Raw genomic sequence first — 122,931 nt, 5'->3', positions numbered from 1 at the left:
CTGTGTCAGAGTCGCGAGGAAGGGCCAGAGCAGGACCGTGATGGTCCTTTGTGACCTGGTCCGGGAAGTGATGTGCCGTCCCATCACTGTATTCTGTTCACAAGGAGTGAGCCACCATGTCTAGTCCAGCTTGGGGAGGGGATTTCACAGGACGGGGAGGCAAGGTCCACTGGGAGCCATTCCAGAACTTTCTGCGATGGTCACCTGTGCTGCTTCTCCGCTCTGTGCATCAGAATCCCTAGTAAAAAGTAAACCTCTTCCTGTTTCGAGAATACAACACGTGAGCACATACAGAAGACCCAGCTGAGGCTGTGGGATCAGTTCTCCAGGGGCCTCCAGGGTTCCTTGTGTCTCGTGGGTGAGGCCGGCCAGTGTTCTGGACCATGTTTTTATTTTTTAAATCAAGTATTATTTTTTAATGTTTATTTTTGAGACAGAGAGAGACAGAGTATGAGCGGGGAAGGGGCAGAGAGAGGAAGACACAGAATCTGTAGCTGGCTCCAGGCTCTGAGCTGTCAGCCCAGAGCCCAGTGTGGGGCTCTAGCTCATGACCTGAGCTGAAGTCAGATGCTTAGCCGACTGAGCCACCTAGGTGCTCCAAATTAATTAATTCTTTAATGTTTATTTAGTTTTAAGAGAGAGAGGGAGAGAGAGAGCATGAGCAAGTGGGGCAGGGGCAGAGAGAGAGAGAAACAGAAGATCTGAAGTGTGCTCTGTGCTGACAGCAGAGAGCCTGACATGGGGCTTGAACCCATGAGCCGTGAGATCATGACCTGAGCCGACGTGGGATGCCCAACAGACTGAGCCCCCAGGCGCCCCTGGACCATGTTTTTGAGGATGTTTGCCTAGAGCCTTCCAGAACAATGGGCAGGCACAGTTACAAGCCAGCAGGATGGAGGTGATGTCCCCCTCCAGAGGGAGGGGTGGCAGCTTCCTGCCCACTCAAGGGGGCTTGGGTTCCCTAAATTCACAGGTCCTATCCTGGAACCACCTGCTGCACACAAAGGTGTTACCTGGGCCTCGTGACTTGCTCTGTGGGGACTGGAGCTTGGGACTCAGACCCATGCCAACACTGGCCGCTGCTTAACTGTAGGTCTGGGGGGGGGCAGGCAATGCAGCAGACCCCTGCTGGAGGCCCCCCTGCCATCCGCAGGGTCGGGAAGATGTGGGGCATCTCAGTGCGCGGACCCCCCCTTGTGCCCGGGGCAGATCCAGTCCTTGGGGTCCTGTGGCTGTGGCTGGGCAGGGCCCTGCAGGGGCCCCAAGCCTTCAGGTGCACAGCCTCACGGCCATTGTCGCTGCCCCAAGACTGTTTTCCGAACCTGCAAGGAGCCCCTGTTCTGTCAGCCGGACGGTGGGTGAGACGCGTGCACCTGCCTTCCTTCCATGGGCTCTTCTGGCCCCTGCGTAGTCCATGCTGAGCCCCGGCACCCCTCGGGGCCTCCGTTTCCTCACTTGGAGGTAAGGAGGGCGGGGGTCAACACCTCTGTGCTCTCACGTGGCCTCCAAGTCTCCCGAAGTTAGGGGGAGCTCAGCAGGTCCAGCCCTCCTGTCACCTCCCGCACTCAGCTGTCCTCAGACAGCCGGGGAAGGCACACCGGCCTTGGGCCTTCATACCTGCTCCTGCGGGATTACGATCGGTGCAGAGCACATCTGATAGGATGTCAACCCCCGGGCGTGAAGTCAGAACCACTGCCCCTAATTGAATCCCCCGACTTTTCAAGAAGGGGCCTCTTGTGCAGACTGCAGAGTCTGATTTGCAATGTGTGGGGTGGGGGGGCGGTGTGGTTGAGGACAGAGCCGGGATTGATGAGGTGCCGCACTGAGGCGTGACCATGGAGCTGCGGCGCAGTCTCCTCGGGGGCCCTGCGAGAGGCTGGGCGGAGACGGGGCGGGGGGAGCAGAGCGCGGCCCGGATCCGCGTGTCCACACTGCCATCCAGCGTCCGTCGCAAGCAGCGCAGGCAGGAGCTCTTTAGGATGGTGAGCGCGTGTGTGCGTGTACATGCGTGTGCATGCGTGTGCGTGTGTATCAGGGAGGGGAGGGAAGCGGAAGGAGGGGAGGGGAAGAGAGGGGAGAGGAGGGAGGGCGGGGGAAGAGAGGAGAGGAGAGGGGAGGGAAGGGGGAGGGGACAGAGGGGAAGGGAGAGGAGGGGAGGGGTGAGCCGTGAGAGGCAGGGGTGGGGGGTTGGAGATGCTGCGGAACAAAGGCTGGCAGGCAGGGGGGGAAAGGAGGGGCTGCGGTCCCCAGAGGTGCTGTGCCCTTCAGAAAATCCTCCACCACGTGATTCATCCACGTGACTCCTCCTCCGCCGGCGTCCCCAGGTCCCCAGGGCGGTGGCGGCCATCTAGAGCCGCCAGACAAAAGCCCAGTCAGAAGAATGGGTGGTTCTGAGTGTTGGAGGAGGATAAGCTCTAGGCCTGGGATGCGGTTCATCTCTGGTCTCGAGGTCCCGGAAGCACCTGCACAGAGCTTGGTCCAGGACCAACGGGAGGGTGACTGGGGTGTTTCTGCGGGGCAGCTGGGGTTCCTGTCCACGGTCCCTCTCCCCGGGCAGCCCCGTGTCACGTTCCTGCCTCTCTCATGCCTGCACAGCCGCTCTCGCTCTCCACCCACGCGGGTGGCTACCCCTGGAGACTGTTTGGATGGCGGGCCCACCTTGCTTCCTGGGGGGAGTGGGTGGCAGGTGAGGACCAAGGTTGGTCACCAGGCACAACCCAGTTTAATCCAGGAAATCCAAACCGAGGGTGCGAGGTGTTTCTTAGCCATAAGCAAGAGCATGTGAGTCTCTCTAATTTAAGCAGAGAGGGGATTCGTTGAAAGGTTTTTGGGAGTTCGCAGGAATTTTGGAAAGACTGGAGAACCATCCTGGGGGCTGCGTGGAAGGGAACGGAGCCCACAGATCATGCTACAGATGGGCCTGCTGGGTCCGTCCGTGGCTGGCAGCTGCCGCCATGGGCGCCGTGCAAGCAGGCTGTAGCCACTGCGTTGGTACCTCACTAGCTCCCCATCCAGAGTCTGGAGGGGCAGGTCTGCTCGGGTACCTAGTGTTCTGGGGCCAGCTTGTGTGTCTGCACAGGTTGTGCACTGCACAAATCCAGAGGCACCATTCATGGAACGTGGTGGCTGGCATGTGTCTGTGCTATGAAGCTATGAAGGGGGCTGGGAAGGTGCAAGGCTCTCAGGGTCTCTGGCGGGAGCCATACTGCTTTCCAAGGATGAGCGTGTACCAAACACACACATCGGTTAGCTTCTGCTTGTGCGGCGGCCCACCCCAAAGCTTAGTGCCTCTAAGCAGTGACCAAGTCTTTCCCCATTAACTGTGATTCTAGGGGTCAGCAGTTTGGGCTGAGACCAGCTGGATGGGTCTTCTGGTCATGGCTGGGCTCACACGTCTCCCGGCAGCTGCCGCAGTGGCTGGGGTGGCTGGTCTAGGACGCCTTGGCCAGCGGGCTTGCTCGCTCTGCAACCGGTTCTCATCCCCGAGGGACCAGCCTGAGCGTGTTCCCCAGGTGGCCGTTCCAAAAAGCAAGAGTGGCCCACAGGCTTTCCTGAGGCCTAAGCGTCAAGCCGGAACAACATGGCTCTGTCGCTGTCTAAGGCCAAGTGGTCGGAAGGTGCGTCCAGATTCAAGGGGAGGGTTGCCCGGAGGAGCTGTGAACAGGTGTAGAGGATTGTGGCTGCGTCTGCCGTCTGCCGCCCGCAGGGAAGCGGCCAGATGTGGCCCAAAATAAGGGCCGAGGTCCATGATGGCGGGGGAGGGGGGAGAAGGAAGGGCATGGCAGGGGGTCAGCGTGGGATCCAGCCCGTGAGGGCAGAAGGGACAGCACGGGAGGAGACCAGCAAGCTGGACGCTGGATCTGTTCCTTTGTCCCTTTCTCTGAAGGTCCAGCAGGCACTGGGGCAGGGCCTGTGCTCAGAAACCTCTCCGGGGCCTGGGAGGCGGTGGGGGCATGAGGCGGGTCTCAAGGCAGAAGTTTCTAGCATTGCCCGGGGCTCAGGCACAGCGGGCTGCTCCTGGTGACAGTGTCCTGCCCCCCGCCCCCACCCCATCAGGCCGTGGTGCGCCAAGCCCTGGTGGCCCCGAGGGGCACCTCGCCTCCTCGACAGACGGCACTGAAGCAGCGTCCGAGGCCGGGGTGCCGTTTCTCCAGTCCCCCTTCGCACCGCCTCTGGGCCGGTCGCCCCGATCCCAAACCTGTCTCACCCGTCACCCCCGGGAGGCTCCCCTGCCGGGATCAGCCCTCCATCACCGTGTGACAAATCACCCTACGCTTCAGCAGCTCGTGTATGTGGTCTCGCACAGTTTCTGTGGCCCAGGAGCGTGGGGGCAGCTGAGCGCGGTGGTTCTGGCCAGGGCTCCTCCTGGGTGGCCCTCGAGCCTCTGGGGGAAGGAGCTGCGGTCGCCCGCATGCGGGGCCCCTGCCGGGCTCGTCGCTGGCTGGGGGCTGGTCTGGCACCACCGCTCTCCCTGCTCTTGCTGTCCTCACCCCCCAGCAGAGCCGACTGCAATCGCGTGCGCCGTGGTGGACGAGGCTCTGGGCTGCCACACGTGGCCACCGAGCACGTGGAATTTAGCTAGTGAGACAGAGGATGTAAATTTAAAATTTCATCGAACTTGTATTAAAAACATTTAAATGTTTTTCCAAAGTTTGTTTATTTTTGAGAACAAGAGAGCGTGCGTGTATGGGCCAGAGCCAGCGGGGGAGGGACAGAGAGGGAGAGAGAGAGTCCCAAGCAGGCTCCACACCGCCAGCCCGGGGCTCGAACTCACAGACCCGGAAATCATGACCTGAGCGGAAGTCAAGAGTCCAATGCTCAACTGACCGAGCCACCCAGGCACCCCGTGACTTTAAATTTTAGGTATGATTTTAGGTAACCGGAGGTTGGATGCTGCGGCCTGTAGACCCTCGCCCTCCAGGTGTGGTCGCCGACCTGCCCTCCAAGCATCGCCTGCTGCGCGTCAAGGTCCCGGCGCCTCTCGAATCTGCAGTCAAAACTCGCCTTTGAGCAGACTCCCCAGTGGCCTGGACGCACAGCAGACTTGGGGAGCCGGGCTCCAGGCGTGGACGGGTGGGTCGGGCGGCCTTGGCCAGCCCCTGAGCATCCCTCTTGGCCGTTCTCTGTGCCGGGGCCTAGACTCAGGTAATGGGTAAAGGGATTATCAGGACAGGGTCCCAGGGTCACATCTGTGAATTTGATGCACCATCTGCTACGTACAGAGGGACAGGATGTGGCCCGTGTTCTTAAGAATCGCTTCCAGAAGGGTAGACAGACGTGTCAGCACGGACCTGAGGACGTGGGCACTGGGGAGAGGCCGGGAGCTTCCCGGAGGTTCCATCAGGGAGAGCTGGGGGGCAGGAAGGCAGAAGGGCAGGCCAAGCCTGGTGAAGAAAACCAAGGACCGTGACAGACTCCCACACCGCACTACCCGCCCCCCGGGCCTCCCAGGCCACGTGATTGGGACCCCCCTCCCCGGACACTCTGAGCTCCTGCTCCCGTTCCCTGGCTCAGGACTCCAGTGGCCTTGGATAGATCTTCTTCCTCCGGAGCTCAGTTTCTGCACCTGTGAGGCAGGACCCGCCTGCTGTCCAGGGTGGCGTGGCCACGAGGGCCAGCCGCCATGTACCTGTGCTGTTCCCGCCTCACGGAGACCTCTTCCTCCAGACCGTGGGCTCCAGGGCAGGGACCTGAGTCTGCCGCCGGCCACCAGGGGCAGCACCGCTTATCAAGGTCCACGAGGTCACATGAAAACTCCGGGGGCGCCTGCATTTTCCTAGGGCCGAGAGACCTTCCCCTCTGACGAATCCCCCAAAGGCTGTCATCTCCAGAAGCATTGCCGGGTGTGCAGAGTAAATGCATTTGCACGAACCTTCTAGAGACAAGACTGAGTGATAGCTGGCCAGGCCAGGAGCGGGAGGCCACTCACTAGGCACGGTGGGGGTGGGTGTTTGTGGGAGGGACTGGGATGTGGGTCTCCAGCAAGGCTCCGTGAGACTCCTTGGCTTCTCCAGGAAGAGTGCTCCACCTCCCAGCCGCCTCCCCCCGTTGCCCTTATGACATCACACAAGCTCGGCCAACCTCCAGAAAGTTCTGTCTTGCTAGGTGAGGGCCCTATAATTCTCTCCTGCGGGCACCAGACCACCACGGGACCTGGGCTGGCTTGTGGGGAGCAAGAAATCCAGCCCTAAACACTGGACTTCGGATTCCGAGGTGAGGGTAGGGTCCCCTTTGTACATAACTTCCCATTTTAACGCTGTCCTTGCCACGGTTTGGGGGACGAATGGCACCATGGGCATCTGCCAGCTGGAAGTAAGGGCGGGGGTGGGTCCCCAAACCCTGTGGACCCGGGGCCGGGCGTGGGGGGCTGGCCAGACACCAGGTGGTGTTTCCAGTGAGGTGCCAGGCTGGACCCTGCTCCCCTGCTGTTCGTCCTCTCCCCACCTCACATTTAAAAAAAATTTTATTGGGGCTCCTGGTGGGGGAGGTCAGCCAGTTAAGCATCTGACTCTCAATCTAGGCTCAAGTCATGATCTCATGGTTCATGGGTTTGAGCCCTGTGTCAGGCTCTGTGCTGACCGGGCAGAGCCTGCTTGGAATTTTCTCTGTCTCTTTCTCTCTCTGCCCCTCCCCTCCTCCTCTTTCTCTCTCTCTCTCTCTCTCAAAATAAATAAATAAACTTAAACAAATTTTATTTATTTATTTTAAGTCCAGTGTAGTTAACATACAGTGTAATATTGGTTTCGGGTGTATGATACCGTGATTCGTCACCTGCAGACGACAGCCAGGGCTCATCACAAGTGCCCTCCTCAATGGCCATCTCCCGCCTAGCCCACCCTCCGCCCAGCTCCCATCTGGTAACCATCGGTTTGTCCTCCATACGTAAGAGTCTGTCTCGTGGTTCCTCTCCCTCTCTCTTTTTCCCTTTACTCATTTGTTTCTTAAATTCCACGTATAAGTGAAGTCATGTGGTTTTTAACTTTCTCCCACTGTCTTCACTTAGCATTACACTCTGGCTCCATCCGTGTTGTTGCAAGTGGGGAGATTTCATTCTTTCTCACGGCCGAGTGATATTCCGTTGTGTGTGTGTGTGTGTGTGTGCATCAGTCCATGGACACCTGGGCTCTTTCCCTATCTTGGCTGCTGCAAATAACGCCGCTATGAACGTCGGGGTGCCCGTGCCCCTTTGAATTAAGTGTTTCTGTACCCCTGGGCAAATACCTGGTAGTGTGATTGGGCCTCGTGGGGTGCATTCTTGTCTGTGGTGGGAGACTCTTCACGCCATGGGCTCCGAGACTGTGGGGGGAACAGACAGACACCAGTCGTGCGGCTCCGGGGGAGACAGTGAAGACTTCACTGTTTTCTTGATGGGTAATGGACGGGCGGGGCTGTGCTCTGACACAGGGGCCGGGGCGGCCTCCCTGGAAACGCGTCCCCTCCCTTGCGTGACCGTGTGACCCTGCCTCTCCGGGCTTCTCTGCGGCGGGTACAATCGTGTGTCACTCTCTGGCTGGCGTGAGGAAGGCACGAGGACCGGAGTGGAGATTCGGGGCTGAGGCTTGCAGACCTCTTTTCTCTTCCGTGTGCCTGTCTCACGTGGTGATGCTTACTTGATGGAAAGCCTGGCGGGACACCGCCCAGAGCCAGACCCAGACTTCCCCCAGAGGCCCCAGCTTGCACGCAGGCCTCACTGGGCTATGTGAGTTAAAGCCGGCCTGGCTGGACCCGCCGAGAGGCCGGCACAGCCTGAGCGCGGTCAGCAGGGCATCTGGGGGGCTGAGGGCCGGGCGCCCCCAGACACACAGGCCAGCCTGAGGTCCCCAGCGGTGACAGCGAACGTCCTGTGTGCGCCCCCGCGAGTCCCTTATAACGGGCACAGGCGATGAGGCCACAGCCTCTGGCCCCCGGGACCCGAGGGGCCTCGTCGTCCGTCCCAGAAGGCGAAAGCCCGCTGTGCCTCTCTGACCTCGTGTGTCGTGAAGTCCGAATAGAGAACTCTGGGGTGTGTCAGGTTGTTGTCACACACCCTCAGGGTCTCCACGCAGATTTGTTATCTTACGGTCTGCAGCTCAGAAGTCCGGCTGGGCTCGGCTGGCTGCTCTGCTGGGTTTCACAGGCGGAGTCAGAGTGCCAGCCTGTGTGCAGGAGGCTCTGGGGAGGGGAGGGGAGGGGAGGGGAGGGAAGAGGCCGCGTCCGTGCTTGCAGGGCTGAGGTTCTTGGTTCCTTGCTGGGGCCAGCGGCCGCCGCCTATGGGTCCTCCAGGGCTCCGTCCAGCCCTCGCACGCTTCCGGCCAGAGAAAGGTCTCTGCTCGCACCCTGTCTCCTGAGATTAGACGGCGGACTCACCTGGATTGTTCAGGAGCCCCTCCCCCTCTCAGGGTCGGTCGACACACTCGCATCTGCAGAGTCCCCGTTGCCGGGTGAGGTCGCACGGTCACAGGGGCCGGCAAAACTTGGTTTTGCACCGTTGCTGGCGCTTTCCTGGCATTGCTGAGAGGCTGCTAGAGAGTTCTAAGATCATTCCTGAACATTGGCCTTATGTCTAACTAAGGTCATTAATGAAAATGGAAACAGTGGTGCCCTCCTGCAACGTGCACGGATGGCCAGATCCTGCTCCAGCAATAGAAATCTCTCTCCTGTGCTACCAGCCCCACCTGGCTTCCGAGCGCCTAAAATATGGCGAGTGTGACCACGAAACTGACTTTTCTTTTGCATCGGATTAAACCTACATACCCATGAGGCAAGGGCTAGCATCTTCGGGCTGGGCCACCGTCACGCCCTTTGCGTGCTCAGTACCTCATGGGGAGAGTCTCTGCTCTTTGCAGACCTGACTGCTTTGTGGAAAGTGGTGGAAAGGGGTGGGAGTGGCAGCAGAGGGAATTGTGGCTGAATTTTACCTGCATCCCCCCCGCCCCCGGCTGGTTCCGTTAAATTGCACCGGGAGATTCATGCTCCTCTCGGATTTGTCTCTGGTGGCGCCTCTGGTATTTTACAAGGCCTGTTTGTTTCTCTTTTATCGCGGTGAAGCACCTTCTGACCCGCTGCAGTGGCAGGGGCTTGGCCACAGTTGGAGCCTTAGCAGGAGAATGATGAAGTGACTGTGTCCCAGGAGCCGCCGCGAGGGTCCCTTCACGGCGCCCCGTCCCCCGTGGGGCTCACAGGCTAGGGGTCAGCCAGGGGTGGGGGGCTGCGGACGAAGCTCGCGGAGAAATCTCTGCCCCAAAGCGATTCACTTCTGCCAATTCCAACAGATGTGTCCAAGCACTAGGTTTCATTTGGAAAGACGAACATCGGCCTCGAGGCCTGGCTTCGCGGTGCTTTTCAGGGAATACACGCGCGTTTCGAGGAGCTTGGGGAAAGCATGTTCATCCGGTTTGAGGAACGGGCTGGATTATGTCACCCCGAGTGCCACCTGCACCTCGGAGGCCGGGACGGGAAACGTCCTGCCTGCTTTACAGCGTCAGCCTCAGAGGGCACCGCTACCCTGACTGATGTTTTCTGAAGACGAGCTTCCCATTTATTGATTTGCTAAATGGAAACATTCATTTCCAGAAGGGAGCAGTCTTTTTTTTAACTTTTATTTATTATCATTATTTTTTTAAATATGAAATTTATTGTCAAATCGGTTTCCATACAACACCCAGTGCTCATCCGAACAGGTGCCCTCCTCAATGCCCCTCACCCACCCTTCCCTCCCTCCCGCCCCCCCCCCCCAACCCTCAGTTTGTTCTCAGTTTTTAATAAGAGTCTCTTATGTTTTGGCTCCCTCCCTTCCTCTCTAACCTCTTTTTTTTTTTTCCTTCCCCTTCCCCATGGTCTTCTGTTAAGTTTCTCAGGATCCACATAAGAGTGAAAACATATGGTATCTTTCTCTGTATGACTTATTTCACTTAGCACAACACTCTCCGGTTCCATCCACGTTGCTAGAGCATTCTTTTTTTAAAAGGAAGAGCAGAAGTGGCTTATTGTCTGATGGAGGGTGGAGCCTAAAAACCGGATGGCTTGAGACTGGTCCCTGGGAGAAGCATGTCAGACGCCTCCCTGGCCAGCTCTCCCTCCCGCGCACCTGCAGCACGCACTGCCTGGTGGAGGTGATGGGAGGCGCATGGAAGAGAAAGATGAAAGACGGCAAGGATGGCCAGAGCTTCCCCCTCCCGCTGCTCTCTGGCCAGCGGGGAGGCTGGACCGCAGGACCCCGCCCCACGTTGCCGTGACACCTTGCTTTTTCCACCAAACCCGGTAGCTGGGAGAAGGGGCGTTAAATCGGTGGCTTTGGCAAACTGTTAGAATGCTCCGTCCTGGTGCATAGGGAGCTCGCTGCAACTGCCCGGGGAAAAACATCGGGCCTTTTCAAAAGAACGACCGGGTAAATCAAATGTTTTGTGATCAAGACGATGAAATACCCAGCAAGGCTTTGAGGTGTGTCCGTGACTGGCCTGGCACTGTGTCACCTCGTCCAGGATACAGGTCGGTTACTAAGCTGTTGTTGTTGGGGGGAAAGCCTGCAGCGACCCACAGGCTTGGCCAGGCCCCCGTCTTGGCACCTGTCGGGCTGGCCCTGAGCTCTGCGCTCCTGAGCCCGCGTGCTGCCTGCTGGAGAGGCCGCCGAGCCCGAGCTGGGACACGGCAGACCGCCGGTGTCTCGGCCTTGACGGGTTGACCTGGCAGGAGAGCTCTACGCAGAAGCCCTGTGACGTCAGCCTGTGTGTAGGGCGCGTGTCTGTCCTGTGGTGCAGTGTCCGTGGTAGTGTTAGTCTACATGGCGGTGGGGGGCTGGGCTCTTGCGCCCTCGTTGCTCAGTGCTTTCCCCGCACAGTTGAATAAAACTTCCTGGGACGGAAGGTGCTGCGTGTGCTCTGTCCACTACGGAAGCCACGTGTGATTCCTGAGCACCGACACGTGGCTAGTGGCAGGGAAAATGACATTCGTAATTTTATTTAATTTCGATTAAACTTCCACGTGTTAAATAGCCACGCATGGCCTGTGGCTTCTCGGTTGGACAGCGTAGGTGCAGACGAATGTCGACCTCTTCTTCCGTGGCCCCCGTGGCCTGTCCCGCCCGCACGCCTGGCACGTGCTGTCTCCCTTGTCCCTTCTTCTCCTCGAGTCCCAGCTCAGGCGTCCGCTCCGGCAGGGAGCTCCGGAGCCCCGGCGGTCGCGCTGCGAGTCCGCCACTGGATCTTGATCAGCACCGCCGGCCGTGTCTGCGACCTGCCCTCCGCGTGAGCCCGCCGCGCAGGTGGGACCCGGTGCCGTCACAGCACTGCCCAGTCGCGGGCCGGTCGACCTGCATGCCGTGCGCATGTGCCCGGGGCTCTTGCGTGTCAGTCTCGTCTGGGTGGATCCGGGTCGGAAATGTGGTTCGCGTTCCGGCTGCGTGGTTTATACGGGCTATGTGAGCTCCCAGAGGTGCGTTGCCTCCATTTGTAAGATGTGAATAACATAAAATCGCAGGGTTGTTGTGGATCAAAGACATAAAATATGTGGACTGCGCACGACGTCGTTGCAAACTCACGATCAGCGTTACCAGTTTTCTTCTGGACCTTTTCACCCTCAGGAAGATTCTAGTTCAATGAGGGAACCAGTATTTTATCTATTTATGTATGTATTTTTTTTGAGAGAGAGCGAGTGCGTACGTGAATGGGGGAGGGGCAGAGAGAGAGGGAGACCCAGAATCGGAAGCAGGCTCCAGGCTCCGAGCCGTCAGCACAGAGCCCGATGCAGGGCTCGAACTCCTGGACCGCGAGATCATGGCCTGAGCCACCCAGGCGCCCCTAAACTTCTCTAAGTTTTTTTAATGTTTATTCATTTTTGAGAGAGAGAGAGAGAGAGACAGAGCATGAGCAGGGGAGGGGAAGAGAGAGGGGGAGACACAGAATCCGAAGCTCCAGGCTCCAAGCTGTCAGCACAGAGCCCGTCGCGGGGCTCGAACTCGTGAACCGCGAGATCGTGACCTGAGCCGAAGTCGGAGGCTTAACCGACTGAGCCACCCAGGCGCCCCTAAACTTCTCTAAGTTTTTTTAATGTTTATTCATTTTTGAGAGAGAGAGAGAGAGCGAGCATGAGCAGGGGAGGGGCAAAGAGAGGGGGAGACACAGAATCCGAAGCTCCAGGCTCCGAGCTGGCAGCACAGAGCCCGACACGGGGCTCGAACCCACAAACTGTGAGATCATGACCTGAGCCGAAGTCGGACGCTTAACCGACTGAGCCACCCAAGTGCCCCATGGGAACTAGTATTCTCAAACAGAAAATGAGTTAGAAAACATTATTCACTCACCCGTTTAATGGACAAATAATTACTGTGCAGCCTGTGTGTAGCAGGCAGGGTTCCATGCCCTGGGGAGACACCAGTGGACCCAACAGATTATTGTCCTCATGGAGCACACGTCTAGTTGGGAAAGACAGATGATAATAAACCAGCAGATCATACCGTGTGTCCGCCTGTCACTCTACCTGGGGGTCAGAGCGGGCCTTCCTGAGAAGGTGATGGTGGAGCACGGGCTTGAAGGGAGGGGAGGGCGTGTGCCACACAGAAGGGGGGGAAGAGCCTCCCAGCAGAGCCACGGAGGTGGGACATGCCCGTGGCACTGGTGGGGGGGGGTCAGGGAGGCGTAGGGGGCCCTGGATGGGCTGGTGGGGGAGGGCCCTGTGGACCTCGGAAGGACACCAGCTCCTCCTCTGTTTGGGAAACCACACAGGGTCTTAACTTTTGACTCTACTTAGCAAAAGGTTGGTCTGGTGTCTCGCTGAGGACAGATGGCTGCAGAGAGGGAAGGACGGACACAGGGAGGGCCCCTGGGGGTGTTTTCATGACGCAGGAGAGAGACGATGATGCCTCCCCCCACTTTGTCTCTCTTCATGCGTGTGGACAGTGCGTGTAAGACGTATAATTTTACCGTGAACGATTTCATCATGTACAGAAGCAGTTGATCTTTGGACCCCTCACGTACCCATCACCACTGACACGGTTATCGAGTCCTGGCCAGACTGTTTCATCCACGTGTTGAAGTACTTCCTCTCCTTCTCGGATAATCGGAAGGAAATTCCATACGTCATATCATGTCAGGGTTCTGAATCCAACTTCAGACTGGATTCGAGGTGTAAGGGGAAGAGGAGACAAATGAAAGGTGACCCTGAGGCTGTTTGGGCGGCTTGAGGACGACGTGAGTCCAGCGGGGGAGGGGAGCCCGAGTCCGGGAGGACCTCGCACGTGGGGCACGCATCCCGGGGACAGCTGGGGTTGGCAGGTGGAAATCCAGGAAGGCGATATGTATTTGGGGACAACCAGCATGCGGGTGACGTTAGGGGCCCGGGGACCGTGTGGGGCCACTGGGGTGAGAGGACGCAGCAGAGACAGGGACCCTCCAGCATGAAGAGCTTGTGGGGGAACTGCCTGTTCTTTGAGTTATTACAAGATCATCACAGACAGTGTTCCAATTCACATTCCTGACAGCAGATGGTGGGTGTCTGTTTGTTACAAAAAAGTGTCCATTTCATGAGGAAAAATGTCATATTATGAAGAATCACGTTCTTGTGATTTCAAGGAGAGCTGACTTCTCATGTGCATTGACCATTTGTGTTTCTCCCATTGTGAATAATTCTTTCTTTAAATGTTTGTTTATTTTTGAGAGAGAGAACCAGCAGGGGAGGGGCCAAGAGAGAAGGGGGGGCACAGAATCTGAAGCAGGATCCAGGCTCTGAGCAGACACCAGCGAGCCTGTCGCGGGGTTTAAACTCACAAACTGTGAGATCGTGACCTGAGCCCAAGTCAGATGCTCAACCGACTGAGCCACCCAAGTGCCCCCTTATTGTGACTAATTCTTTTCTTTTATTATCTTGTTTTATTTTTTATTTTTTAAAATTTACATCCAAGTTAGCATCTAATGCAACAATGATTTCAGGAGTAGATTCCTTAGTGCCCCTCCCCCATTTAACCCATCCCCCCCCACAACCCCTCCCGCAACCCTCAGTTTGTTCTCCATATTTATGAGTGTCTTCTGTTTTGTCCCCCTCCCTGTTTTTATATTATTTTTGCTTCCCTTCCCTTGTGTTCATCTGTTCTGTGCCTTAAAGTCCTCCTATGAGTGAAGTCATAGGATTTTTGTCTTTCTCTGACTAATTTCACTTAGCATAATAGCCTCCAGTTCCATCCACGTACTTGCAAATGGCAAGAGTTCATTCTTTTTGATTGCCGAGTAATACTCCATTGTATCTATAGACCACATCTTCCTTATCCATGCATCCATCGAGGGACATTTGGGCTCTTTCCATACTTTGGCTACTGTTGATAGTGCTGCTATAATCATGGGGGTGCGTGTGTCCCTTCAAAACAGCACACCTGTATCCCTTGGATAAATGCCTAGTAGTGCAATTGCTGGGTCGTAGGGTGGTTCTATTTTTAGTTTTTTGAGGAACCTCCGTACCGTTTTCCAGAGTGGCATCAACAATGCAAAAGAGATCCTCTTTCTCCGCATCCTGGCCAACATCTGTTGTGCCTGAGTTGTTAATGTGGGCCATTCTGACAGGTGTCAGGTGGTATCTCATTGTGGTTTTGATTTGTGTGAATAATTCTTAATGAGATGTTTTTTGTGTAGTTTTCTCTTTTTACCACGAGGGGTAGGAAAAAAGGTAGGAACGAAGGTCATCTGTTGGCTTAGGAGTGGGGCGACCTCTAGGCCGTCCCCGAGTCCCCCGGCCTCCTTCCATGCCTCTCCCCCTTCTCCAAATCTCTGCTTTCTCAACTTCAAAATAAGGGTGTGGCGGGGCGTGGGGGGCTGGGTTAAGTTACGCCAGCCCCACTGGTGATACCACAAACGGTTCTGGATGCTCCTGGATGGAGCCATCTCCGTGCTGTGGTCTCGGATGGTTCCAGAGCATTGCTCTGCATGGGTGTCTGGGGCATCGGTCTCCCCCATGGGGGAGTCCGTGTGGGCAGGGCATGCATTCTCCTGTGTACCCCATTTCTAGCCAGGGCCTGCCAGCTAGTTGCTCAAGAAGTGATTTTTGAATGGATCTAAACAGTAAAAACAAATTATTCCTTTCTAAACTAGAAAAATTTTCCCCTTTAAAAAATAAAAAAGGGGCGCCTGGGTGGCTCAGTCGGTTGAGCGTCTGACTTCGGCTCAGGTCACGATCTCGTGGTTCGTGGGTTCGAGCCCTGCGTCGGGCTCTGTGCTGACAGCTCGGAGCCTGGAGCCTGCTTCGGATTCTGTGTCTCCCTCTCTCTCTGCCCCTCCCCCGCTTGTCCTCTGTCTCTATCTTTCAAAAATAACTAAACGTTAGGAAAAAAGTTTAAAAAATGAAATAAAATTGCAGTTTGAGACAGTGGGATTTGTGTATTTGGTGGAACTTTGTTCTTACGTAGTTCAGAGGGAGTGTGCTCTCATTCACTCCCGGTTCAGTGTTTGCGCAAAGTCACAACCTGGAGTTGGGGACCCTGGAGTGCGTGGGCACCCGCCACGTCCACTGGACAATATGTGTGTTGTCAAGTGTCTCAGACCTTGGTTTGGGGGACCCGGGTGAGGGCCTCGCTTGCTCACGCGGGTTCTGCTACCCCCTACGCCCGAGGCTGACCGAGCCTCCCTTCTCGTTGCTAGGAACCATGGCCAACTCTCCCAGGGAGGGAAAACCGGCCAGGTCTCTGGACTTCACCCGGCTGGTTGACATGGCCTCTGAGTCCGTAGGAGGAGAGGTAAGTGGGGGTCTCATGGCAAGGAGAACACTGCAGGAACCTAGTTAGAATGGCCAGAATCGGGCCGAAAGTCCAGCCCGTTATCGCAAAAGGCTTCTGAAGAATTTTTAAGAAACTGGGGACAATTCTAGCAAAGGCAGTATTGCTTTAAGCTTAGAACAAAAAGACATCCTGCACCTGTGACGAGTCTTCCGTCCCTCTGTGTTTTCTCACGGTATAGATCAGTGGTCCTCAAATGTCAGTGTGGGGATTACCTGGAACAGTTGTTGACAAGCACAGGGCACTGCGATACCGGTAAAGTGCAGAGGCACTGAGCGCCAGCACCTCACAGGTGCGTCGTCCGGTACAGACGGGGCTGAGGGGGCGTCCTGCCCTCCAGAGGCTCCTGCTCCCCCAGGGAGACAGGTGCTGCGGGAGCCGGGGGCCGTGAGTGGGGCGGGAGGTGCTGGGAAAGGCTGTGCGGCCCCTGTCTGCACAGGGGGTCTTCAAGTGGGAGAGGGAGCCGGCGAGGAAAAGGGGCGAGGGGCCGCTTCGGTCAGGACGCCGGGGGAGGCAGCGAGGCGTGCCCCAGCTGGTTGAGTGTTTCTGGAAGTCATCAGGGGCTTGCTGGGGGGCATGGGCCCGGGGAGGTCGGAGAGGCCCCGGGTGCCCCGTGAGGGTTTCTGCCGAGGCGCCAGCGACGGGCCTGGACGCGTTCCCGCGTGTCCGCTCCGCTCACCCGGGCTTGGCCCTTGCAGACTCTCAGCGGGCGGGTCGGCCCCGACACAGCCGCGATCCCCTCCACTCTGCCTCCGCGACAGTCATCCGCAGCAGAACAGCGAGGTCTCCCCTGACCTGTAGGTTGTGGGCTGGGGTCCGAGGACGGTAGTGTCATTAGAGGCGAATTATGCTCGGAGGCTGAGACTGGCTTTGCCAACGATAGTTCAGCAACTAATAGCCTGCACGATCACGATTCCTAGACAACACGCCCAAACCCGCGACACTAACTACACTCGTGGTCCAGGCAGCGGGGAGAGGAGATCAATGAAGTCTGGGGCTAGGCGAGGTGTCCTTCTCTACAAGCTGGTTCTCCGTAGAGTCAGTCCTTCCAGCCCAGAGCTGGGGGCCGGCTGCCGGCCCGGGTCCCTCGTGGCTGCTGGAGGCGGCACCGGGGCACGCGGGCAGGGCGGCTGCTCCGATGGCTGGCACCGCGGGGCCGTCACGCGGCTCGCACCGCCACCCACGAGGAGCGGCCTCAGCAGGGCAGGGGCAGGGGTCCCTTCTGCCGAGACCATGGCCCGGGTCAACCAGTGCCGCCTGAGGAGGCTCGGCCCCGGCAGCCGCGGTGTGTCGAGATCTCCGGAGAGCTACTCACATCAGCAAAGTGGAGCCTTGCCCAGAGCGGACCCTCTGCGTAGACCCCACAGAGTCCCGGTAGTGGGAGTTTCAGTGTCCCTTCTGCGAAGCCGCTGTGCCCGTCAGTGCTCGAGCTGCTGAGCCCTCGCGACAGGTGCCGGTGACAGCGTCCTGACACGGCTTCCTCCACGTAAACAAATGCCCCCTGATGAACACACCTCACTTCAGCCACAGACGAATGGCCTTGCAACCGTCACCGGCTAATTCCCGACTCCAGTGCCCGGGGTCCCCTCCCGACGGCAGCTGTCACGAGGGTCTGGCTTCGGTCGGTGGGGCCGTGGCCCGTTTTGTCCAGAAAAGTCCATTTACACCTGTTTTCTTGGGGTGATGAGTAGCAACCCCCTCCCTCTCACAAACGTCCTGCTTTGGCTGGTGAATTACCAGGGCCCCCCTCCTGCAGGGCGTCCGACAGTGAGACAGCCGAACCACAGGCATGGCCCAGGGTGGTGTTTTTGGGCCATCGCTCTGTGTGCGAGCGAGTCACAAAGCCCAGTGTCCTCCATTCGTGAAAAGGGGGGGTTGGTGTAGTTTCTTCCTGAGTGTAAGAAGTCAGCACGTCCCCATCCAGATGGCCAAGGGGTGCAGAGTACAGGCTGGAACGAGCTGAGGCAGGCCACGAAGTCTAGACGTGTCAAACGCATAGCGGCTTCATTGCATAGCGTTCTCTCCCCCTGGCAATTCCACGTTTCTTTCTACCGTGTCTTGCAAAATGAAATAAAATCGTTTTTAACTTATGGCTCTTTTATCTTTACTTCTTTCTTTCTTTGTCTAGATTTTATTTGCAACGGATGATTTTTTTGCTCCTGCGGAAAACCTCATAAAGGTATTGCCAGCGGGCATCCCGCACCGTAAAGGTATCGTAAGTGGGCATCCCGCACCATGAAGCGTTGGGGTAGAGCCATGTGTGCCGACACGGCAATTAGAATCTGCCCGGATGTTTGAGATGGGAGTCCTGGAGTGTGGACCAGTAACCGGCACGTTGGAACGGTAGAAACATGTAGAGATCCACACCGGCTCGTGCTAAGACACATTGAGACAGACGGGCATCGGACACAGGGACGTGGGGGGCCGCGTGGCTTTATGGGAAAGTCGCTGAGATCCTTGCGTACTGTCCTCTGTCTCACGCAGAGCTCGTAACCTGGGCCAGGAAGAAATCTGGCACACACGTTGAACTTTGGGGAAGCGTCTTACCTGCCTAATTGCAAAAGTGTAGGACGTGCTTATTAACAAAACAAGAGAAAAAACAAACCTGAAAATACAGGGAAGAAAGGAACCTCGGCTGGAATCCTGCTACCTTGCTATGCCGGCCGTGGGGTGTGAGTTCTCGTGAGTGGGCAGCGTGCTGTCCTCCACCGTGGTTACCGGCCATGTCGTCACCCTGGTGACCAGGCCCCTCTTTCCGGGCAGGACCTGGCCAGGTCGAGAGCATGTTAAAGTATGACATTCCAAGGACATCTTACATACATTAACTTACTCCTCAGAGAACAATAGGATGAGGAACAGAGATGTTGATTTACTTGTTCTAGGTCACACAGCTGATAGATGTCAAAGCTCTTTTCATTTTACCATATGTCTGTCTATAGAAAACTTAAATGCCTACACACTTTGACCTGTTATTCCACGGGTTTATATTATTTGCAAAAGTAGGCAAAGATGTGTAGAAGATATTCATCCCAGTGTTGTTTGGAGGGGAAAGAGCCAATCCAACCGTCCATTGATGGGACCCATATATGAACTTCCATATATGAGACACTGTGTAGCCACTAAAAGGAATAGGCTAGCTGTCTACACACGGAGCAGCTCCGAGGGCCGGGGTCCAAGGGTACAGCTGGGCCTCAGCATCCCGCCTACGCCTCATGCGCTTGGGCCGGATTCCTTGTTAAGCAGTCTTTTCTGGGTTGCCTGGGAGACGTACCCTTTCTGGCTCTTTCTTTCAGGATGCCGTAGGCTGCCTTGGGGGGGCTGCGCCGTTTGTGGGGCCACGGAATTCACTGCGATGGGGTTTCAGCTGTCGCTACCGCCAGTTAATTCTATGCATCGAGGGCCGCAGAGAAGCAGGATTTCTTTCTCTGGAGGTGTCGCAAAATGGGGCGGCCTCTCCTGATCTGGAACGGGTTACCCGAGTGCGAGGGTCATGGCAGGCACCCCCATGCCGGCCGGGGATTCCCTCCGAGTCCCCGTTGGCGTGGGTCTCCTGTCCCTCGGGGGGACAAAACAGGCCAGGCCCTCGCAGGGATGGCAACCACCCCCTTGTCTCTGTCTCTGCTTTAGACTAAAAGCCCAAGCTTCAGAGAAGACGAATACACGGAGTTTGGGAAGTGGATGGATGGATGGGAGACCAGAAGGAAAAGGATTCCAGGTACTGAGACCGCTCCTTGTGGCAACGCGGCGAAGCTTAAACGCGGGTGTTGGGAAGCCGGGGTGCGTTCTGGCAGCTCCCTCCCGGGTCCCCGGACCTCACGTGACCCTTCCGAACATCAGGCTCGGAGGGTTTAGGAAGGGGTCGTCTGTGCGCCATCAGGTGGAAAGGAGGATGTGCTGCTGGGACAGCGGGGGTGTTGGTGAGGCTGCGGGGGGCGGGGCGCACCTCCCCGAGCGGGGTGGCAACGTCACAGGGTGGCGTGCGTGTGTGCGTTGCGTCTACACGGTTCTCTGAAGAGGGTGCTCTGGTCCCTCCTTGACTGCTGTGTAGACGGGCTCGCCCACGCAGCCCCCGTCCGGTCACCAGTGAGAAGGGCCGGCTTTTATTCGTTGCTCCTCACCAGGCTCAATGAAAATACACCTGTTAAAGCTGCAGACGCGCCTGTGAGAGCAAACTAAATCGGCATTGTAACCGGGTTCTTATCCAGCTGATAACTGGGTTCTTCGGCTGCGTCAAGTGCTACAGAGGTCCTGGATATTTCCCAGGTCCATTAGCAGCTGCTGTTGAATCTGGGCATTTCCAGGCCGGGTCTACACGTGACCACAAGTAGCCAGGAAGTACCGGGTGACCTGTGGCTTGTAGACTTCTTGCACTTTAGCAGCCGCGGGGAGGGGGCAGCTGGGCCCTGCAGAGTCCGAGGCGACGGCGAGCAAGCGGTTTGCCGGAGGCTCAGCCGTGCGCCAAGCACCTGCCGAGCGGGGCGGGCTGTTCTCTACCCTGGACACAGTCACATTTGAGTTTTGGAAGCTGATCTCGTCCCTGATTCACAGTCGAAGAAGCGAGGCTCGCAGGGGCCGGTTTTCAACCGGAATCGGGTCTCCCTGGATCCAAGGCCCGTGGCTGGGGCGGAGGGCTGTCGTGGGGGCACGGGGCGTGCGTGGCCGCGCCGAGGGCATCTTTACGTCACAGCCTAGAGTGACCCTGCGTGCCCTTTTCTGGGATGGGAGGGGGTGTCGCTGAGTCTTTTTTTCATCTCGGTCCTGTTCAATCACGCGCTTTGTCTGCCGAGTTACGCCTGACGGGGATGCCCTCGCTTCCCTCCCGTAGGTCACGACTGGTGCATCATCAAGCTGGGGATACAAGGGATTATCCGGGGCTTCGATGTGGACATTTCCTACTTCATGGGAGATTATGCTCCTCGGATATCAATCCAAGCAGCAAACTTGGAAGGAGGTGCCTTGGGAACCGTTCCCCTGGCCTGCCCCCCCTCCCCCAGCACCCCCGCCCCGTGCAACTTCCGCCCAGACAGGTTCAGCAACGTGTCTAAGGCCACGTTAGTGCCACAGGCTTTAGAACTTGGGTTCCCAGTGCAGTGTTCCGTGGTTTCTGAGTTTTAGCTTGGCCACGTGTAGAGTTCATTGTTCCCACGCTCTTGGGGCCTCGCTGGGGCGAGCAGGGTGCAGGGGAGGGCAGTGCGTGGGCTGCTGGACAGTGTGGAGCCAGGCGTGGGCCGGCTGTGGGGTGGTGGCTGTCCCTGTGGGCACAAGAGTGCGGCAGCCACGGAGTTGTCAGGAAGGGGTTCTTTGTGCCTCGTGGAATGAAGCATAAGTACAAGTCAGACCCCTGCTTTCGCTCCTTCGATGGTACCGTCTGATGCTGGTCCCAGCGTTACTGTTTTTAGAAGCAGGGACCACGATGTGTGTGTACGTACACGTGTTTAGGGAAGATCAATCACACCGGTTGGCAGATTTACGCCGAAAGCACTGTGTCCACAGCCCTGTACGAGGCTCTACGGAAGGGGACGGGCCCTGCTCCTGACACTAGGGGCACCTGAGAACGTAGGTGAGGACAGGACAGGTGCTGCTGCAGAGGCAGGAATTGCCTGATGCCAAAAAGGAGGATTCCTTCGGAGTCCGATCCGGGATCGCCCAAGTGTCGATTCCAAGCATGCCGTGGGGGACGGTCTTCTTCTGGCCTTGACGTTGCAATTTTTCAGAACCTCCATTGATCCGACTCCTGAGAACTCGAGTCGTGTGATAGATTTGCTGCAGCTAGACTCACCCTGGAGATGGTGTTGTATTTTGACGAGCAAAAGTACTACCAAATGTACTGCAGCACCTTCTGGAATTACTCAGTATTTCAAATGTTGAGGAACTTCAGCAAGTCTATCACTTTGATCATCTGATACTTTGACTTAAGGAAGCTTCTCTCTGGGGTGATTTGGCGGAATAAAAATGAGCAGACCGCCCACTAGGAGTATATTGTCTTTGATTCCGAACGCAAACCGTAACCGCGTTGGTCCCTCTGCCTCCAGATAAAGCACCAGAAATGCCACAGAGAGGAGTCAGGACAGGGGCCGCGGCCACCCCGGCGGAGTTTGAGGCTGTTGGTAAGGTGCGTCTGCTAACAGGGTCGGCGGCTTGTCGCGGTGGCCAGGGCCACGAGGGTGCTTCTTAGGGATACCCCACCCACTCAGCCTCTCCTCATCTACTCGTCCAGCATCACAAATGGTTTCTACAGCCCGAGTGAGGTCTAGTGATGTGTCCCAGGGGGTCTGCCCGGCCCTGCTACCTGCCAGGTGCTACCCCGATAAGATAAATTCAGAAATCGGGAGTACGACTTTACATACCTTTTATGCCTGCTGAGTCTGGTAAAGGAACCACGTGGACTTGTGCTTTTTTGTACATTCCTGTCTTTTAAGGCTTGTCCAGTCGTTAATTTATATTGTGTTTTACGAAAGTGTTGATCCATAACAGACTGGGAAATAAACAGTGAGAGGAACAACACACAGGCCCTTCAGTCTGAGGAATGCTGGTCACGACGTTCAGGTCAACCCGTTCACCCCAGGTCTCAGGGTCCAAGGGAGCAGCCTGGTGTGCACCGATGTTCACGTCACCAATTCTGGTTTCTTCTAGAATCCTCAGAGGGAGTCCCAGATCTTGTCCCTTCTTCCCAACCCTCCCTGCCCGTTCCCCTGCTGCCATCGCCCGGTGCCTATTTCGATCTGGATGAAAAGCCCTCAGGGCTGTAGTCTGCTTATTAAACCTGAGACTTGATCTTTATCAGTATTTTTATTGAAGTATTTTACTAGGCAGCCATCATCAGGTTATGTTCCAAAGTATCTCTATCCTGTAGGCCCCACACGAGCACCAGGGTGAGAGAATTTACTGTCCTTGGGGCCACTGCTAACACTTTCTATTTATTGCTAGCTGGGGTCCAACGATTGGAATTACTTGGTTCCCATGACAGAGCTTACACCAGGAAAGCCTGCTTCCAGCCACAATTATTTTCCTGTCGACTCCCAGCAGAGGTGGACTCACGTGAGACTCAACATTTTCCCGGGTAAGTATGATGTGGCCCCACCTGCCGTCCTGTGGCCTCTTGACTTGGTGTGGGCACGTCTCAGGGTGAAGGCACTTATCTCTCTAGCATTTTCGGGTGACAGGTGGCCCCTTTTTGTGTCCTAGGAAATTCTCGTTGTGGCCCAGCCATCCGTTGGTAGTTATTGACAAAGCACCAGGCCAATTAGGAGGTGATGGGAGGGAGTTGTGTCAGGTTGAATGTCTCCTAACACATTCTATTTAGCCAGGTGCACCGGCAGATGAGGCGGTGTGTGCAAAAGCCCCTCATTTTCTCTTACTTAACAACTTTGTTGTAATGTAATTCACCGACTTGCAGTGCACCGTTCAGCGGCTTACGGTTTAGCCGGGTATATGCGGAAAAACACAGCATAGGTGCAACCATCACCACGCTCAATTTGAGAACACTACTCTCACCTCAAAAGGAAATCCTGTATCTTGCTCTCAACCCTCACCTCCCTCGGCCCTCAGCAGCCACCAGTCTGCTTGCTGTCTGGACAGAGTTGACCATGCTGGACATTTCACATAAATGGTCTTTTGTGACTCGCCTCTTTCGCTTACCATGTTTTCAAGGCTTGTTATCAGGGGTACTTTACGTCTTTCCGTGGAGGAACGATACTCCATTGTATGGATAAACCGTACTGTTTATATATTCATCTACTGATGGACATTTGGGTTGTTTCCACCCGTTGGCTATAAAAACGCTGCTGTAAATATTCCTTTACGGGTTTTTGTGTGGATATATGTTTTCCTTTGGGTATACACGTAGGATTGGACTCGCTGGGCCATATGATAACTATGTTTTTATTTACGTTTTTTAAATAAAGTTTGAGAGAGCACATGCACGTGTGAGTGGGGGAGGGGCAGAGAGAAAGAGGGAGAGAGAGAATCCCGAGCAGGCTCCACACTGCCAGCACAGAGCCCGACGTGGGGCTCTGTCCCATGAACAGCGAGATCATGACCTGAGCTGAAATCAGGAGCTGGATGCTTAATGAGCCACCCAGACGCCCTGATAGCTACATTTTTAATTGTTGGAGGAACCCTCCGGTTGTTTTCCACCATGGTGGCACTATCTTACGTTGTCACCGACAGCGTGGGCGGGTTCCCGTTTCTCCACATCCTCACCAACACGTACTGTCATCTGCCTGTTTGACTGGAGCCATCTTAGAGGATGTGCAGTGGGGTCTCCTTGTGGTTTTGACTTGCATTTCTCTAGGACTAATGATGACCAGCATATTTCAGTTCCGTACTTGGCAATTTGTGTGTGTTTATGTACAGATCATATACGTATACACACACACACACACACACACACACACACACACACCTACACGTTTTTTTGAAAGATATCTTTTCAGATCTTTTGCCCATTCTTAAGTTGGGTTTTTGTCTTTTATTGTTGAATTGTAAGAGCTCTTTGTGTATCCTAGATACAAATCCTTTATCAGATTTACAAATATTTCCCCCGGGGTTCAAGTATAGAGGGGAAGGAAGCAGTGTTTTGTCCTGGAGTGGCAACAGGTTGCTTTAGATGAGTCACTCTCAGAGCACGGAGTGGCATGCCTGATGTCCCTGATAGTTTTGATTAAAAGCAAGGCTGGATATGAGGTCTGTAAAGAAGAATCTTATTTTTTAAAGACCTAAAATCAGCTTTACACTCAACAGGCAAGTGTGTTCTGTGCATCGGAGTGAATCCTGATGCTCCGTGAACCAGAGGAGGGATTCCCCTAAGTTCGTTTCTGCTGAATGACCCCCTCTGGTGTAATATTTAGGGTTTTATGCCAACACAGTCTGGTTTTATTTATTGTAAATATCTACTGAATTCTTTTCTGATCACTCACTTTCATCAAGGTTTTTGTGGAACAATATAAGGGCTTGGTTTCAGTAGAATAACGAGGAAAGCTGTTCATGCAAAGCTTCCTCCCATCTTCCAGGAAGTGCTATTCAAACACATAAAATATTCGCTTTCTCAGAATCTGAGAATGTGAGTTGATGTTGGCAGCTACTGTGTGCTCTGCAGACTTACTCTAGGCTGCTGTGGTTCTCAGAGCGATTTGGTTTTGTGAACATTATCTTCCCTCTTCTCAGTCAGTGTTTTTCCAAAAATAGAAACATAAGGCTCTTGTATGAGTCTGTGTGGTATTTAGCAACGCTAATTTGTGGCCCCAAACATTATATCTCTGGTGGATCTTCCAACAGCTCTTTGACCTTCCTGGGGTTATTAATCCAATAAGAAATGTCAGCACCTGCTGTGTGCCAGGACCAGTACTAGGTAGAGACAATAGAGAAGCAAACGAGATAGATCACTATTCTGGCTTTCAAAGATTTTATATTCTGGTTCTGAGATACTGATAGCAGGGGCTTAAACAAATACATGACAAGATCATTTCAGGCTGTGGTTTGAGCTCTGGCAAAAATTCGCAGGAGGGGATGATGACTCACCCAACCTGGAGAATCAGGCGGGGCTAGGCAGAGCTGGAGGGAGATAACTAGACAGTGACAGGAAGAGCATCTCTGACGCCATGACGCATAAGGTGACACCTAAGAACAACAAATGGCCTTTTGCAGAGCTGGGAAAGTAGTTCCAGTACAAGGGAATGGTGGGTGCAAAGGCCCTGGGGCAGCTGGGTTGGTGTATTTGAGAAACAGAGCAGACAGGTGTGGAGAGCTTTGTTGTTTATGACCCACAAACAGCCCCCTCTCCAAGTAAGAAATGACCACGGCCTCTTTCCTTCTCAGACGGTGGGATTGCACGTCTTAGAGTGTATGGTTGTGGACAGAAGGACTGGACCGCAACTGATCCCAAGGAACCGTTTGACCTCGCAGCCATCGCTCACGGGGGCGCCTGTGTAGGATTCAGCAACGCACACTTTGGGCATCCAAACAATATGATAGGTGAGATGCTGCTGTGGGAGCTGGCCTGCATTTGGGGCATCTGGGCACCCGCACTAAGCACCCCAATATGGTATGAACCCGCACTAAGCACCCCAATAGGATATGAGCGACTTAGGAGGTGTCATCTTGAAGCATGGGGGTGGATGAGATCAACCATCCACACACAGGATTGGATGCCCTTATGATGTGAAGTAAATCAGTTTTCCTTCCTAATTTTGGCTGAAAGGGAAGAGTAAAACTTACCCTATGGCTGCATGTGAATTTATCAAAACATTAAGTTGAATGGCAATAATTTATGTAGCAACGTTCAGGCACAAGGGATCTGTGGTTTCGTTACTCCCCTGCATTCATTCTCACATTTAAGATAAAATCCTGTGACACTCCCATTAAATAATGTCATTTCTGGCAGGAGTCGGCAAGGCTAGGTCTATGGCTGATGGCTGGGAGACCGCAAGGAGGCCGGACAGGCCACCGGTGTTAGAGGTAAGAAGTTCAAAACGGCCACGATTCAGAGTCTCCTCTGTCTTGTTTTAAGTTTACGTCAAGGAAGCGCTTCCTTCCGGAACCTCGTAGGCAGCATTCCGGAAGTACTTCTCGTCATTTTCCGGATTGCCTACTGCTTCACGGTAACATCAGGGCAGGACCCAGAAGGCGCACACGCTGGCCGCGCCTGCTACTCCAACGAATGGTTGAAATGCCGCCGGTTCTATAATTAAGGGTCTACAATTTAATGATATAAAACCCGTGGATAAATTCACTGGTTGACCTGGAGGCAAAAAAACCCCACCAGTGTCATGGTTTTCGGTACCTACGTGTCCCTGGGTGAGACCACCTACGTATATGAGTGTGTGACAGACAGGGGGCTCAGCTGTTCAGTTTGCCTAGTAACTAATGTGAGATAAGAAAGTCAAAACAAAAGCAAAACAAAACACCTTGCAATTTGTCAACCCCACTGAAAACTTCCCCGGACAACACCCCTCTCTTGGGTTAGCTTCCGTGTCAGCCAACGCTTCCAATGGGAAGCGGACGACTCCCGTTGCCAGAAACTAAGTTTGGAGGCAGATTACACAGTGGTATAGATTTGACCAAGAACGTATCTACTTTGAAAGGTCAAAACGAATTGATTAGAGTACCTAGGGGCTGGGTTGGATACAGACCCTTCTGTGTGTCTCATTCTACACAGATTTACAGTCGACATAGAAAATCACATCAGAAATTTATAAAAACGTAGCAATTACCCAATAAGCTCCTGAGTCCACATGAGGCATTTAAGGAATAATAGACAAGGGGGGCAATTAACACAGAAAGTAATTTACATACCGGGGCATAGGAGATGCTCTTCCGTAGTAAGAAATAAAAGAAATGTCATCAGCACATGTCGACGTTTTTCACTCGCTGTTTTCAGAATTCGTTTCCTGAGTGGCCTCAAGCTGGCTTCTTTTTATTCTTTTTCCTTTTGAATCCCAGAATGACGAGAACGGTAGTCTCCTTGTTCCGGGTTGCGAATGGGCAGTCTTCCGGCTGGCACATCCTGGAGTGATCACTCAAATTGAAATCGATACGACGTATTTTAAAGGTGAATGTAGAACCATCAGGCAGCGCACAGAACCTGCGTGCTGGTAACGCAGACCACGCAGATGACGTGGTCTGTGGGTGTGGGGCTCAGGACGGTGGGCTCGGCACTTGGCTTTTGCACTCCCCGGGTGTGCAGTTTTGAGCAACTTCCTTTAGCTCTGCGGGCCCACTTCCCCCTTTGTAAAATGTCAGAGTTGAGCTGGGTCACCCCCCGGAGTCATCCGAGATTCTGTGATGCTCTAGGACTCTTCGCTGTAGGGGTCCCAAATCTCATTTGGAAAGAGCCTGTGCAGTCGTTCCTGGTTAGTCCCATCCAGAAGAACTGGATGGGGGTGTATTCTCATGGCGGGGGGGACTAGGGAGATTGATTGGGGGGGCATTTCCTGTCCAGGGTGGGCTTGTACGGCAGGGAGCTACACGTTTTCAAAAGTGTGCTATTAGTAAAAACATATTCGGACAAGTGCCGCTGGCATTTGAAACCTACTTTCTTCTGAAATATATACCTGTGTCATTATATGGACACAGTTCAAGAGGGGTTATTAAACCTTTATAATGGTTGGGTGAAATTTCGATAAGTGCTGGACTGGATGTTTCCTGACTGCTCACTTGTCTCAGTAAGTGGTGGCAGTTTATATTCATACCTTGGATGCCTGATGTTTAAATGTCTTGCGAATCATCGTGGCCTCACGCGATTACTAACGACTGCACCAAGGCACAGTATGTGTTTAAGGCAAGGTTCTTCTTCAGTGGTAGTGGATTTAAGTTAATTATTTTAAGACACAGTATGGATGATTGTGACCTAATTTTGGAAGACTATTTTATTTATTTATTTAAAAAATTTTTAAAAAAATCTTTATTTATTTTTGAGAGAGAGAGAGAGAGACCCTGTGTGAGCAGGGGAGGAGCAGAGAGAGAGGGAGACACAGAATCCGAAGCAGGTTCCAGGCTCTGAGCTGTCAGCACAGAGCCTGACTTGGGGCACGAACTCACGAACCGGGAGATTGTGACCTGAGCCGAAGTTGGGACGCTCAACGGACTGAGCCACCCAGGCGCCCCTGGAAGACTATTTCAGATCTGATTAGCAGGTCACTGCTTTCACTTTTCCACACAGCCAACGAACAGCTCATCTTGGGTCGGGGGAATGCAGCCCTGCTATTTTCTTGTGGTTCCTGGGTGCTTGTGTTTCTGGCAGTATCTTCAGTCCATGGGTCTCTGCATGGATGATGTCAATCGCATGCTAATTTTGTGAGCGACAGTTTAGTCAGAGCCCGGGAACGGCCAGTACATGCACGTAACCAGGGAGCCCGGGCTGCGCCGTCCTGAATTTGCTGTCGGCCCTCTCGGTTCTATCACAGCACGAGCACAGTCGCGGCCCGAGGGGCGTGCCAACCCCAGCTGTAATCTCACGTACATGAAACCTAACAGATATGCACGTATGTGTGTAGATACTGAAGAAACAGAAACAGAAATAGCGGCTTTCGTGTCCTCCTCCCACGTCTTTCGGGTTTTCATGTGCCCTCAGCAGCGTGCTTGCACCTTGGAGGTCACCGTCTTAAGAGATGTGCCACGGGGGGCATGGGGGCACTGAGTATTTTTTTCCTGTGATCAGAACCCCCTCCTCTGTTGATCTGAAAGTCTTAGGCACCCCCACAGCAGTTCCCCCTGCGAAGAGTATGGGACCCTTCCCCTGAGGTCTCCTAACCCCACTGGGCACGATTCTGAGGAAATCCCAGAGAGGAGAGAGACTCAGGACCACATGTGTTATCAGGCGAACACGTAGCACACCTGGAAGACGGCATGTGGGGTCGAGGCCAGGCCCTGGCTGGTTAACTTGGCTCGGTCTTTCTTTTTGTTTCACGTGACACAATGCGGTGCCGTAAGGGAAGTGTCTTCCAGCCTCCCGATAGTCTGGGATGAGCCACATAGCAGTGTGCAAGTAATTAACGCTGCAATCAGGGATGCTTATCAGGTACCTTCCACTTCCCAAGTAAAATGCCGTACACGCAAATTCAAAGGTGCCGGCCCATGAACGCGCATCGAGCGCATTTTGATTCCTCTGAAAAATGAACTCCCGCATATTGCGTCAGGCAATCCACCTCCGTCACAGATGGGTACGTTCCTTCTCTCACATGCGTCCTGCCTTTGCTTTTCTTCAGAGAGAACAACGATTTGTCCTTTGCTGGGTCTTTGAGTTGATTAAAAAGTCAGCCAAACTGCCGAGGGCAAGCAGAGTGGAGGAAGTGACCCTGAATTTGTCCCGACAGGCAATTCGCCCGACAGCTGTAAGCTGGACGGCTGCATCCTGACGACTCAGGAGGAGGAAGACATGATCAAGCAGAAGTGGGAGCTTCCGGGCCATAAGTGGAAACCGCTGCTTCCCGTCACGAAGGTATGGCACCCACGGGGACCCGGGGAAGGCCGGACCCGCCGTCGGGGCCGCTTTGCTCAGATTTCCTTTCCAAACCTTCTGCTCAGATTAAATAGTAAGACGCACAAGCTTCTAAAAACCGTATCTGTGCATTTATGTAATAGAAAGACAGGCTCTAGTCTTTCATTCGTGTGCATAACCAAGTTTTGTTTTAAACCATCATGTACAAAGGACATACGTATGTGTGGAAAATGTTTCTGCAGTGTATTGACTTTCTAGAAGGGGTGACTAATATATTTAAAGCTAAAGCTATAACAATGTGTCCTCTTGTGAGATGGACGCGGAGATGTTCCAGAAGCGTCCTCTTTGCTCCAGTAGAAGGACAGTCCTTTGTGGGCCAGAGTGTGGGGTGAGGGGTGCTCCCACGTGGAGATGGGTGATGGCCTCTGGGAGGCACCAATATGCCCACTTCTCACTTTCTTTTTCTTATCGGTGTATCCACTTAATTAACCACTGAGAACCACGAACATCATGGACCCGAGTGTTCATGTTAGCATTACCTGGGCTTTTGACCCCTGCTAGCCTTCCTCTGTGGTAAGCCAGCCTGTTATCAGTGAGTAACTGGCCTGGGGTCACGGGCCCTGAGTCCACACCGGCCGGTCTGGGCCTCACTCCGCGTTATCACAAGGACCGCTCCCTGCCTCTCTTTCAGCTGTCCGCCGACAAAAGTCACTTGTTCGACAGCCTGACCCTGGAGCTCCAGGACGTCATCACGCACGTGAGATTCACCATCACCCCGGACGGGGGCGTGAGCCGCCTGCGCCTCAACGGCTTCCCCAGCTCCCTCTGCCTCCTGCGCCCCCGGGAGAAGCCCATGATGAGGTTCTCCGTGAAGGCAGGCTTCCGGGCCAACCTGTGACTCCGCGCGGCCGTGCGGTGGCCCCGTCGCACTCTTCTCTTGAAGGGTGTTTAACATCTGAAACTTAAGAGGTTTCTGGCAATTGATCTTTTTAGGACCAACGTAATTCCTGGTGATTTAATAAAGCGGTCACGCTCACACATCGGTACGTGTATCTACCGTCGCTGTGGAGCATTTGGTCGTGTGAAAATTGTCTGTGGTCGTGAAAGATAGGTGGTCTCTTAAAGATCACTTTTTTAAAAAACACTACAAGATATTGATATTTACAGAATTGAATTCTGTACATTCTGCACGTCGATTCGGTAAGTGATACTTGTAGCTTATTGTCTTTAAAAGTTTAAGCCCATCAAAACCACTGGAAAAACATATTTCTGGAACCATTCATCTTCTCAGCTCAAGAGGATGGGCCCGTTGATACCCAGAATAAGGAATGACGTTCACAAGGACACACACCCCCTTCAATTGTTCTTCCCCGGTGGAGGTGCATTCTGGATGCTAAACCTTCGGGACACTGTATGCTAGCTGTGCTCGTAAGGCGGCTTCTCACAAGCCCTGAATGGGTCCACGCAATTCCTCCTGGACATGGTTTTGATTGTTAAGATGGTCCTGATGGCCCCCACTCCCGGCCCATCCCCCAACCTCTTCTGCATAGGAGGTTGGCTAGTGCGGTGGGAAGGTCGCTGTGAATGTCCCCGGCCTCCCATTCTTGCCACCTTTGCAGAGAGGTAGATCACAGAGGCTGCCTCCTTCCCCTCACTAGAGCTCTGTCATCCCCACCTGTCTAGGCTCACCTGTTCTCACCCCCTGCCCCCCACACCCCCACCTCTCGGATGCCCCTTCACCTGTTCCCACTTCCTGCCCCCCCACCTCTTGGATGCCCCCCTCACCTGTGCCTGCCCCCCCCCCCCCCCGCCCGGCTTCCCTCCCGACAGCAGGTGGCAGGCAGGCGGTCACAATCGCCGGGCGCGTCAGCACGGCCCCGCGGTCTCCGCGCCCACGCCCTGGATGCCCCACGGCTGGAGCGCAGCGGGCGGTGGCCAGTGGCCCTTTGACGGCGGGGCCATGGGCACGCGCAGGTCACGCGTGCTGGTGGACACGACGCCGGCCAAGACAATTCTGGTGTACCGCAACGGGGACGCGTTCTTCGTGGGCCGGAGGTTGGTGGTGCCGCGGCGCCATGTGCCCACCTTCGAGGCGCTGCTGGAGCAGCTGACCGAGCAGGTGGACGTGCCGTTCGGCGTGCGGCGCCTCTTCACGCCCACACGCGGGCACCCGGTGCGCGAGCTGCAGGCGCTGCAGGCGGGTGGCAAGTACGTGGCGGCCGGCCGCGAGCCCTTCAAGAAGCTCGAGTGAGTGCGGCGCCCCTTCCCTGCGCGGCCAGCTGCCCTCCGCGCGGTGACCCGCCGAGATCGGCGGTGCACCTGTCGCCATCCGCGCGGTGACCCAGCGAGTTCGGCGGTGCTCCCGGGGCATCTGTGCCCACAGCCCACCTGTGCCCTCAGCCCACCTGTGCCCACAGCCCACCTGTGCCCTCAGCCCAGCTGTGCCCACAGCCCACCTGTGCCCTCGGCCCACCTGTGCCCTCGGCCCACCTGTGCCCACGGCCCACCTGTGCCCACGGCGCACCTGTGCCCTCGGCCCACCTGTGCCCACGGCCCACCTGTGCCCTCGGCCCACCTGTGCCCTCGGCCCACCTGTGCCCTCAGCCCAGCTGTGCCCACAGCCCAGCTGTGCCCACAGCCCACCTGTGCCCTCGGCCCACCTGTGTCCACGGCCCACCTGTGCCCACGGCGCACCTGTGCCCTCGGCGCACCTGTGCCCACGGCCCACCTGTGCCCTCGGCCCACCTGTGCCCTCGGCCCACCTGTGCCCACGGCCCACCTGTGCCCTCGGCCCACCTGTGTCCTCGGCCCAGCTGTGCCCATGGCCCACCTGTGCCCTCGGCCCACCTGTGCCCACGGCCCACCTGTGCCCACGGCGCACCTGTGCCCACGGCGCACCTGTGCCCACGGCCCACCTGTGCCCTCAGCCCACCTGTGCCCTCAGCCCACCTGTGCCCATAGCCCACCTCTGCCTTCAGCCCACTTGTGCCCACAGCCCGCTCTACCCTGCTGGCCATGGGCAGGGCTGGCGTCCACCTCCTGTCAGCACATCTTCCGTTAGAGTCAGAAGGGACGTGGGGACGAGGAGTGGGCGGGCTGTGGCCAAGAGGGCAGGCCTCTCTGGAAAGGCCACCTTGGCCCAAGGATCTGGAAGAATAAAGGGAGTTAGCCACGCCCGGGAATTCGGGGGAAGCAGGTTGGGAGGCAGGAACCAGCCCCCAGTCACCCCCTGCACGGCTTGCCCCAGCCTGGTGTTCTGCCTGCCCGGAGGCTCACTCACTCTCCTAAGAAGGCGCTTGCTAAGCCGTGTAATCCATGCGTCTCCTGGTGGTGTCTCTTGCTAGACTGTGACCCTGCAGAGGACACGCGTTGTGCCCGTGATCTCCGGAATCCCGGCACACACTGTGTACAGACTTGGTGAAAGTCCGTGGGCAGCAAAGAAATCCCCTCCCCAGTGTCTGTTGAGATCGGGACGGGGGCCGGGAGGGGCGTAAACTGTCCTGGGGAGATGCGCCTGTGGGCACACGCAGGAAATTGGCCACATTCAGCTTGTTAGTTGCACTGGATGGTGTCTGCCCAAGACGTCCGTTTGATTCGTTTTTGTTGAGCCCCTGACTCCCGTCACAATCTCTGAGATCTTATTGCGTCCGGGGTGATACAGCACAGTTCTGTTTTCTTCTCGAGGATACTCCAGTCCCCTCAGCAGTTTCTCTAAACTTTCTTCGTACCTGTCATCATACAAATGTCTTTGCAACGCAAGAGTCAAGCTCCTGTTCTCTTCTTGCCACGGCGTAGTGTTGGGGGGCTGCATAGGCTGTGAGAGCTTTTGCAATGTCTGTTTTGGGGGACATAAGAAACAAGTCAGCACAGAAGAGAAAGGGGTCACCACTGTGACAGATTCTGTTTTAGGCTCAGGACCTCCGAAAAGGCTTCCTTTACAAAATGCAAGTGGGGAAAGTTGTTTCTCCTTCTCTGTGAGCTCCTGACCTCTTTCCTGTGTCTGCCTTTCAGAGATATATTGTCTTTATTTACACTGCTGCTGACCCCATTCCTTGTACTGTGAAAGGTACTGTAGATACAGGAATGTATACGCTTCTGTGCACAGTTCATACAGGAGTGTATACAATTCTGTGTACAGTTTAAGCAAAACTCTGTGTAAACCACAGTGTGGATTAAGAAAGAGCGTGGCCAGTATTTTAAAACCTGTCACCTCCAGCCTTTTTTCCACTGGTAATCACTATTTTGTAATAATCATCCTTTTATAAAAATTAATTCCCCAAGGACAGGTTTTTCAACATTTTATGGTTGTGTACTTTATATAAATGCAATTACATTGTACATACTTTTCTGTTGGTGCTTTTTCACACGATAATGTGCCGTGAGACTCATTCACGTCAGTAGTGTAGCTGTAGGGCAATCACTTTTACCGCCATGTTATTTGCATCGACTAAAACATCCTTACTTGTCCGATCTATTAATGGATAATTTGGGTTGCTCTTAATTTTATGCTAAAATAAACAACACTGTTGTAAACATTCTTTTCCATGTCTTCCGGTGCGTACGGGTAAGATTCTCTCTAGGAGGGTGCATTAGCTATCTGTTGCTGCATAACCAATCACTCCAAGCGTATTGGCTTAAAACAACTTTATTATCGTGCAGTCCCTGTGATCGGGGGTTCAAGAGCAGCTTATCTGAGTTGTTCTGGCTCAGAGGCGCTCGTGGGGTTGCAGTCAGCATGCTGGCTACCGTCATCTGAAGGCCTGACTGGGGCGGGTGCTTCCTGGTGCCGAGGCAGGAAGCTTCATCCTTGTGGGAGCCTCTCCATAGGTGACTTACCGCCCGGTCTTCCCAGCAGGAGTGATCCAGGAGGGAGCCAGGCTGAGCTCCAAAGTATGTTGTTACTGCTGGTTCTCTGTTATGCTGTCTTCTCTTTCTATCTGCCTATTTGTCTGTCTGTGCTGGACGTGACTTTCAAAACTCATTTGCAGAAATAATTTGAAGTCTAGGGTGATTTTCTCTTTGGCCAAAGCTGATTGTTGTGGGCTTTGGCCAGACACCTGCTCGGGAAGGTTCGGGAGTACCTTCATACAGCTTCAGAATGTGAGATGCTTTGGGCCACCCACATGGCTGGGAGACAGGATGGACCCCATTGGGGTCCCGGTTCACAAAGAGGGGTAGTTCAGAAGCAACCATGGCCTCTGCTGTGTCCTGAGCATGTACTTCTGCCTGTTGGCCACGCAGCCTGTCCAGGATGTGGTTCAACATCTCTGTCCATAGTCAAGAGTAACCCCTGGGCTAAAGTGGCCCCAGGGATCAAGCTCACGTCTTTGGATTCCCTTTATTTCCTGGATCTTGGCCTGGCGATTCCTCAGATGTTATCCTGTTAGATGTCTTATGTTTCAAGAAGATGTTTTCATTTTATTAGTTTTTAGTGGACAGGTTGATCAGAGTTGCTTAGCCCATGGTTCCCGGAGGGGGGGGAACCTTCTGGCCCTTGTTCTTCATGTATATTTTTATTGGACATATGATCCTGTGGTCCTGTGGATAGCAGTGTCCTTCAGGCCACGGAAGGTGGTTTTCTATTGTCTTCTGACTTCGAGTTTGCTGATGAGAAGTCTGCTATCATTATTTGCGTATATGAAAGTAATATTTTATCTTTTCTGGCTGCTTAAAATTCATTTTCTTTGACCTCAGTGTATTGTGTTTAAATGGTACATCCAAGTGCAGATTGATTGAATTCTCATGAGTCTGGTGTGGTAACTTTCATCAGCCATTTTGTCTTCAGAGGATGCCTCTGTCTTATGCTCTCTGTGTTTTCTGTGTCAGGGTCCGTGTGGGTTGGCCTTTCTGATTGACGGTAACCTCCAAGAGTCCTCCACTCGGTCCTGAATTTCTCCCTTTTACCTTTGTGCTGCACTTCGGTACTTCACACAGATCACACGGATCTTTTGGCTAATTTTTCTGCTGTGTATAAAATGCTATCCACTTGTTCACTGGGTTTTCAACTTAAATTGTTTACTTTTTTTATTCCTAAAAATTCTATCTGGGGCACCTGGGTGGCTGGGTCAGTTAAGCGTCTGACTCTTGATTTCAGCTCGGGTCATGATCTCACGGGTCATGGGATTGAGCCCCATACTGGGCTCCATGCTGACGGCTCAGAGCCTGCTTGGGATTCTGTCTTCCTCTCTCTGCCCCTTCCCTGCTTGCTCTCTATCTCTCTTTCAGAATAAATAAAAATAAACTTTAAAACTAAATAAATAGATAGATAAATAAACTTCTGTCTGGTTCTTTTTCAATAATCTGTGTCATTCTTCAGTGTTCTTGGTCCTGCATGTACTGTCAGGCTTGGCTGTTCTTGAAATACTGTCTTTCTGCGTCCGTGATGCTGGTCTTGGAAACCTGTTTCTGTTTTCTGTTATTTCAGCTGGTTTCTCTCAGCTGAGATAGTAACCTCCTTGTTCGTTTACTTTCGGACTGCAAGTGACTCCTTTTATGTGGATTTTGTTTGAGGAACCTCCTGGAGGGCTAAGGTGAAGGTGAGAGTCTCTGGAGAGGGCTCCCGTGCTCCTTCTCCACGTGCCGACAGTGCTCTCTGCCCAGAGACACCCCAAATTCAGCCAGTCATGGGAGTTTGGGGGGACCGCCCAGATAGTGTAATTTTATGAGGAAGCTGACCTGTGATCCGAATTCTTAATGGCATTGCAAAGATGCAAATTTAACCTCCTCTTGTTTTTGAAGGAAAATCTTAATCCACAGACACCCAGATTGCCAAGAGGTATTGGATTAATGCCATGATGTTTTAGATTTGAATTTATTACGGTGATAATCCTGTTGTGTGTAAGAACTCGCTGACAAGAACACAGATAGCCCTTGGTAGATGTTTGATTTTGTGATGATGTTTTTTGGGGTTAGTTACATATTAGGTTATATATAACTCTAACTGGGCTGTAAATGGAATTATTGTGTCTTCCTGAAATTTATACGTTGAAACCTAATCCCCCGTGTGGTTATTCGGAGGTAGGGCCTTTGGGAGCTGAGTAGGTCATGGCAGTGAAATGGTCATGAATGGGATTCATGTCCTTACGAAAGGGACCCCAGAGAGCGCCTTACCCTTTCCACCACGTGAGGACCCAGCAAGAAGGCAGCCATTTGTGAACTAGGAAGAAGGTCCCTACTGGAACCCACTCACCCTGGTACCTGATCCCAGCCTCCCAGCCTCCAGAACCGTGAGGAATAAATGTTGTTTAAGCCACTGGGTCTGGGGTATCTCTGCTACCACAGCCCAAATAGGCTTAGACACTGCATGTGCTGAATTCTGATTTCCTACCAGAATCCTTATTCAGTGTTGCTTTCCAACAAGAGAAGAAGATATTCCTACTAAAATTGGCTTTAGAGTCCTTTTCAATGCACGTATAATGAAAAGCACTTAACTTTCCCGCCCAAACACTTCCTGGTGAAAATCACGTGTCTTTCCTGTAAGCTGACGAGGAAGGAAGCTGGGGCAGGGGCAGCACAGGTGGACATGCCCGGAACTTGTTCAGCGCGTGCTCCTCTCTGTTCTGTCTTGTGGGGCGAGGCGTTTTCTAAGAGACCCTGTTAGACCCCTGCTTCGGTAGGGAAACTTGCATGGTGTGTCTGAAATTCTTCGGACACGTGGCCGAAATACGGAGACGTTGAGGCGTTTCTCTTCCCCGATCTCTTAGTGTTTGTTGTTGTTTTCCGGGAGGGAGGCAGCGTGGTCCAGTCCAGCGACGGGAGAGCAGAGACTGGACGGGGGCTGTCATGTGGCCAAAGCCTCGGTTGTCTGGCGTCATCCGTGTGGTTTCGGGGCTGCGTGTGGATGGGTGCCGTTTGCAGGTGATGATGATCACTGAGTGATGTTTAGACTTCACCGTCTCCACCACTGTTTAGCTCAAGGAATCATGAAATCAGCACCCAGACGCGGGTGAATGCAGCTCTGGGAAATATTTTGGCTTGATTTCTGCCGGTATCGGTACGCTGGTGCTGGTTGGAGTTTATATCCTGTAATTACCGAGCCAGTGAGCAATTAAAATTAATTTTCTCCAGCAAATAATCTTCTAACTGTGCCACGGGCAAGTGAACTTTGCGGTGAGACCTGATGACGTATCAGCCATCCTGGGGCTCTTCTAGAAACAACGGCTGCAGAACACTACACTGAAGAGACAAACCCCATCAGATCTAGGTGGATATAAAATCCAATCATTACTCAAGCATCTCTCACATTTTCTGGAGTGAATTAATCTGAGATGAAGAACATGATTTTTTCTTCCATAGAACAAAATGTTATAGGCTAAACATTACTTTAAAGACGTCCTGTAAAGCTTAGAACTCATGATTCTTTTTGAGGAGAGAGCCATCTTCACACACACACAAACTGTAAACCAGGGCATTGTGCGTGTGCAGGGGTGTGTGTGCAAGTTTGGGGGAGACCCCGAAGGGTTTGGATTGCCCCAGGAATGGTCTCTCTTTGCCTTATGACTTTGCAGTTGAGGTACGAGGCAAAGGCCCTTTCGATAACACTATCGTAGTTTGTCTGCACCCCAACTTTCCTCGTGTCTCCTTGCCACCCATTTGGACGTTGGGGATAGCAGGTGGCAGGAACAGGACAGAGGAGCAGGAACGTGGTCTCAGGGACAGAAGAAGGTTGAACTGGGTTGAAGTGCATCTTGGCCTTTCCTTATCTCAGTAGCATTGAGCACATGGAATAAGCTTGCTGGGGATGGTGTCCTCACCACCTAAATGGGCTTAGCTCACATGCGGTGTGGCGTCACATCCCGAGCGGTGCTGTGAGAATGTTATGGACGCAGCACTTGCAGATGCCTGGCCTGACTCTCGTGGCCGGCTTCCTCCTTTCCTTTATTCTCCGGAAGCAGCAAGGAGGGTGCTGCACACGAACGTCCAGTCTCTACGCCAGGTGCCTGCCCCCCGCTGCCCATCCCGGGGGAAACCCACGCCCCACCAACGCCTTCTCCAAGCGCCTGGCCTGGAGACTCCGGTCCACTGGGTCTCTGAGGAAGTACTTAGCCCCTCTTTCTGTTCTATTTATGCGTCCTTTGGGATGCAGCATGGAAACAAACAGCATTTTACGTTCTTTGCTGGATCTTTTGATGCCTTGGTGTTTCCGCATTTATTTTTGCTTTTTGTTTCTGTTTACTGATGCAATAAGTTGTCTCGTTTGGGGATTGATGTTCACAATCAAACACGGAATGTGGGGACTTAAAACCGGAAGAGCTCACGGAAGGGCCGGCGGAGGTGGTGAGCCGGGGCTGGGGGGGCCCGAGCACTGCCTTGTTTAGTTTGGATCACAGTTTTCAAAGATGTGAACTGGCTGGACATTTTGCAATGAGGGAGTTCATGGAATAGTACAGAGTTTTAGTTTAATTGGAAAAAAATGGAGGATTTGACTGTTCGGAAGGACTAAGTTTTTAGTTGTCTGCATTGTCGCGTGGAAACCGTGCCCTGGGGCTGTGGGAGGTGTTCACCCTGGACGGGAGGGGTCCTTGCGCCCTGCAGCGCCCCCCTCCCCCCAGATGCTGCCCTGGGCAAGCGTCCTCACTGCCCGTCTGGCCTCTGTGGGCACCTGGCTTGTGACTCTGGGCTCTACTGAGTATTTCTTACTTCCTTTTTCCTTCCAGCTGCCAATGTAGGCAACACTTCTCTGAATCTTGTAAAACTGTCAAAAACAGCAGCAAACTCAAATGTAATTTTTTTTTTTAATCAGGAAGAAACCTTGAAAGATACAAAATTAAGGTATTTATTATCATGAAAAAACATCTGTTCTATTTTTGAGGCGTATGGAGGTCTCTCCAAAAGTCCCCAAGTGCCAGGAATTGTATTAGCTGGACTCGCACCCGTGCTCTTCTGGTGGCTTTTTCCAGTGTTCACTGTTGGGGAGAATGGGGACACGGATGTAATTCTGTGTGACAGGAGGGGACAGTGCAGGTGGTGATGAGCTGCAAGGCAGGGGGGGACTCCGCTCTGTCTCTGGCCAATCTGTGGGACTCTGATGAGCTCATTTCTGGGCCCTTCCGTGACCTGGTAGAAAAGAAAGTGGAATAAATGATGACTCGGGTCCCTTTTTGATTAATAACATTATAGGAGAGTGCCATTCAGGTGACAGTCTCCCATGGGCCATGCCGACGGCAGCCAGTGGGACACCCTCCATAATGTCCCACCGTGACACTGCTGTTCTATGTCGACGGAAGACTGTGGCACTCTTGACTTTAGTTTCAAGTTGCTGTGGACTTGCAGGTCCGAGTGCTGAGAAGGAGTCCTCTCTGAAGAGGCTCACATTTCCCCCCTAAATTATTTACTTTCTAATTAGGTTTTTCTTTCTTCTTTTGCAGTTATATTCATATAGTTCCCAGGAAACCTGGAAAGATGAGCAAGTTGAAGGAAGTAAGTGTTCAGTGCTAATGACTAATGGTGGGATAAATTGGATGATCCGGGAAAACTCCGAATGTCACTGTTGAATAATGTCACTTTTAGAAGACTAGCATTTTGTAGGGAATGCCTCTAAAGGCCCGTTGCCCTGGAAACCTGAATCCACTGTGCGGGGTTGTCATACCTGTCGAAGCCCCTAAGTAACTAACATGACGGAAGTCAGGAAAAATACCCTAAGACCACGGTTAGAAAGATAGTCGTCTGTGACACACTGTGCAATTATTTACTGAAACTTTTCACTTCTCTTTTGTTACGGGGGATTTGGAAAGATGGGTGTCAGGAAAAGCTATTTTAATTTACATAACGTTGAAGCTCATTATAATGCTCAATTTAAAGATTTGCCCCAAGTTCTCAACATTTTTGTGCTTGATACACATTTGAAAGCTCTGTAGTGTGGAACCTTTCCTCGCTCTGTTCACATCACCTGGTTCTTAGCCAAAAAAAAAAAAAAAAATTCTATTTAATATGTATAAAAGAGATCCAGCTTTTGGGACACCTGGCTGGCTCAGTCCGTTAAGCGTCAGACCTGAGCTCAGGTCATGATCTCACGGTTCACGGGTTTGAGCCCCGTGTCGAGCTCTGTGCTGGGCTGACAGCTCAGAGTCTGGAGCCGGCTTCGGATTCTGTATCTCCCTCTCTCTCTGCCCCTCTCCTGCTCGTGCTCTGTCTCTCTCATCTCTCAAAAATGAATAAATGTTAAAAAAATAAAAAATAAGAGATCCACCTTTTAAAATAAGCAACAAAAATTGCTAAGTTTTAAGCAAGATATCCTGCTGATATTTAGACTATAATATGATTTAGGATGTTATATAATATAATATGGAAATATAATAATATATTTACTATATATTAATATTATATAATATCCATAATATTATATTTCTTATATATCATATATGGTATAAATATGAATCATATATTTAATAATATAATATAATATGTAAAATTTTCTTAAAAAATGGACTTGTCATTTTGTTGGGTATTTCAAAGAGGAGATTTTTGAGATTATTCTCTAAGTGGTGCTTTTGGTATTCTTTTTTTTTTAATGCTTATTTTTGAGAGAGAGAGAGAGAGAGAGAGCAGGGGAGGGGCAGAGAGCGAGAGGGAGAGAGAGAATCCCAAGCAGGCTCCGTGTTGCCAGCGCAGAGCCTGATGCAGGGCTCGATCCCACGAACTGTGAGATCATGACCTGAGATGAGATTGAGAGTTGGGCACTTCGTCCTGAGCCACCCTGGTGCCTCTGGTTTTGGTATTCTTGTTTTCTCCTCCTTGAACTGGTGTGAGGACCGAATGGTGAAATATGCATAATGTTCCAGAAAGAGATCAGTGCTGGCCCTCTTCCTCCACAGTTTAGAGAAGCAGGGTTTAGTGTGCCCTTGAATCTGCAGCCGAGTTCTGGTAAAGGACAGCCCTGGAGCTCCAGCATCAGCCTGCAGAGCATTTAGCTGTCTCCTCAGAGTCTGCATTTCAGGGCAGTGCGATGAGTCAGGTCGTACGTCCCCACCTTCTACTGTAACTTGCCAAGGGCAGGCAGGCAAGTTTCCAATAAGAGACAACTCCAGGGGCGCCTGGCTGGCTCAGTCGGTTGAGTGTCAGACTTCGGCTCAGGTCATGATCTTGCAGTTGGTGGGTTCAAGCCCTGTGTCGGGCTCTGTGCTGACAGCTCAGAGCCTGCAGCCTGCTTCCGATTCTGTGTCTCCCTCTCTCTTTGCCCCTTCCCGCTCATGCTCTGTCTCTCAAAAATGAATAAAGTTAAAAAAAAAAAAGAAACAATTCCAGCAGTGACTGAATGTCAGGGCCACCTTAGTAAACAGAGTGGGCATGGTGTATGATTATTCTTAAGACCCGGGCACTTGGGTCTTAAGTGGGGGGCAGGCACGGGGAGTAAGCAACGATTCTGAAAAGTTCCCCTCAAGTTCAGTCTACACGTACCCTGAGTGCATTTCGGCGCTATGATTAGAACGAGCAGTTAGCCCTGGGGGACAGGAAGGCAGCTTCCAGGTTATGTTGTCAGCCCCCCTTGCTTTCCAGCTGAGGAGGCTTTGATCAGAAATGTTAGGCGAGGTGCCTGATAGCAAGTGCTCTGGAGTGGGGACCTCTGTGTCCTCACACCAATGGGACTGTAGTCGCCCCAAAGAGTTCTGTAATTTTTCTTTAGGAGTATACACTTTTTCATGAAAAAAAATCTGATTATGAAAGGAGTCCTTATTGAGAAAAAATGCCAAGAAGCTGTGCAGATAACTCCATGAAGAGAACGGGGGTCATCCACAATACCCCTCAAAGGTCAGCACTCTGACTTTGTCATGTCTGTTTCCAGGTGCTTTTTTATGCACACGTAGCAAGTAGGTATACACAGAAGCACACACACACACAGTACATGCATACATATGTGTATATATGTCTGCAGAATTGGGATCCATCAATGCTCACTATTTTCTAATCTGCTTTTTATTTACTATATTTTGTGACCATTATCTCATTCAGTAAATGGTCTTCTGCAACATGTTTTAATAATTTCATCGTGTGAATCTATCATAATTATTTTTTATTAAAAAAATTTTTTTTTAACGTTTATTTACTTTTGAGACAGAGAGAGACAGAGCGTGAACGGGGGAGGGTCAGAGAGAGAGAGGGAGACACAGAATCTGAAACAGGCTCCAGGCTCTGAGCTGTCAGCACAGAGCCCGACGCGGGGCTCGAACTCACGGACCGCGAGATCGTGACCTGAGCCGAAGTCGGACGCTTAACCGACTGAGCCACCCAGGCGCCCCTATCATAATTATTTAAGCTACCGCTATCGGCAGATCTTTGAGTCATTCTGCTTTGTCATTATTTTATTTTATTTTATTTTATATTTTATTTTATATATTTTTAATGTTTATTTATTTTTGAGACACAGAGAGAGAGAGACAGATTGTGAGCAGGGGAGGGGCAGAGAGAGAGGGAGACACAGAATCTGAAGCAGGCTCCAGGCTCCGAGCTGTCAGCACAGAGCCCGACGTGGGGCTTGAACCCATGGTCAGATCATGACCTGATCCAAAGTCGGACACTTAACCGACTGAGCCACCCAGGCACCCGGATGGATTTTCAAATATTAACTCAACCTTGCATTCCTGGGACAAATCTCACTCATGAAATTTTGTCCTTTTTCTTTATTGTTGGATTTTATTTGCTAAAATTTTGTTTGGAATTTCTGCAACTATGTTCGTGGAGGGGTGTTGGTCTGTAGGTTTTTAAATCCTTGCAATGTTTTTCTCTGGTTTTGATATCGTTTCTTCCTTAAGTGTTTGGTAGAATTTACCAGTGGAGCCAGCGGGGCCAGGAGTTGTCTTTGTGGGAAGGTTTTTAACTACGAATCCAACTGCCTGAGGTGATAGAGGGCTCCTCAGATTGTCTATTTCTTGAGTAAACTGTGCTAGCCTGTGTCTTTGAAATGTCCATTTAATTTGTCCACTGGCATGAAGTTGTTCTCTTATCCAACTAATATCTGTGGCCTCTGGTGATGTGACCTCCCTCATTCCTGCCATTCCTGGTCATTTGTGTCTCCTCTGTATTTTCTTGCCAAGTCTGTTCGGTTTTATCAATCTGATCAATCTTCTCAAAGAACCAACTTCTGGTTTCATTGTGTTTCTCCATTTCTTTGTTCTGTTTTCTATTTCATGGATTCTGCTTTTTTTAAAAAATTGTTTTAATGTTTATTTATTTTGGAGACAGGGAGAGACACAGCATGAACAGGGGAGGGTCAGAGAGAGGGAGACACAGAATCGGAAACAAGCTCCAGGCTCTGAGCTGTCAGCACAGAGCCCGACGCGGGGCTCGAACTCACGGACTGCGAGATCGTGACCTGGGCCGAAGTCGGCCGCTTAACCGACTGAGCCACCCAGGCGCCCCTAGATTCTGTTTTTTAAAAAAAGTTTATTTATTTATTTAAAGAGAGAGTGAGGGAGAGAGAGCGGGAGAGGGCCAGAGAGAGAATCCCAAGCAGGCTCCACGCTGTCAGCACAGAGCCTGACTCAGGGCTCGATCTCATGAACCAGTGAGATCACGACCTGACCCAAAATCGAGAGTCAGACGCTTAACCAACTGAGCCACCCGGGCGCCCCTCCTTGATTCTGCTTGGAACTGTATTGTCTTCTGATGTGTAGGGAGACAGGCTTCTATTTGGGGTGACTGTCTCTGCACCCTTGCTTTCTTCCCTTTCTCTTTGGGACATCCTTCTCCTGTGTGCTCCCGAGCGCCTTTCCCTCCCAGGGCACAGTCCTTCATGGGTGGTTTCTGCTGTGTTGTGGCAGGAGGGAGCTGACTTCTTTTCTCCGCCATGTGACACATTTGCATTTTTGTCAGAGACACTCTGGGGACAACATGTTGGCCCAACGATGGAGACTCCAGTCCCGGCGTCAGGCCGATGGGGCGTGGCTGGCTCAGGCACACGCCACAGCCCCGGTGCCATGCTGGCGTGTTCGCCTGCTTCCTTCACCCCCTCTCTGCCGACCTTGCTCGGTGCACCCGCTTTCCCTAGGCTCATCGTGGAGGCTGACGGGGGTAACTCCTCCCCTTCCGTCCGATAGCGTTTATCAGCAGCTTCCCTATTTCTTTTAACTGCACAGTTTCAACATACAGGCAGAGTTAGTCCCTTCTGACCACACGGATACTGACAAAGTGCACACGTGCTCGGGAGCACTCACCCTCACCCTGCTTCCGTTCTTTTTTTAAATTTATTTTATTAAAAAAATCTTTTTAAGTTTATTCTTTCTTTCTTTATTAACGTTTATTTATTTTTGAGACAGAGAGAGACAGAGTACTAGCAGGGGAGGGGCAGAGAGAGGGGGAGACACAGAATCCGAAGCGGGCTCCAGGCTCCGAGCTGTCAGCACAGAGCCGGATACGGGGCTCGAACCCACAAACTGTGAGATCGTGACCTGAGCCAAAGTCAGGCTCTTAACCGACGGAGCCACCCAGGCTCCCCAAGTTTATTTATTTTGAGAGAGAGACAGAGACAGCATGAGCAGGGGAGGGGCAGAGAAAGAGAGAATCCAAAGCAGGCTCTGCACTGTCAGATGGAGCCCCATGTGGGGCTTGAACTCACGAACTGTGAGATCAAGGCCTGAGCTGAAACCAAGAGTCAGACACTCAGCCGACTGAGCCCCCAGGTGTCCCTCCTTCCGTTCTTATTTTCCCAGCTTCTGTTTGCCCTTTCCCTAATTCTCCACCGTCACAGTTTCACCCTTCTTTCTTCCCTTTCAGTTCTTTTATTCATCTGCCATCGTTTGAGGCTTTGCAGGTAATGTAGGTGGTCAACACCAGGCCAGTAGGAGTGGTTGTTCTCATTGGTTACTATTTAATTTTTACAAAAGGAATGATTGAAGGGTGTCCTCTGAATGTCAGGCTCACTCCAAGGACACTCGTTGGCTGATTACTCGCTTTGCGTATTGTGCTCCCCTCCGTTTGAGAAAGAGGCCTGAGGTTTGCTGAGATGGTGATCAGGGGGGTGAGGGAGAGATACTGGTGTATGAGGGGCCGTTGGCAATGCCAACTAGTTTGGGGGAGATAAAGCATCTTTCACTAGAACAAAAGAAATCACTAATCCAGTAGGATCTGAAATACAAAACCTTGAAAGGCATTCGGGAGGAGTAATTACGTGGGAAACACCATTGCTCTTGGTACAAGTAATGTGAAACGAGGTGACGCATTCCCCGCTGCTTAGCAAAATGCCAGAAGGGAGTTAAGACCTCCGTTGATCCTACTTGCTCTAATGTCTGTCGTTGCGAGGCTCCAAAGTCCCCGCTGTTGTCAGAAGTCAAGAGCTCTTGGCTTCTTCTCTGACCACTGCCTTGCTGACTCCACACAATGTCTGGGCCTCAAGCCCCGCGGGCATCCCGGGGAAGCCGCCGGGGTGATCCGCAGCCCTTCCGCTCACGGCTCCCCATGGCTCAGTTCAGCCTCTGTCGCTGTCGTAGAGGACACGCAGGATGCCCGACGGGGGACCTGCCCCGCCCATGGCGTCTCAGTCGGGAAACCCTCAGTGAGGCCTGGGCAGGCGCCCCTGCGTCCTTCCCAGCTTCCCAGAGGGGGTGACATCTTAACATTTAGACCCTGAGAGAGCTTCATGGATGCATGATATCAGCTAAGTCAATTACAAAACCCCAGTCATGGTTCTTCTTTTTCTTCTTCTTTAATGTAAAAATATCTCAACATTTTCCAAAAAATGGGAAATAAAAATTCATCATCATCACGACCAGGAAGGCCGAAAACCCATCTCCCCAACCATGTGTTGGACACACGTGCCTGACGTCCCCCTCGAGAGTACAATGCAGTGTAACGCAGGGGGAGGGCTGCAAAGGTGCTGAGGGTTTGCCCAGATTTGCCCCACTTCTACAGGTAACGGCGCCGGGGTGGATGAAGGGCAACTTCCCATCGGCCTGGCTCTCCCTCCCGTCCCTTGCACACTGCTCCAGAATGCCTAACCTAGGGAGATTCTTGGCCGTTTTGGGGAAAGAGTGACGCTGATTTTTTATTTTTATTTTTTTGACTCAGAGGATCACAGAATGAAGTGACTTCGGAGGTGGTCCAGGATGACCTTTTCCGTAATGAATTACATGAACCATGTGGAGCCCACTGCGCCTTCCGTAGGGTTTCTGTGATCTGTGGCGACTGTGTGTGTGTTTAGCGTCTACTGTCGAGTGGCGTAGGGGCCATCTCTGTTCATTCAGCTTGCACGTTCCAGACCCCCGACGAGCGCCATTCGTTAATTATGAGATCCTCCCTTTACGGCTCCATGACGAGGTCTTTTCTCGGTGCCAGACTCCCTTGAGTCTTTCTGGTTTGAAGTTTTGCACGGAAAAGGCTGGGAGGGAGGATGTTCACTGAGGGTAGCTGGAGAGGCTCGATGGGGCGCAAAGACCAAGGACTTCGGAGGCCAACAACAATGACAACCGCCAAAAGCTCTTCATTCATTTCTGGCGTTTTGCTCAGCGCCTCGCGATGCGTCATCTCCTCTGGCGCTGTCCCTCCCAGAAGCGGATCCGCATTCACACACGAGGATGTGGGCACAGCAACGTCTTCACGGTGGTGTGAGGAGACGGTGGTGGAACCAGGGCTGGGATCGCGGACGACGCGGACGCAGGCTCCCAAGTGCCATGCCGGTATAGGTTCCAATTCCCAATGGGCTAAAATCTACCATAAGGTATTTTTGATGGCCTGTCATGGCCAGGACACTTAGTGACAGTGTGTCCTTGTGGAGATTACACAGTGGCTCTGATTGGTCACCATGTGGGTATTTTGCCCGGTTGTTTTGAGGACTGGGCACGAATGTAGTGTGACGCAGAGCAGGCGTTCAGTAACCCACAGCTGCCACTCGGGGAAACACACCTGTGGTTACCTCGGGGGTCTTCCGGCATTGCTGCGGATTTGGTTTAATTACATTGGACTGTTGGTTACGGAGCCCAAAAGCCCACTGAGCCCCTCAGCCTCTCGGCAGGTGAGTGAGACACCATGTTGGAACCTGTCGTCCCCGTCGGGCAGTGACAGAAAGCCACGTGTGCTTTCTTAGGAGATCACGTGAAATGCAGGAAAAAAAATCCAGAATCATGTATTTAATTGCTGGGGTTATTTAATTAGGCAGGTGACAGCAGGGTTAATGAATCATTAACACGTAAAAAAAGCCATTAGCTCACCGTTTCCATAATTTTATGCCATCAGCCAGAAAGCTGTTTCTTAGGGTAGTTGTACCTTCATAGAATTTTGCAGGGAATAATTTCTGTTGTTGTGTTATAAACCAGGTCAGTAAATTCGTGGTATTGCTGATACGGCTTTGGTTTTTTGGCTAACGGTATGCAGGCGTGTATAATTTCCTATATAGAAAGTAATTTTGTATATCACGTGACAAGAGGGTGACAGTGGACGGACGTGTGCATTACCACAATCTCCAGTGACCTCACTTTTTTCAGGATTCCTCCTGGAGTATCAGAGCTGTTTATCACCTGCCACCGAAGCGTTTATCATTTATTCATCCGTCATTCATTCATCCATATTCACGGCGTACTTCTCAAACTCCTGCGGTGGGCAGCTCATTGCTCAGGCAGTGGGGTCCTTGGTGGAACATGACGACCGAGGTCCCTGCTCTCAGGAGGCTTTGATTCTATGAGGAGGAACCAATAATAAGTAAATAAATAAACACAAAACTATCAGACAGTGCTACATGCTACGCTGGCCATATTGGTCGGGGAGGGTTGCTGAGGAACTGCTTCTGAGTTGACTTCTTAATGCAAGAAAGGGCAAGCTGTGCTAAGACCCGGGAGAACATTCCAGGCCCCAGGTCTAGTGCAGGAACAAGCTTGATGTTTGGAAGAAGGCCAACACGGGCTGTGGCGTGGGGAGGAAGGGGGGGGCGGGGTTGTCGTGTGTGTGCCGCTGTTTCCTCCACTGGGGTTCTAAGCCAGGGGGCAGCCCATCGCGACGGGTGATTACCAGGACCGCGGCTCCTTGTGGGGAAGGGACTGTGGGGGGCGGGGGGTGAGCTGCAGAGACATGGGGCCGCGGGGCCAGTGTGGCAGCGGCGGGGGCAGCGAGAAGTGAACGCGTCCGGGGATATGGTTTTGAGGCAGAATTGAGAGATGCGGGGTGGAAGGGAGGAGACGACACAGTGGTGTCCCCAGATTTTGTGGTTAAACACATGGGTCTGTGCTGGCACCGGTTCCTGAGACCGGGAAGTCTGGGGACGGTCAGCGGGCTGTGGGAACAGTTGGCGATTCTATCCGGGCCGTGATGAGACTGAGATGCCAGATGGTCTGTGGTCTGTCCCTCTCCATTCTCTCCCCACCTCCGTCTCTCTGCGTCTCTGCATCTCTGTGTGTGTTGGGAGACTCATGTTTATTGGATTGACTATTTATCCCTGTGTGGCAGGTACGGCATTGTGCCTTTTATGAAACGTTCTCTCCCCCAAACCCTGCAAGGTGTGTGGTCCCCGCTGCAGGCGTTCATAGATGGCAGCTCAGAGGTGAGACAGTCCCGGCAAAGTTACGGACAGCGAGCGCTGGGAGGTGAGCCCTGGTCTGTCCGAGTCCAAAGCCACCGGGCTGCCTCCCAGCTTCGCTCTGCTGTCCCGGTGCCTCTCGGCCAGTTGTCCCCTGCGTCTAATGGGGCCTGAGGCCCTCAGCAGAACGCCGAAGGGGCTCTCCACCGCTCAGTCCCAGCCCTCCTGACCCTTCCCCACCTGCCCCACGTGGACGCTGCCTCCTCGTCTCCTTCAGAAGACCCGGAACAGCACATTTTCCTCTCCTCATCTAAAAAATAGTGCTGGGGAGACCGTGAGATGCCCAAACCTCGTCACCCGTGTTAAGGGTGCGTGCAGCTCACTCTTACACCCCAGGGTCAACCCCGGATACGCGGGTCGGTGTTATTCTTGGCGAAGGAACTTTATAGATACTTTCACTCACTGGGGTGGTTCAGTAGAGCTGCGCTAACGTCACAGGTTGGGCAGTCTCTGTGTGTAAATGAGCTGGGCACCATGGCAGGGGCAGCGAGTGGAGGGGGAGCGGACATCCAGACAGGTCAGGCCGGGAGGCCCAACCGGAGGCCCTGGGGGACACCCTCTATCGCTGTGCTGGAGCAGGTGTGACGAGAGGCTAGGTAGGCCCTGAATGCCGAGTCTCACTCAGCCGTGGAGCCTGTAGAGGTGGGAGGGGCTTGTGTCTCAGGGGCGGAGCCTGTAGAGGTGGGAGGGGCTTGTGTCTCAGGGGCGGAGCCTGTAGAGGTGGGAGGGGCTGGTGTCTCAGGGACAGAGCCTCTAGAGGTGGGAGGGGCTGGTGTCTTGGGGCAGAGCCTGTAGAGGTGGGAGGGGCTTGTGTCTCAGGGGCGGAGCCTCTAGAGGTAGGAGGGGCTGGTGTCTCAGGGGTGGAGCCTCTAGAGGTGGGAGGGGCTGGTGTCTCGGGGCGGAGCCTCTAGAGGTGGGAGGGGCTGGTGTCTCAGGGGCGGAGCCTCTAGAGGTGGGAGGGGCTGGTGCCTCAGGGGCGGACTCTCTACAGGTTGGGGGAGGCTGGTGTCTCAGGGGCGGAGCCTCTAGAGGTAGGAGGGGCTTGTGTCTCAGGGGCGGAGCCTCTAGAGGTAGCAAGGGCTGGTGTCTCAGGGGCGGAGCCTGTAGAGGTGGGAGGGGCTGGTTTCAGGGGCGGAGCCTCTAGAGGTGGGAGGGGCAGGTGTCTCAGGGGCGGAGCCTCTAGAGGTGGGACAGACAAGGAAAGTAGCGGGGGAGCGACTTTCAGAGGAGGTCACCGTGATGGAGGGGCCTTGAGACTGTGTGGGGCCGTGGCCTTGATCCCGCCCCACCCAGGCTGTCAATGACGACAGTAGGACCCCCCGCAGAGGGATTTTGCCTGCCCGTGGCAGGGCTCAGACATCCTTCTCCTCCCCGCTGTTGGGGCCCCAGGGGGTGTGAGGTTGAAGCTGACCAGGCCCCGGGGGGCGGCTCAGACCCCAGGTTGGAGTCACAGGAAAGAGCAGGGTCCGGGGAGCAGGGGGGGTGTTGTCCCCTGCCACGGGACGTCCTAGCTGGAACCCCACGGGCTGACTTAGGGGCCACACGCCCGTTCTTGGGGCCGCAGTCTGGCCCAGCCGGGCGCCTGGGGAGCACATCATGGGAGCTTGCTGGTCGAGCTGCTGGCCTGTCCTCAGCACAACGGCCCGGTCTGTGTCTCTGGACTTCTGTGACCTCCCGGCTGCCGCGCTCCGCGCCCTCGCACCCGACCTTCCGGCCTCAGAACTCACAGCCCTCTCGCCCCGTCCCCATGAGGTCACCTGCCCTGCGTCTGGGAGTCCCGGCCCCTCCCAGCAGGGAGTCTGCTCCCCCGGAATCCTTCCTGGGTCCTCCCCTGTGCTCCCTTAGCAAGGCCTCCCGCCCCCCTGCACTGCTGTTTTGGGGGCGGTGCTGGGCAAACCGTATGTAGCAAGTGGTTTTCTGAACCGAGTCCCGAGGCTTGCCTTTTCTTTTTGCAGATCAAACCGGTGGTACATTGTGACCTGAATGTGCCTTCCAGGTGGCAAACCTTCCAGCGAACGTCCCGGCACGTCAAGTGAGTAGGGCCTCGCGGGCGACAGATCACTACTTGCTGTGGCTCCTTAAAGATAAAGTTCCAGTTAGACTCGCCGTCACCCCCTCTCCCCTCCTCTCCTCCCTCCTCCCTTCCTCCTCCTCCTCCCCCTCCTCTCTTTTCTCCTCCTCCTCCTCCCCTCCTTTTCTCCTTCTCCCCTCCCCGCCTCTTCCTCTCTCCTTCCCTCTCCCCTCCTCCCCTCCTCCTCCCCCCCCCCCCCCCTGTACTCCTCTCCTCCCTTCTCCTTCTCTCTCTCCGACAGGGACACCTGTATGATTCAGCCTTTCAGGTGCCGTGTATCCTTTCTTCTCTTTGAACCTTGATTTTGGAAATCAATCCAGTTGCCAGGCTGTTGAACAGTTTACTTGGGGCTGGAAGGGCGAGGGCCTCACACACAGAATTTAGTCTTAGGCTTTTCACTTTTTAAAAAACATCTAGCAGTTGTAGCTGCTGGACGTGGAAAGGACACTTTACAAGTTATTTTCCCACCACGAGCAAAGACCTGTAGGGTTACCACACTTCCCGCTCACGCGTTGGTGCAGGACTGGAGTGTGGCCCTGGGAGCCACAGCCGGGGCTATAGCTGTAGAGGTGCCCCGGGGCAGTACGTCCGGGCTGATGGAGACAGCTTTGTGGGCCAGTCTGCCTTACGTTTTGGGGCTGTGGAAAGAACACACTGGGAAGCAGAAGGACGCAGGAAACACACCCTGTTTATTGGCCAAACGTGGCCCCTCCCCGTCCCCTCAGAACCTCGATGACCATGTCTGTAAAATACGTCCCCTTACGTGTCTGCAAGGCGCAGCCTTCAGTGGTGGGGTCTTTCCCTGCACCTTCTACAAATCTGAGAGCTGCTTGGACATGACGGGAGGCACAGCATTTCCAAATTTTGTGAAGGGCAGCTCTTTCTGAAGAATGTATGCAAATCTCACAGTCCTTCCTGGCAAAGAACCTACGTGTTTTTTTTTTTTTTTTTTTTGCATGAGCCAAGACATCAGTGATTCTCACTTATTTTGACGGACAAGTTTTGTCTGTTACAGACCATTACCCCCGGCAGCTTGTGCCTCGTCCTTCATATTGGTGTGATAGAAATTCCACTAGATGGAACCAAATATCCATTCAAACGCGGTGTCTTTTCTACAAAGACCTGATCATGTTTGCTTGGAGACCTTGTAACTGCAAAAACAGGCAAACAAAACAGTGGCGATGGGTTCCGGAGGCTTCGATGTTGAAGGGAGAAAGTGGTTTCTCCCTTCCTCACAGATGGGGGGGCGCCGGGGTGCTGGGGGGTCACGGCTGAGTTTGGACCCGGAGCCCGGCGCTCCCCTGCCTGCCTGGGTCTCCGCAGAACGGAGCTGGTGAGGCCACGTGGGTTTGAAGTGTGGAGGCTGGGGCGCGGATTTATGTCCTGCTTCTGCCGCTAAGCAAGCTGTGACGTGACAGGTGTCGTGACGGCAGATCATCGTCACCTAAGATCCGCTCCTAGATCTCTGTGCTATTTCCTGTTTAAACAAAATTGAAAATATTTCCTATTTTAAAAACTCGAGGGGCGCCTGGGGGGCTCAGTCGGTTAAGCGTCTGATTCTTGATCTCAGCTCAGGTCATGATCTTGTGCTTTGTGAGTTTGAGCCCCGCATCGGGCTCCACACTGTCAGTGCAGGCCCTGCTTGGGATTCTCTCTCTCCCTCTCTCTTTGCCCTGCCCCCACTTGCTCTCTCTCTCTCTCAAAAAAAAAAAAAAATCTTAAAGAATTTAAAATATGTCCTACTTGAAATATTTAAAATATTTCCTATTAGGGACTCCTGGGTGGCTCCATTGGTTAAGCGTCCGACTTTGGCTTAGGTCATGATCTCGTGGTTCATGGGTTCGAGCCCCGTGTTGGCTCTGTGCTGACAGCTTGGGGCCTGGAACTTGTTTCGGATTCTGTGTCTCCCTCTCTCCCTGCCCCTCCCCCACTCACACTCTGTCCCTCTCTCTCTCTCTCAAACATAAGTAAACATCAAAAAAATTAAAAATATTTCCTATTACACACCAATGAGCACATTATAAGGTGTGTTGAGTAGTAGGTTTATGCCTTTAACTTCTTCTCTTATTTCAAAGTTTTTAAAAAAATGTAACTATCTTTTTGTGGCCCGAAAAATCTGTGCCCATGGCCATATACAGCTCTAAAAGTTCTATGTTCAAAGTGAGTGCCCCCCCCCCACCCCCCCGGCCTTGTATCCTTGTAAGACAGGCTGGGAGATCCAGGCTTCGGCAAGCATATGTATCCTACAAATACCTCTGTGTATCCTTTTTCTCCCCACACGATGCATCTTGGAGGTGGTTCCATAGGAGCCCATGTGGATAAGCTGTGCTTTAAAACAATGGCTACACAACATTCCAAATTTCAAACGTTCCCTCATCTAACCACGCCTGGCTTTTGCCCAGTGCTCAGGGGCTCCTGCCTGTCCATCACCTCTCCATGGCAGACTCTCCCCGGAAACCGTTCTTGGGCACTTAGGTGGGGTCGGTCATCTGTCGGGTGGCGGATGGACCATCTGATATGTGAAACCGGGCAAAGCAAGGGGTCTAGTTCATTCTTCAGTTTGGGAGATGTGTTCCATCCCACATGCCCTCTGAACTTGTAATTTCCTAATCTTTAAGTTGGAAATAACACTTACTTCCTTTCCTTGTCTTTAAAAATTACATTCTTATTATAAATAAATGTGGGAACTTACAAGAGTGTGAAGAATAAAATAAACATCCCTTATCTCACTCCTCAGACAACCGCCACTGGCCTGAAGAACGCTTACCTTCAGTGTTCTCTTTGTGCCTTCTGTCGTGTTTTTTACAGCATCCGTTATAGTTGACCATTTCCCCCCGTAAATGCAAATCCTGCATAAACAATTTTAAACTGCTGCACAATTTATTATCGTATGGCTGTGCGACGATTTACGTAACATTCCTGGGTACCTGGACATGCAGGTTGGTTTTATATTTTCGATTCTATACATAATCCTATGGGAAACATCTTTGCATGTAAATCTGTTTCGTTTCCATGGGCTGGATTTCACAAAGTGGGAAGAATGGGTCAATAGTTATTGATCACAGACGTCTCATCAGTCTGTGTTACTGACTCGCCCCCAAGGAAGACTCTGCACACTTTTAGCTGCAGCCACAGTGTATGTGCGTGTGTCTTAGGTCTGCAAGAGATGCCAAAATTTGGGGGGGGGGGCGGACACAATTCAGTTCATAAGAGTTCCTATTTCCCCACACTCAGGTAAAGAGTGTACGTTAAATATCTTTAAAGATTTAAGCAAAAACACAACATGACCCTGTTTAAACATTTATTTCCTGTATTATTATTAGTGACCCATGTTTGGAAAGAATTCTTTTGGCATAAGGAAAACCAATGGATGGAAACATTGTAGCAAATCTATTGTGGGCGTAATATCACATAAATGCATTGTAATATAACTTGCGCAGAACATTCTTTTCTAGGGTTATTTTGGGGCAATATTTTAAATATGGGAGAAGGGGGTTTCTGCATTGATTGGAAGCCCCTTGGTACAGCACATTAGCAAAGAAAGTGGATTCTCTGTATTTTTTGCACAGATTAAAGTTTATATTTGATCTGAAAAGGCGATGCATTCATCCAGTTTTAAATTATTTGCATTACAGAAAAACAGTAACAATGAAGCAACAGCAACCACAAATAATTATGTAAAAAATTGAAAACTAGAATTGTAAAATTGAGCACCTTCGTGTTAAACACTATTCATCAGGGCGCCTGGGTGGCTCAGTCGGTTAAGCGTCCGACTTCAGCTCAGGTCACGATCTTGCGGTCCGTGAGTTCGAGCCCTGCGTCGGGCTCTGGGCTGATGGCTCGGAGCCTGGAGCCTGCTTCCAATTCTGTGTCTCCCTCTCTCTCTGCCCCTCCCCTGTTCATGCTCTGTCTCTCTCTCTCTCTCTCAAAAATAAATAAACATTAAAAAAAATTAAAAAAAATATTAAAAAAACCCACTATTCATCACTTTTAGACTTAAAGAAACAAGGCTCATAGTTTACATATTTTTAGTATGAGTTACAAGAGCGTGTAACTGTTGCCAAGTGGCTTGGACCCCGGCGGCCTGGCCTCTTTAGCAGGAGAACTTTGCATCGAGTACCCCCCCTCCCCCCGCTCCCCACCCGGACACGTATGGAAAATAAAATAAACCTGCTGGGATTCCAGCAAAGCTGACTCCAGACTGCACGGGTGAAACCAATTGTTTCTACTATCTTTTTGGAGGATCGCACGTTATTTCCTCGGGGACACTGTCTTGGCCCGCGGAAAGAGAAAGTGACTGCACTTTTAATGGCAAAACCCGCCTTTTGTTTGCCAAACGGGCACCATTTTCTTCACTTTACCCGCCATGGTGGAGGCATATTATTTAAAAAGCGGAGTTCCGTCCCATTCATCTGGGCGTATTTTATTCCATGAAGAGAAGTTTCTGGGCGTCGTTGCAGCATCACCGGACTTCCAGCATCGGGCGCTTGGTGACAGTCCCTCTGCAGACGCAGGCGGTGTGTGTGAGGGCTGCCTGGCGCGTTGCGTGCTGTGTATGGCTCTGTCGTTCTAGATCTTTCTTTGAATTTCCAATGTTTCCCCCTCAAGTGTGAGGTACTAATGAATGCTTTTTTTTTTATTCTTACAGTGTTTTCACAAATGGAAGACTATTTATCCCACCCGTAAAAATTATCATACCCAAATTCAGTCTGACGGAATGGAATAGCGTGCTGGCCATGATTGGGGAAAAAGTCTTCCCTCTAGGAGGCGTTCAAAAGTAAGGCTCTGTCACCTGGGGGAGACCCGGTCACAGTGCGGGGATGTCCTGCCGGGACCAGCAAGGGCTACAATGCTCTCTCATTAACTCTGATTTTAATTCTTTGGGGGCAGACATTATTTCTTGTCCCTTTACATACTTATTTTTGGCCGTTTCTTTCATTTTTCATGGAACAAAGTTTATTGAACATCTACTATGTGCTAGGTGTGGTGAATGGGGTGAATGAGGCCATGGGGATGGACAGAGGTGGGATGAACAGTGGTGGGTGGACAGAGTGGGGACAGAGGTGAAGTGACCATGGGGTAAACAGAAGTGGGAGGGACAGAGGTGGCGTGGACAGTGGTGGGTGGACAGAGCGGGGACGACAGAGGTACAGTGGCCATGGGGCCAGGGAGAGGCAGGGTGGCTGTGGCTGTTATGGGGGTAAATCCGGGGACAGTTTGGTGCACTTAGACCAAGGGCCTGGAGTGGATCAGAGGGTCAGAGTGGACCAGGAGAGAGCAGGGGAGCAGCAAGGCTAGCAGGTTGCAGAGGGAAAGGTTAAAGCCTCAGTGTTGGGAATGCCGCTGGGATAAGGAGGCCCCACTGTGGGAAGGAGCTGACAAAGTGTAGGGAAGACACAAGCCTTCGAAACTGAAAAGTAAGGTGTGCGGAGTGGTCCTGAGTGTTGGAAGGACCACTTTACGGACAGCGATGGTCTCCAGGTGGCCTTGGGTCGGAAGAGCCAAAACATTTACTCCTAATTCACTTTCCGTCAATGGTCTCTCTTGGGGGCACATTGCAATGTAAGCGACTGATTTACCATCAAGAGCTGTGACACCAGTGATGAACACTGAGGGTCTGTTGGGAGCAGGACCTAAACTGTTGTTGGGAGCGTCGTTAACCTAGGGAGGGTGGTGAGTCACAGGTGACCCTGCACGTGCTGGGGGAGTTAGCCGTCACCTACAGACCAGATGATTCCAGAGTGCAGTTATAAATACCAACGTTTTATTCTGAAAGAAAGAGAGTCGCGTGGAGGAGACACTTGTGCACGCTTCTGGAAGGAGTCAGGGTCAGCAATCCCGTGTGTCACATGTGATGTGGCAGAGGCGAGGCAAGGAAACACGATATTTGGAGGGAAAAGAGCACGTTAGATTAATAAGCCTACTTAGTCTTTCTCCCCTTAGTTCTCTCCGGGTGAGGACGTCCGTGGGGATGAACACACAGGCGCCGGTCTCTTCCCTGGGGGGCTCCCCCCGCTTGAGGGCTGGCCTGCAGCTCCTGGTGCATCTGGGACATCTGAACGGGGCTTCCTCAGGATCCAGCTTTCCTGCAGCCCCACCGCTGGGGACAGCTCCTTTCCTGCACCGCCCCTCCCCCCAGCCGGCCGGGTTCCCGCCGTGGTCCCAGAGTCACATCTGGACTCTATCTCCTCTGGTGTCAGTTCTGAACTGATTGCTCTATCTCTCCCCTCCCTGACAAGAACATAAGCCTGTTTTCCTGCTCCTCAGTCTCCCCCTCAACAACCCCGGCCCCGGTGCTGAATTCTGGGTTATCGTGAACATGTTCTCTCTGATCGAACTTCATTTAATGGCAACAGGGATCGTGCCAAGGCGCGTGGTCACCCTGCTTCACAGATCCCTCCCAGCGTCTCTGCAATCGCTCTTTCCTTTTTATTTAACCCCTTCCTGTAGAAACGTTCTTACTGTGAGTCCCTGTGGCCCATCTTCCAAGGCCTTGTCAAGGTGACGGTACTTTTATTAGGCCTCCCGTTTAACTGAGGGTTTGGCTCGCTTCGAACTTGTTTCTTCTCAGATTTTGAGAAGATGTCACTTCGTTGTCTTGGGCCTTCGCGACTGCTGTTGAAAAATCCGGTGGTGCGTGTGTGGTGTGTCAGTGGGCTCTTGCGTGGGGGGAGCCCTTCGGATGCCGGCCTTCGTCCTTAGAAGTCCCCCTGACGTGCCTACGTGGGAGTTTTTCTGTGACCTCTCTGTCTTTGATGTCTATTGACTTTCAGTTTGAGGTCCTTCCTCTCTCTCTACTTCCGTGAAATTCGTCTTCGTTATTTCTGTACATTTTTCTTCCTTTCTGCTTTAAGTTATCTTTCGAGATTCTTACTTTCTGGATGTTGGCATTCCTACTCATCCATACGTCTCAGCTTTTCTCTCAGACACGTTCTATCTCTCCCCCTGCTTCCCTCTGGGAGACACCCTCGATTCGGAGTCCCCACAGCGTCTTGGGCCTCGTCCGCTCCCCACCTACTCCGCGTCTCCCCGTCCTCCGGGATGTGCTCTTTGTATCTGCTTTTCTAGTTGTTTCTTTGCCACACTTCCTTGTTGTTTCGTATTGGTAGCATCTGCCCTTATTTCGTCTATAATGTTTTTCGTGTTTATGTCAAATTCCTGGTCCATCTGATCCAACGCTTCCGCTCCTGGTGGAATCCACCAGACACTGTGTGCGGGTCTGCGGGCAGGGGCCCGGGCACTGCCACCGCTCAGTCTGCCCGCCTCCCTGTGCCCCCTGTCCACTCAGTGCTTCCCTGACTTACTCCTGGGGACGTCACCAGCTGTGCGGTCCTCCAGTGAGCCCAGGCACTGGCTGTCCCAGGGCAAAATGGCAGGAGAAGAACAGAATTCCAGGAGTTGCTTTTCACGTGGAAACCTTGTGCTCCTGGTCGAGGCCACCTGCTGCCCACACAGCTCCCCGTGGCTGCTCATGGTTGTCTCCTGTCTGGAAGGTCCTGTTCCCCCGGGGCTGGTCCAGGGCTGCAGCTCCCCTGGCCCCCGGAGCAGCATGGGCATTGGCCGGCACTGTTAGGAATGCATGTTCCGGCCTCATCCTAGACTCAGGAGTCAGAGGCTCTGGGCGTGGGGCCCGGCTGTCTACACGGTGGCAAGCCGTCCAGGTGGTTCTGATGCTAAGGTCTGGGGGAGATGGGTGGAGGGCAAGGGCGGTTCTGTGGTTTCCACCCGCTCGGCCTGCCCTTCTCCCCTTCCCACTCTGGTGCTCGCGGCTCTGGTTCACGATCGCCTCGTGTGCCTGCTGTGGCAACCTGAGCCTCCTCTTACGGGACAGGCTCCTTTCCTCCGTCTGCATCCCCAACGGTCAGCTGACCATTGCTCACACTCAGCTCCTGTCCGCTCGTCCACAGCGACGTCCACTCACTGAGGCAAAGTCCATGATAAATTCCTTGCCCCAGAGTTCCAGGCTCCAGACTTTGATGCGCAAATTCTGTGTGTGCGTTTCACACTTCAGTGACCATCAACCCCCGTGTTCTGGCTTTTGGCCCCGGCCCCTCCTGCGACCCCAAATGCTTTATGCATCTGCACATGAAGAAATCTTACCACATCCTCACCCCACTGGTGCCCCCACTTTTGTGAGGCCTACAGTTGATTCCAGGTGGGTCCTCCTCTTGGAAGGCCGGATCTTTGCCCTTCTCTGGTCACATTTCTGTTCCTAGGTTTGTGTACAATCCTTGGTTTTGGGGAAGCAGTGACTTCCTTACCCATATTTTTATCCCAGACAGTGCCTCCCTCATTGTCTAGTGTGTGATAGATGCTCAGTATTGAGTGAATTGAATAATTTCTTTTTTAAAAGATGTTTATTTATTTACTTTGAGAGAGGGAGGAAGAGAGAGATAGAGAGAGCGAGTGCACACACAAGCTGGGGAGGGGCAGAGAGCGAGAGAGAGGGAGAGAATCCCCAGCAGGTTCTGCACGGTCAGCACAGAGCGTAATGTGGGCTTAATCCCACGAACTGTGAGATCATGACCTGAGCTGAAATCAGGAGTCGGACGCTTAACCGACTGAGCCACCCAGGCGCCCCTTAAATAATTTCTTAAGTGACTGAATTAGTGAATGAATACTTGCCAAACAAAGACTATAGGATAAAAAGTAGACAAATATTAGCCTTTTGGTGCTCATAAAAAGGCACATTATTGGCTAATAAATACTGGTTTGTTTTCCAAGAATTGTTACAACAAAATAAGCCGATTTGTATTAATTTTTGCTGTTATTAGTTAAAATTAATTGAACACCAACCAAGAGCTTAAAATGTTCTCAAGGGCCCCTGAGCACTTGTACGTAATTAAAAATACACTTTAATTAAACAGGCTAAAAATGGAAGGCAAGCCTGACCCTGGAAGGGCAGCTCCCACAGGCTTTAATTAGCTTGTCTGGACTTGACTTGCTTAGAGTTCACCAGCTCGCCCGCCGGTAGCCCACGTCCCGGTCGTACTGTCTGCAGACGCCCCCGGTCCCGAGATGGGTGCTCGAAAGTCTCTGGCCCACTTCTTCTTCCTTTATTCACAGATTATTTACCATGAACGGGCATCTTCTGGACAACTCCAAGGATCTGCAAGATACCCACTTTTACGTGGCGGCAGGACCGGAGACCTTCAAATATTTCCCTTACTGGAAATCCTCTAAGGTGCCCAGGGAGGTCCAACGGTGAGCACGTTTCACCCCTTTACCGCCTGAGTGGGTAAAATCTGCCTTTTCCCCCAGGACTGTCCCCGTGCAAGGCCTGTTCAGCTATTGGCTGTTTTCCTGTAGTGAAACTTGATATTCTCGTTTTATAAGTGGCGCGGTTTTGGATTTTCAAAATTAGGCGTGGGGGGACTCCTGTGGTTTGATATATTCACAGGGACAGTAAGCCCTCGCGTTGTATGCGCTGTCTTTTCTCTGGGGACACTGGGGGTCTTAGAGAGAGGAGTCTCAGTGCGCAAACCAGTCGTAGCCCTGGCCCCGAGGCACAGGCGTGAGAGCCCAGCGCTCCCTCCGGCGCCCTGTTCGTTTGGTCAGTTTCTCCTGGTCTGAAATCGAGAGTCTGACACCTTTCACTGGTCCGTGAAATCACAGTGGTGACTTTTATGGTGGGTCCCGCCCCGGGCTAACAGGTGCACCAGGGCGTGTGCTTCTGGACGTGTGGGAACGTCTGCAGGGAAGATGAAGGTGTTGGCGGGAGCTCCCGTCCCGTCACCGGAGAGGAGAGGGCTGGCTGTCCCTTCTCCGTGCATTTTGCTCTCTCCGCCGTCGCCGTCTGGAACGGGCCAGCCAAGCTCCAGGAATTAGTGGACAACGTTGTCCTGTAGGCTCGTGCCTGAGGGACGCCCAGCGGCTTCACCCTGGACCTGCTTGCCCAGAGGCCCGCACTGATGCTCACGGGGACGGGCGTGGAGTCCCTGTCTGCCTGCAGTTCTCACGGTTCGTGGACCTTGAAGTCACCTGATAAGGCGTGTGACCTGCGTCCTCAGGGCGCCGTGGCCTTTGACGCTTCCTTAGAGAGACTTCAGTGCTCCACCCACCTTGCTTCTCGGTTGTGTGTGTACTCGAGCCTCAGTATTCCCTGCTCCAAATGCCGTGGGACCTCCAACAGTCCAGAACACTTCCTGACTTTTCTGACGTTGTGTTGACAGGGACAGGAACCTGGTTGTTAGTCTGGGGCTCTCAGCGGCTACAGCTCCTGGTGAGCTCGTGTGTGTTCGTATGGGGCGGGGGGGTCCAGGTTCAGTGGTGGGTCAGGAAGGACGTGACCTGCAAGACTGGAGTTCAGAGGTATGTACTGATCCAGATGCTCAATTTTTTGTTCCAAATTAAAGCCCCGGCATTAGGGCTAAGGCTGAGTTCGTTGCCTTTGGGCCCTGGAAGAAGAGAGGGCGGGGCGTGGGATGACAGACAGGCCGCCTCACCGATTTGCCCTTGAGCTGCAGGGGGACAGGCCAGCCACGGCCTTTGTCGCCTGTCCTGGAAGGCCGGGCTGTGGTGCCCGGGGGTCAGGTGCCCCCCTCCAGGGCACATGGAGCCCTCTGCCCGCGAGTCTGTCAGAGGCAGTGTTTAACTCGGGCGCCCGCGCCTGTTTCTGCACCCGGAAAGTTCCCGATTCCCGGGTCTGGCTAGGAGGAGCGGTTTCCAGCTGGTGGTGGGATTTTGCAGCCTCGTCCCAGGGTGTGTTTGAGCCACACGCAGCCGCAGCACAACTGTTTGAGGACCTGCCAGGGCCCTTCCCTGGGGCTGCTTCCTCGGCACGGTTCCTACGGTCATTGTCTCGAGGAAGGAGAAGGAGCTGTCAGAGCTCGTCTCGTGCTGGGACAGGCAGATGGGTTCACCCCCACCCGCCCTGTACGTTCCCCGCTTGGAGCCTGGGCCCCTGAGACACCACCAGGGACGGTGTCTGTGGCGACCTTGTGCCCGTGTGCGCTCCTGTGCCATTAGGGTTTCGACTTGGAGGCAGAGAGTGGCCTCTTTCGTCCTGTCCACAGACGATGACTCCGCGGCAGGTGGGCAGGTTAGGGTCCTGCCCGCGTGCCTGGCAGCTCGGCCATGTCCCGAGTTTATTAACGTGCTAATTCTTTGGTGACCATCCTAACTGCGTGGTGGGTCAAAACACCTTAGGGGCTGTTGAAATGAGTCGAGTGGTTCTCTCTGTGTCCCCTGCTCCCCACCCAAGCCCCCGTCTCTCAACGGGTTTTGTCGTTCATGTGCTGAACCCTGAACTGCGTCGGTCGGTCGCTTAAATATCTTTCTCCTCGCCGAAGAGGCTGGGGCTCGGGAAGAAGAGCATCCGCAGGGCTGCTAGGAAACTGAAGTCCATTCCCGTACACGCCGTGGGCCAGGGAGGTGCCCGTCGGCCGGGGAGCCGGTGCCAGAAGTGTCCCTCCCGCGCGTACCAGCGGTGGAGGTCAGCGCCCCTGCACGGGGATCCGGAGCGGGGCGTGTGCCTCTGCGCCATGGTGGCGGTTAGACAAGGGGTCTGTCACGCGGTGGAAGGAGGCTGGGCTGGGTTCTGGACGGGCTTGGGGTCTCTGTTCTTCTCCTGATCAGCAGCGCGGCTTTAACCAAACCCTCACGTCTCCGAGCCGTGCGTCCTCTCCAGCCCAGGGAGGACGTGGTACATGTGCCACAGGTCACTGCGAGAAATCGTGTTTGTGGGAGTGACTGTCGTTTGTCAAAAACCTCAAACATGTGGGTGCCCAGGCGGCTCAGTGTGTTAAGCGACCAGCTGTTGGTTTTGGCTCGGGTCATGATCTCACGGTCCGTGGGTTCGAGCCCCGCGTCGGGGAGCCCGCTTGGGAGCCTCTCTCCCTCTCTCGCTGCCCCTCCAACACTTGCGTGCACGCTCTCTCTCAAAAAATAAAAAGACTTAAATTTAAAAACCTTGAAAATGTTAGGTTTCCCCCCGCGACTGTATGAAAGCTTTTGGACAGAGGGGCCCATGAGCACGCTGCCCGTGGGCTGGTTTACCACACTGGTGAGTGGAGATTTTCCAAGGTCTCTGGGAAGGAAACTGAGCAAACCTCGCTGGGGCCGTTTCTGCTCCTGAGACCGGGGAACAGCTGTGGACGTGAGCCCGGGCCGTCAGGACACCGGACAGGCCTTCCCCGTGGCCTCATCTTCCGAAAGGCCACGGCTGTAGTCTACGTTCTCGGAAAGAGGCTTTTGGCTGATCTTTACCAATTTCTAGCTGACTATCGTTTGTCTTTCAGAAAGTACGCGGACATCGAGAAATACTCAAGAGAAAAGAAAAAAGTAAGTACTTTTCACACAATGAAGTGGAAGCTGTGGATGGCCGTGGTGTCCTTGACCTTGATAAGGACGCCTCCCTGGAGAGGCCCCGCGGTGGGGACGCAGACTTCTGGGCACAGTGTTGGGTGCTGGGCTTGCCCCTGTGCGTGTGGGGAATGAGGTGTTGCAGCTGTGGGTGTAGAACTGGGAGGTACACGGAGATGTCTGTGACATACACACAGTGAATGTGAGGAGGAAGATGTGTGGCGTGGGGACAGACAGGAGGGAGGGCGTCAAGCCCGGTGTGGCTGCCCTGAGCCTGAGGACAGCTGGGAGGGGGCGTCTCAGGGCTGGGGCACAGCTCACTGTGTGTGTGTGCGTGCGTGTGTGTGTTGCACATAAAGCACGAGAAGCATGGCCAGCAGGTGTCAGGATAAGAGCCTGGATGGGCAGGTAGAAGCCAGGTCTTGGGGGCCATATGGGTCTTTGTCACCTGTGTATACGATGACCACATATCCCCACCGTCTTATAAAAACTGCATTTCAGTGGCTCTACTGACCTTAGGATTTGCTCAGTAAAGCTGTCGAGCGTCTACTGTTTGCCTGTTCCTGGCTGCCCAGCCCCTGTGCTCAGGGACCCTCCGTACTGAGACTTCCCAGCCTTGAGACCCATCTCCCCACGTATCGACCTCTGTTTTCCGGTATCTGGTGGCCGGCCCTTGGAGTGGCTTTTCTCCTGGTGCAGCTTGGATTTCATAACCACTGTCTTACCCACGCTCTTGGAAATGCTTGGGCTTCCCGACCCACGAGCCCCCGTGGCATCTGCCTGGCGAGAGTCCATCCGTGGACGGGCCCAGAACCTTGCCCGTCCACACTTGTGCCGAAGGAGCTCGGTGTTGCTGGCGATGATAACACGACTGACCTGACTCTTCTCGCTGAGATCACTCCTTTCCCACCTGCCTTCACTGAGAAGCCTCACTGCTCACAAACGCTTTTCGAAAGGGGTTTGGTAAATTTTGTTAGGGTTTTTTGCCTGTCTGCTCATAGAGGAGATGAGCCTGGAATACTTCTTTTTCGTGTTGTTCTTGCCTGGCTTTTAGCATCAAGGTTTTCCTGAATCGACTGTTCTTGTTTCGGTAGCTTCCCGAGCTGAACGATCGTCTCATTTATTTTCAATTTTCTTTCTCTACGGGCTGAGTTTAGCATTAAGTGTTTCTTGAATGAATGAAAGAATGAGAATCATTGAGAACATGAAAACGATAGATGTGATTCTGCCCTAAGGGTGCGTTTCATCTGGTTAGGATACATGACACATGGCCTTGTCTCATCATAGAAGGGGCGTGTAAATGAGTCACATGCACAGGGTGATGGCTCGCGGGACAGGGAGTAGGCGACACGTGGAGATCGGCAAACCCAGTGCAGGTCCTCGAGGGGTCAGAGAAGGGGGCAGCTGTTTCGGGGGACAAAGAACCCACGTGGGTGTGCACACCATTCCAGCCTCACGGAGTTTCCCTCAGGTTGCCTTAACCAGCTCGCGGGTGGTGTGGGCACTGGGTTTGAAGCTGATACTTGGCGTGAATGCTACAACCTCAGAATCCCATACTTCCGTGGTTTTGGAAGCTTCTGAGCACACAGAGGCTGAAGCAGTAGTTTGGGGGGGGGTAGCCCTTACTCGTTTTAGTTATGCCCTCATCTCATTATGTTGTCGGGTCCTTAAGGTAGGGATAGAATTTTCTCTTCCTTTTATTAAATATTTGTTCTATTTATGGGGCGCTTGGGTGGCTCAGTCGGTGAAGCGTCCGACTTCAGCTCAGGTCATGATCTTGCAGTTCGTGAGTTCGAGTCCTGCGTCGGGCTCTGTGCTGACAGCTCGGAGCCTGGAGCCTGCTTCGGATTCTGTGTCTCCCTCTTTCTGCCCCTCCCCCGCTCACGCTCTTTCTCTGTCTCTCTCTCAAAAATAAATAAATGGTAAAAAAAAAAAGAAAGAAAGAAAGAAATGGCTCAGGAGAGCCCGACTCTGGACGTAAAATCTCAAGAGGGTTCGAGCAATTTATGTCTGTTACACTGTCCTCTTGCTTTATGCACAGGTACGGGATGTGATAAACACCTCTGTCTGAAAGTTCTCCAAGGGCTTTTCCAGGAAGCAGAAAGCAGAAAACAGAACCCCCAGGTTACAGGGGAGCAGCGTGACATAGTTTAGCTGGTAGCTTGCTTCGTCTCTTAGCAACACGTAAGATAACCACGTGCCTCATGGCATTCGGTCCCACGAAACGAGAAGAAAAATACCGGGCAGGGGCACTGGCATGTCTGGGTGGTTGTGGATGAGAGAGCGGGAGAGGTCAGGGTGGCCCAGGGCTCAGTTAAGTTGAGCTGTGACTGTTTCAGTCCTCTGAAAATAACAAATGAATCTACTCTTTGTTTTTTTTTTAATGTTTATTTATTTACTTTGAGAGAAAGAGAGAGAGGTAGAGAGAGGGAGGGAGGGAGAGAGAGAATCCCAAGCAGACTCTGTCTGCACTGTCAGCACAGGCCCCGAAGAGGGTCTTGAACCCACAAACCGTGAGGTCATGACCTGAGCCAAAACCGAGTTGGACATGTAACCGACTGAGTCACTCAGGCACCACTGAACAGACATATTCTAATTTTGTTCTAGCAGATTCAGTTTTACAGCAGCTACATTTACTGTGATTTTGTATCCATTACTTTCCAAAGAAGCGAGGCTAAGTTAATAAATGTTTAAAGCTGCATTCCTGTATTAAAATGAGTATTTGAATGTACAAGCCTCCGTAAGATATCAGTGACTAATTAGTAAGCATTGTATTTATATCACATCCACAACCAGACCACTAATATTACCTACTTCTCTTTTGGGCACAGAACACAAAAAACGTTGTCTGTGAACAGAAATGGAGAGAAAAACATTGACAAGTTAAAGCCATGTGTCTGTGTGTGTGTGTGTGTGTGTGTGAAACAGTCATAGAGACGCATACAACGGGACACACACACTTTAGTGACCGTCTAAACTGTAAAGTGCAGTGCGGAGTAAGGGCTTTGGAAATGCCATTTGCAGGCTAATAACATCAAGACTGTAGCAGTATCACACAGCATCCACGGCTGCGTCTGTGCGTGCCTCTAGTGGCCGGAAGGTGCGACAGTCAGGTCCAAATGTTAGCAAATCTTTCACTTTAATAATGCTTGGAGTCGGGGCTGGCTCACCGATGCGAAACCTCACCCGCCTGGAAGCGGGACACTCCCTCAGCATTCAGCGCTGGCTTTGCCCCCCAGCTTGACTCTGAACCTGACTCAATCAGGTGGTCCTTGTTCCCCAGCCAGATGAGCTAATTCAGCCACGGTACCTTGGGAGGCTCTTCCCTGTGCCTGAGCAAGACTGTGACAGCAGCAGGAAAGCATAGAGTGAATGAGATGGGCTCCGCAGAAAAGTGACAGTTCCCAGAGCACTGCAGAGAAGCAAGCACAGGATGCCTCCGGCGTGTTTTCTGGAAATGTCTGTAGTCGGAAAAAGAAACATGAAATTGAAAAAGCAGCACCTGTCGCCTCTGTAAGGTGCCCGCCCTGATTTCCACTCCGGACTCGGGGCAGGGAGGAGTGGGGAGCAGAGGGTGACGTCTGAAAGTCTCCCCGCGGGGGCGGGAGCAGCGGGTTCCCTGTTTTCCTGCTCAACCCGTCCATTCCCAGAACTGCTGTAAATGCGCGTTGCTCTGACAGGCGACACGCAGAGTGTCCACCGCGGCTGGAGGCGCGTGTCAAGCTGACGGCAGCCCCGCCGGGTCCTGGGGGAGCTCTGACTCGAGGGGTCCTCTGCCTGGAACGTGGCCACGTCGGAGCAGGACCCGTAGGCGAGGCTGCAGGCCGCACCGGAGGGGGTGGCGGCTCTTGGGGAGCGTGGCAGGTTGGGGGCGCATGGGGGGCCCCCCCGTGGGCACGGGAAGGTAGGCTGGGGCGGCGGTGCAGGCCCGTGTGTGTGTGTGTGTGTGTGCATGTGTGTGTGTGTGTAATGTGAGCCCGGTCGGGCCCTGCCCTGTCTTTGCTCCCTTCCTGTGCCCCTGCTTTTCCCGCATCCTCTACTCGGTTCATGAAACCAGCGGAGACGCAGAGCAGCTGTCAGGATCCCTTCACTGAGCGCGGACTGTGTTTGCCGGGCACCGGGGATGCAGAGGGCTCGGCCGTGCTCTGGCGACCACGTGCAGCGTTACGGGGGACACGGCACAGGGCCCTCGAGGTCGGCTTGCACTGGGATTTGAAGCAAGGGGGGAGGGGAGCTGGAAGGGCAAGGGGGCAGGGAGGGGTGGGTGTGCAGGGCCAGGAGGGCGGGTGGGCTTGGGCTTGAGGGTCCCAGCTCCGAGCTGAGGCACGTGAACAGCACCCTGAGGTTGCAACAACTGCCGCCCGTTTGAAAGGCAGAAGGAGATCAGATCACGCTAGCACCGCGCTCACTCGCCTGGGCGTTTACCGCGTGCCCGCTATGTGCCGGCTCGGAAATTCATGGTCAGACAAGCAAACGTCCCCCGTCCTGTGCCCTCCAGCCTTCGGGTGGTGACCGGTGAACGAAAAACACCCTAAACAAGCCACCCAGAGACAAGGAGGATTGCGTCCAGCGCCGGGCGAGGGGGAGGAAGGAGACTGGGCGTGCGGGTGAGTGCGGCAGGGTGTCCTCGCGGACAGGGTACAAGCCAGGGTTTGGGCTAAGACTTGGAGAGAAGCCAAACCAGGGTGGCTCCAGGTTTCACTGGACGTTGTGGAGATAAGGTGCTCTTAAAAACTTGAGTTTCCTTCAGGTACTTAGGTGTGAGAGTAAACAGTAAAATCGACTTACTGACATCGTGCCCTCTCTTCACCTGCCGTGGTGCTGGCCTGAAGTTCCGTGTGTCTCAGGTGACCTTCCAGGGCGCCGTGGACCAGCTCATTTTCATCTCGTGGCCGGAGCCTGGGGTAACGGGGCTGGTGGCCGGGCCGTGGCTCTTCTTGGCCTCCGCCGTGCGTTTCGCTCTGTGCTGAGTGCTGCTTTGTGTCCCCGTGAGGAGGCCGGGACGATTCTGTGTCCTGTCCCTTGAGTCTGACTTCAGGGGTAACACACTAAGTACCTGGTGTCTTTTGAGAGGCTGACGATAGGGCAAATGATCACAAGAAGGAGATGTCGGTGATGCTCGGAGAGTGAAGCAGGTTTGCAGAATCGCACCCCCAGCTGCTTCCAGCAGACCCTCACCTGGGACCGTGCTCTGTCTCGAAGACCGGTTCGACCCTGCTTCCTATACTTAGGAGCAGGACTTCAAGTTTTAGGAAAGCCCCTTGGAACAGGTAGAAAGAGTTTGCTTGGGTCTTGTATTCGGTCGTGGGGTGATTTTCACCCTTGAATTTCTGCGGGAAGAAAACACGGGCGGTTTGCACCGTGAATGTACCAATGGTGCAAGGTAGGTGTTTTAGTTTGACGTTTTCTCAGGTGCCTTAGGGAGCTCAGGAGAAACCTCTGCACAGTCCTGCCTGCATTCACTCCGAATACCTTGGCAAAGGTAGGGCTAAGGAAAACCTCGGGATGGTTTGTGTTGTGAAGACGGTTCGTGGGACGGAGCCGGGATGGTGTGTGGGGTTAGTTCATCGTACGCTGTGATCCCCCCATGCTTGGTTACTACTGTCTGTAGGTTTTTAAAGACGTCCGAGTTTCCCTTTATCTCAACCCAAAATGAACCTGCCACATGTTTATTTATTTATTTTTATCTGAGATGCTCTGCCTTGCCCAGAAGCTCCAGCGGGAATAGTTTCGTAGTTGTTGAAACAGTGATTTTTATTAGGCTGTTAGGCGTGTCTAAAACCACACAGACCCGCTCAGACTCTCCTGTTCCCTTCCAGAGCTTTCCCGCATTTTGTCAGGTACATGGGCACCTTCGGTTAGTAGGACAGCGCCTCCCTTTCCTGGTGAGGGAGACGAAGAGAAGTGTCCGAGGCAGAGCCGTCCAGATGGTTCCAGAAGGGACGCCTCTTCCAGGTTGCTGAGCCAGGCAGTCAAGGAGCCGTGTGCTTGCTCTGACGGTTCTCACGGTGACTGATAGGACTTGGCACGCTGCTGTTCCTACTACACTTTTTGTTCTTGATTTGTACCTTAGGAGGATTCCAAAGGAAAAGAAATGCATAAGTATGACAGCATTCCCCGTAAGGAACGGGATTCTGTTTTTTACGCCAGAGCGGGGAAGAAGAAGACACTGGTGGAACCCTCATTCCAAAGCAGTTCAGGTAACGTGAATTTCCTTTGGCTGCCGGCATTAAAAAATGCTACCCTTTTAAGACGGTGTTGTGTTTCGGGGCCAGTTTCACCGCAAAGATATGACTTGTGACTATCTGGTTTTAACACTCGATGGGTGACTATCTGGTTTATTAATGAGACATTCAGCTCGAGGGGCCGTGGTGGTGAGAGGAGAAAAACAAAATCCCAGTGCCGAAGGCAGTGGGGCTCTCGGACCAGGAAGCCCTGCCAGATCAGTACGGTAATTCTGGGCCTCTGTGTACATCAGGGCGGGACGTGCTCTCCCTGAGGACCAGGCAGGCAGTAAACAACCCACAGACAAGTTAGCCTTTGGAGGGAGACGTGAAACTAAAATCCGTCTGAATGGTTTAGGCTTATCTTTTGAGTCGGAGGGACATTTAAAAGATTAAACTTTGGAGCTGATTTTAAAATGAAATAATTCCAAAAATACTTGCTCAGCTCCTGCTTCTACTCTGCGGAGACCTGGCTGGGAGGGGCCTGACTCCTGGTTTGGAGGGGCCTGACTGGCTGGGAGGGGCCTGAGCCTTGGCTGGGAGGGGCCTGACTGGCTGGGAGGGGCCTGACTGGCTGGGAGGGGCTTGACTGGCTGGGAGGGGCCTGAGCCTTGGCTGGGAGGGGCCTGACTGGCTGGGAGGGGCCTGAGCCTGGCTGGGAGGGGCCTGACTGGCTGGGAGGGGCTTGAGCCTTGGCTGGGAGGGGCCTGACTGGCTGGGCGGGGCTTGACTGGCTGGAGGGGCCTGAGTCCCGGCTGGGAGGGGCTGAGCCCTGGCTGGGAGCCAGCCCCATGTTCCATCAGCATGTGTCACAGGTGTTTTGACGGTGGCTGGTTACGCAGAGGATAGGAGCCCGGAAAGGAGGGCTCCCCTTTGCTTCTCGGCAGCATATGACGACTTTTGGAAATCATTTTTCTTAGAGCCCCTCCCTCCCCTGGTGCTCCCTTCGGTTTCCTCCATTCTCTGCTCTCATTGTATCTTGGCTTCCCGGGAACCCTCTGCTTGTTTCCAGGCTACAGACTTGAAGGTCTTCCTGCGACCTCTCCTGCTCCCCGCCCTCCCCCTTCGGACCTTCCCATCCCAGATGAAGGTGTCGTCTTGCTGTGTGCCAGGCTCGGATCTGCACGTGGGGCGCTCAGACGTCCCTCTCTAGCCAGTGTTCCTGGCCGGTGGGCACGGCCCACGCCGTGTTCTGATACAACCCGACCATGGCCAGGTTGGGCCTAACACCAGAGCCTACTGAGCCTACAGTACTGTAGGTTATACTAGAGTACTGTAGATTATACCGCAGAGCACTGGAGGTTATACTCAGGGATACTATAACATATCAACAGTAATAGAGAATTTAAGCAGCACACGTAAAATGTCTTTCTTGGCAAAGCCTGTCCCACATGGCTTGGGCTGCCCGGCGTGTATCAGACCTTCCCTCTGGGAAGCCGTGTGCTGTGCTGGGGCCCAGGTTCCGGCCATGGCCCTCCCAAGCCTGGGGCCCTGGGCAAATTCCTGATCTACCAACGGGCATGGTAGTTTTGTGGGGGGCTTGCATGAGTGTTAGTTGTCCAGCAGACAGAAGAGGGCCTGGAACACGTGAGGTACCTGTGGATGCCACCCTCTGCCTTCTCCTTCTCCTCATCCCTTCTCTGGGAGCAGGGCCCCCCCATAGCCCAGGACTGGGGGACGGTCCTCCTGGGGCTGAGGGCCAGGAAGGGGAGGGGGGAAGGACAGGAAGAAGTAGAATGAGCTGTGGCCCATCCCGTGTTGGGTCACTGAGCCCATCACGGCCACGGTTACACCCTCTGGGTGTTGAAGGAAGCGGCTGCCTCCTTTTCTTTTTGCTGTCACTTTTTGCTGGGGTGAGGATAAAGTTTTCGAGAACCTTGGGACTTTGTAAGCAGTAATCCACCCCATCGTAATGCCGATGGGCTGATTCTTGTCTGTCGGCTTAGCTGACTACCTCGCAGGGCACAATTTTAACACCTCGTTTGTTAGAACTCATTTTGTCCAAACCCAGACTCCTTTCGCTCATTACTTCCAAATAAGTTCTTGACGTAATTTTGAAGTAACAAAGGTACATGTGCTCAGAATATGATTCTGCTGCCCGGGGGTTGCTTTGTGTTTATTTCTCACTGAGCTAACTGGACACGCGCTGGTCGAGCGATCACCGTGTTTCATCCACGGGACTGAGTCCCGTGGTGGGTAGGACACAGCGATGACCGTGACTTCAGGGTCTAGGAGCTTCGTGGAGACAGGGGTGTGGACCCGGGGCCCCCGGGCAGGCCGCCCCACGTGACCACGGCACGGCAGGCTCAGAGGACGCCAAGCTGTGACGTCGGTTTGGGACAGAAGCTGTGCGGTGGCCATTGGCCCAAGAACCCCACGTATGTTGTTTTTCTCCAGAAGGTGACGTGTTTAGAGCCCAGACTCCAAGCGCGGATACCCAGGAGGCGCCAGAAGTCAAAGAAGACAGCAGTTTGCAGGTGGAGGTGCCGGTGGACCAGGTGGGTAGCTGCTTCACGAGACCATGTCCCCCGCCTTCGATTCAGCTCCGTCAGCCCCTGCCGACTGCGGTCTCCTCCTCCTCCCCTCCCCCCGGCTCGCCCGGCCTCTGGAATGTTCTGTGCCCTCTCCAGTCAGCTACTGTGTATCCTACATCACGTGTTTTCCTGCCCGCCCCTCTCCCTGGAGGGTTCTTTTGCTATTGGGACCCTTCCGAGCGCTTGTCACAGTTTGTGACCGCAGAGTTAGCTTTGTTGTTACTGGATGAGGCAGGGGACGGCCTGCTGTGCTCACGGGCACAGTTTCTGATGGGGAGGGGGTCCTTGATAACCACTGGGGGATGACCGGGTGATGGAACGAGAGGTGTACGGGTCATGTGATTGGGAATCACAGGTCATCGACTTTCTAGCTTTCTGACCTCAGACCCCCAACTCCTTATCCACGTGGCGGCGGGGTGGGGGGGACGTGTGAGTGCCTGGTATAGGGCCTGATGCATGCTGGGCCCCTCTCTCTGCTTCCTTCCTTGGGGCTCACGGAGGCGTGACACAGAGTGTGAGGAAGGCCCAGGGGAGGTGGAGGGAAGTGGGGAAGGTGTGAGGAGTGAGCCTCAGCCTGCACAGGAGCAAACGCATGGCGGCCTGGTCCTCCCTGCTTCCTGCCCAGCTCGGCCCCACGCCCCCTGGGAGTGCCCGTCACGTCTGCACGGGTCTCTGGCCCCAAGCCCTGCTCCTGCCCGGGGCGGGCGGGCTGGGTGGGCTCTAAAACGCACAGCTTTGCCCGCAGTATCTGCCCGAGAGCACGTAAGCACATTTCTCATCCTCAGTCTTTGAGAAAACAGCGTATCTTCTGCAGAAGGTCCATGTCTGCATCCGAGTGTCATCTTCGTCCTTCCCCAGGAATGGCTTTCCTTCTAGGGTCCCCAGGAGACACGGCACAGGCCCTGCCAACGTGCGGTACCCGAGGACGTTTTCCTGCCCTGGGGAGGGAGGAAGGCGGTCTTGTGGAGCGGGGAAGCAGGAAGTGGTTTGGCAGGTCCCCTGGGCGGGGTCCTCGCTGCAGTTTTTGGCTCTTACAATCTGCGCAAAAATGGCCTCCAGATACTAAGACACTGATGATTTAACGATGTTGCCGCTCTGATTAAAGGTACACGTGTTTCACGAAATCGATGTCTTCTGCCAGATTTAAGGTTACGTTTCTTTTTATAAACACTTAAAAAAGGCGGAAAAGTGCCTAGAGTTGCAGGCTCTGTTTAGCCCAAGCCTCTGAGCTATGATTGTTTGCGGGGTCGAAGGGGGGATAATTCAGCGTTTCTGACCAACTCTCCTCTAGTGCAGAGACCCCGGCAGGTGCCAGGCACGTCCGGTCGGTGCTCGGAAGGGCGGGCCTCCTGAGATCACAGAGACCTGGGGCCGGGTCCCACGGCTGCTGAAATGCGGTTCCTTCAGAGTCCCCAAGGCTCAGTACAAGAGGAGCGTGTCCTTGCTCAGATTCCCGTGCAAGCAGAGCAAGGCCGCCGAACTTTAATTCATTCCACGCCCCAGAAAGCGCTAAGAATGAGACACTAAAGAAGGTGAAACCAAAACAATTTGGAGTCACGAGGAGGAGGCCAGTCTGTTTGTGGAATCTGAGGATTGTTTAGTTAGAAAAAACAGTGGCGCTTTAAAGCGTTGGCACCTCTAGGTGCGGGGAGGAACTCGGACTATGCTCGCGAAGGGTGTTCGGGTGCGCACGTTAATGAATGAGTTGAAAAGCGTCGTTAGTGCTCTGTTGGATGCTTCTAGCTGTAAAGAGCAGCCAACCTGCAGAGAAGTGGCTTAAACCCGAGGAGCACTTATGGGCGCACGTGACTTAGCCTGGAGGCCTCCCGTGTGACGGGCCCATGTGACAGAATCCTGGAGGCCTCCCGTGTGACGGGCCGGCCGAAGCTGGCGGCTCAGAGGCCCAGTGGTGTCACTGGCGGGCTGGTTCTGGGCACCACTGTGCCCAGCCTCCCTCTGCACGTTGAGTGTTGGCCTCGGCTTTGTTTCCTCACAGACTCCGGACGTTCGCCTCCAGCCTGGGAGCCGTGCTGAGACACGTGGAGCAGAAGGATCGAGAGGCCGTTTCCTTCCCTGTGCTCTTCCCCTCTGGAAACGCGCTGCCTGTGTCTGTCTGCCAAGTCCCCGTCAGCAGCTGGGGGCAGGCGAGGGGGCTTGGGTGGTGGGGACTAATCTGGTTCTGGAGTCTGGGGAGGGCCCAGGCTCTTCTGGATGGTAGGGTTGCTGCCCGGGACCGGGCTCTCCTTTTAGCAAAAGGGACGAGATGAGGGGTGGCTGGGGGCAGGTGGCCCCGCGGTCCACGCGAATCTGTGGTCTTCGCGGTGGACGTGGCTGTCCTCCCGCTTTCTCCTGGGCTCGCTCCTGTCTCCTCAGAGCCCCTCGAGACTCTCGTGCCGTCAGTTATCGAATCCCCCTCTCCGCTCTCGTGGGTCCTCCTGGCTGGACGGTACGCGGGCCGGAAGCCAGCCGGGTCTGAGCAGAACGCTCCCTCCCGTGGCCTCCCTCTTTTTTGTAAGACTTTATTTTTAAGCAATCTCTTTGCCTGGTGTGGGGCTCGAGCTCACGACCCCGAGGTCAAGAGTCGCACGCTCCTCTGATGAGCCTGCGAGGCGCCTCTTAGTCTTCTTTGCAGACTCCGCGTTCTCAGCCTGGCGCTTAAGGTCAGAGGTCAGCATGGGTCAGGTCGGGGCAGCTCTTCTTCTCCCTCCAGACTTTTCCCCAGACAGAGCTCTCCGCCACCGGGACGCCAGCTCTCTCCTGGGCTGCAGACGCACACTCACATCTACAGACGCACACACATCCAGAGACACACACATCTACTCACTTGCACACCCAGACACACGCACACACATGTGCGCACACACACCTACATATGACACGCAGACACTCAGATACGTGCACACACACACATACACACATGCACACACATACACGTACATGTACACACATACCTCTACATTTACACGCACATCCACAGACACACGCACCTACTCGCATACCCAGACACATGCACGCACACACATGTGTGCACACACACATCTACATATGCACACACACCCAGACACTCAGATACACGCACGCACGCACATACACACATGCACACACATACACGTACATGTACACACATACCTCCGCATTTACACACACGTCCAGACACACACACGCCAATATACCTCCACACCTCCACATACACACATGCACACACATCTCCACATACATACATCCAGACATACATACACACACAAATATACATCCACACATACAAACATGTGTCTGTACACACACACACATCCAGACACACACACACTATGAGTTGACATCATGCATTAGATGTTCTGAGATGCTGAACGTGCGTGTTCTTCCGCACGTCCCCAAACCACGGAGACCATGGACGTATGACACCTGTTCATCCAGTGGACAGAAAGAAACTCTGAGATATTTCCAAGACCCACCTTTTCCCACTCTTCCATATCCAGACCATCTCAACGGCTGCAAGCTTTACCTCCTAATAACATGTCCGGAAGCGACCCACTCTGTCTGTCTACACCACCGTCTGGCTGGCCTCAACTACTGCCGTCCCCTGGCTGCACTACTGTGATCACAGCACGGTTCCCTTTGCCTGGGATAGTCTTCCTTTGCCCTTCATATATGAACATGTCTCATCTCTCATAGTTCAGGTTGTACCGAGGGAGCATTCGGTGGTCTCCCATGTATGTTAACCCGCGTCGTGTCCTATTTAACTCCATGTGTCTCTCTTACAGAGCGTATCACTGTTGTGGTTTTGTACTTGATTGTGTGACTCGATTAACGTTTGCCTCCCCCCATGACGAAGCTTCTCGGGGGCCACACTGGTTTGCATTCGCTGTTCCTATTGTATCTCAGCATCGGGGGACCCAGGCATTCCGTCTGTACCGCTGAGTACGTGAAGCAATGGTTGACATCACTGATGCTTTGAAAGAATGCACTTTTCATGTTTATTTTTTGTGTGATTGGAGCAGTCCCCGCAGAATCTTATTCATCGTGATTACTTTCCCACGTGGACTGTAGGAAGAGAGCCCTCATACAGTGTTTGAGTTTTCAGAACGTTTGGATAACGGAGGTCGGGCTAGCGGCAACGGCTGTGGGGCAGCCGCCCACACGTCTACACAGCCACGGACTCCCGTCTTGCTCCTTCGAGGATCCGCTGGCGGGGGCTGGTGGGTCCTTAGGGCTCATCATGACCACCAGCTGTGGTCACCTGGTGAGAGGCTACTTCTCCACCCACCTTATTTAACTCAGGTGTGGCTTTGCGACCTGCCTTCACTGCAGACGGGTGAGTGGACTTAACGAGCCACACTTCCTGGCAGAGACGTAATGTGTAAACTCCACACCGCCCGTCTGCCTCTGTAATCATGGAAACGTGAGGAGTAGGTGTCCCCGTCGGTCGGGCATCCTGGGTGACCGTGATGAGCAGCAGACCCCCTGGCCAGCCCGCAGTGGGCATGAGGCGCGTGCACTTGGCGTGATGGCCGCTACAGTCTCACCCGCCTACTCCGACTGGTATAGGCATATAATGGTAGTAGCCCCTGGGGGCCCTTTCTTTCTGTGCCACAGAACCACATGGTTTTCCCCGAGTCGAGAGGTTCCAGGGTGCCAGTTAAAGACAGCTCACTGCCTCTTGCAAACAAGTCACAAAAACTGGGAAGTAATACACAAGGGTGTGAGCACACACCGCTGGGTGAGGAGCTGTGGCAGGTGTCTTGAACACAGGGAACGAGGGTGGCGGTTGTGGTCCCCAGGGGCACACAGAGGCTCACACAGGCATTTACTACCTGCTGACTGGTGGCATCAGGAGGGTAATCCACTCCTTTTATTATTATTTTAATATTTATTTAGTTGTGAGAGAGAGAGAGAGAGAGAGAGCGAGCAGGGGAGGGGCAGAGAGGGAGGGAGACCCAGAATCCGAAGCAGGCTCCAGGTTCCGAGCTGTCAGCACAGAGCCCGATGCAGGGCTTGAACCCACGAACCACGAGATCACAACCTGAGCCGAAGTCGGACGCTTAACCGACTGAGCCACCCAGGTGCCCGCATTCCACTCCTTTTCACACAAGAGAGGTTTCAAGTGTTTCTCCTTAAGATTTCTCCAGCGATTTTACTAAACAGGTGAGCATTTCGTAAGTGGAGCAACAGGTAAAAAACACAGGGCAGACACAGTGTGGGGTTTGAAGCAACCACTGTGGAAAAACCGGCCACATTTTCAGCTCTGTCCACAGAAGTGGTTCACAGAGTTGCTCTGTTTCACTGTCGTTTGCTCCTTTCACGGGGCTCGACGTAGGCTGACCGCCACTGAACCTGACACGGGCTCTGTTTTCTCTCCAGACACCGGCTGAGATAGTCACGGAAGACGAAGAGATACACGATAACCCCTCTGATTTCGAAAGCATCAAGGTGAGCTGATTCTATTTTTATTTTGCATGGAATGGCCTGGGTCCACGGACCCCCTTCTCCTTTTAATGTGCTGGGTGGAGCTCACGTTTGGTGCAGAAAGAACCGTAGAGCCCAGTTGGTTCCAGGATACAAATCGGCGTGGAGTTAGACACATAGCATGTTTTTCCGCCGGGCTGTACCTTAGATCAGGTCTCTGGGGGCCAGAAATGACGTGAGTAATTTTAATGGCTTTTGTGCTCGCCCTGGTTACCTTTACTGTGCTTCGGGTCGCAAACTGAACAACTGTTTTCCCAACAAATTTCAAGATACGTATTTAGAGGGCAGAATCAGGAGGTGGATAGCAGCAGGTGCGTGGGCGTGTAGGTGTCTGTGGACAGCACGGACATTGTGCTTTGTGAGTCATTGGTGTTGCGTAAATAGCTCGTCTTGTTGGGGAAGCAGGGGCGTGGGCAGCTTACACTCCATAGGTGGCAGCATGAGCTTGCCCAGGAAAATTCTGGCTGCGTGGCTTCCGTGTCTGCTCTTTCCTCCACCAGCTGCTGGAGGGGTACCTTCGATGCGGTAAGCACGTTCCCGTGGTGACTTGTCTACAGGAAACGTGTGTGTCGGGCAAACAAAATTTCCTTTTATCTTAATTTTTTAATTGAAGAATATATGGCAGGTAAAGCTAATTAACATACCCACCACCAACATTTTACATGTTTATAGGTTTAGTCACCTCAAAAGAATCCATTGAGACCATGGATTTGAAAGTTCTTGAAAAGTGTAACATAGCTATGTTTTAAAATGATGTTTTATTTATTTATTTGTTTGTTTGTTTATTTATTTATTTACTTATTTATAAACAGTGTGAGCTGGGGGAGGGGCGGAGACAGAGAGAATCTCAAGCAGGCTCCATGCTGTCAGCACAGAGCCTGATGCGGGGCTTAAACTCACGAATTGTGAGATCATGACCTGAACAGAGATTAAGAGTCAGACGTCTAACCTGCTGAGCCACCCAGGCACCCCCGATGTTTGTATTGTTTTAAAGAAAGTGTTTTTCAGTTGGAAATTGGACACTTTCCTGCTCCCGATCGCAACTCTGTTGTTAAAATCAGCGGAATCAATTTCGTTATCTCCAGTTCCGTCCCCCATTCCGTTATCTCAGCAACCAGCCTGTCCACACTTTGCTGGGAAAACAGTAACGGGCGTCCCTGGTGACATCCTGTGAGCTCAGATAATGTCCTTTAGGTTGTCGTGTCAGGCGGTTGTTTGGAAAGTATATCGTTTGGTCTCCGTGTTCCTTGCTCTTTGAGTCTGAATGTTTTAGCCAATGGGATGGCAGGCAAGGGCAAACCCTGGACCTGTGTCGACCGTGTCTCACGCGTAAACTGTGTCTGGGGCGCAGTCTCTTTCCCTTAGCTTCAGTTTCCTTCTGTCCCAAGCTGTGCAGCCCATATAAAATAGGACTATGCATGGAATACCTTCTCCGGTGGGCATGGAGTAAGTTATGGCTGCTGCTCTCCTCCTTTCTAACCATGATCCCCACCAGAGCCTGAGGTCCTTAGAAGCAGGAGTTTCATTTGATTTATATTTTTGCTTTTCTTAGTGCCAGGCACACACAGTGCCTTATTCACAGTTGGCGTTAATTATATTTTGAAACTGAATTTTCTTCTACGATACCCCATGTTTTAAGATTAAGAATACTTTATCAAATTATAAAACATTCATATTTATTATAGAATTATTAACACACACAGATAAAAACTAGAAAAAACATCGAATTCCTCCAGTTAGCATCCGTTTTCACTTTTGTGTGTATTCTTAAGGGTGATTTTCCATTAACTTCTTTACATAGTGTATTAAAGAGATCATGACTTTGCTGATGATAAAAAATAATTTTAATGAATACTATGAATCAATATTTAGGATACTTACAGTGTTTTAAAGTTTTTTTCTCAGTGTACTTGAGAACATTGATTTTATTTATTAGAAATAGATTTAAACATTTTTGAAAAGTTTATTTATTTTGAGAGAGAAAGCAAGCACAAGCAGGGGAGAGGCAGAGAGAGAGAGAGAGAGAGAGAGAGGAGAGATGGAGAGAGAATCCCAAGCAGACTCCTCCCTGACAGCACAGAGCCTGTCTCAGGGCTTGATCTCATGAACCATGAGATCATGACCCGAGCCCAAATCAGGAGTTGGACACTTGGGGTGCCTGGGTGGCTCAGTCGGTTAAGCATCTGACTTTGGCTCAGGTCATGATCTCGTGGTCTGTGAGTTTGAGCCCTGCGTCAGGCTCTGTGCTGACAGCTCAGAGCGTGGAGCCTGCTTTGGATTCTGTGTCCGCCCCCCACCTCTTTCTTCCCCTCCCCCATTCACGCTCTGTCTCACTCTGTCTCTCAAAAATAAATAAATGTTAAAAAAAAAGATAAAAAAAAAAGAGTTAGACACTTAACCGACTGAGCCGCCCGGGCGCCCCCTGGATTTAAATATTTTTGATCAGAGATTCCGTTCACATTAAGAAAAACCCCAACCAACCAAACAACATGCGAGTTGTGCTTAATCGGAGCTCCTCCAGAGCAATGGTACAGGTTTTGCCTTGGGTAGCATCTGTTTTGACCCTTTTATCGCATGCCAGGATCAAAAAAAAATTATATTTCTGTTTTACTGGAATAAATTTTCCATTTGATTTCTCATTAGGTTTATTTCGTTATGGTGGTGAAAACTTGAGAGGCTTAAGAAAACAGAAGGAATAATTTACCCAGTGATACATTAAAAAATGCAAAATAAAATTTAAGCCATGAATCCAGATGTTGAATTATTCCATCCTCTGTTAGACAGATAATAACTCTCTGAAACGTACCAAAGAACATTTGGAATGCTCTGGTGGTGCATTTGGTGGTTTTGTTTTGGTTTTGCATTTTAGGATATAATACGAACACACAGATCGCTTCTGATTTAGAGGCATCGGGACAGGTTGCCATAGTGACAAGTTCCAGGTGCAGAGTGGGTAAGGGGATGAAATGATAATTGTGACATTTTTTTCTCAAAGGCTTCAAATATCAAGCATAAAGTGATTGATAAGTGTGCTATGCTATCAGTAAAAAAAAGTGCCTTAAATTTGCTACTTTTTGGCATATGTACTCATCAATTTATAAAATGGTCTATGTCCCTTTAGAGATATATTCTGTGTGTGTGTGTGTGTGTGTTTAAAGTTTATTTATTTATTTTGAGGGAGAAAGAGCACGAGTGGGGGAGGGGCAGAGAGAGAGGAAGACAGAGAATCCCAAGCAGGCTCCAGGCTGTCAGCACAGAGCCTAATGTGGGGCTTGAACTCATGACCGTGAGATCATGACCTGAGCTGAGATCAAGAGTTGGGCGCTTAGCAGACTGAACCACCCCGGCGTCCCCACTGTGTGTGTTTTATGACAATGTTATATACGACGAGATGAGGGGCAGAGTCCTTTCAAATGCATGGTCCACACCGCAAAATTGTTGAGCATTCTGTGTTAAATGTGATGGGAAAACAGCAGGCTCTGTCTGCCTGTGGAGCATTTATGTTGTAGCCCTTTGGAAAAGCGAGAAAAAAAATGATATCAAACGACGTCTGAATAGAACTTGTGTCTGTTAGTTACTAACTCTTTTCCTTGAGATATGTGTAAACTTTGATATCTGTTATTATATATTAAACCGTATATAAAATATGTATATCTGAGTGTCACCTCTTCTGATAAAATCTTAACGTCTATAAACGGAAACATCCAGCCGATGAGTGTCCGCTGAGAATCTGCTATCCCGGCTCCGATCTGGGGATGAAGCGCTCAGAATCATTTTGTCTGGAGACAAATAACCTGTAGGGTCCTTGCCCTTGGCTGGGATTAGAGCACGTCTCTAAGTGGCAAGGCTTGTGTCTTCCGCACAACGAGGTGCTAACGTGTTCCGGCAGGTTCATGGCGAGGATCATGCTGGCGGTGGAAGAAACAGGGCGCTGGTGAGGGAAGTGGTGGGTGGTCAGGTGATGCCTGGCTGTGCAGGTGTGAGCGACTTTGTGGGGTGCCGGTGCGTTTTCCAGCCTGAGCCCCACTCTTGCCCTGTGGCTGGGGGCTGGCCCCTGCTTCTCCCGGAGGAACGCCATCCGTGTGGTGTCACTTCTCATACTTCTGAGCTTACGTTGCTGGCCTGTTGTCAGTTTTTTTCCAATGCCGTGTCTTCGACCCGTTCACCAGTCACCTCTCCCAAGATGCGTTGGAATCCCCCAATCTGGTCATTTCTTAGTGTTTTCTGTTTTCGGCAACTATGCTGGCTATTTTATTTATTTGTTTATTTATTTATTTTGAGAGAGAGAGAGTGGGGGAGGGGCAGAGAGAGAGAATCCCAAGCAGGTTCCCCACTGTTGGTGCGAAACCCGATGTGGGGCTCGAACTCACAAACCGTGAGATCATGACCTCAGCAGAGACCGAGAGTTGGATGCTCAACCAACCGAGCTACCCAGGTGTGCTGTATGCTGGCTATTGAACCATTTTTTTTTTAACATCTATTTATTATTGAGAGACAGAGAGACAGAGCGTGAGGAGGGGAGGGGCAGAGAGAGAGGGAGACACAGAGTCTGAAACCGGCTCCAGGCTCCGAGCTGTCAGCACAGAGCCCGACGTGAGGCTCAAACGCACAAACTGTGAGATCATGACCTGAGCTGAAGTCGGCCACTTAACGGAGCCACCCAGGCGCCCATGTTCAAAAAATTCTTAATGAGCCTGGGAGTTGTAGGACTGGAATTTGGCCTGAGAGACAGACAGAGAGAGACTTGGCCCTCTTGTCACTTCCCGTCTTCAGTGTTCATGTTGTTGAAAAATTGGAAGTTTCAGAACATGGTACGAATTTGGGTGGAGTCATAAGAAAACGGAAAAACAAAGAGTGGGTGATTTTCATCCCATAGTTACAGAGTAGGAGTTATGTATCATGGATAAATGTGTGCTTATTTTCTTAAAAAGAAAAGGAAAAGATTCGTGTTCTATTTTGTTTTCTGGTTTTCTTGTCATTATGACCACCCCATCTCATGTTGTGCTTCGAACATTCATTGAGGATCAAGTGTCCAGGGAACTTGGCCACTTCCCCTTACAAGCTCCCTGCCCTACATGGTCCCCGAGTTTGGGAAACAGTGGCCTTCATGCCAGACAAGGTCAGATAAGAAAAGTGAGTAGTTGACATGTTTCTAGCTATAAAATGAGTGACAAACAGGGAGGCCGTTTGAAAAGTAATCATAGTGATGGTTTATATCAACTGACACAAATCATATTTAAATGACTTAATATACTTAAAAAATGCCAGGCGCAGGGCGTGACGCATTTTCCGTCGCTTGCAGCTCCTGCTGGAATCGCCGTGTAAGGATCTTGCCACAGCCAGTGGATTCGCAAACCCGTGACAGCGCTTGGTTCTCGTTGTGTGCGTTATCGGTCAGTCCGTAGAGGGTTTTCATTTAATTAACGTTGCCAGAAATGCCAATAAAACCAGGGCATTTTTGATCTCACATTGTCTCTGACTCAGGGTTTTTGTGACAAAATGAAAACCAGTATTGATTCTTTAATTGATTTTTGAAATTCATTGCTTGCCCAGTATCTTTACCGTTTTTTTCTCTTTATTATCTTCATACCGTTTTGTCACTACAGCGAAGTCCTTTATTGCTTCTCTGAGAGACAAGGTGCATATTGATCAGCGCTAGAGTCTCGAAAGCTAAGTGTGAGTCATCGATAATGCTAAGTGGGATATGGCGAATTAAACATTAAGTAATGACATTTTTAAAGAATGACATGGTTCTACAAAAATAAGGCTCGGGTTCCTCTATACGTAGGAGAATCATTTGGATTCGAGCACAAAGGGGAATTTTTCCCTTGAGATAGAGAAGATGCTTTATCTTCAACTCTATGTATATAACGCTCTTCATTAGTAAGACGGAAGGTATTGAAGACGTGTTTTCATGTATTCTTCACTGAGACGCTGTTGTTGAATTGATGACAATTTTAGAAACCGCGGTTAGGGACCTGGAGGAGAAGTTGAAATGGCTTTCTTCCTGTTTAGAGAAGGAGGAAGTGGAGGAGGACGGGCAGGTTAGAAGAGGTGTAAAGCCCCAGGGATCTAACGCACAGCTCAGAGACTGTGGCCAGCGATGCGGTCTCCTTCACCCGAGAGGAGATCTTACGTGTTCTCGCCACACGCTCAAAGCAGGTGTCTCTGTGAGGCGATGTGCTCAGTAACTTGACTGTGGTCACCATTGCACAGTGGTACTCCTGAAAAACCACGGCGTCGTCCTTCCTAAATGTCCACAATTGTTACTTGTCCGTCACACCTCTGCGAGGCTGGGAAAGGACACCAGCAGGTGCAGGCCAGTGTCTTCCATGATGCCTTTCATCTCGGAAACATGCACGCTCGGCTCCTGGGTTGAGGACCCTCCTGATCCCGTCGGGGCCTGCCCGTTCTCGCGCCTCTCCCAGCCCCATGTGAGCGGTGGGCCCCCCCTCCCAGGAAGGTAGGGACAGGGCGACTTCCCCCAGCTGCTGTCTTCAGCAGGACTGCCCCAGGCATGGGTCTGACTCTGTCCCCAGCTCCCTCTGGCTCCCAGTGGGTCCCGGGGTATCTTCGATGTGTCCGTCACCCTTGTCACCGTGCAGGGAAGGGAGGTCAAGTTCAAGGAGATGCTCAGGTACGTGTCCTGTTTCTCAGCAGCCGGTTCTCGGCTGTTCGCTTATTAGCGTGTTTTCTTATCCACTGGTCGCTGGCAATGCGAGCTGTTACAGAAAATTGATTTTCAGCAGATGGACAAACCTCTTACTTGGAGACATCTCCTGGGACATAGACGAGAACAGCACCAGGACTTTGCTTGGGACAAACTCTTAATCAGCAAAGGTACCTCCTGTGGGGTGAGAGCAAGGAATTTAACAGAACTTTGTGCCCAACTTGTAATGCTTACATAGCAGAAACGGGCCGGGGAGAGGGTTTTCCTGTGTTAAGTGAGGTGGTCCCCTCGGCTGTGAGCCCAGCCCTGGAGCGAGGGCATCGCGGCCAGTTTCTCCCCTCTCTCCTGCTGGCCTCGGGAGGGTGGCTTTTTATCAAAATGTGCACAAGCCACTGCAGTCGCAAAAGGAAAACTTTTTGTTCATATTTACTTGGTTTTCCACATGAGTTATAGAGATGCCGTCTCTAACTTTTAACGTGTATAAATTATGTTTCATTATGAGAACTTATGTGGTCAACTTACAGTGTGTGGGATGGTGCCAAGCAACCTGGAGGTTAGGCTTGTGAAACACAGACGCGGCATAGATATAATGTTCAGACACAGAAAAAGCATTTAAAATTCTCGTTTCTGCGAAAGCTTAATGAGAAACCTTAATTGACTGCCTCTACCGCACCCCAGGAAGGTACTTTTAGGTGAATGTGTTACTTAGTTACCCAAAATTGACAGCTGTCTTTTGGAGGAAAAAATATCTCCTCCCATGGGTATGTTGGAGAAAAGAAAATCAGAAGCAGGAAGAGGAAAGGAGCCGGAAAGCCCACGGGCACTTTGAATCGACAGTGACTTTGTTCGGGGGCCTTTTCTCTTGATTCCACACGTCTCCTGTGAACCCGGCAGCTTTTCCCCTAGAGAGAGCCGGGATGAGAAATGGTGGGTACCTGTAACTCAGAGCCGAGGGCTGCTCTTGAGGTCACACGGAGACGCCGTCCGTGAGGCTGTGTGATGCTGAGTCAGTCAGGGCAAGGCGAGCTCTGGATTTATTCATCATCGTGGCTTGTCTACACTGGTATTGAGGGAGGAGAATCTGTGGCAATGCAAAAAAAAGTTCTACAAATAAAATTCACATTTTCTGCTTGTAAATAGAATGAGTGGGGGAAAGGCAGGCCTTTTTTTGGAACTTGCGATAAATCAAAAAAGGAAAGTTGTACCTCACGTTGAAATGCCGTAAATTTCACAGATTGGTAAATATCGTGGGCACGGAATGCACATGAGTTTGAACAAACCATGTGTCTATTTGGGGCGGAGTGAAACGCTCCTAAAGGTCCTTCGGTTCCACCCTCTGAATCAGAAGCCCGTGTGAAATTCCCTCAACATTCTGTGTCGCCACCGTCCCAACGTGTGTCCTGAAGCCCGAGCACCTGCACCTGACCGGTAGGGCTACGTCAGGCCAGCAGCTGGCTCCGTGCCCGGGCGGTCCGTCCCTGGAACATGCCAGGTCTCTGGGATCCTAACGTCCAAGCAGAAAGCACCCCTGGCAAAGATTCTTTCCCAGTCCTTTCATGTTACTGGGGAGTAAGTGGAAACATCTCTGCTTCTGTCAATGCCGCGATTCGTGCTGATTTCCCCCCTTGCAGTATGCGTGTCTAAAGCCGATTCCAGATATCCCGGGAGGGCGGGCTCTGCATTCAGAGCCCGTTGAGTTGCACAAGGCTCTGTGCCAAGTTCAGACACAGTGGGACGAGACTTTGTCATCCGACACGAATGGCTGCTCTCCTGCGTCCTGCAGGAAGGCTGCAGGCTGTGGAGATGAAGCCTGCTTTGTGGTCCACACAGTTTTGCTTGCTCTTCCTCAAGCCCTCGAAGGATCAGGGGGCCCACTTGCGTCTTCTGGGTGACAGGGATCTAGTCGAGAGCTTCCTCCGTACGTCCGAGGACTGAGTTTTCTCCTCCTTTCCAAGCGGACTGCTGTCACGGCAGCAGCATCTATCTCAGGCATCCCGTGTGTTTCTAGAAGGGGACCCCTCAGCGGCTTCTGGTAATTTTCGGAATTCTGGGATGGGGGTCAGGTGTGGCTCCTCTGGATGTGAGCAAGGTAGGGGTGGCCGTTTGGGCCTGGAGACACGTCTAGGACTGCCTCTTGTTCAGTATCTCGACATTGCCTGTAGGTCAGACCGCTGCTTCAAGCCCCACAGGAAGAGACGTCCCTTTCTTTCCTAAATGAGCCCATCCCCCATCCTTCTCCCCAATCCCTCCACTTGCGAGGGCTGCCGTGCTACAATTTCTGTCTGCCTTGCCTGTGTCATTGATCTCTCCCTCGCGCGTGCGTGTCTGTCCTGCTCTCCAGTCAGCAGAGGTGTCTGCTTTGAGAGGTTGTCCTGGCCGTCGGGCACGGACCGACGTGGATCGCTCCGTGTGAAGTCTGCTGCGGCTGCTTCCGTGTTGGGCGTGCCACACCAATGGTCCACACGAAATCCTTCCGCTTTTTCCCTCTGGCTCCTTGGCGGCCCCTTGAGGCACGGCTGCCACCACGGTCCCCCATAGCTGCCCATCTGTGATGGGTGGATTCGACGATCCTTTCTCACCTGCTCTATCCTTCGATTTTGATTTTGACCCTGCCCATCAACCCCTCGGTCATCAAAAGCCTCTGTTCCATTGCATGGCCTGACACTCTCCTGTCCTTATCAGCCTGTTGGCTTCTCTGTCTTGGCCCACCCCCGAGCGAGACCTCACGTTCTGTCCTTGTGGCCCTCCTCTCTGCTGCTCCCCTCGCAGGGAGTTTACCCTGATGGCCGAGATCATTTCAGTTGTGCTGACCTCCCCCCCCACCCCGTCCCCCTGCTGTTTCCAAATGCCATTTTGGTCCCTTGTCCTTAATGGAACCTTGGATGACCTCAATTCTTCTAGGCCCTCAGAGCACATAGAACGTTGTGATTTTTCGCGAGCCTCTTCATTTCCACATAGATGTCCCCTCAAATAAGACACGTCCTGAATGCCGCTCAGTTCCTTCATGTCTCCGTCAATGGCACCTCTGTTCTTCCTTGAAGGGGCACCGCTTGGCCAGTGCTTCTTTCTGATGCCCTGTTCCCCGAGTCTTCCCTCTGGCTCTGCTGCCTCAGTGCTGGTCGACGTGGGTCAACTCCTGGCTTCACACAGTTCCCCTGACTCTGTTTGCCTCTGCCCATGTCTTCCGGTTTAACTGTGTCACTGCTCTTTCCAAAACCGTTATCGTCCTTACCCAAGTCTGACCACTTTTGTGAAACCACCTTTGACCCCTCCAACCTTTGGTAGTTTTTGAAATCCTGTATGACTTACTCTGTATGAACAAGGTTAGTATACGTGGTTATTAACATTATACCTTCGTTATTTGCTGTCTCACTGGGCACGCACTTCCCATTTGTTCATTAGTCCCTCAGGAGGACCGTGAAGAGCACGCCCTGCCTTCCCCCTAGCCCTCAGCAGTGACTGGCGGAACCCAGGGCACATAGTAGGTGCTCAAAAGGTAACTGGTGGTTGACTAACATTTCACATTTTCGGGAAATAGACCCTTGAAATGAGGATCGACATTTATTTTCTGTCTCTTCAGCTGAAATCTCTGCCCATCTTTCGAGAGGAGCCGTCTGCCCCCTTTTCCTCCATCACGCCTGACTTACTGAGGACCCCCGTCTAGTCTCTTGCGTGTGTTGTCCCCTATTTTGTTTCCTGGCTTCTGGTTTTTAAAAACTCCACCTTGAGGATGACAGCGAATCTGCGAGGGAGGGACTCAGCAGGAGCAGGTGCATTTTGTGGAAACATTTTCTTATCTTGCCTGCTCTTGATTCTTCTAAGAGATCGTAGTGATTTTGTTATCATTAATATTTACTGAAATCCTGCCATTTCCCCAGTGAATAATGTTTTTAAAAATTTCACCCATTCCCCCTCCCTCCCACCTCCCCTCTGGTAACCATCTGTTTGTTCTCCATACTTAAGAGTCTGTTTTTTGGTTTGTCTCTCTTTTCCCCCTTTGTTCATTTGTTTTGCTTCTTAAATTCCGCATGTGAGTGAAATCATACGGTATCTGTCTTTCTCTGACTGGCCTATTTCACTTAGCGATATATTTTCTAGCTCCATCCATGTTGTTTCAAGATTTCGTTCTTTTTTATGGTTGAATAATATTCCACTGTGTATATCCCTTTGAATGTGTTTTTGTATTTTGGGGATAAATGTCCAGTAGTACAATTGTTGGGTCGTAGGGTAGTTCTATTTTTAACTTTTTGAGGAGCCTCCATACTGTTTTCCAGAGTGGCTGCACCAGTTTGCATTCCCACCAACAGAGCACGAAGGTTCCTTTTTCCCCCAATCTTCACAATATTTGTTGTTTCTTGTGTTGCTGACTTTAGCCATTCTGACAGGTGTGAGGTGGCATCTCAGTGTGGTTTTGATTTGTATTTCCCCGACGATGAGTGATGTTGAACATCTTTTCATGTGTCTGTTGGCCATTTATAAGTCTTCTTTGGAGGAATGTCTGTTCGTGTCTTCTGCCCATTTTTAATTGGATTATTTGTTTTTTGAGTGTTGAGTTGTATCAGTTTTTTTTTATATATTTTGGATACTAACCCTTTATCAGATATGCCATCTGCAAATATCTTCTCCCATTCAGTAGGTTGTCATTTAGTTTTGTTGATTGTTTCCTTCACTTTGCAAAAGATTTTATTTTGATGTAGTCCCAGGAGTTTATTTTTGCTTTCGTTTCCCTTGCCTCAGGAGACATGCCTAGAAAAAAGCTGCTGCGGCCGAGGGCAGAGAGATTACTACCTGTGCTCTCTTCTAGGATTTTTATGGTTTCAGGACTCACATTTTGGTCTTTAACCCATTTTGAGTGTATTTTCACGTAGGTGAAAGAAAGTGGTCCAGTTTAATTCTTTTGCACGTGGCCGTGCAGCTTTCCCAGCACCATTTGTTGAAGAGACTGTCTTTTTCCCATTGTATAGTCCTGTGTCCTATGGTTGAAATTTAATTAACTATATAATTGTGGGATTGTTTCTGAGCTCTCTATCTAACTCACATATACGACCTGTTCTGAGCATCTATGTGTCTATTTTTGTTCCAGTGCCATACATTAAATCTATAGATTGCTTTGGGTAGTATAGACATTCTAATAATATTTGTTCTTCTAACCCCTGAGTGTGGAATATCTTTCCATCTGTGTCATCGTCAACACCTCTCATCAGTGTTTTATAGTTGTCAGGGTACAGGCCTTTCACCTCTTTAGTTAGGTTTATTCCTAGGTGTTTTATTATTTTTTGGTGCCGTTGTAAGTGGGATTGTTTTCTTAATTTCTCATTCTGCTGCTTCATTGTTCGCATGTAGAAATGCAGTGGACTTCTGTACATTGATTTGTGTGTCCTGCGGCCTTACGTTCTTTCTTATCTTGCTCGCACTCGATTTTTCCAAGAGGCCATCGTTAATACCCTATCATCACTATTTACCAAAACCCTGCCATGTTCCCAGGAAATAATTTTGGTATCGAATGTAAGTATTTGGTTTAAAAACTCTCCTTTCCTTCATCCCAGAGAAGAAGAGGAACGCACACGATGTGCGAGGGCGATTCATTGTTACGACGGATATTTAAAAAACAGCCTAATTTCAGAGTGCTTTTCTACCTGGGCTGAAATTCCAGCTGAAGAGCCCTATCTGGTGAGATTTTCATGGTGTTACCTTTTACCCCCACTTCTGGTCTCAGGGAATTTTATTGAATTATTCGTGACGTTTTCTTTCTGGGTCTATTTGAAGAAGACTGGATTGTTATTCAAAACTTGGAAATAGGAGCTGAAGTGGGGATCAAAACAATCACTGACATGTGTCGAGTTAACATTTTTTTCCTTGTCAATACTGTGGATGGCAATCAAGGCAAGTCACCTCGCCTCCGTGAGATGTCCCTACTCCAACCCCACAAAGTCACAGGCAAAGCTGACGATAAGCGATGTATCCTTTATTCTTTCTGCTTAGTCTCCAGAAGGTATTTTGGGCAGAAGAGAGTGGAAGTTACAGGTGGGTTAAGCCAGGAAAGGCACGCACCGGGTCAGAGTAACACAGGGGCCGCGGAGCGGTGTGATGCGTGTGCTCCTGGCGACCCTGACGAGTGGCGAAGAGTGAATGCGTCCTTTTGGGTTTGTGTTTCTAGCCCCGTGCTTCTGTGAAATGTTTTGTGTGTTTCTGTATTTTATGTATTTATGGTATTTTTAAAGGAAGTGACTAGGTTTTTGCAAATACGTTTTTGTGTTGAATCTTTGAGACGGTATGAGGACTTACAAATTGCTTACCACACGCCTTCAGTGATGCTGCGCTGAACAGTTTTAGTGAGAACAGTGATCAAATGCAAATCTAGAAATATCTCACTTATCTCTCATTTTTAAGCCATGCTGAGTTTTGCAAAAGCGATTTTCCATCTATGCGACGCCTCTGTAGTTAAGCCACAATTTCTTCATTTTGAAAATCCTGCCTCCCGATGAACCAGCCATCATTTTGCACACGGCAAATCCCTTTGCTGTGTCGTTTGGTGTTTCCAGAGAGGACCGAGCTCCCAGGCTTCTGCCTGTTCGCAAAGCGGCTCCCGCTGTGCTTTCTGGGGTCTCCTGTGAACTTTGTATGGTTTTCCCTGCCTTCTCTCTCTGTGGCAATAGAAGTTCCTCCTGTTGCTGTCTGCTTGCTCGCTCCCGACCAGCTCGTGGGCAAGAGGCAGAGGGAAACTTGCTGGAATTGCACCAGTGGACTCCCAGGGGGGACACACTTTCCCGCGGGCAGCCCTTGACGTCAAGCACTGTTTTGGGCATTCTAGATCTCAGGTCACGGAGGGCGTGCTCTGAGCCCCCGGATTCCTGTGTCCTCTGCTCCTTCTGCCGTTGTAAAGGTGGCTGTGCAGACCCCTTCTCGCAGGCTCGGCTCACCAGCACCAGAGGAATTGTCCTGAGGTTCGTTTCCTCTGAGAGCGAATCTGTTTTTAGCGGTGTTGTTGAGGTACAGTTTACACCCACGGGGATCCGGGGGTTTTGACAAATGGACACAGTTAGCGGTGAGCAAGAGAGCGCGGCAGGCTTTCCACCCAGATGAAGGATCTCCATCCTTCCTCAACTTCCCCGCTTCCAGAATTGCGTCCTTAAATTTCCAGGTGTTCGGCTGCTCCGAGTGGCCAACTTCTGCCAACCCGGGCAGAAAAGCTGTTATTTTCTGCAGCCAGAAGCAGCAGACGCAGGGGACCACCGCCCCCCGTGGACAGAGAGTCGTCTTCCGTCTGTCCTGCCCTGGCGCTTCCAAGGACTCAGAGCTGCTTTTAATGACCGTAGTGATTTCTTTGGTTTTATGATTCCGATCGGCGGGAAGAATCACCCGAGTCTCCACGTCATACCGTTCTTCCTTTGTTGGGCCCATTTTCTCTCCTTTGTAGAGACTGAGGTGTAATTTACGTACAGTGACCTCGCCTTTCCAGTGGGGTGTTCTAGGAGTTGGGGACACACGCAGTCATGTAACTGGCAACGTAGTCCAGTATGGGGGACATCAGCACCCCCACTCCCGCTTGTCCCTCGGTCCCTCGTAGTCGACCACCTGTCCTTTCTCCCCTCCCACATGACTTGGCCACCACCCGTGGGTTTTCTGTCCTGAGGTCCTGCCTTTTGCACAGAGTCACAGAACAGAAGTGTGTGTGCGGTTTGTTCTCTTGGGAGTGTGTTTTCCACTTACAGTGATGTGTGTGGGATTTATGGGGTGAACCGATCGGGCGGTGGCTGGCGGTCTGGGCCGTGAGGGGGCTCACCTGAGGCAGAACAAGGGAGATAGAAGTTTGTTGAAACGTGCTATCAGGGAGCAGCATCGGGACTGCAAAGGGGAGGCTATCTGCCGGGAGGCGGTGGTCGGGAGGGGGGTTTCTGGTGAAGGGGGGAAAGTGAGGAGGCTTGGGGACGTGTGGAATTCTCCCTTTCTCGTACCCGGGCCTGGTTGTATGTAGCCCATCGGTCAGCTGGGACGTATGGCTGTTTCGAACTGGGTCGCCTACTGAGCGTGTTGGCTTTCAGCCTGGCCGTCACTGTGGGCCCTTCTACCTTACTCAGGTCTCCACGGCTCAAGTCTGCTGCCTGAAAGCAGCCTCTGCGGGGCTCATCTGTCTTGCAGGTACCAACCAGTGGTCCCTTTTCATTGAGTGGTATCTCATCCTACAGATGCACCGTTGTGCGTTTGTCCATTCACCAGATCAAGGACATTGGGTTGTTCCCAGATTTTTGCAGTTTTAAAAAGAGCTGCTCTGGACGTTGACGCACAGATTGGGTAAATACCCAGGAGTGAGATTGCCGGGTCTTGGGGTAAAAGCATATTTAACTTTGCTAAATAAAGACCGACACAGGTTCCCTAAGCAGCTGTGCCATTTTGACGTCCCACTTGTTCCTGATACATTTTTTTCTTTATGTATAGTTAGATCTTTATTTATGTATAGTTAGATTGGATGTGTCATATTTGTGAAGGATCCTTGTGTCTGTTTTCGAGAAGGTTATTAGTCTGCAGTTTTCTCGAGAAGGCTTTGTTTGTTTTGATATCAGGCTAAGGCAGGCCCCATAATGTGTCCCCCGGTGGTGCCTTCTCATGATCAGGCTGGGGTTTTAGAAAGAATGCTATAGAGGTGAAGTGGCCTCCTGGTATCATATTGGGGACATTCATGTGATGTCCCTGATAATAGCAACCTTCATTCCTTAGTGACATAATGTTTGTCAGATTCTCCTCTGTCAACTTACCATTCATCCCTTTCCTACTCTATGGTGTTGGAAGTGAATCTCTAAGTCTCACCTCCAAAGGAAGTAAAGTGTGAATTCACCACCACCTCCGGGAGGCAAAGCTTAGTCTACGAATCTGTTCTTTGGAGTTCTTCCACAAGGAAAATTTGTTTCTTATCTCCGATTTGGTTATTTATTTATTCAAGCATTTATTCGTATTGTGATGGATTCCTGTCTATTTATTTTCTGCTTTGGGCTGTAATTCAGTGTGGCATTATTTGTTGTTCTCAATGTTCCTGTTTTGGACTGTAATTCCTTCAGCCCGGCTCCCGGTCCCTTTGACACATTGCTTTGACGTGTTCTGTTTAAGAGCTTCCTTTTTTCTGTTACTGCGAGTGCCTCCAGGCCCCTCTTGTTTTCCCTGCCCTTGCTGTGGAACCAGTCATGTGTCCAGGGAGCCTTGGCTGTGTGCCCTCAGGCCTGCCGCACCCACTCTGATCCAAGCCTGAAACCTTCTTACCCCTGTCTTCCTCCCACACTCTGCCCCAGGGAAGCCAGCACTCAGGCCCTGTGTCTCCTTGGCGGAGTCTGTCTGTCCTTCAGTTCCGGGCTAGTTGGTTTCCCCGTGATTCCAACTCTCTGATGACTTCTAGAAAATTGTAATTTCATACATTATCTCACTTTGTCTTGTTGTTGGGAGAGGAGAGACTCTCTTTCCAGTTCTTCACATTCCAGAGAAAAGCTGGCTCATTTTTGATATGGGACGTGTTGGGGAGGACGTGATTGGTGGTGAAAACCTTAGAGTGACCCACGGGAATCCGTGTATGAGCTGGGTCTGTGGGTCCCAGTCTCCAGGTTGATCCCTGAACTACCATTGAGTGAAGAATCCAACAGACTGGGGCTGGGTCCTGAGGCCAGATGAGGGGAGATTTTCTCATCCGTGGTGATCCGTGGGCTTCATTTGTCTCCGTCTGGACTTGCAGGCAAGGCCAGAGTAAAGGTGCACCTGCCATTTCGTGGAAAGGTAGCTGGCCTTCCAGCACGGGCTGCCATGTTTTGGCAAATCATTGTCGAGTGCACTGATATCTCCAGGGGACTAACCTTTGTGGCAAACTTCAGTTCCCAGGGTTTGGTTGTAGCTGAGTGTTCTGCTCCTGAGGATCTCTGTTTATAGCTCAGAGAGAAAAGTTTCAGCTGCTAACACTGATGGTTTCTATTTCAGGAAGACAATTCACGAATGTCTTTTAAGAAAAGGTTTTCCTTAAGACACGGCACAAAGGAAAAAGGTATGTCACATAGATGTGGAAGAAATAGAAATGTGTGTATTCTGTAGTAATTCGGCCATGGGTGCGGGTACTTGTATGATCCTGTTGTAAACAGCTAGTCAAGTTTGTCTCTTGAAATATACTTAAAATATGTAGAAGATATTCGATAGGTCTTACTTCTTGCCCACCATTTCCTTCTGCCCCCCCCAAACCCAATAACATCACCAAATTTTAAATTGTTTCCTAATTTTTTTCATAGCTGTTTATTTATAATCATAATTTTTTAGATTTGTGTTTTTAAAAGTAGTTTGATGTATATGACTTCCTGATGTAACATGCTAGCCATGAAGGGTGGGAAATGATATATTACTGTATGAAATGACATAATGCTTGGGAAATGCTTTGCAAAGTGTAAAAATCCTACGGACGTATTAACTACTTGTCTTTTCGTCATGTAAACTGGGTATTTTCCAGATGAGGAAACCAAGGCATAGAGTGGGTAGGAGTCCTTTCCAAAAGGTCACATGTCATTTCCTGTTTCTGAATTGTGATGTAGCAGGACTCCGACGGTGTGCCTTCTGGGGTCTGAAGGTCTCGGATCTGTGGGCAGTTCATTCCACAGCCACGAATCGTGCCTCAGATCTTTATCAGTAACTACTGTGCTCTCTGGGTGTAATTTAGTCCCCAAAACAAACCACCTGCAGCCCTTTGTTCCTTTAAAATGTGGCGATTCCAGTTCTTGAGACAGGAACGCCTTCTGAGGGTACCTCACAGTAGGGATTACCTAGCACTGTTTCCCCCGTTCCTTCCGTGGACCCACGTGGAAGGACCCAAGCATCACTCCCCCTGCAGGTAGACAGAAGGGTGTCGACTGCAGGGGAGGCCGGAGGGAGCTCTGCTGGCTCGTAGGGAGTAGGGGAGCCCAAACTCCCTGGTCCGGTGGGCTGGCTGTCACCATCCCATCTCACTGGCTGACTTCTCTTAGCATTACTCATTTTTAACATAAACTAGCTCTCACGAGAGCCTTGAAGGTTTAAGGTGTGGAGGTGGAGAGCACCGGCTCGTGTTCGGTAGAGCCACTAAGGAACAGAGGGGGCGGTGTCTGGGGACCAGCAAGGCTGGACCATAGGAGCGTCGGTCGTTTTCAGGCTCCATGATGGTAGTGAGGTTCTTCGTGTCAGCTGACTTTCTATACAACTTCCCGTCTGTAGGCTGGGAGCAAAATCAGTGAGGGACACAGGCTGGCTTGGAACCCATTCTACCTTATTCTGTTTGGGGGTTCAATTTAAAATTTTCATTATAGGGCCGCCTGGGGGGCTCAGTCAGTTAGGCAACTGACTCTTGATTTCGGCTCAGATCATGATCTCACGGTTCGTGGGTTCCAGCCCCATGTGGGGCTCTGTGCTGACAGTGTGGAGCCTGATTTGGATTCTCTCTCTCCCTCTCTCTCTGCCGCTCCCCTGCTTGTGCGTGTGCCCTCTCTCTCAAAATAAACAAATAAACCTAAAAAATAAAGATTAATACATTTTCATTATAATTGTTTGTATTTCCACGATTGAAATCTCTCAACAACAATTTCTATTGGATGTTGGGAAAACAGAAACTCCACTGAATGTTCAGGAATGGCTACCATTTGATTTTCTATGGTTTTTGATACCTTAAGAGAAAAATCGTATTGAGTATGATAAGTGCCAACCAGATAATCGGGGAATTTTGTTTTGTTTTGTTTGGAAGAGAAAATGGTTATCTCCCAGACGCTAAAACTGGAAGGTGTGGCATCCACGAGGGCCCCAGATCGCCACCTGGTGACCAGAAGGGAACCCCCGGGGTGCCCCTCATAAGTCAGGCCCAAGCGTCCCTTCGGGTGTGGAATATGGGTCTGAGCCACTGTGTCTCTTTTTGTTATTTGAATTAAATAATTTTTTTTAATGTTTATATTTGAGAGAGAGAGAGAGAGAGAGGGAGGGAGGAAGACAGAGGATGAGTGGGGGAGCAGAGAGAGAGGGAGACATAGAATCTGAAACAGGCTCCAGGCTCTGAGCTGTCAGCACGGAGTCCGACGCCGGGCTTGAACCCATGAATCGTGAGATCGAAATCGGACCGAAATCGGACACTTAACCGCCTGAGCCGCCCAGGCACCTTTGTTATTTGCTGTTTATTTGAAGGATGCTCTTCAGGTGACAGTTCATGACAGGGAGAAGTCTCAGCGAGCAACACCTAACCTGTCTCCCGCTGCCAGCCCCTCCTGTGCCCTTCCCCTGCGGTCAAGGCCTTGAGTACTTAAAAAAAAAACCCTATTAAGTGCTGCAGGCGTTTATTGAGCCTTAAGTATATGAAATGTATATTGAACCATCTGCTTTAACGGCGCTTTAAAATTATGCACAGATTCCAAAATACCTTCATAGACATTTCCTTTTCCTTTTTATTTTCATTTCAATCCCCTTGCCAGGTGATAATCCTCATTTCACAAAGAACAGAATGACTGCCTGTCTTGTCCTCGGTGACACAGGTGACAGAAGAAACAGCAGAAATTCAAGCAAATCCTTTTCTCCTCCCTCTACCCCGCCCCCCACCCATAGCCCATGAGGCACCGTGCTGGGTGGGCCAGCTCCCCCAGGGGACTGGCTCTGGTCTGCGGTGGGTTTACCCCTGACGCCAGCCCCGGGTCACCTGGTGAGGTGGCTTTGAGTGATTTTATGACCCCTCCAGTTTGTTTCCAAGTGACCAGGTTACCTTTGGGCTCCACTCAATAGATGTGTGGTTCAACAACAGCTTCAAGGTCTCTGGGCGGTTTTTCACCCGAGTACGTTACACAGGGCTGTTGGAGTTAATCAGCCAATCTGAGGCCACCAGAAATTGTGACTTATTTGGGAGAAGGGAATGAGCCCATTTCATACCTCACTGAAAAAATGTCACCTTTCCCACCGAGTGCTTGTGGCTGTTAGTGGCCGTCCGTCCTATCAACTCCCGTGCAGGCAGGTGCACGAAGCCTTGGACTTCGGGCCGGTTCTAACCCTTGCTCCCAGAACAGCGCAGTGCCTGCCTGCATTTTGTCAGAGTTTGCACGTTTCGTTTTTCTGGGGGAATGAGGCCGTCTGAAGTCCCTGAGTTTAATTCAAGGTGATAATAATCTCATTTGTTTTATCTCACTGGGAGTCATTTTGGGCTGTGTTCTGTTGCTGTTATCTTTGCTTGTTTTGAGAATTGGGAAGTAGAGCGATATTCAAAGTGAAGGAACAAAAGAATCCGAAAAAAAAGACCGGTGTCTCTCCACTGTGGTTTTTCAGCCTTGTTACTTTGCTTCAAAGTGTTCACAGCTCCAGGGGCAGTCAGGGAATGAGCACAGCGCCGCTCAGCGCCCGGGTGCCTGGCTCAGACACCTGCTCTCGCAGCCTCGGTGAGACGGGGCCTCTCGCCTGGCGCTCCCCCGTGTGCCGAAGTTCGGCAGCCACCGGGCAACGCGTGGCCAGGCCAGACTCTCACGCTCTCCGGAGGCTTCCTTGCGTGTCTTTTTTTTTTTTTTCTTCCTATGATTTTAGTCAGTCTGGAAACTTAGGAATCATTTAAGATACAATCGTAACTTATGGATTGTCATTCAAAGAGCCACTAGCATTTGGTGGGGACGGTGGGACCAGCAGGCGGGAAGGGCCTCCCAAACCGCAGAGAGCACGTACCCCGGGCTTGCCTTTTGGATCGACACATTTTTGGTTCAGAAGTACACTGTGACTTTCTGAGCTTTTCTTAAACGTGGTCTAATTTCACAGCCTCCTTTGACTTGTGATGGTACCCTACCCTGCCCTGGAAAAATTAATCACGATGACTTATTTTTAAAGTTTCATTTCACTATCTTTGGGTAAAGCTAGGGGACTGACTTGCCTGAACCAGGCTGCTGTTTTATGACTTTGATCAGAGTGACCCTGCGCAGCCCTCACAGCCCTTCCCATCTCCCCACCCCTCAGAGGGTCCTTCCCTGCTTTTCTCTCTTCCTGTGGGCGGCCAGCGGAGAAGCCCTCTGCTCCAGGAGCTGTTGCCAGTTATCTACCCCATAGTGTGAAGTTCAGTGGCACCCAGCTTCCTTTGTGCTTGGAAGCCATCTTAGAACGAGCTGACTCTTGGGAAGGGGGTGGGAAGGAAGTGACGGGGCTCTGACAGTAAGGCCGCGTAGGCCTGTGAGGCCAGCCCTGGTCTGTAGGGGAGGATGCTAACCAAGCAGAAAATGATTCCACTGAATACACATCCTATTTGACCAAGGATAAGGAAGACTGAGAGAGAAGCAAGTGGTTGGCTTGGTTTTTGGCCCCTGATTTGTGCTTCCCCGTTTACCCGTCGGCGCGTCTACGTGCTTCTGTGCGGTCTGAGATGTTTGGTAGGCAGCAACTCCACGAGTGCCATGGCTTTCCATTCTGTACGTTATGAGTGCTGTTGCTTGAGAGGTTTCATTTTTTGGCACATTCATTTAGTGATGTCCTGTGATCTTTTATGCAAGTATGAAATGACACTTAGTTCCACAACGTGGTGCACAGGGGACTGAGCACCAGGCATCCAGAGGTAACTCCGGACCTGCGGTGTCAACTCAGATTGGCCCCAGGGGCCCCAGAAAGAGGCGGGTGGAATTGGTTAAGAGGAGGTGCTCCCTTTTGGTTGGGTTTGAGTCGGGCTGAACTGTGAAATCGGAGTGTGGTTCGGCTCTTTTCTGACGGCTCTTCTCGGCTGATGAGCGTGTGCAGAGAAGCCGCCCTGTCCCTCCATGGTGCTGCCTGTGCTGAGGCTGCCTGGAGGGCCCAGGAGGGTGGCCATGGGGACAGCTGCCATGGGGGACGAGAGCTCAGTGGTCCCTTGGGCTGTGCGGCGGGATTGACTTTCATTCACCGGGGGTTGCTTGAGTTTTGAACCCAGTCTTTGCCTTCAGACAGGACTAGGTCCAAGTAATCCTAGAGAAAAGTGTTCACTCTACTTTTTTCTCCTTAGATGCTTTCCTTACCGCTAAACCTAAGTTGATTCTGAGAATCTAAGACCCCTCCTTCTTGGGCTAGCAGAACTCGATTCCCGTCTGGTATTTGGTCGACAGTCATTCTTAGGAGATACTGTGGTTTGGGTCCAGACCACTGCAATAAAGCAAATACTCCACTAAAGTGAATTCCGCAATACAGCAAGTCAGATGAAGGTTTTGGTTTCCTACTGTGTGTAAAAGTTACATCCACACCACACTGGGGCCTGTTAAGCGTGCCATGGCATTATGTCTAAAAAAAACCAGTGTGGATACTTCAAGAAATACTTTATTGCTAAAAATGCTATCCTCTGAGCTTTCAGTGAGTCATAACCACCATCACACATATAACAATCATGAAAAAGTCTGAAATATTGAAAGAATTACCCAGATGTGACGCGGAGACACGGAGTGAGCCAGTGCTGTTGGAACAGTGATGTCACCAGACATGCTTGACTCAGAGTAGCCACAAACCCTCAATTTGAAAACAAACAAACAAACAACACCCCAGTGTCTGCCAAGTGCAATAAAGGAAAGTTGCAACAGTGACACGAGGCATGCCTGAATAGGAAGCCCCTCTCCGGTTTTGTAGGATACGTAACCTTAGCTGATTAAATGATCTTCCAAGTTCATAAAGATGTCTTGGTGTTCATGAAACAAGTTGAATTTGTATGGCACCTTTCTCCGTTAGTGATGGGAGACTGTGCCTCATACGCAGGGGTGCAGGAGAGGGGCCATTTCCCTGTCTTCCTGAGGGCCACGGAAACAGGGCGTCCTTCCTCCTTCCTTCTGTTTGTTGACATTACTTCTCCAAGATGATCTTGGAGAAGCGGTCATGGCACAGATTGAAACTGATAAGAGAACACTGATAAGGAGAAGCCAAGTGTTAACCAGAGGACGTGAGCATTCAAATGAACCTTAATCGCTTCGTCGGCCATGGGCGCAGGGGGAGGCGTGCCGGACGGAGCGCGCTGGGGTCGGGCGCCCGCCCTGCCCCTGGTACCCGCGGCATCCGAGCAAGTCACTCAGACTCTTTGAACGTTATTTTGCTCATCTACGGAATCGAGGGCACGCGGCCCTGTTGTGATGTTCAATGAGAAAAGTGACATAAAGGTGTATGAAAAACTCTAAACTGTAAACAGACGTAGGGCAATTCTTCATCGTGCGCTCTCATCCCTGGGAGCTTCCCCGAGCTCTGCAGCTCTGTATGCATGTGTTTGTGTAGAGGCACCTGCATCTCTCGGCCTGGCCGAGGGGCCCCTTCCTGCTGCGGCTCACCGTCATCGGGATCTTGACCTGGTTGCCAGCCATCTCCGCACACCTGATTTCGACTGGTCCTCTGGGTGGCATCTTCCGGTCTCTGTGCGCCGAGCGCATGCTCGGGATGAAACCCTTAATATCCCTGTGCGGTCCAGGAACGCATCTCCCCTGCCTGCACCGTATACTTTGCTTGAATTTCTTGGCAAATTTCACAGGAATAAGGCCTGTGGCGTATGTGTCGTGGTTTCTTTCAAACAAGATGCTGACACGTGTTCATCGGTAGGAAGTAAAGAATAATTAGCTTACAACATGGTTGGAATTTAGTCTAGGAAGGGACCCGAAAGATCCAGTCTCCCCATTTCCCCTGCAATTTCTCTTCTGAGGAGGTTCCACTCCCGTCACCACCCGGGTCTTCTTTTTTAGCTGTGAAATAAAAGGTAAGGACAGAGTCCTTGGTTTTCAATCTTTGAAAGAAAACATGGGAAAATTTTATAGTGGAGACATCTGGCAGGCAGCACCGGCCTGAGGGGTCAAGGTTAATACCACCAGTGATAAATAATGTAGTAGATGTCTTGGTATGAGGCAGTGAGAAGGGCTTTGCTTCTCTCTAGTAGCGTAGTAGAATAGTAGTATTCCTCCAAAGCCATGACTCCAGTCTATTCCTGATAAAACATCAGCTACACCAAACCGAGGGACATTCTACAGAATACCCAACCGGTACTCTTCAAGAAAAGTGTCACGGTCATGGAAAATGAGGAAGGACCGAGAAGCTGTGACAGTTTGGAGGAGACTAGGAGACGCGGGGACTGACTGCAAGGTGCTATTGAGAACTGGATCCCGGGACAGCAAAGGGATATGAATGGAAACACTGGTGAATTCCAAATCAAGTCTGTAGTGAAGCAGCGTTGTCTTACTGTTGATTTTAGTTTTTATAAACGTACCGTGGTTGTGTAAGATGTTAACACCAGGTGAAGCTGGGTGAAGATAGGATTGGAGCTCTGTCAGGATTGGAGAGTGAAGTTGACACGGGTCATTACCCTGTGTGGGAAAGACGAGGCCCAAGGTGTGGTCTCAGGAGAAAGATAGAAAACAGGGTCGCTGGATGGGATGGGGCTATAGAGCTGAGAGGCCAACACTGGAAGGTGTGTCTCGAGTGGCCGCTGAGATCCCCAAGGACAGTGACGGGGGCTCTGTTAGGGGGAGAGAGGGGCTGCGGGCCGGGGGGTCAGGAAGGGAGGGCCATGGCCACTCCAAGGAACATGGGTGGGAGGAAGAGTCTGATGACATGGGCTATGAAGAGGGAGGAGGAAGGGCTGAAGGTCTAGAAATGGCAGTGAGGAGCGAGGAGGACCCGTCCCCTCCTCTAAGCATGCGGGAGAGACAGCCGCCGCCACCTGGGGACACTGCGGGGGAGACTGTGTCTTCAGGAGGGTATGACTTGGGTAATCTCTTCTGCGGGGCACTTTGAAGCTTCCGCACCTCTGAGCCAGCGAAATCCGCCTCTGGAAGTTTATCCCAAGGCTACAAAATCAGACAATTTCTTATTCCCCATTGCCACCCTTGGCGTGGATTACAACTTCTAACAGCGAGTGGCGGGTCTGTGACTTCAATTTATTTCCATTTTGGGGGGCTTTGCTCTGCTTTCCCAATTTTCTATCATAAGCACATTTGAATACCGAAAATTAAAATTATTTTAAGAGTAAAAATGTCTATATTGGCTGCAGGCGGGCTCATTAGGTTAACCTGTTTGTTATTCCGGGTCGCCAGGGCGAGACACGTCCTTCAAGCCACTATCGGAGACGCTGTGAATTCAAACTATTTTTTGATTTAACTTGTAATTCCCTCTAAGGACTTGGAAAATGCCTTTGCTAGTTTATTCGAAAACATTCCAGCCCACAGAGAAATCAGACGGCTAGGTAATCGTTACAGAATATGAAAGTTAAATGCTACCTAACTCTGGGCTTCTAACTTTTCGCGAGTGAATTATACCTCAAACCCAAACACTGGATTTATTTTCACCAATTTGAGCCTGACATCTTAATTCACAACCAGCAGCTGCCATGTGTTCTGGCAGTCACAAAAATAAGTGCAAACGAACAGGAGTCTTCAAGGCAAGCGCTGACGACTCTACGCACGGTCACATTATGCAGTCACATTATGCAGTAAAGCAGACGAGTGATGGAATTCTTTGTGGACGAAGGTGGGGGTCTCTGTGAACTCATCCAGCTGTCGTGGTGCGTCTGGTTCCCGGTGGTCTCTGACCGCCTGCGATGTCGTCGCAACCAGCCTTCTCCTGAAACTCCCGGTTCTCGTTCACTCTCCTCTGCCCCGATTTTCAGACTCCCCAGCTGCTGCTGTTGGCAGTTTAATCTCCCCAATCAAATCTTGTAACAGCTTCTCGGATTTCTTCCTCCAGCGGCTGTCAGCAACCCCAGCCGCTCTTGTATATCTTTTTCATCCTGCTCGCCAAAATGTCAGGCCTTCAGTCTAGCTGTTTGGCCCCGGAGTTCAAGTTGACTGAAGCGCTTATTAGCAAAGGTATTTCTGTGTTACTCATGCCAGTGGAAACCTTGACACAGAGATACACTTAGAAGCATGCATCTATAATGGAACAGATATTTTCATGCTACGTGCGTGAATCGGCAGAGACTGTATAAATCTCCAAATCCCCGAAGCCAACGCAAAATTTCCAGATAAGATGTTAAATGGGGCAAATCTGCAGAAGCTGGATTGCCTTTATTGACGTCGTACCGCGTGGATTAGCATGTTATACCTTGCAAGCGTTGACATAAGTCATACGTGTCTGCTTTTAGTGTTTTTCATTTTAGACCGAGTGTTCTATTTTTATTGCTATTTACTCTTGGGGTTTTTGAAAAACAGCTGCTGTGTAAGTCGAGCTGGTTTACGTTTTCTGGTTGTTTGGAGGGTACACCCAACGCCTGCATTTTACGGTTTATTGGTGTAACCGGAGAGACTCTGTTACCTCCTAAATCTTGTGTGGAGCCAGGGAAACACCACCTATGCCCCTGACTGCCCTCGATGAAACCGCATGAGGAAACAGTTGAAGAGAAAAGAACGCCGTCACCAAAGGCCTTTTTTCCTCAGAGGAAGAAAACTAAGATCACAATTTTGCCAGTTGCCCTGTAATCTCAGAAACTACAATTTACGTAATGTTGGCATGACTTCCTGCGTAATAATGAGTGATTATCCTTTTACTGAAATTGGCTCTAAATTCTCTCAAAGCCAGTCACCATGGGAATATTCCAGCAATTCTTTTAGCTCTTACATCTAAATCTCATAATATGTAAACCCGTTGGTCCGTTGATTACTATCTGGATGTTTCTCTCTTTTTATCACCTCTCAAGACCCTCAGTGAGAAGGAAAAAGTGGTTCCGTTTCCTGGTAAGAGAGTGAATTATCGATGATCGCTTACGGGGTGTGAATGACCCGTGCGGATGGCTGCTCTGGGCTCACTTTGTCCATTTGTGAGTTTCCCCTTTTGAAAATGTCCGAAGCAGGTCACTTTATGCGTTGCCCCAGCCTGACCTGGCCATCCACGGCCATCTGTTTACAGGCAGCCTTCCGCTTGGATTACGTGGCTTTGAACGAACGACTTACTCTTTCCTGACTAAGCAGGGACCCCTCTAAGCTGCATTTTATATGGCACGATTTCTAGGTGACTTGACAAGTGGAGGTTTGGACGTCACCAGAGGGTGGTGCTGTCTGTCGGCTCACGGTTCGTGGAATTGCTTTAATATTTCACTGCGTACCCTCGTGATAGTTGGTAAAAAAAAAAAAAAAAAAGTAGGGAAGAGAAAAAATAAAGTTCCTGAAACTTGTAACACGAAGTACGGGTTTCAGACAGGAGACTTCAGACCAATAAGTGAATACGTGCCCCTAAGTGACCCATTTGTAGCCGTTATTAGAGGTCTCTTGGATCGGGGGTTCAGTCCTGAAGGAAAATACAGCACGCGTATGTGACACTAGCAATATCCCACTGGCGATTGCATTTGAGAGGCAAGGAGAGCTCAGGGCGTTTTGAAATAATGTTTTATTATATATTAACATGACGCATATAGTATTTTATGTTATATTAATATTTAATGTAATTTAATATTACATTTTATGGTAATACATTACCCATAAACATGCTTTGATATCTTCGTTCTATTTTTAACCTTGCACGTTCTAATTGTCTCTGCTTTTAGGATTGCCTTGTGTGCAGGGCTAGGGGATGGCTGGTCCATTCATTCTTTATTGCCCTCTTTCATGTATCAAACATTTTCTGAGTACCTTCGGCCTGTGAGCTGGGTGCCGGAGGACAAAGAGGGGGAGGCAGCCTCTTGGCGGCCGGCGGACTGTGAGCGGGGATCGCACCCACCCGCAGGAGGGCGCCCGCGGGAGGACGCCGAGCTTCTGAGCCTGCATGGCTCCCGGGTTTGCAAAGCGCGGCCGCCCGGCACCAGCCCTCGCCACCTCTGCCTTTCCTTCGACACACAGTCGTGTGCGTGTTAGTCCCCCACCCCGCTTTTGCTGTTTAAACGTGCATGTGATCACGGTGAGTATCGTATCACGTATCCGTCAATTTTAACAGCTCCCCGTCTGCTTCCATTCACTGGTCTCCATAATCCTACATTTTTAAGATTCATACTTTTACCCCAATTTTTCAAGAAGGGAAGAACTGAAACCCAGAAAGGGGAAGGCGACTCGTCCAATATTATTGTTGAAGCTGGGGGTGGGGGGGTGGGGGATGCGGGGCAGGGCTCCCAGAGGAGCTGCGGGTTCTGCGCTGGGTACTTGCTGGGCACCGAGGGTGCATGCGAGTGAGGCTCGGGCTTGCTGTGCCCGAGAAGCTCACTGATACCAGGGTTGGGGGCAGATGCATAAGCGGAGGTTGTGTGGGTGCCGTGGAAGGTCCCTGAAGGAGAACACGGGCCTGTCTGGGCCGGGGAGGGGCTGCAGGGACTTCCAGGTGGTGCCGTGAAGGAGAGGGCGGCTCGGGTGGGGTGTGGACGGTCCGTGGGGAGCCGCCAAGCGGGCGCCGCGGAGAAGGGCCCGCAGGTGCCACGGGCGCAGCGGTGGCCGCACGCGGCAGGTGCAGGCGTCTGCGGTCCACACAGGCGCATGCGCGGCACCGGTGGGGGCGGGAGGCGCGTGTCCATTTCAGGTCGGTTTTAGGTCCTACCGGGTAGGCTGGGACCCGTGAGGGCGGAGTGTCGGGGACTTTGCACAGAGATTCTCTCTGGATCGCGCGAAGTGTAGCGAGGCCTGGAGGCTCCCCTGGGTGTCTCCCCCCAGCGGTGACGCGGGGGTCTCGGTTTGGGCGCGTCACCGTCTCCCACAGGTGACGGTGGAGTTTGCACGGGGAGGAGGCTGCCTCAGGCCGTCGCCTCCTCAGCCCAGAGCGGCGGGCATCTCGTCTCACGGCCCTTTGGTCAGAATGGGTGTCTGGCCCCCCGTGGAGGCTGCGGTCTGGAAGGGTCTTTGGTGGCTCCGCCCCAGGGATGGGGGAGGGGAGCCGGCCTGGAGGCCCCTGGCATCACCACCACAGCCTGATGTGTCATTCTGAGGGTCTGAGGCTTCATGTGTCAGAGCAGGTGGGTGACATCATCGCATTGATGTTTAAGATAATGATGTGGACATCAGGGGAGAAGGGCAAGGTGACAGTGTTACCTTCATTCACAATATTCTGTGGTGGAGGCCTGGATGGGACTGGGCCGCAGGGAAGGGACAGCGTCCTGGGAGGTGACGGGGGCCCGGACGGGACTGGGCCACAGGGAAGGGACAGCGTCCCGGGAGGTGACGGGGGCCCAGACGGGACTGGGCCGCAGGGAAGGGACAGCGTCCCGGGAGGTGACGGGGGCCCGGACGGGACTGGGCCACAGGGAAGGGACAGCATCCCGGGAGTGACGGGGGCCCGGGTGGGACTGGGCCGCAGAGAAGGGACTTTGCAGGAAGATTTGTGAATTTGACCATATTGACCAAACTTGGCCGCAGGTTGGATATGAGGGGCAAGGGTGAAGTTGGAGATTCTGGGCTGGGGCCTGGGTCTTGCTTCCGTGAAGGAGAGAAAGAACAGGTTTTGGGGGAAGGCAACAGGTAAGCACGTCCGCTGACACACCTGCCTTCTCGGAGGCCTCTCGCTGAAGACGCCATTCCGCAGGTACAGCAGTGGTGTTTGCGGTGTCCTGGAGCAGCGTTGATTCCCTGTGCCCAATGGCACGTTTCGCTGTAGGAACAGATGGTACCGTCACCGACGAATGTGGTTTGGCAAGTGACAGATTCCCAAGTACCTCATAATCTTTCTGCTTCCATAGGTTGTTTTCATGTGTTGGTGCCTCTTCTGGAGAAAGACAGTGGTTTTGGATTCTCCTACGCTCTGATTCGTCCTTTTTGATTTTACTAAAAGTGCCTTTTTTATGTTAGTGAAAACACAAGAGTCTTTCCTGTGGTTTATCAATTTTCAAACAACTAGTGGATTACATCTATTTAATTAATATTAGCACATTGTTTATACTGGCTTCTCTTGACCTTCTCTGATACTAGTACATCCTACCTATTTTATGCTTATTTAAGATTCTATTTCCAAGTGAGAATAAAAGTGATAATGTACGTAAAGCACCTTGGAAGTGTAACAGCCCATGTGAGAATTATTTTTATTAATATTATCACTATCGATATGAAATTGATGATATAGTAGCTATGTTTGTTAGTTTATGATTTATGTCACTTGATTTAGATGGCTACTACGTTTATTGGTGATTTTGTTTTATTTTTGTTTACTGAAGAAAAAGAACCATATGACCTTCTAGAGGGAAAAAACACACCTGTACTACTAGAAATCCCAGTGAAAATAGAAGACCGAAGACAACCACCAATGGGACAGCAATCACGAGAAGAATCATCATCAGGACGATCAGAAGAAAAGCCTGAAGAACGAGAATTGCTCGAACAGCCATCCTGGGGGCAGCCATCCCAAGAACAGATACCCGACAAACGAGAACCATCTGAACAGTCATCCTTGACACAATCATCCCAAGAACAGATACCTGACACACGAGAACCATCGTACCTGAACAGCCATCGTTGGGGCAAAAAGAGATGACACACGGAGGAAAAACTGAACAAATACCATGAAAACAACATATCAGCCATGTTGTAAAGAATAACAGTCAGAAGCTAGAAAGGATCGCACGGCAAATGAAAAGAAAATTAGACATTTATTTCACGGTATGCTAAAGAGGTATGCTAGTACAATATTAAAATTGGGCATTTCATATTTTGGTGGTCAAAGTTTAAAAAAACGATTAAGACTAAATTCATCTGGAGTTCCTTCCCCTGTTCCCTGAATTTTAGTAAAACTGGGAGGGGAGGGAAGTGATTAGTGAGATGTAATGTGTATCACCACCTGGCTCACACCTTCATTTCTTAGAGCATCGGTCCATATCTAGTGTTCCAGGTGACTCAGTTGCCCTGAAAATGACACATATTTATTTACACAGTTATCTATGGTTAATTTTTTTCTGTTTAACAGTGAATTAGGATATCGTATAATAATTGTACATATATATACATGCACAAACATATACATCACACACACACAAATGCTTTATATGTCAGAAATTGATAGTAGAACCCATGGAATGGTACATTTTTGGTGATTAAGAGAATGGGTTCTCAAGTCAGATGATACAAGTTTGGCCTCTCCACTCATTAAGTGTGTGAACTATGTCTGTGCCTCAGTTTACTCCTCCATAACTTGAGGCTAATTATAATACTGAATTCATAAGTTTTTGGGATATTTTAAAGTAATAACACTTACTTTTAAGGTTTATTTATTTTGGGGAGGGTAGGGGCAGAGAGGGAGAGAGAGTGCATGCAAGCAGGGGAGGCGCAGGGAGAAGGGGAGAGAGAGAAGCCCAAGCAGGCTCCACGCTATTAGTTCGGAGCCTGATGTGGGGCTCGATCCCACGAACTGTGAGATCATGACCTGAGCCAAAATCAAGAGTTAGATGCCCAATTGACTGAGCCACCCAGGTGCCCCTAAAGCAATAATACTTATTCTAAAGTACTTAGAACAATGCTGGACACACTAAAATATGTTATTACTGTTATTTCATTTTGGTTGTTTTCCTGTTTGTTATTTTATTTCCTTAAAGACAGAGGGAGACAGAGTGCGAGTGGGGGAGGGGCAGAGAGAGAGGGAGACACAGAATCCGAAACAGCTCCAGGCTCTGAGCCGTCAGCACAGAGCCCGATGCGGGGCTCGAACCCACGAACTGTGAGATCATGACCTGAGCCGAAGTCGGACGCTCAACCGACCGAGCCATCCAGGCGCCCCTCTGTTTGTTATTAAGTGAGAGAAGACAAGCAGATCATTCCGCTCAGGTTCTCTGCTAAGATCCTTATTGTATTTGAGCTTCTTACCTGCCAGAACCAACATGGAAGCAAGGATTTTCGGACTGTCAGGGTCCAGGTAGAAATCAAACCTGTGCTGCACCGCTGGTTAGTCACAGAGTGCTGGCGTGTGGAAGGAGAAAGGAAAGCCGTTGTGTCGCCATCATTATGGACTTTTTGGTTTGTTGTTGGACTTGACTGTAGCATTTACGACTCCTTAAGGAGGGAATTGGGGTCAAATGGAAATCATCTCCGTTTCATCTTTAGCTTTTTTTGGCTAACAAGTTTCTGGTGGAGAGCCCGTGGGTGTTGATGTCGCTCCATGCGTCGTCCCCGTTTTGGTGCTTGAGAAAGAACGTTACAACAGCATTCTCTGCTCCTTTTTGCCTGGGGTCTCTGTCCGCTGTCCTGGTGTATGTTGTCGCGTGAAGAGGGTGCAGTGGTTGAGAACCGCTGGTCTGGTCTAGGTGCCACCTGCGTTGACCGTATGCTCTTGAACATTTACGTGTCATTTCCAAGCATGAGCTGTTTTCGGTGAACTGAGAATGTTGGAGCTGCGGGCACCCCCAGAGGTGGTGGAGGGCACAGCAGATGTCGTGGGTCACCATGGGGGTCGGAGGCCGCCAGAGTCCCATGTGACTGTACCTTTCGGTGGCAGGGGCAGGGCTCAGAGTCATGTGTTTCTTTCCTTTCTTCCCCCCCCAAAATTAGTTCTAAATCCACTGTAATACTCAACCTTATTGAGTAAGTGTGTGAAGCACATGAAACGAGGCTCTCTGAAATTCCTAGTACTATCCTGGCGTAATATGGATTCGTTTTATTTTCGCGGATACGTGGGTACTGCTTCATCCAATGATGTTCATATTTTGGGCCTAGTTTTAGGGGAGGACCTCCCCCAGGGGGGTCCTTCGGAGAGTTATTCAGTATTAAAATCAAACGAGAATGCAGACCCAAACAATACCATGGTGTCTTAGTACATGTGAAGACGTGGGGCTGAGGTTGGAATGGGAGATGATGGATGAAGGGTTATTTTATTTTATAGTATTTTATTTATTTTATTTTTAATTTTAATTCCAGTGCAGTCAACATACAGTGCTGTATTAGTTTCAGGGGTACGATATAGTGATTCAGCACTTCCGTACCTTACTCAGTGCTCATCCTGAGATGTGTTCTCTTCATCCCCGTCACTTGTTTCCCCAACCCCCTGCCCCACCGGTGACCATGGGTGTGTTCTCTAGAGTTCAGAGTCTGTGTCTTGGTTTGTCTCTTTCTTCCCCCTTTTTGTTCATTTTGTTTCTTAAATTCCACTTATGAGTGGAATCATGTGATATGTGTCTTTTTCTGACTGGCTTATTTCACTTAGCATTATACCCTCTAGATTTATCCATGTTGTTGCAGATGGCAAAATTTCATTTTATGTATTTATTTGTGTATTTATTTTTTACTTTATTTATTTAATTTTATTTTTAAAAGAATATTTATTATTGAGAGACAGAGAGACACAGAGTGTGAGCAGAGGAGGGGTAGAGAGAGGAGAAGACATAGAATCTGAAGCAGGCTCCAGGCTCCGAGCTATCAGCACAGAGCCTGACGCGGGGCTCGAACTCACAAACTGTGAGATCATGACCTGAGCCGAAGTCGGTCGCCTAACCAACTGAGCCGCCCAGGTGCCCCCCCCCTTTTTTTTTTTAATATATGAAATTTATTGTCAAATTGGTATCCATACGACACCCAGTGCTCATCCCAAAAGATGCCCTCTTCAATACCCATCACCCACCCCCCCCCCCACCCCCCATCAGCCCTCAGTTTGTTCTCATTTTTTAAGAGTTTCTTATGCTTTGGCTCTCTCCCACTCTAACCTCTTTTTTTTTTTTTTTTTCCTTCTCCTCCCCCATGGGTTTCTGTTAAGTTTCTCGGGATCCACATAAGAGTGAAAACATATGGTATCTGTCTCTCTCTGTATGGCTTATTTCACTCAGCATCACACTCTCCATTTCCATCCACGTTGCTACAAAGGGCCATATTTCATTCTTTCTCATTGCCACGTAATACTCAATTGTGTATATAAACCACAACTTTTTTATCCATTCATCAGTTGATGGACATTTAGGCTCTTTCCAAAATTTGGCTATTGTTGAGCGTGCTGCTATAAACATTGGGGTGCAAGTGCCCCTCTGCATCAGCACTCCTGTATCCCTTGGGTAAATTCCTAGCAGTGCTACTGCTGGGTCATAGGGTAGGTCTATTTTTAATTTTTTGAGGAACCTCCACACTGTTTTCCAGAGCAGCTGCACCAGTTTGCATTCCCACCAACAGTGCAAGAGTGTCTCTGGGATATTTTCACACAATACTGTAGATTCTCAACATGCCACAGGCTGCCATCTAGGAAAGCACCCAGAACATGCAGTAAAATGATAACAGTTTTGGGAAGTTCTCTTTTAATCTGTTTTTCATTTTATTTTTTTTAATCTTTATTTTTGAGAGAGTGAGAGAGACAGAGTGAGAGGAGGGGAGGAGCACAGAGAGAGGGAGACACAGAATCCGAAGCAGGCTCCAGGCTCTGAGCTGTCAGCACAGAGCCCAACAGGGGCTCAAACCCACGAACCATCAGATTGTGACCTAAGCCGAAGTCAGACACTTAACCGACTGAGCCACCCAGGTGCCCCATAATCTTTTTTTTTTTTTTTTTTTAATGTCTTTCAGATGGCCTGGGAGTAGAAACCAATAAACTAAAAAAAAATCACTTTTCTATCTACCTGACATCAATATTCCTTCAATCATAGTGTTTCCATCTTGCATACGGACATTTCACCAGTGAGAACACCATGTCTGGGGGGAAACAAACCCATGCATGGTGTCTTCTCAAAAGCTAAAGATGAGGGTTTTCCAAAGGATCCCATAGTGTTCTAAGTCCTTTTCTTGGTGGCATTTCTTTTTAGTAAACATTTGAAAGAATGACATGTAGTTCTTCGTAATTAAGCCTCACAAAGATCATTTGGAAAATTGGAGGAATTTGGAATCACCCGTGCGCATAGCCCCTTGTTTGTTTTCCTTGGAATGTGTTTTGGAAGATACTGGTTCATTATTGGAAGGTGTTGTTCTCACCAAGAGGGATCTAGAACCTCTGCTATATGAAGTTCTAAGTATGAAAATATTTTACCCTCTGAATGATCAGTTCAAAAGGAAAACATATCCAAGGTAGCTGGAAAAAGGATTTTCCTAGTTTACTTATGTATTTTCACAAAGACAAAAGTGATAGTCATACAACTAAGTGCAAAGATTTGAGTTTTCTTCAGCAAAGATTTTAATGTTAGCAAAGAGCACTTATCTCTCTTCCGTTTGCATTCTAGTCCTAGTTGAAGAAGCTGTAGGCTGTTTGCCTTTACATCTGGGTGAAAAAAAAAAAAAAGAAATCATGTGCTACTTACAAGGCGAAATTTTCACAGTAGAGACTTCAGTGTCATTTGGCAGGTACGGAACACTGTCACGTTCAAACCTGAAAGGTATTTACTGTTACAACTATGGTTAAACTATTACAACCATCGACAATAGACTCAATAGTTTCATCTTATTATATTTTTATCGATGCTTCAAAATGTTTTGGAAATTGGTCTGCATTCAAGTTTTTTTTATTTTTTTAATTTTTATTTTTTAACGTTTTTTTATTTTTGAGACAGAGAGCGACAGAGCATGAACAGGGGAGAGGCAGAGAGAGAGGGAGACACAGAATCCGAAACAGGCTCCAGGCTCTGAGCTGTCAGCGCAGAGCCTTACGTGGGGCTTGAACTCACGGACCGCGAGATCGTGACCTGAGCTGAAGTCATACGCTTAACCGATCAAGCCACCCAGGCGCCCCTCAAGTTTATTTTTATTTAACTTCAAACATCATTTGAATTGTTTCATCAGATGATTGAACATCATTGAACATCATCAGATTGTTCATCTGATGATTGAACATCATCAGATTGTTCAAAACTCACACTGTCCTTTGAAAACAGCCAGACTTTACTGTACGGGCCCATTTTCAGAATTTTCAAAGAATTCTTATCGTTTGTAATTCCATTTTCATACGTTCTAAATCAAACTAGTCTTTTATAAAAAGTTGAATACGAACTTTTTTTTCCCCCTGTAGAGTAATTTTCTTTGTTGGAGTTTCTCGGGGTCGCTGTGTCGATTCTCAAAACCACAGATTGAAATCTGTCCCCGGAGCACACCTAGGGGGCTTAGGGTCTCTCGCGCTTGGAAACATACGAAGACTTTCAGGCATGTTTTTGCAAATTTAAAATGTATTCAAACCCATTTGCTTCTCTGCTAATTAGGTAATACTATCTGTTTCTGTGTTTGTTCAGAGAAAGTAGGGCAGATTTGAGCTCTGTTTTCTGTATTCCTTTTCTAGTCTGCCTAAGAAACGCTGACCAACCAAACCTGCAGGCAACTAGCTTTCTTCAGAGCTGCAGAAATACGCACAGAAACATTAACACACATTTCCACCCCACCCCCCACCCCCCGCCTTCCACCCAAGCATCTTGTTTGTTGTTTTCTTCAATTTAACGACTGTCTCTGCAAAATGTATTGACCTAAAAGACCCACTACCACTGTTTCACTGGTGGATCTCCTCAGAGTGGTTGAGACTCCACATGGGACCCACAGTTGGTGAGTCATAACCCACGTCAGCTCTTGGGGTCGATGCTTCGGCATTAGGACTATTTTGCACGTTTTTTCCTTTGAATCATTTCTCTTCTATTGGTGTTTCTTTTCATGGAGGGACAGTTTAAAACGTGGGGGATCTTATTACCACGCTGAGCCCCTGCCACCATCAAAAAGATTTCCTCCAGAATGAAGCTACGAACTGCCAATTTCCCGTTATGATTATATCTGGAATGTGTGACCCTCCTCCTTTAAGTTGCTTGATCTGTTTGCCAAATACATTTGATTGGGTTTACTTATGGAGTGGCTAGAAATGGAGTAAAACAGAAAGCTATGTTGATAAAAATTAGACTCTTTCGTAATGATTTGACGAATTATCCCTCCATGTTACCGCCCACCAGGAAGCTATATACATGTAATTGCATCTTCAAGAGTCAGTTTGATCACTAAATTAATTAGACAAGGTTGGTGAAATCTATGGACTCCTGTTTCTTGTGATTATGTTTATAAGGATGCGCAGTTCATTTTTCCTGTATGTCCACTTTTTGAAAATATGGAGCATCAAAGTTCTAATTAGTAAGAGCCTCTGTGATGCCTTGTGGAATAGTTCTGTATGTTTCATAAGAGAAAAATGACGAGCAAGACCCATCAAAGCCCCAAGCTCACAGGATTTCTATTCCAGTAGGAGAAAGAGGTTAGTTGAGTCATAGGAGCCCTGCAGTCCAGTCCTGATTTAGCTCAGTCCCTAATTGGATTAAAATACCACCCCCACTAAAAGTCTAGCAGAAAGGGGAAGTCCTCCCTGGGGAAATAACATGGTCCTAAATGCCCAATGCCCTGCATTCAAGAAAAGATGATCAGGTGTGAAGAGACACGGGATTATATCACTGAGAATCAAGAGAATTAACAGGAAAAGCACAGGGGATGTAGTGATCTCACACTCCTCTGCTGGTGTCGGCAGAAAAGAACTTCAAAATAACAATAATCAGCATGTTCAGGGACATAGAAGGAAAAGAACAGAGACTTTTACCAAAGAGGTGGAATCTACAAAAAGGGATCGGAAGGAAATTTTGGAACAGACCCACGTGACACAGGAAGGGAGATAACTTATCAAATACAGCAGAAAACAGGATTGGGAAACTGATAAACCGATCAAGAGAAAATACCCTGAGGCACACAGAGAGAAAATAATAGAAACCGCATAAACGACTCTAAGAGATCTGCGTGACCTCGTGAAAAGGTTTACTATAAGTGAAATTGGAGTCTCAGAAGGAGAGGACAGAGGGCCTGTGAGAGAAGAAGAAATGAGACTTTGGGAGAAACAATGCTATTAATGGCAGCAGGGAGATGGGGGGGCGGGTCCAGGGAAGTTTTTAATTTCCTTTCCCTTCTTGTTCCTTTGCTTCTCTTCTTTCCTTTCCCTTTCTCTCTCTCTTCTCTCCTTCTCCTCTCCTCTCCTCTCCTCTCCTCTCCTCTCCTGTCCTCTCCTCTCCTCTCCTCTCCTCCCCTCCCCTCCCCTCCCCTCCCCTCCCCCTCCCCTCCCCCCCTCCCCTCCCCTCCCCTCCCCTCCCCTCCCCTCCCCCTCTTCCTTTCCCCCTTTTCTTTCTTTCGCTTTCTTTCATATGATTGATGCTCAAAATGGTGCAGGCCATTATTAGGATGATTCCATAGAAAGAGTGTGACGGGCCAATTTTAAGAAAGCCACAGGGACAGAAGGCAAGAGCACGTGGAGGGAGGGCTATTTGGATACTTGGCAGGAGGGAGTGGGAGAGCGATATAGATGTGGCCACAGTTGTAGGTTTGCTGCTGGGAATCTCAGGTTGCTTTAATAGGTTTTAATGAAATATGCATTGGAGTCAGTGATGGAGAGTCAAGGGGGGATAAAAGAAATTGTAAGAGAGAGCAAAAGGATAAAATACACTTACTAGGAAAAGGGGCAGTGATATGTACCAAGTTCAAGGATGGGTCTTGAGATTAAAAAAGAAGCAGAGAAGAGAAAGTAAGGATGGGAGGTTCCTTCACCTGGAAGACGAGAGGGTTTTTTTGGACAAAGTTTGTAATCTTAGAAGATAGCTTAGAGAAGGCGTGATGCTTTCGGACCTTGAGGGATACTTTGATACAGGAGGCCAGGCTAGAGGGTTCTAAAACTGCTCTTAAAAGACAAGCCTGGAGGGAGAAAAGACAAAACCAGGAAAAGGAGTATTAGTTGCTATCATGTCAGGAAGAATTGTGGGAGCCTAAAGAAATCTAACACAGAGAGGGAGAGATGAAGTTTAAGAGGGTGCAATGGAATTATTTTCTTAAAGGGAGCCTAGGGTCATGAACCTTGAGACAGGAAACCCATTAAAGATGCCGGTGGGGATTCAGTAATCTGTGCGATCGGACAACTGTCCCCTAAGGACTCAGGACTGAGAAGGCAAGAGAGAGTACTTCTAGCACAATCACACGAATGCAGTTAGTACAGTATTTCGGGCAGGGGCCGGGTCTAAACTGCGTGGGTAGTTTACAGAGTCGGGTCTATAAGGGCAGGTACAGAGCCCCTTCTAGAACGGGGGCTTCTAGAGGACAGGGTACTAGCAGGTGAAGTTGAATCTGGTTACATGGTAGACTCGGGAGCGAATAGTTCCGGTGGAATTTTACACCATAGAGAACTGAGAAGGCACAACACTTGTATGAATAATAAATGCTTTGACAACATTAAAATTTGCCAATTTTGTACCATTCACTGTGGGAATTCCCTCAAGGCCAAAATTGTGGAAGAATGCCAGAAAACAAATCTCTGGATTGGGAAAAAAAGGGTGCAAAGAAATCCTGCTGATGTGACAGGAGTCAGAACCTAATGGGGCAACAAGGAAAAGTGAGAACATAAGCAGAAGAGGAGAGTTTGCAAACTTCTGCTGAGCCTTCTTGAACTTGGTAGTGGAAACCAGAAGAAAAAGGAACGAGAGGTTATTTCTTCTTTATAGAAAAAGGTAATAGCCAAGGAAACAATTTTAGCCACCGTGGAGGTAGCTAGCCCAGGCAAGTTACTCAAGGCTGGGATTGTGACTGGCTTCCCCTGACAAAGTTGTGGGAAGGGCACACATCGTCCCAAGGATCACTGTTGAGGGGCTGGGGTTCTTTTTGTCCCAGTGATGGCTGTTCTGGTGACTGCTGTCCCAGTGGTGATTCTCTATGGGCTTCTCTCTGTAGGTCTTAGCAGTACAGGTATCGGTTGTACTGTGGGTCGCTTGTATATAAGGAGTCGCTTTTTTAAAAATACTGTTTTTAAGATTCTGTCTTTGCCTTTGGCTTCAGGTAGTTTGATTATGAGGTGTGTGGCTGCAGATCTGTGAGTTGATCTGACTCGGAATTAAGTTTAGGGTTCAGCTGCTGATTGGACAGAGTTTCTTAAACACCTTAACCCAGAAAGTCTCCAACCTTTCCTGGAGAGCTCTGTATGTGTGTTGGGGACCCTTCGGTATCCAGCAGGGGATGTGCACCTCTTAGGTTGCACGTCTTAGGGTCGGCCAAAGGTGGGACTTTAGGGCCTTCTCAGGTCTTTCCTGGGTACACACACAGCTCTATGGCCTTGTAGATTCTCAGGAATAGATCAGAACTTTGCAGAGCCCCCTGTTGATATCTGATTCCCTAGCTTTTCCTTTAAACTAACACTTAAAAAGTTAGAATTGTTTGGTCAGCCCTAACCAATGTGCCCCTTCAAGCAGCTGTGATATTAAACAGTTGCCACTGATTGTTTTCTGGAAGCGTCCCAGGGAGACAGAGCTGTTTGTACAGAGAGAGCTCTGAGTCACCAGGTCGAAGAAAGAGGAGCCCCAGGGGCGCCTGGGTGGCTCAGTTGGTTAAGTGTCCGCCTTTGGCTCAGATCATGATCTCACGGTCTGTGTGTTCGAGCCCCAGGTCGGGCTTTATGCTGACAGCTCGGAGCCTGGAGCCTGCTTCGGATTCTGTGTCTCCCTCTCTCTCTGCCCCTCCCCTGCTCACATTCTGTCTCTCTCTCTCAAAAATAGATAAACATTAAAAAAAAAAAGAGAGAGAGAAGCCCTGAGAATGGAGATTTTCACATCGCTGCCAGACAGCAGATACCTGGGTGTGAACCTCCGGTGAGTCTTAAAACCATTCTGCCTTCTCCAGTGGCCGCTAACCTGCAACTTTTCACAGCTTCTGTGGTTAGGAGGCTGTTCGTTTTCATGGCTGTTAAGCTGGGAAGAGGGAGACTGAAGTAGGTTTGCTGTTCTCACTGAGATTCAGTTCTCTGTCTTGATTCCATGCTCCCTGATAGCTGCGACATTTCGGTTAATTTCATCAGTTCCGGAAAAGTCAATTTGGACACTTTTTGGTAGTGTTTTCCTTGCTTGTATAGAGGGGTGGTCTTTGGATGGCCCTCACTCCGCCATCTTGGGAGTGCTTCTCGCATGCATTCTTGACTTGTGAGTGCTACGACTGCAGGCTTCCCCCACTTCTGCACCTGCTGTATTTTCTTCTGTTCTCCCTTGGTTCGTGTCAGTACAGAGACGCACATCAGCAAGCCAGCTGCCCACATGGGCTCCCAGCTGGGGAATGGCACGTCAGGTTGTCTCTCTTGCAAGCCCTCAATTTTTGTGATCAGTAGGTATGACACCCTCCTTCATTTGACCTTGGGCGGATGTGGGAGGAAGCACTTGTCTCCCTCCACTTGAAGGGAAGGAGGGGAGGAAAAGCGGAAGCATTGTCCATTGAGCCGATGATTGGGATGATCATATCATCTATTATCTGAACTGGGATATTTTTAATAGCAAAAAGTACTCAAGATAATGTAGTATATGTATGTGTGAGTAAAGAGGAAGGGAGAGAGAGAGAGGAAGGAGGATAGGGAGGAGGGAGAAGGAGAGACACACATGCGTAGAAAGACACATACTCACAGGGATGCACACAAGGAGAGACAGATACACAGACACACACACAAAGAAAGAGAGAAACATGCAGGCACATACACAGACAGAGGGAGAGAGAGAGGAAAAGAGATTTGTTGACTCCAGATTAATTTGATCATATTGGTACATCTGACATTAGTTCTATTAGAAAAGCTGTTTTTTTTTTTTAATGTTTTTATTTAGTTTTGAGAGACACAGAGGCAGAATGCGAGTGGGTTAGGGGCAGAGAGAGAGAGGGAGACACAGAATCCGAAGCAGGTTCTGGCTCTGATTGTCAGCACAGACCCCGATGCAGGGCTCGAACTCATGGACCGTGAGATCATGACCTGAGCCGAAGTTGGACGCTCAACCGACTGAGCCACCCAGGTGCCCCTAGAAAAGCTGTTTTTAAAACAACTTTTTAAAATAAAATAAACGGATATCTATGTGCATTAAAATAAAACAAATGGAGATTTTTGATACTGATTATCTGAACTTAAAAAAAGCAAAATAACTGTTCTTGGTACATATTCATGTGTGTTAATTGCATCCTAAAATTATCTGTATCTAATAGCATGTCCTTGGTGTTTTCCCAAAAATGCGTGTTTTAATATAGTCTACTTAATTTTAATTTTTCATAAAATTTCCAGCAGTCGTCTCCAAAGTAATACTTTGTGATTAGTAACTTGGAAATTCTGACACCTTCACTTGACTCTTTTCTATTCACTTTCAGATTTTAACCGAGAAAATTCTCAGAGGTGCTGAGGAACCTGCTGAGCTCAGAGCAAATTTTGCTAAATATGGAAAATTCTCAATACTGGTTTTTTTGGTTGTTGTTGATAAACTGGACTCTATTCAAAATTAAAACTTCTACTCATCCAAAGCATTTTTTTTTTAAAAATTTGCATCCAAGTTAGTTAGCATATAATGCCATGATGATTTCAGGAGTAGATTCCAGTGGTTCATCCCCCCCCCCCCGTGTAACACCCAGTGCTCATCCGGACAAGTGTCCTCCTTAGCACCCCTTGCCCATTTAGCCCATCCCCCCACTCAAAACCCCTCCATCAACCCTCAGTTTGTTCTCTAAGAGTCTCTTCTGTTTTGTCCCCCTCCCTGTTTTTATATTATTTTTGCTTCCCTTCCCTTCTGTTCATTTGTTTTATACCTTAAATTCCTCATATGAGTGAAATCATATGATATTTATCTTTCTCCGACTGTGCAAATGACAAGGTTTCATTCTTTTTGGTTGCCGAGTAATACTCCATTGTATCTATAGACCACATTTTCTTTATCCGTTCGTCCACCGATGGACATCTGGGCTCTTTCCATGCTTTGGCCATTGTCGATGGCGCTGCTATAAACATCGTGGGGCAAAAAGGGGCACATGCACCATGCGTATCCTTTGGATAAATACCTAGTCGTGCAATTGTGGATTGTAGGGTAGTTCTATTTTTAACTTTTTCACGAGTGTCCGTGCTCTTTTCCAGAGTGGCTGTGCCAGCGTGCGTTCCCAAGAACAATGTAAGAGGGTCCCCCTTTATCTGTATCCTGGCAGGTCGCACCTCCCTTCTGAATTTTTTCCCAGATGGGGCTGTGTTTCCAAAGCCCTCACTTCCGAGAGCCCTGTGGCGTGGACCCACTATGACCCTCTGGGGGAGGATCTCACCGAGCAATGGCCGGATGCCGCTTGCTTCCGGAGCGTTCCTGCAATCACACTGCTGCAGAGGCTCGGAAGTTGTGACCGATTGTCAGCTTGCCCTGGAACAGGATCATGTGATCTCGTGGCAGCAGTGTTTCAGGGATTGTGGTAAGCCACAACACACAACCCGTGCCAGGTTTCACCACACCCTGGCGTTTTTGTTCCAATACCAGCAATCGTGTTCTCTGGGGTCTGCTGGGAACTTTGCCTGTTGGGAGGCTGTCCCGCGTCTACCAAATGCCCTCCTAGCAGGGTAGCAGGGGAGCCAGTTCTCCCCATGTGGCCCACGGATCCCTCGGACCTTGCTGCCGGTGCCCGGGATTCGCCCTTCCCACCTGAGCACCGCCGGGTATTGGGCCGTGGAATTTCTAATGCTACTCTGCCCTGTTTACGGAGTCTTAATGATGTTGAAACCCTCTCCTTTCTCCCTTCTCCCTTTCTTTTCAGGCAACTGTGGGTGCTTCTACTCTTTCTCTTTCTCTCCTGCTACTTTTGGAGGGAGTGCCTCTCCTGCACTACCCCCCCCCCCCCCCACCCCCATCTCTGTCCTCTCTCCACAAATACCACTCCCTACCCTCCATGGCTTCTCTCGCCTCCAGCTCACCTCTCCATGCCACGTACCTGCCCAATTCTGTGGCTCAAGCTATGCAGATTGTTGAGTTAATCCTCAGGTCAATTTCCCAGGTGTGCAAAATGGTTTGACACCGATCTAGCTGCATTTCAGGGACGAGAGAAGCAGAGAACGTCCATGCTGCACTGCCATCTTGTCAAAAGCCTCCATACCGTTTAAGACCTATTGAAATTGTAAAGATTTCAGGAAAATACTTTTTGTGGTTATCGTCTCTGTTGCTTCCATTTAGGGCGTCTTTCATTGACAAATATTTTTATAAACGCATCAAAGAAGTTGTTTCTGTTGACGATTCCTAAAACGTTTTGTTAAACTTACATACTGCGAAATCACGAAGCTTCTGAATTTTACCTTATTGTGGTACAACATATAAGTTCGTACGGTTAACAATATTTCTCTTATCAAACAATTCTTCCTAAAGGTTGAGATGTTTTCAAGCAAACTTATAGGATTTCAGAATTAAATCGTGGTCTCCAGTTGGTCTCTCGTCATTCAAAATGTTGGACATTTTCCTTGTTTTTGTAAGGATAAACTTCAATGAGCTCCTGTTTTCAAGCTTTCCCCCAATAATTGCAAGCTGCCCAGACGTCAAGAGCAGCTTTTGGTCCTTTGGGTTGTATAATCTCATCAAAGCTCACAACAGATTTTGAACAAAATACAATGAAAATTTACAAGACTTTAAGAAATATTTAATACACTGGGGAACCCTTAGTTTGATTTACAGAGTGGTTCCTCAAAGCGCAAACCTTTCCACAATGGCTGATGACAGGAGGCAGAGAGAGAAGGGCCTCTTGGCATGCGGGAGGTATTTTTTGTTGGACAACATTATCACAAAAGCATTGTAGTTGGCGTGCTCTTTGATACATAAAAATACCAGCTTTGACAATGACAGCTTTGTTCCGGTGGGGAGAATATTACATATGCAGCACATGACCATTCCAAGTACGTTTCTACTCCATCAGTCCTCAGTTTGGTAAGAATATCACTGAACCACCGCACAGTGTTCCACTTCAATGTGGGCTCACGTGATCCCCACAAACCGCATTATTTTGTCTTATGTTCAGCTTTTTCACTGAATTCGCAATGACGTTCACAGTAACGTCAGGTGCTTTCATCCTCAACAGAACGGGATTCAAAGCCACTTGCTTTGTTCTATGAACTGGATGAACAACGGAATCATCCCTGGAATTAGTTAAATTGATTTTCTATCTCCAGGGTTTGGTGTCACTGATATGAAACTGGCATGACTTAAATCTCCACATGTTCGTCCGGAGCCAGCACATTAACAGCTATTGCTTCACGTTCTGTATGTGAACGAGGAAGCTCAGAAGGAGCCAGATTAATTCGCAGAAACTGTCACTTGACCTAATGCAAAGGGAGAAGGTCTGATAACTCGGCCAGTTTCTGTTTGGTTTGGGGTTCCCCGGCTGGGCTGGACTCGAGTCACATCACCCCATAGCCCACAGGACAGACTTCTGGGTCCACCTCACCTCCTTTGTTCAGCAGGCTGGGTCCAGAGTGGTGGGGTTCTAAGGGTGGCTTCCTGCTGAAGATCCCCGGAATACCAGGGGTACATTTGGCTTGGCCTTCCAGATCGCGGGGAAGGAAGGCTTAGGAAGAGTCTATCTGACATCCCAAGTGTTACAAAGTCATCCCACATGGCTGGCAGGGATGTCAACTGTTTCCAGCTTAGGTGGGCTTTGGGAGTTGTCTGTTTCTTCATGGTGGGTCTTTTCTTGGGTGGTTCTGTCTCCTGGATATGCATATCAGTTTTTCACCAGAGGACTCTGCGTATCTTGGAGCTTGCTCTTTGGGCAGCCTCCTCCTCCCGGATTCCCCCCTCCCCCATTCTCAAGACCACCAGGTCTGGTTGGGTTCTCCTGACTTGTCTGTTCTGTGGCCTGGAAACTGCCTTCAGGCAGAAAGCCAAGAAATCATGGCCCCCTTGTTTATTTCCCTTCTTTGGGGACCACAGTTATGCTGGCTGTCCAGTGTCTT

The 122,931-nt window shown here is 51.0% G+C and overlaps 2 protein-coding genes across 5 annotated transcripts; both read left to right on the top strand.

The window, feature by feature from the left end:
- Positions 1 to 6,067: 6,067 nt before the first annotated feature.
- On the top strand, positions 6,068 to 30,702 carry ALLC (allantoicase). Of its 2 annotated transcripts, XM_027077800.2 has the most exons (13): positions 6,068 to 6,213; positions 13,067 to 13,163; positions 15,597 to 15,691; positions 17,859 to 17,909; positions 19,358 to 19,445; positions 20,556 to 20,681; positions 21,763 to 21,842; positions 22,658 to 22,790; positions 25,547 to 25,702; positions 26,112 to 26,185; positions 27,170 to 27,278; positions 29,542 to 29,666; positions 30,358 to 30,702. In XM_027077800.2, exons 3-13 carry the CDS (start codon positions 15,602 to 15,604, stop codon positions 30,562 to 30,564), a joined length of 1,239 nt encoding a protein of 412 aa, XP_026933601.1. In that variant the 5' UTR covers positions 6,068 to 6,213; positions 13,067 to 13,163; positions 15,597 to 15,601; the 3' UTR covers positions 30,565 to 30,702. The 2 variants fall into 2 exon arrangements, with proteins under 2 accessions (XP_026933601.1, XP_026933603.1); XM_027077802.2 differs by lacking the exon at positions 13,067 to 13,163 and having other exon boundaries at positions 6,071 to 6,213.
- Positions 30,703 to 31,573: 871 nt separating this feature from the next.
- DCDC2C (doublecortin domain containing 2C) lies at positions 31,574 to 107,947 on the top strand. 3 transcript variants are annotated; one of them, XM_053201288.1, is made up of 11 exons: positions 31,585 to 31,913; positions 40,034 to 40,085; positions 51,117 to 51,193; positions 55,881 to 56,009; positions 60,299 to 60,436; positions 63,472 to 63,514; positions 69,609 to 69,735; positions 72,157 to 72,257; positions 77,652 to 77,720; positions 94,381 to 94,444; positions 107,459 to 107,947. In XM_053201288.1, exons 1-11 carry the CDS (start codon positions 31,627 to 31,629, stop codon positions 107,773 to 107,775), a joined length of 1,404 nt encoding a protein of 467 aa, XP_053057263.1. In that variant the 5' UTR covers positions 31,585 to 31,626; the 3' UTR covers positions 107,776 to 107,947. The 3 variants fall into 3 exon arrangements, with proteins under 3 accessions (XP_026933607.1, XP_053057264.1, XP_053057263.1); XM_027077806.2 differs by lacking the exon at positions 94,381 to 94,444 and having other exon boundaries at positions 31,574 to 31,913; positions 107,459 to 107,629; XM_053201289.1 differs by lacking the exon at positions 55,881 to 56,009 and having other exon boundaries at positions 31,584 to 31,913.
- Positions 107,948 to 122,931: the final 14,984 nt, after the last annotated feature.

The sequence above is a fragment of the Acinonyx jubatus genome, chromosome A3 (genome assembly GCF_027475565.1).
Source record: "Acinonyx jubatus isolate Ajub_Pintada_27869175 chromosome A3, VMU_Ajub_asm_v1.0, whole genome shotgun sequence".
Classification (NCBI taxonomy): domain Eukaryota; kingdom Metazoa; phylum Chordata; class Mammalia; order Carnivora; family Felidae; genus Acinonyx; species Acinonyx jubatus.
Note: the sequence above shows the minus strand (reverse complement) of the source record. Positions and strands in the feature narration are given on the sequence as shown.

Coding starts and splice junctions, on each gene's coding strand:
- ALLC (XM_027077800.2), top strand. CDS start 15,602: ATGGCCAACTCTCCCAGGGAGGGAAAACCGGCCAGGTCTCTGGACTTC. Junction 19,446..20,555: donor CAGAAGGAAAAGGATTCCAG/GTACTGAGACCG, acceptor TCCCTCCCGTAG/GTCACGACTGGTGCATCATC. Junction 29,667..30,357: donor CGCTGCTTCCCGTCACGAAG/GTATGGCACCCA, acceptor CCTCTCTTTCAG/CTGTCCGCCGACAAAAGTCA.
- DCDC2C (XM_053201288.1), top strand. CDS start 31,627: ATGGGCACGCGCAGGTCACGCGTGCTGGTGGACACGACGCCGGCCAAG. Junction 51,194..55,880: donor CGAACGTCCCGGCACGTCAA/GTGAGTAGGGCC, acceptor TTATTCTTACAG/TGTTTTCACAAATGGAAGAC. Junction 60,437..63,471: donor GTGCCCAGGGAGGTCCAACG/GTGAGCACGTTT, acceptor TTTGTCTTTCAG/AAAGTACGCGGACATCGAGA.